Consider the following 132508-nt stretch of genomic DNA (forward strand, 5'->3'; position numbering starts at 1 on the left):
ATTTATTTTGTAGCACTTTCTGTTTTCTTTCTCCACTGCAATATAAATTCTTCAGGGCTCAACTTGGTCTTGATACCAGCCAAAGTCCTAACACCTAGAAATGGCCAATCCATTTGCAGGTTTTCAATAAACATTTGTGAGGAAAACAAGACTAAATAATTAAGAGTTTCTAATCCCCAAGTGTTGGAGTTGTGTTTGTTTGGTTTCATGTAGCTGCTTATCTGTATCATATTGTGACCAGTAATAGGTAATTATTTGTGTGAGAGAAAATTGGGATTATTACTTACAAGGTGGCCTTACCTGGTGTAAAACCTAAATGGAAGGTTGTCCTATTGAAAAAGTATAGATATTAGTAAAAGCAGGTTGTTCTGATCTGGATTTATCTTGATTGTTTTTGAGACAGACAGTGAAGTGTAGCTGCCATGGGAACTCCGCCTCTTCTTTGGAATGATCACTGGTGGTCAAAACTGCAGCATATTAACCAGTTAGAGCCTTGAATTCCTTTAGAGTATCCTCATTCCATGATTCAACAAAACTGATATAACTAGCTACTGGTCACTCAAGCGAGAAGCTAAACTTCACCAGACAGAATTCAATCCAATCTATTTAATATTTGCTTATTTTAAGCCTTGTGCCAAGCAGTGGGCTGGGCACAAGGGACAGAGTGACAACTGCTCTTGTCCACCTACTAGTTAGATTAGTGTTTCCCAGGAACCTGGAGTGGTAGAGAAGCAATTACAACAACGCATTAAGAGTTACTCCAAAGAAGATGGAGGCATAGACAAACATGGCTTGCCTCCTCACACAACCAGAGAAAAAAAATTACAACAAAATTACAAAACAATTATCACCCAGAATTGTCAGAAAAGAGCTGTATGGAAGTCCGACAACCAAAGAATTAAAGAAGCCACAGTCATCCAGATGGGTAGAAGGGGTGTAGATGCAGAGACACACCCACGTGTACCAGTTAAAAATTGGGGAGGGATACCTTGGAAGTGAAGGATCCCAGCCCCGCACCAGACCAACCAGCCCAGGGTTCCAGTGCCAGGAAGATAAGTCCCTATAACTTCTGGCTGTAAAAACCAGTAGGGATAGTGGTGGTGGGAGAAACTGCAGGATTCCCAGGTGTCTCTTCTTAAAGAGTCCACAATGGACTTAGGACTTATGCAGACTCACTCCTTCTGGGCTCCAGCTCTAAGGAAGCAGCTAGAAGGGCACCAGTGGCATACAGGGAGAAAAAGTGTCTGGCATCAGGGAAAATGCCAGGGGACAGCTTCCTCCAGGAAAAAACTCCAGAAGCCAGGCAGTGACCATTGTCCCTTTTCTGAGCCCTGCCCAACACAGAGCCACAGAGCAGAGACACCATATCTGGGACTCCATCAACCTGGTTCACACAAGTTGCCCAGCCCTGGCGATTACCTAAGGCTCTACTCATCCAACTTACATGTGCGCTTTTCTTTATTTTCTATTTTTTCTTATTTATTGTTTTTTATTTATTTTTTTAGAGAGAGAGGGAGGAGGAGAGAGAGAGAAACATTGATTTATTGTTCCACTTATTTATGCATTCATTAGTTGATTCTTGTATGTGCCCTGACCAGGGATCAAATCTACAACCTTGGCATATGGGGACAATGAACTAACCAAATCAGCTACTCTGGCTAGGGCTACATTGCAGTTTTCTACAATCAGACACGCTGCTAGGTCAGGGAGTCAAAGCAGCTCTAACTAATACATAGAAACAAAAACAGGGAGGCTGCCAAAGTGAGGAGACAAAGAAATATGGCCCAAATGAAAGAAAAGAACAGAACTCCAAAAAAAGACCTAACCAAAATGGAGATAAGCAATCTATCAGATGCAGAGTTCAAAACACTGGCAATAAGGATGTTCAGAGAACTCGTTGGGTACTTCAACAGCATAAAAATGGAGTTTACACTAGGTGAAATTAAAAAAAAAAAACAAAAAAAAAAACTTACAGGGAATCAACAGCAGAGTAGATGAAGCCGAGAATCAAATCAATGATTTGGAATATAAGGAAGAAAAAAACATTCAGTTAGAACAAGAAGGAAAAAGAATCCCACCCCAAAATGAGGGTAGACTAAGGAGCTTCTGAGATTATCTTCAAACATACCAATATTTGAATGATAGGGGTGCTGGAAGCAGAAGAGAAAGAGAAAGAGATTGAAAACTTATTTGAAAAATTAATGAAAGAGAACTTCCCTAATTTGGTTAAGAAAATAGACATCGAAGTCCAGGAAGCACAGAGTCCCAAACAAGAGGGACACAAAGAGGACCACACCAGGGCACATCATAATTAAAATGCCAAAGGTTCAAGATAAAGAGAGAATCTTAAAAACAGCAAGAGGAAAGCAGAGAGTTGCCTACAAAGGAGTTCCCATAAGACTGTCAGGTGATTTCTCAAAAGAAACCCTGCAGGCAAGAAGAGGCTGGCAAGAATTATTCAAAGTGATGAAAAGCAAGGACCTACAACCAAGATTACTCTATCTGGCAAAGCTATCATTTTGAATGGAAGGGCAGATAAAGTGCTTCCCAGACAAGATAAAGTTAAAGGAGTTCATGATCACCAAGCCATTATTACATGAAATGTTAGAGGTACTTATTTAAGAAAAAGAAGAAGATCAAAACCATTAACATTAAAAAGACAGCAAATTCACAACTACCAACAAACTAAGCAAACAAGCAGAACAGAAACAAAATCATAGATATGGAGATCATTTGGAGGGTTCTCAGCTGAAAGGGGAAAGGGGGAGAATGGAGGAAAAGATTCAGCGATTAAGAAGTACAAATTGATAGGTACAGGATAGACAGGGGGAGGTTAGGAACAGTGTCAGAAATGGAATAGCCAAAGAACTTATATGCATGACCCATGGACATGAACTAAGGGGTATTGCTGGAGGGAATGAGTGGTACCAGGTGGAGGGGGACAAACAGGGAAAACTAGGACAACTATACTAGCATAATCAATAAAATATATTTTAAAAAGAGTTACTCCAGGAAATGCATAGGGTTGTAGAAGCATGTACCACAGGAAGTGCAACCAAACAAAGAATCAAAAGACCTCCCTGGTGTTAGCTAAGCTTGACCCAAAGGGTAAGTGGGGAGTGTCCAAATGAAGAAGGAAGTTGAATGGAGTGTCTTGTAGGCCAATGAAAAGATATGGAAAAATAAGAGGCATGCAGATGGGGCATTGCTCTTTTGTTGCAGATAGTAAGTAGTTCTGTTTTCACTCACCACTGTTCTTTCTTTCCTTCTATTGCCAGTTTTTAGCCTGTAGATTAGCTCCTTTTCCCTAATCATCATTGCTCTGATGGGGCTTATTTGCAAATCCAATCCAGGAACCAATAAACAAAGAAAATGGTTAAGGAGTAGCCACTGGAGCCTGGAACCAAGCCCACATTACACTTAAAAAAATTTTGATTTTCTGCAAAAAAAATATTTTGACTCCTACATTTTTGGACTTCTTTAGAAAGATCTGAAATGGATGACACCAAGCTGTTTGCCTAAAATAATGTCCCAAGCCTGAATTGGCATGGATATTTCCTGAGATTAAAATAGAATCTTGTTTGGCTAACAGAAAACAACTTGGAAATCAGAGTCGTTTAAGTTGAAACCATTATTTTTCCCTTTCTCAACGAAAATTCCTGTTTTTATACACACTAAGAGATCAGGATAGTGAGGTCACTCTGCCACAGAACTTTCCATTAACATTTTGATGTTGAGAAACCTCAGAAAGCAAATAAAGATGGGGAGAAAACTTTGTAATGTAACAAGGCCATTCAGTAAATGTTTACGAGCACTCACCCTTCACTAGGCACTGTTCTATGCACTAAATAAAGAAACATGTCCTTGTAGAGTTTGCATTCTAGCAGAAATAAAACCTACAAAAAGAAATAAGCAAATTATATAGGAAACTATAGGATTAGTGGTATGGGGGACAGGAGGCAGCAGGAGGGGCAGGCTGCAATTTTAAATAAGAGTGTTCAAGGTTGGTGTCCTCAAAGAGGTGACTTTTGAGCAAAGCCAGAATGAAGTGACGTGAGCCATGCAGACATCTGTGTCTAGGGGGAAGTAACAGTGGGTCAGCGACCCTGAGGCAGGGGCATGACTGGAATGCTCTCCAAGGCAAGGAAGCCAAGGATTAAGAGATGCGAGAGAGATGGGCTCTGAGAGAGTTGGAAGAAGACAGATCACTGCCCTGGGGCGTCTTTCAGGGGTAGGGTTTGGGGAGACTGGTGACTCGATTGGACTGATTTTCTAAATGTGCATTTTAGGATACTGATTAAGTGTTTTCATTTGAGCCCCGTCCTTTCGTACGACCTGTTTTACTCTGCCACAACAGAGCAATGATTGATTAAGATGGTTTCTAAAAGATCTCCGCAGGATCAGGTACCACAAGACTGATGAGCAGTAACAGCCTTTCCTCTCTGGTGGGCACATGCTCCCAGAGGGGCACCCATCGCTGTCCTAATGTTCTCAGAGCTGAGCTGAGCTGCCAGAGATGGAAAAGTCTGTACGTTTCTTCTTCAAAACTTGACTGGAGAGCCAAATGTTTCTTCTGGTTCGTTACAAAAAAAAAAAAAAAAAAAATGCCTTTGCCAACTCTGTGGGAGAAGCAAACTCCCGGAGTTTGCCTTTGCTAATTTGTCCAAGTTTGCTGTGGTTTCACTAACTGCAGACGCTGCTCCGCTCCAGCCCCATAAACCTTGCTGGTCTTGGATTTCTGGGCTGTCGGATGAAAGCTACTGCTCTCCTCTGCAGTCATCACCTGTAGGGGCGGAACCCTCAGAGCGCGCACCTACGTCCCCCAGGCCTTTCTTTATCTCAGGCTCACCCTTTCCTGCTGAGCACCCTGCTTTCCTCTTGCAGGCCGGGCGCTCAAGGTTCCTCCTACCCTGGCGCTTGCCCCAGTTGGCTGGCCCCCAAGAGACGCTGCCTTCCCGAGCACCCCCGCCCGCGAGCTTCCCGCAGCGGGGCCAGGCGCCCTCACCCCGTGCCGAGGCCGGGAGGGCGGCGAGAGGAGCGCACGCGCGCCCCCGCCCCTCCCCGCAGGCGGCGTGGTTCCCCCTGCAGCGCCTCCCTCGCGGGGAAGGAGCCGGAGGGGCTCCTGGCGCCGGGCAGCAGACCTGCTCCGGCTGCGCGCCGCTTCGCTCTCTTCCGAGGGCGGCAGTAGCCGCCGGGACCGACGCAGCTACTCTGGGGAAGCGAGGAAGCGAGCGCGCCTTCACTCCCCGCCGAGTAGCCCAACCTGGTCCCCACGTGCAGCCGCGCCGCCGCCAGGCCTGGCCGCCCGACATGGATTTCCTCTTGGCACTGGTGCTCGGGTCCTCTCTTTACCTGCCAGCGGCCGCTGAATTCGACGGAAGGTGAGTTGGCCCCGCGCGACCTCTCCTCCGCCTTCTTTCCCACGTTAATCTATAGTCCTCAGGTCCCTTCTCCTGGCGCAGTGGCGCGGTCACAGAGGCGTCTCTCTCCAGAAGCTGGGCCACCGCACTGCCTCGGCGGGAGGAGAGTCGTCGAGCAGCTCTCGCCACCCAGGGGGATCCAGCTGCGACTCCCGGCTGAGGGATTCGGGCTCGGGGTAAAGGGAGGCTCGAGCCCGGCATCTCGCCTCTGAGGTGACGCGCGGGACATCCCCTGACCGGGAAACTTGCGCTCTTGATTTAGACGGCTCTCCACCGGGGAAACTTCCCAATGGCCAGGGTCGAATCGGGGCTTGGAGCCCTCAGGGCCGCCACTCACACCAAGGGTGGCAGCGAGGGAGCCACTGGGCTTCCAGGGGAGACCCGTTTGCCTTCCCCCTTAGTTTTCTAGAAAGACTCAAAATAAGGACTGAGGTGTGTGTGTGGTGTGTGCGCCCGCGCAGAGCCACCGAGACCGCGGGCGAGCCCCACTAAGGCGTGCTCTGACAGGTTCCAACAACCAGGCTCCCTCTCCGCTGTCACTCGGCTCTTCCTCCCACCGCCGCGCGCGGCACCCTCCCCAGCGCTGCCGGGTGCGCTCCGCGAGTGTGTGTGTCGGGAGGGCGTGCTCAGTTACTCCACCTCCGCGCAGTTCCACGCCAGACTAGCCCCGAGCACAGGTTGCTGTTGCTCGCGCAGGTGGCTGGAGCTGCGGGAGAGATCTTCACCTGGGTCACGCCGCTGCCCCGCGGCTCTCTTTCAGCGACCCTCCACCCGCCAGTGATCTCCCTGCGCGGCCCTACACACTGCCGCACCGGTTTTACTGGCAATCTTGGAACGAATCAATTCCACGATTGATTGATTGGCTTTCTTGTACCTGGAGGGAAGCGGAAGGGAACCAGTGGAGCGCAACCGCCTGTTTACCACCTGGTCAGAGGAAATAGAAAGTTCGGGGTTATTTTGTACTTTGGTCTTGGGGGTATTGGGGGAGGGGGGAATAAAGGAAAAAGTTAGTGGAGGCCGGGCTAGCGGTCAGAGGCTATTTTACTTTTTGAAAGCGGTTCTTTTCCCACATTCAAGTATGTTGTGCATTTCTTGCACACACATTTGCAGCAAGAAATGTATCACGTGATTAAGCGTAAGATTTTAATGTATCTTTAAAAAGATGTCTAAAACAGCCAGTGAAAATATTATTGATCCTTTTTTTGGGGGGGGGGGAATCATTTAAGTGTCTAAAGGAAACAATTCACCAAATAAGGTGCCAAAAAATGGAATCTGATGGATAAATCACTATCCTGAAATCGAATCGTTTCTTTAGACCTTATTTACATTAGAGAGGAAAATAACATGAGTTATTGATCCAGGAAAGTTTCAAACCACAAGAACACCTGAGTTGTTACCTGCCCTTTAAAATCCCTTGGTTTTACTTAGACTTCTTTTACTAGTACATTTTTTTCTGGGAACTTTTCCTGCCAAAGAGTCATATCTCGAAAAGAGTTCTGTTTCATTTGACTTTGAGGAACCTCTCCTCTTTCTACCCCTTCCCCATCTACCTTTTCTATTAGGCAGAATTTTCTGCTTTCTACTTTCACATGCCCTAATACTTTTCAGTTGTGATGAATCAGTCAAAACTGTGCTGCCTACCCCCAACCCCACTCCTGCTCCCAGTAAGTGTGGGTCTTTGAGGAATCTGTTTTATCTCAAGCCTCTGTAACCACCCTGTGAGCGGCAGCCTTGAGAATCTTAGTTTTAGCTGGTGCTATTTCCATTTAAGAAAGGATCTCCCCCCCCCCCCCCCGCTCCTGTGTGTTGTGTGTGTGTGTTTAACTGTCTGAAACTTGAAATTAGATCATAGCAGAACTATTTCCCTGAAGGTGTTTTATCCTTAAATTTGTGCAGACATGAAAGAGTTCATAGAAAATTGTTGGGTGCGATTTAAATTTTTTCTAAAATAATAACGAAGAAGAAATTATTTTTACTTTCAAATGTGTTTTTATTTTGAATCTTTTTGTTTGGTAGGTGGCCCAGGCAAATAGTGTCGTCAATTGGCCTGTGTCGTTATGGTGGGAGGATTGACTGCTGCTGGGGCTGGGCCCGCCGATCCTGGGGACAATGTCAGCGTAAGTATCACCACCCTGGTAACTTCAGCTCCCTAGGAGGTGGGGCTCTCCACTCTCGTTCATGGCTTCACTCTGCACCGGGGAGGGCTCATGGCAGACATGGTTTGACGGTATGGTTCTGACGTGGGAGTTTTCAGGTCCAGTCCTGGGCTCCTTATTCTGCCTCTTTCTAAATTGAGCCACCTGTGGTAAGGAGCCAGTTTTGTTATTCACAGGACGCTCATTTCAGCATTTGTCCCCAGTATCTCCAGCTTCCATTTTCTCATCAGGCTCACTCTTTTCTTTGCTCCAGGCTCTGAGATGGGGGTAAGATAATGAGTCTAGACTGTATTTACACTAAGCACTCTGAACCTGATAGCACTTATAAAATCCTTACCGTAGCTGTTGTGTAAAGAGGCCTATTTGTAAGTCTGTTTTTGAAGTGAGGTTGTATTGACTATGTTCTAAATGGACCGCCCAGTATAATCAAATAACACCTCTGAAAAATACACATTTTTAAGTTCTTTAATTATGTAATAAGTGTTAAGTTGGAACACTGATTTTTTACCCTGTCCATGATCACAAATGGATATTATTTTTATGATAAAAATCAAAGCTACCTCACAGAAGTTTGAGAAATTTGAGAATTATATCTGGATCTTAAAAATTATATCTCACTCCCCCTACCAAAATAAACAAAAAAGCAAACAAACAAACCCACAGATAATTAAGTACACTTCAGGAGCATCTTTAGAATACTAGGTTGGCAAGTCTGCAGAGATGCTAGGAATGATAGTATGTTCTATATATCCCAGTGTTTTACTGCTGATAAGAAAGGGACTGAGAGGAATAGAGAAGTGTAGTTAACGAAGCTGTAGCTGGAAGGAGAGGGACCTGCTTAGAGATGTGTTGGTAGTGTGAGGAATAGAGTAAATTTCAGTTCAGAAAAGTTAGGCGTTCCCTTAGCTATTTCAGTCTTTCAGAATTATTGCATGTGATGTCCATTCTGAACTTTCTGAAGGAAGGAGAAGGACAGTTACAGGCTGACTTTGTAATTGCAGGTGCAGGCTGGCTGACATCTCTGGTTAGGGATGGAAAGGTAAAGGGCACTAAGGTTGGTCTGCAAGCCACTGGGCCAGGCTTTTTGCACAGCTGGGCCATTGCATTCCATTATAAAGGAGATGGTGGTAACTCTGTTTCCACTCAACAAGAGCATTAGGCAAAGCCATTGTGCCCAGCCCCAGCCCCAGCCCCATCCACTGACATATGCATTAGTTAGTTGATTCAACATTGTTTTTAAGGGAAGATGGTCAAAAAGAAGAATGGTAGCTGGTGGAATATAGTCTTTTGCTAGTGTTACCTCAGAAGTATTTGCACAGCTGGAGACCACAGGTGTGGAATTTGAAGCACAACCAGGCTTTGAAAATCAGAGCAAGAAGAGAGGACCCTTTTCTTGGCTTAACACAGGCACCTTTCCCAAATGAAAAATGAATACTTTCTTTGCAGTAGTGAGATAGTTTCCTCCTCCTTTGCTGCCTTAATTTGCAGGACACTCTCAAGGAAATGTTGAAGTGCTTTGGGGTGTGTACAGTCCCCCAACCCCACTCAGGACAAGGCTGCACTGGCAGAAAGCGCTGAGCACAGCGGAGTGCACGTTCCCTGAAGGCACAGTGCCAGAGCAGTGGGCAGAGGCGGAACAGTTTGCCACACAGTTACGTCTTCTCTAGTGTGCATCAGCTTGGCGATTCTGAATTGGAATGAATGTAAAGGCCTTTTAAAGTTTCAATGACATTACCAAATTTAACCCTGCTAGGAATCGCTTTCTTCACAGTAGCTTTCCCAACAAATAAGCGGGCTGTTTTTTTTCTATACCTTCATTTTGTTTCCAAAAGATTTAAATTGATCAAGTATTGTATTTGGCAGTATTTATCTTTTCCTTATTGTTGTTCCTTAAGAATCTGAGAAAGCTGCAACATGGCATGAGTTAATTATTGAAATGGTAGGTAAGTTAAAAATGTGTTAAGTGGTGCTGCACAAATTACAATTTATCTTAATTTAGATTTGGTGAAAGTTTGAGGGGCAGAGTATTGGAGGGGAACATGAACTCAGGAGGATGGCTGTCTGGGTTCAAATTAGTTCTACCTCTTACTATGTGACCTTGAGCAAGCCATTCACTCTGCTTTATTTTTGTCATTTCTAAACTGGATCTAAAATAGTATAGTACTTCATAGGTAAACCTCATAGGTATAACCATAAAGATGCTTGAATAAATTATTTGTAAAGCACTTAAAACTACTACTGGCACAGGGTAAATATTACATATGTGTTTGGTGAAATTAAGAAAATGCAAAGGAATACTGCTATTGAAACACTGTTGTGGGATGGGATGTACCGTGTTAGCAGGTTCTTTGTTCTCTAGGCATGATTTATGTATTTTGCATTTATGCTGCCAAAATAAAAAATGGTTCCAAGGTTCTCTGTTGCAATAAAATAAAATGCCTTTAAATTACAAAGGGCCAGATGGATCTTTACCATTAATAATGTAGATGGCAAAGTAGTAAAAATGAGTTCAAAGATGGATGTTTCCTTGTGTGTGTTTTATTTTCCAGAATCTCAGAGGGTCCAAATGGCTCTTGTCAGAGAACCTGCTGTCTTTGTTTTGCTATAAACAGGTAGGGGAATGTGGGGCAAGAGGTCAGCTCAAAGTGGGGAGAACTGCCCTAATAGAGGATTGTTAGGGACAAATGGAAAACTCCCGATGAGTTTTTAAAGCAAGTTTTTGTGTCATTAAAATTTTTGTCACTATGTTTATTCAAGGAAAATGCCTTCCTGTTCTTTAACCGTTACATCTGGTAATGGATTATCTATAAAAATTCCAAAGAGCTTCTGGGAAATTTAATGTGAAAAATATTTTTGCCGTTCTGCCTCTTAATTAGATAACCTCAGTGTTCTTTCTCCTAAGGAGCAGTCTCCATTAAAAAAAAAATTCCTTTTATTCATTCATTCATTCATCCATTCATTCTTACTTATTCTATTACAGTTGTCCCAATTTTCCCCCCTTCGCCCTCCTCCTCCCAGTCCCACTCCCACAGTCAATCCCCACACTGTTGTCCATGCCCATGGGTCATTCATACATGTTCTTTGACTACTCCTCTCCTTCCTTTCCACCATTCCCTTCTCCCCCCTTTCCTCTAGAAGTTGTCGGATTGTTCTCTGTTTCTATGTCTCTGGTTCCGTTCTGCTTGTTAGTTCATTTTGCTCATTAGAGTCCTCTTTTAAGTGAGATCATATGGTATTTGTTTTTTACCGATTGGCTTATTTCATTTAGCATAATGGTCTTTCTTTAGTTGCATCCATGCTGTCAAAAAGATAGGAATTCCTCTTTTTTTCTGCTGTGTAGTATTCCATTGTGTAAATGTACCACAGTTTTAAATCCACTCATCTACTGATGGGCACTTAGGCTGTTTCTAGCACTTGGCTATTGTATATAGTGCTGCTATGAACATAGAGGTGCATAAGTTCTTTTGAATTGGTGTTTCAGGATGCCGGTATAGTATTACCAGCAATGAAATTGCTGGGTCGAAAGGCAGTTCTATTTTTAATTTTCTGAGGAACTTCCATATTTTTCTTCACAGTGGCTGCACTAGTCTGCATTCCCACCAACAGTGCCCTAGGGTTCCCTTTTCTCCACATCCTCGCCGACACTTGTTTTTTGATTTATTAATGATGTCCATTCTGACTGGTGTGTGGTGGTATCTCATTGTGGTTTTGAGTTGCATCTCTCTGATGCCTAGTGATGTTGAGAAATTTTTCATTTTCCCTTTCTTATTATGGGTGTCCTGCTTCTTGTTTTTCTGAATGATTCACTTTGGAATTTTCCTTCAAATCAGCACAACAAAACAAAAGGAAGCTATTCCTACCTATACCCAGAACCTCCCAATGTATCCTTTAGTAGATGTATGTGTAAGCTGGGGAGGTATGTGTTGGGCTGTTCTCTCATTATACTGAATACTATTTGTTAGATCTCTTGCCCTAGTGCAGGGACGCTGTGGTCAGTGTTTATCCCATTTGTTGAGGGTATGTGAAACATTTTGACTCAGTTTTCATAGGCTTAAATATATGAGATATGTCCAGAAAATGTCCAGCAATTATTAATATAACAAGAAGGGTTTGGCAATATTGATGTAACCTGGCAGCCAAGGAGAGTGGACTGGAATGCACATGTGTGAACAATGACAACTTCACTGTACTAGTCGGTGGGCGCGGTAGAAGCCATTGAGTGAGCATGTCTACTGTGTGGCCGTTGCATTCAAAGTGACTGAATGAGTAGAGCAACAAATCTGTATCAAATTTTGCATTAAGCTTGAATATTTCTCTGCGGAAACTATTCAGATGACTCAGAAGGCCACAGCTGTGGGTAACTAACTGCTAATTGGCGGCTTCATCACGACAGCATGCCCGCTCATGCATCACACCTCCTGCAGAGTTCTTTGATGAAACATCAGATCACCCAGGTGACTCAGCCCCCCGTACAGCCCAGATTTGGTGCCCTGCGACTTCTGGCTTTTCCCAAAAGTGAATCACCTTTGAAAAGGAAGAGATTTCAGGCCGTTAAAGAGAATCAAGAAAATATTATGGGGCAGCTGATGGCGATTGGGAGAACTGTTGTGAGATTACAGGGCACCTACTCTGAAGGGGACTGAGGCATCATTGTCCTGTGTGCTGTATTTCTTGTATCTTACATCTTCTTCAATATATGTCTCTCTTTCATATTAATGGCTGGATACATTCTGGACAGACCTCATATGTATTTACAGAAAACATGCTGCATTTTATTTCCACTTGCTACTACTCTTTTTCATTGACTTGTTTGGAGAGGCCCACACCGCTGTGGGGCAGTGGTGTTGCTCAGCCTGCACTCTTGGCTCACTCTGGCCACAGAACCACATTTAGCCAGGCTTCCTGACCTTCCATCTTGAACTGAGGAAGGAAGGATCAGAGATGCTACCTAGGCAGGCATAGGAGCTGTCCTCCTGCTTCCTGCCCATGCCACTGTCCCAACAGTTCCACGAGCTGGGAAAACGTGACCTATCCCAGAAATAGGCAGATTGTGTTTTTAGTTCTTTTAGAGGTCATGCCCTGGCTCTCTTTCTGTCCTTTGAATTCTTTGTTTTGTGTTCTTGACTCATGAACAGATCTCCACATATTGAGGGTTCAGAATTTGGTTTTTCTAATTGTCTTGGGCTTTATTGACTGTTGATGTGGCTCTTTATTGTAAAGGGAAATTTTCTTAATATGTTCATAGCACACTGATGGTTACATATTTAAAATACACCGCACCTAATCACTCAGACTGTCACAAAATATTTGTTTCTTGCTCTGTAATTATTCTGTTCCTTAACTTTTCCATCGCACTAATGGCACATTTCATTTTTTAATTATTTTAACAATTTTCCTACTCCTGCCAAGCAGAGATCTCTGTTATCAAGATTTCTCAGGGTTTGTATATTTTATTTTAGAAAGCTGTGTATGTCTGGAAAGGAATTCTTAACTAAAAGCATTGGGCAAATGGGGACATCAGAGTACAGCTCTGGCTTTTATACCTGATTAGCTGTTTAATATTTCTCAATTGCAGTTTTCTCATTTTGCAAGCAGATTTCTAAGATTCCACAATGTGTACAAGAGTAGATATGGTCTAGGTGTGGTATTTCTATATGGTTGTCTGTTTACTTGGGGATTTGGCTGTATATGTGGCTATGACAATAGTGTTTCTGTTGTAAGTGAGTGAAGAAAAGCTCAAAATACAACTAGTTCCAGGTTTCAACAAGGCAATTCAGTTTCTGCGTTCTTTGGCTGTCAGTGAGCAATTTGTGGTTTCTGAAGGAAATTATGTAAATTGGGGTGGTTTTGCATCATTTCTTCTTAACAGCAGGCAAAATGCAGATGTTTTCTGCTTCTCTAGAGATTTTGGAAAGATATAAAACCTACACCTGAAGTTTGGCTTTGGTTTATTAGCTTTAAACCTCATTTTCTCCTACCTCTCCCTGTAGTTAGTAAAGGCTACAACTGTACAATTGCCATGTAAAATGAAATTTTTGGATTATTATCAACATTAGATAAATTTATAAGTTAGTTCAAAATAGGGACTGAAAAATAGTAATTTTTCTAAAGCTACTTTGGAGTTATAAAACAGTTCCAGTTGGATGATCTATATTACTGGCTAATGATTGTAAGTCACTGGAAAGAATGATGAGCAAATTGTTGAATTCTTTCTGTATTTCAAATGAAAAGCAGAGAATTTAGATTTAGAAAATGAAATGTTTAAATTTCATGTTTTATTTCTTACTTGTATATTAACTCAGAAACTCAGCTTCCTCAGTGGAACATGATTTATTAATTTTTGCTCCCTACACTGGCCATTGAGTTCCTGCCCCTAGTCACAAAATCATATAGATTACACCTTTGATCATGTAGATTTTTAACATATTTTTTAACATAATCAATGGTAATAAGAAATGTTAGAATTAGCTTTGAAGGCAATACATAGTGTTCCCCATCAAAGAGGTTATTTCTAATGAATTGCTTTCCATTTGTAGTCAGTGGCTATGGCAACCTTCATAGAACATGAATTAGTATTTTATAGATGAAGCCTTTTTTATACCTGCATAATCATGTGCATTTAAAGGGTAACTTGGAGTCGCAAGGTGTGTTGTGCTGCCGAGAGCCATGTTTAAGACTGCCAGGAGGTCCTGGGGTTCCCTTAATGCAGCTGAGCAAGCTCCATTCTCTTAGTGTTGATCAGCTTCCTCCTCCAATTTTGGGGTGAGAATGCAGAAACTGCTTTTTTTTTTTTTTTTTTTTTTTTTTGAGGTGGAAATAAAAGCAAGGTGGTCGAAAATCATATAACTGTTTTGAGCACTAAGCCTGAATTTCCAAGTCCTTAGGAAGTTTTGTTTTGTTTTAGTTCAATTTCAGTAATTTCTCCCCAGTTTATGAAAATGTAATGCACATATAGCACTGTATACATTTAAGGTGTACAACATAATGATCTGCCTTACGGATATTGTGAAATGATTACCGCAATAAGTTAGCATCCATCATCTCACATAGTAGATAGAAAAGAAAAAAAAATTTTTTTCTTGTGATGAGAACTCTCTGTTCTCTAAACAACTTTCATATATAGCACAGAGCAGTGTTAATTATAGTCATCATATTATACATTCCGTCCCTAGTACTTTTTATCTTATAACTGGAAGTTTGTACCTTTTGACCACCTTCCAGCAATCCTCTTCCCTCTGCCTGACCCTTTTGGTATGGAAGTGAAGTTTTTGGTTAAGATTATTCAACCACCACTTTCTGCAAGGTTATTTGAGAACATCATGTACTTTGGGTAACTTCAAGTGGTCTTGGAATGCAAATTCCAAATGTAAATCAGTGTTGAAGAAGTTTGACCTTTTTAAACAGGTAGTGTCTGAGCATGTATAGTCTTGAAAGTTAAGTTTCACAGAAATTAGTTTGTTCCTTCATTCTTTGCCCCTATTAGAATGGACCTTTATGTAATACTATTAAGATCTACTAATTTCCTAATATCACCTCATAAAGTTAATGTGGGCAGGTCTTAACCTCTATGGATTAGAAATTTTAGTACGTCCCAGGATGGGAGTTCTGGCCCAGGAAAGGGAAACACTCTAGTCACTCCAAATTCAGCTGCTAGATTTGCCCTCAAATACCTGTCACACACATCTGGCCCCACAAATGACCCTGGTTTTCTAATTGGAAACTTTTTGATAAGCTTTGAAAAGTATAAGTGTGCTTTGCCCTTTTTCCCATTGTAGCAAGTGTAATGGACATTTTTATATGGTGCTTTTTAGCTGTAGAATTCATGTTGTGTGCATTTTTCCTGTTTTTTAGATTCTGTTTTCTATAACAGTGTACACTCTGAATTACTTTGTATTAGTTTCAGGTATGCAGCATGGTGGTTAGACAATCATATACTTCACCAAGTGGCTCCCTCAATATTTCAAGTACTTACTTGGCACCATACGTAGTAGCAGTGGTGATTGGTTCCATGCAGCATCTTCAGTGGGTGAGGGAAGAGACTCACCGCAGGGCTGGGCCTTCATCATGGGGGAGATAAAAGGGAAGGAGAGAAGGGTTCTGATGGCCTAGTTTTCATTACCCTCCAACCTCCGCCAACCTCCCACACCTCCCCTACCACCACACACAGGTACTTTTGCCCCTTTCCACCAATTTTATGCAGTTTTTAAATTGTCATCAATCTTTTAAAATATTTATTTTGTAAGAGAAAATGCATTTATATCCTTAAATACTTCTCCTCAAAACAATGGGTATTATCAATTTTTTGTGTACCTTTTAGAAATATTTTACATACTTATGGGCAAATTCCTATATATCTCCTCTCCACCCCTTATATACAAATAAAAGCATACTATATATACACTATTTTGTGCCTTGCTAATTTTTTCTAATTGTACATCTTAAAAGCCTTGCTTTATCAGCAGCACATGAAGAGCCTGATCACTTTTTTATGAATTCATAGTAGCTCATTGTATGGCTGTCCCATAATTGTTTAACCAGTTTCTTATTGATGGACATTTATGTTGATTATAATCTTTTACTAGTATAAACAATTCTAAAATAAGCAACTTGGAACATACATCTAAAAGTGTCTAGTATGTGTTCTAGTATTTCGGTGAGATCACTTTTTCTCTGTGGTAAAACGGCATGCATTTGTAACTAACCAATTGGACAGTGGTTTTTCACTTGGTAGTAAGTAGGTAATGAGAAAGGCTGGACTGCAATGCTGACGTAAGGCTCTGGCAATCCTATATCTAGAATCTAATGTTGCTTAATTCAAGGATGCTCTAGTCTACTCTGTCCTGCAAACCTCTCTGACAAGTTAGTGAGGGGCCATATACTGCCATTTCCACCTGTTTCCTCTTGGACCAGAGGTAACTGGCTGACATTGAGAGGAAGGGGTGAGGTTTGTCCATATGCCAGGATTTCTTCCTGGCTTCTTACATATCAGTTTTGTATTTTTTATGGATGTGAGTTTCTTTTATTTTTAAGAAAGACAAATATCTTAAGAGTTGCTTAACTCATTGATGTTTTATTTTCTTTACAGGGCAGCCATAATTGTTACACCTATGTAAATAATGTTTGCTTTTTTACTAGTCCTATTATCTATTAGGATTACACAGAATTTTGTTATCTGGATAAAGTGTTTTGGGACACCTGTTAAGATAAAATGATTTTTAGGAAATAGTAAACTATTTTTGTACTAAAATACTTTTAAAAAGTGACTTTAGCCCTGACCCATGTGGCTGAGTTGGTTGGGCGTCATTCTGCAGTTGAAGGATCACTGGCTCGGTTCCCAGGTCAGGGCACATGCCTGGGTTGTGTGTTTGGTCCCCGGTCAGGACACGTTAGAAGGGTGCCCCATCGATGTTTCTCTCCTCTTTTTTCCTCCCTTGCCCTATGTCTAAAACATAAATATTCAAAATATGATTTTTAAAAGTGACTTTAAAACTGTAGGGGCATACTTTTCCCATTAGTTATTCTAATTCTTATCCCAATTACATACTTAAATTGTCTAATTAAAATAAAATAAGAAATCCATGCATAAGACTCAGGTTGAGAGAGAGAGAAAAAGCAGTGAAGGTAAATCTTTCTGATTTCCCTATTTTTCTGACACGTAATTCCAATCCTGAGGAATTGTTATCTATTGATCTTTACAGAAATTTTAAAGCATTTTCAAAGTTATCTTTGTTTATAAAATAATAGCACAAGGTAAAAACTGTTATGTATCTTAAAAAAATATATATATATATATATACATATATAAATACATTTTGAGGAGCAGTCCTAATTCGCTCATGTAAATCTGATTCATTATTTGAAGTGGCTGCACAGTATAGTAGAATTAATATTAAACTCTCCTATTTATGCACATTTAGGTGGTTTTAAATATTTTGTTTTTATGAAATATGCTGCAATGAATATCTGCAGATTCATTATCACTGTTATATACATTTAGATGTGAAAGATTTCTAGAGACATCCTATTTTTATGTAAGTACAGAAATTAAAGAGCTCTCATTTTATTTTTTATAATTTTTAATACAAAATGTGTAACTTAAAGGAGATTAAATCATGGATAATATGGCAAGATGGAAACCCTCTATTCAGTCATTTTCTATTTTTGATTTCTTGGAGGATACCTTAAAAGATAAATAGAATCAATTTTGTCTGAATTTATGTCCTACTTTGTGTGGGGAAGGATGTGACATGTCTTCCAGTAAAGCATGCAATAAAATAGGTAAATAGAATTAACAAGGTATAGAGGGAGAAAAAAGAAAGGACAGAATAAAAGGTAAGATTTTGAGAAGAGGGTTTTAAAATAGAGATATACATGGTATAGAATCCTAAATATGTTTTGTAATTTGGCTCTTCACTTCTGGTAGCCAACGAAAAAAGGGAAGTGTTATTGATCATATAATTCATGTTGTTTGTAGGGATAAAGTAAGCCACTTATTTGGGGAAATTATGGCTTTCCCACATGTAATTCTGAAAGACGACTTTCATGTGGTCCTTCCTAGAGTGGGAGTGAGGTACGGAGTGGAAGGGGCTGCAGTGACATTTCTACCATAAAGCCGGTGTTGGTTTTGTAAAGCTGTTTCATAGAAGATCCTCCAGCCTTAGATGAAGCCCTTACTCTAGAAGTACAGTTCATGGACTGCTATTCTGCGTGCAGTTTAAGAAGCATTATCTATGCACTTAGCTTACTGGTGGATCCAGCCCAGAATATCTAGCTATGGTGGATGAACTGTTTAGGGCTTAATGGAGAATTCTAGGTTAGATAAGACAGTTTCAAGTTAAGATTTCTAACTTCTGAAGTTTGCTGTATTATTAATTAAAGGCCAGTCCATATATTTTTGCTTTTTAGGTCGTATATTTTGAAGGTCATTCTTTGTCAGTCAGTTGATGGAGTTGGTATGTAGAGGTGTTGTGAATGGAGTGCAGATAGGTGTCCCCTGGGATTCAGTATGAGCTTCTGCAAAGAAATCGGTGGAAAAAAAATTTTATATCAGTTTTGTATGATTTATTATTTTCATATTCATTGGATATTTATATATTAGCTCATCACCATTTTTGCTATTTCTGTTTCCATGGAAATTATGGCTTCGGGTAAGAGGTGAGACACAAACCCTTGCTTTCAGGCATAATTTATCCTGTGTGTGCTGTTAACATGGAATAAGGCCTCGTGAACCCAGGAGAAACAAAATCTCGACCAGTGCTCATTCCTCCAAAGCTCCTGATTGTTCCAGGCATGCAGGGGAGCAACATGACCCTTTGTTGTTATCCTAGTTCACCTGGGCCTTATGGAGGGCTGCTCTGCTCCAAAGCAGAGCCTGTGGTAAGCACTCATCCTGTCCCCATCCAAACTCAAACCTAACTCTTCTTCACTGTATTGTGAGGAACGGCTGATTCCCATTCACTCCTGAAGCCTCCAGGACTCTGGAACCTGAAACCCTGGTGCACACATGCCCTAGGAGATCCTCACCAACCAAGATCTAACCTGCCTGAGAGTTTTCACCCCTTATCAGCCTGAAGGGGAGATGAGGATTGTACATTGGCAGGGCCAAGGTCTTTCACTTCTTCATGGGAACAAAATAAATGATCAGTTCGCAAAGACATAGCCAAGATAATTTGGCTTAAAAAAATTTCAGTGCTATTAATCACTGACTACAGCCATAGAAAAATACTGATAGCATAAATACAATTGACATTGTATCTCTGGGTATTTACCAGGGCAAATAATTTGCAAAATGTACACATATTTACTAAAAAATTGGTGTATTACAAGACATAGAGTTTTGTTGAGTAATATGAAATATAAAGAAATCTTCCATTTTAGTGCACTAAAGCTTTTCTTTTAAGTTTTCTGATTTCATGACTTAATTACTACTAGTGAATAATTAAAGAGAGAATTATGGTCATAATAGAATTCCTAATAAAATTCCTAGTTGAGCAAGCATACAGGAGTATATTAAAAGCTAGATATGATAAAGTATTATTATGTATTACTATGTGCAGTAAAATAGTGACAGATATCTATATGTTCATTCCATATTAGATTCTCTCAAGAATTTTAGTTTTAACTTAGTCTGATGAAACACTGTTGAGTCAACTTGTTATTCTTAACTCTCATGGAAGGAAAATATATGAATAATAATAATGGTTTCTCAGCTTTAGAATATGGTAGTAGATTTTGGAAAGAAACAGCTTTTTCCTAGTTATATTTAATTAGAAGCTCTCATTTCCTGCCATACATTAACTGAAGGCTGGAGACAGACTTGGTAGGTACTAGATGCCAGGGGAGAGCCAGTTTGAAATTAAGGATATGCTATTAGGTGATTTGCATGTGGATAATCTGGAGTCAACTAAATTTTAAAGCTGAACACCTCATTTGGTCAATGTCTTCTTAACCATTCTGCAGAACAGTGATTTTCAACCGGTGTGTTGTAAGAATTTTTAAAACATGCAATATGTGATGTTCAATCAGGGGCGGAGACCTCTTTTCCCTTAGATTGTTGAATAAAAAAATGACAGCAGCCAACACAATAATAATTGTCTAGTGTAAATGAATCAAAATTATACCTATTTTTTTTGACAGATCAGCAAGAAGTATATATATATTTTAGTGTGCTGAAGAATTTTAGTAATTGAGTTTGTGTGCCATGAGATGAAGAAAAAAAAGGAAAATCGCTGCTGTAGATTAATGATATAAATTCTTCAAAACTGACATTGTTTTCCTATTGTAACATCAGATCGCAAGGTTAGGGCTGCCTTTTGTAGATATTGTTCTCTTACTCTGAAATTTTAGGAAATATGTCATCATGGTTTAAATTTGTGCTAAATGTACACAAAGGGAGAAACAATTAGGAATTTCTGGATTTAGGCTTACTTTGCCAAAAACAATGTTTTCGAAATCTTTAGCCTTGTTTTCATAAGTCCCAGTTCTCAAAATCAGTTTCTATGAAAGATGCCTAAATGATCAAAGGTGTATGTTGCAGATTTACTAAATACTTCATGGATAGACTTTTCAAATATGAGCTTCCTGTCACCCAAAATACTGTTTTAAAGCTCAGTACCTCCTGTTTTACTTCAGTGTTAAGATTTTGTAGGTAATTAGTAATTATCTGTGATATAAATGCATTTCAAAAAATAGCAAATAATAGAAATCCACAAATTGCAACTAATGCTTAGTTGTATTTTTTTAAATGTATGTGGGTGTTTAGAATTGACTTTATATTACATACACTTACTGTGGTAATGGTTTCTACCGGGTAATGGTTCAAGGTCCTTTGTCCCTTGAACCGAATTTTAAAATCATTGATGAATTAAAAGAATCAGTGTATCTTGGTGTCAATACATGGCCAAGAATTAAGACATTTTCACGTATAGTTTTATTTCCTAAATAAAGCAGAATTTTTTTTTTGAAACAATAAATTTACAAAGAAATAATTTGTAGATTTGCTACATGTTCTCTAATCTTGTATTAAAGTCTGATGAATCCTACAGCTTTAATACTTATAGTACAAAGTAGTGGATTAGAGGTTGGGATCACCCAAATTTCTACTCAAGATGCTAATCATGGGATCATTGTCCTGTATGTTGGTGTTATAAATGTACACAGCTGAATCGTTGACTATGAACAGTGTTTGCCAGGCTAGTATTAACGTTCTTGACCATTAGAGGTAGATGTAGTGGTTGGGGGTGTGGGGTCTTTCCCTTCCGTGCATATACCTGGCATCTGTCACCTGGAAGGAGGTGCAGGCGTCATGGCACGCTCTGTGCTTCAGAGGCTGTGCGACTCCTGTCTGAGTCCTGTGGTAACTGCCTCAGTTATCTTGGCCTGAAGCATTTTATTATTTCCTTTTCAGAGGTTGTGCTCTAACATTGGGGCATTTTTATAGTCCTTTACAGTAAATTATACACCAGATGATAGGCCTTCATTTGGATCATGAGTGGTCTCAGTTCCTTAGGGGTTCTTATCCCTTATTGTCTTTAACATGGTCCAAAGCCCAGGATTGACTCCAAATCTGTAAACCTGTGTTTAGCAGGCAAGGAGCAATCCTGAATAACTCAGTTTCTCTCATTTATATTAGTCACAGTTGCATGAAATCATCAGTGCTTATTATTTTTAACTATGCCTAATATCACTGAGAACTCTTAAGTGCCCCGTGCCACTGAGAAGCCTCAGATGAATGTAAGCAGTGGTTCTCCGGCAAGTGGCAGGAGAGAGATCTAGATTTGTACATTGTAACTGAGTGGGTTCGCTAAGAATATTTGCATATATCACTCCCATGGCTGTTTGACACTTGGCTATAGAGAACACATAGTATTAGGAGGAAATGGGACAGAATCTTCTATGGTGAGTGCTACTAATGAATCCTATTTTAGTACTTCTCACGGTGGCATTTATACCACCAAAAATATATATGACGGGCATTTATTTTTGGCAACTTTCACAAAAATCATGGTGATGGTTGCATCTGAACATTTCCTTATGTGTCAGTAGAGAATAGACCCCAGAAACTTCCTGGAAATAATCTATTCCAGGTTTAACTTTCCTTTGATTTAAAATGCAGTTTTGTATAGTTCTAAAATACAAATGCTAAAATATGGGACATTGATTAAAACATCATGCTAAAAATCTTATTAATATATATTCATATTGATAGCATAAAATTTACTAAATATATGTGTGTCAAGGCTGATTTATGTTAAGTAGGGGAAATGTGACCCAACTTGAAGAGGTTATAAAATGAAAATAAACTATACAGAACTGTTGGACTGCTTGGTACTAATGTAGCTAGTTAGAAAACAATAATGTTTGCTATTCTTTACTGAGTTGTTTTACCTTTGTTTAAAATCATTTAATATGTTTTTCTTGATAAATTAGATTACTCAAAATTGGCACTGAAAGAGTATTAAAGAAACGGTATCCTTTTATATTTTTGCCTTCTCATATACAACCATTGTTATAAATAGTTTTCTTTAACATGTGATTTATAATCTAATTTTTAGTTTATGTTTTGATTTACTTTTAGCTTTTTGCTTAGATTATACCACATATATTTCATTATTTTCTTTTAAGAAATGTATCAACATCAAGGTATGGTGAATTCTTTTGAAGTTAACAACAGTAAAAAGAAAAACACTAACTTATAAACCTAATCAACATGAAAAAATTTCTTTAACAAGTAAATGTAATGTGTGCCTTTAAAAATACAGAGCAGTCATTCCGGATCAATAATTACTACTTTATTTAAGTCAAATTGAATTTAGGATTTTTTCTTCTTGTATTACCCAAAAGAAGGTTCCATTCCCCTAATATTAAATTATACAAATAAATACACAAATCAAAAGTTAAAGTGAATATTTTATGCTTTAAAGAGGGAAGATGTTAATCTGAAAGAGAAGTAATAAAATCATCTTGCCTTACCTGTAGGATCTCCAGGCTAGTCGAACCCTGACCATTATTAGTCGAGTTTCAAGTTTCTTCCATTTACTTTCATTAAACTGGCTTATTTATGTATCTTCAATTGAAATGGCTGAGCTTTCAGGGTAATTCTTGTTGCTATTGACAACCAAAGCAGCCATGCAAGAAGAAAATGCTGTGGAAGGAAAGAAAAACAAAACAAAACATTATTTCTTCCCCAAAGTTGAAGAGAAAAGGGAATACACAGTATGTAAGAAACAGGTAAGTAAAGACATATCTATTTAAAATCTATCAGCCCTGATTACTAATTGATCAAAAGTTTTAATTTTTTTCAGATACTTTGTCCACACTCATTTAAATAAAAGGATACTGTCTCTTGGAACCAAAAATTAATTCTGAAAATGAAAAATTGGAATGGAAGGTACAGTGTTACAGAAGGTCTGAAATATTTTAACTTAGAATTTGGACTGTGAAAGAATAGCACAACTCAATTATTGGTTAATATTTTTGTGACAAAATGTTTTCTAATGGCAAAATGGTGACTAAAATATTACTATTTTAAACATGTCCTAGATTTTTGTTTGTTTGTTTCAGAAAAACACTGAAAGTTGAATATGTGTAAGTCTCCGGGAATGTAACAACTTGATAAATACCCAAGTCCCGCCTCCTTACAGAGAAAAGATCTGGAATTTCTTTTTTTGGACATTTGTTTTGCAGCTTTCTACGTCTTAAGGCAGAGAATAGCCAGGATAAGGTGCCAGCTCAAAGGTTAGATGAACATATTTCTTGAAATAATTTTGGCTAATATGTTCTTGAAAGGCATAACTTCTAAATAATAACTTCACAAAATTAATAAAATTTAACATTAGTTGTGGTTTTTGGAGTTGCTTTTTTGGGGGAAAATTATATTCCTTAAAGATTTTTTTTCTGTTCATGATTTTACTAAGTTAATTTCATTTTAGTTATTACATTAAACTTTTCCCTTTCAGTTTGTAATTTCTTTCTCTTCTTTTATGAATCTAATAAATTGACCTCCATTCTAACCTAAAGGACAGTTTATATTTTTAATACTTAAAGAAGCAACTAAAAAAAATAAAAAAATAATAAAACCAAAGTTCACCAAATGAAATTACTAACACCAGCCTATCATTAATCTGAGGGAATTGTATTCATATTAATTCTTCATGGACAAATTCAGGTAAGAAATATTTTCATTGTTTAAAAGATATAATATGTTGTTATAGCACCTAGAGTATTCATGCTATCCTTTTGTTACATAAAGTGTTCTTCGTTTAAACTATTTCTGGAAGTGAATAATGTCACTTAACAAATCACCCTAATGACACTTCAGTGGAAAGCTTTGGTGAAATGTGTGAAATTCTACTTAATGAAATTGGTACCAACAAGACAACGTACTTTAACCTGATAGATGAAATAGAGGATTTTAATAACAACATTTGGGGACAAAAACTTATAGTCCTAGAAATAAACGTTAAGGAATTTCTTAAGGGAGACTTAAAAAATCAAAGCATATGTATCTTATAATTACAACAGTTACAGAATTAATTCGCAGAGCTATGGCTGTGTTAGGGAGGCAGTGCCATGGAGAGTCGAATGTGGGCTTTGCCACCAACAGATTTGGGTACAGGACCTATTCCTGTCACCAGCCATGAGACACTAGATATTTTATTTAACTTTCCTGAGGCACAATTTCCTGTTCTTTAAACATACTTTGCAAGATTGTTGCTGGCTGTGCTTACCTCCTGCAGAACAGTTCTTGATAAATGTTTGCTACTACTACTGTGTGGGCAATATAGACAATACAAATGAACTCTGAACAGTGTCCACCAGGATCCATTGCAGTATCCATAGTATAGCATGTTTTTAAATACATTTTGTTTACCCTGCCCATCTTTTAAAAATAATTAATTGAAAGTAAAAACTTACTCAAATTATTCATTTGTAAAATGAAACCTTTCATTGGATAGCTGTCTGTGCTTTTGAACCGTTCCTTTTCCACTTCTCTAATTTCCATTTGCAAACCTCAGAGTGGAGTACAGCTTTGGTTATCTAACCAAAGGAAAGGGAACTGAAGGAACTAGGATTGAATTGCAGAATCACATTTAGAGTTTCTATGATTTATCTGACACACACGTACTTGAAAAAACTAACATTGCATTTAGAGTTACTGTGATTTATTTGACAAATGGTTGAGAGCTTGCTAGACTCAAAGAGTTATGGTAGGTGCTGGGAGAGATACAAAGATTAGTAAAACATAGACTTGCTTTCAAGGAGCTGATTTGGGAAGGTGGTTGTCTCATTCCTTCCAGTATTCTGAAGTAGGAAGGAGTTAGGCATAAAGAGTTGAGGTTGTTTAGAGGAAGAATCCATTCCAACTGGAGAGGACCAAGGACGATTGTGTACTCTTAGTGGTGTTCAGTTGATTTATTCATTCAATAGATACGTCTTGAGTGCCGTTACCTGCCTGATCCTGGGCCAACCACTACAGACTCCATATCAGTAAGATGCAGCTGTGGGCATTCATGTCACTCATGGTCAGCATTAAAGGCCCACAGATGATGACAATGCCGATGAGAGGTGTGTCTTGGTACAGGTGTGGCTGAGATAGGATACTGCAAGAGCATATCTCGGGGCAGTGTATCCCAGACCAGGGGTGAAGGAGTGGTGGCCCCACTAAATCCTGAGGGATAAGTCAAGTAAAGAGCACCCTGGGCAGACAGGAAGATACATTAAAACCTCAGAAGCCAGAGTGAAGGGCATGTTCCAGGAAATGGAAGACCTCTGAGCCAGCACTGGAGCATGTGTTTGCAGGGCATCTGATGAGAAATGCTGTGGCAGAAGTAGGGATGGGTTGACCTAGGGAAGGCCTTTGATAGTCTTAAGTAGACTAGGCTTTATCCCAGAGTTGCAGAGGAGGCAGGGCGATTACATAATCAAATGTATATTTCAGAGGTTATAAACTAGGGCTAATGGGTCAGGTCTGGCATATAGGTAGACTTGGTTTTGCTTACAGAGTGTCTTAACTTTTTGAAATAGTTGCCAGGGTAGGTATGAGGCTTTTTAAAGAATCAGTAGCTCTGCATTGCAGCAGGGAGTTGGGCTGGCGTCACTTAGCATCTGCCCCCTTGGGAAGGAGCATGTACTTCATTTTACCATGTGGCTCGTGTCTTCAGGGCAAATACCTGGGACCTGTAGGCCTTTGAGGTTCTGGGGCCCATTTTTGAATGTTTTATTGAGTGGTAATTGAGAGAAGAACCACTTGAGACTCAGGGCTAGACGTTTTTTCAGTAACCCTCGTGGGAAATTTAGTTTCATCGTAAGTAGTAGTGGTGGGAACAGAGAGAAGGAAAATGAATGAAGGATACTAGAGAATAGACAGAAAGGATGGAGAGGCATGGGTCAGGACAGTGGTAGGAGTGTGGACTTCAGAGACCAAGAAACGTGGCTGCTACCGTGAGCTGTGGTTTTGAGAAACTTACCTAACCTTTCTGACCAATACCTTCTTTTTAGGTAAAATGTAGATGAGAGGCCTATCGCATAGGGCTTTTTATTTTTATTTTTATTTTTTATTATGAGGATCAAATGAGAAAACTTCCTCCTCTTAGTTCACCTTCATAGTTGTGAACTAAGATGGTTGTGAGGGGTGAGGAAGATGGAATCAAGGATGGTGTCCAGGCTCCCAGTGTGTTATTGGGTGAGCAAGAAGATACAGAAAAAAGTGCAGGTGACGGCTTCAGTGTCGGATGCGGTGTGTTTGAAGAGCTCTTGTCACTGTGAAGTCGAGGGGTTGATACATGGTTGGGTTCAGTGCCCAAGTGAGTAATTGTTAGGAATGAATGAACATGCTTTTCTTTTCTTTCTGAAGCTTGTATTGTCTTTTAACTGAACATACTGAAAATCAGCCCTGATTCAAGTCCCATCTGAAAATGCCACCTTCTCCTCTCTGCCTTCTTTACTTTAGGATCAGGAAGTCTCCTCTCCTTTCTCTGCATTTAGTTTTGACACTTACAGGGAGCCCCTCTCATGCTGCTCCACAGTGTGTGCGTTTGTAGCATGTGTTCTGCTGGACCGAGAGCTCCGTGAAGGAGGGACGAGGGCCTGTGCCCTACACGTGTTTATATCACATTCAACAGCTTCCGCAAAGCCTAGTCCAGTTTCGTTCAGTTATACTTTCGAAGGTGGAAGGAAGGACCATGCACACACTTCTTTATAAAAGGGATAAAAAAGGAAGGTGCAATCTTAATAAGCAGGTTGTGCTTTTCAGAAAACACAGTTTATTGGGAAAATGAATATAGTGAGTTTGTCTGACTGTCTTAGGGCCTTATTACATATCATAGATCTTAATCTTGATTAATGTTCTACAAAAAAGTCAATTTACATGCTCAAAACACATGAAATGTAATCTGATTATATCATCTAGTCTTTATAATCGATTGGTTGTTGGCAATCATGGTTAGAATCCTGATTCTCATAAGTATGAAGCTGTTCTGGCTGACAACTGCCGTATCTTTGAAGGACTGTTGTTTGCTATATGGGCCCAGTCATATTGCACTGCCATTGTATTTCCTGATGCTCTGAGGCTTCATCCTCTTTTGTTCATTCTAAATAACAGGCCCTTTACCCATTCACATGGCAAATTTTTGCTCATCCTTTAAGATTCAGTTCATATTTCCATTGACAAGCCTTTTCCGACATTTTCCCTACTCCCTCCTCTACAGAGCAATTCCTTCTTCTGTAGTCTTGAAACACCTTGTACACCTGCCATATCTCTGTCTTTGTCAAAAGACTGTGTACTATTTCAGAGCAGGGACTGTGTACTTAAAGAGCTCAAAGTCTAGTGAGAGCTAGATACTGAAAATAATTATAATATCATGGCATGGTGTATGTATATGTGAATATAAACATATATAAATAATTTATGATAGAAGTACACACAGAGGCTTATGAAAGCCCTGAGGGAGTGCTTCATACTCAGAATGCAGGACTCATGCGAATCTCAGAGATGGTAACGTTCAAGCTGAATATTAAAGCCTGTCTAGGTGTTCGTCCGGCAGATGAGGGGAAGAACAGCATTCTATGTAAAAGTATGGGGGTATTAGAGAGTGTGTTATTTCCTGAGAACTACAGTTTGTTGACGTACTTGTAGATGTGATTGGAGATGAGCCTGGTGAGGAAGGCAGGACTCAGATCTTGAAATGTGGTGTGAATGCCTTGCTAAGGCATTGATCTTGTATGATGAGCTAACTAAACATGATGAAGAGTCAGTGAGGGTAAGGAGCAGAATGGCATGGTAAAGTCATGGCTACCTAAGTCCCTTTAATGTAGCGGAGACCTGTTGAGGTCCACAGTATTGGAAGCAAGAAGGTCATTATGCCATCATTTATTTAACCAAACCTGTACTGATGGACATTTAGGTTGTTTCCAATTTTTTATTTAAAGTTCTTTATAAGATAAATGTGAAACACTTAATGAGTTAATGTTTTCTTAAAAAAAACAAAAAAAAAAACAATAAAAAATAAGAGTATACCAAACTGACAATTGCTTTACATAATATAAGTCTATGCACAGTCACAAAATGATTCTATTTTTAAAGTAGTTACTATATGGATCAGTTCATTATATCAGTGACTCTTTAAAACATTGAGATTTGGGTTGCTGAAAGAAGTAATGATGGTCACATTAGAATTTTTCTGGCCTTTTGTGATGGTTGCCTAGTAAACCTGCTTCAATTGGAGCATCATCTCTTTATCTAAAACAAATATGATAATTTTTAACTAAAAGGAATACTTTAATGTGTTTCATTATATCCTAGTAAATTCTTACCTTATGAAACCAGATGTCTTGTAAATTTGTTTTTTTGAGAAAAAAAATTTTAGCACTGCTTTTTTTCCAATACTTTTTCTAACTCTTAATTCTATGTACCTGATCACTTTTTCATATGTATCTTTATATATCCTGTTAGGGCATCTGTGTTTACTTCTGTCTCTCCTTACTGGATTTACCTGCTTAAGGATGAGGTATCTTATTGATTTTTATATCCCAATTCTTAATATGGTGTGTTAAATACTGGAGCCTTTCATCTCAGTCATTCTTATTGAGGACTTAGTATGAGACAGGTACTGTTTTAAGTAATTTTCTTTTTAAAATCTTCCTAACAAACATCTGCGTAAGTTCTATATGCACTACGTGGGTTTACTATTTTTAAGAAAAAAAATAGCTGTGCTGGCAACATCACCTGGTTCAACTTAGATCACTGTTTTAGAGTAGAGCAAAGACAGCTGATCTGCACAGGCCACACACTTCCTAAGGGGCAGAGCTAGGACCTCAGCAGTTTAACTCCCCCACCTGCGCTCCTAACCTCTTGTCTAGAGTGCACTGATAAGCGAACAACAGCTCACAGGTGTAATATTTGTCAAGGTATGCATTTTATCCTACTTGTGTTTATAAATTTTCTCATTTTTATATTTGAACATTTCCAAATCCACAGAAGAGTTGCAGGTACAGGATCAGGCAGTATGCCTATACTCTTCATCTACAATTGTTAACATATTGCACATCTGCTCTCTTGCTTTCTGTCTTTCTGTCTGTCTTATCTGTCTCTCTGAACCATATGAAAGTAGCTTTCAGACATAATGGCACTTCATGCCTAAATACTTCAGCATGCATCCCTGAGAACAAGGATATTTACATATAAACCATGATATCATTATCACACTTAAGAAAGATAATGATACACAAATATTATGTAACATACAGTCCATATTTAGATTTCCCCAATTGTTCCAATAGTTAGTTTTATGACTTTTTTTCTCTTCGATTGAGAGACAATCAAAGATCTCATGTTGCATTTACTTGACATTCCCCTTTGGTCTCCTTTAGTTTAGAACAGGTCTACCACTTTTTTTCCTTCTTGACAATCACATTTTTGAAGAGTCCCAGGTAGAATGTTGCATAAGCTGAATTTGTCTATGGCTGCATCATCATTAGATTCATGTCATTCCCTTTTTAAGATCGTTACATAGATGATCGTATGTTATGACACACCCATTGCACATAATGCCAGTCTGTTCTGTTATTGGTGATGCTAAGTTTAGTCACATGATTCAAGTTCTATCCACCAGCTTTTCCCACTCAAAGGCAACTTTTTATTAGTAGTAAGTAATACTTTGAAACTGAGTATTCTGTTCTCCAGTAAACTTACAACCAGTGAAATTTTTAACCCCGATAGATAATTTTTGATCAATTAATTATTTCAGTGGTGGTTGAAAAATTGTGTCTTTCAAATTCTATCATTCTTTCTACAAGTTCACTGGCATCCTTCTATGAAGAGGAGCTCTGTCCTCTTCTTTTTGAATCACTTTTGACCAATGCATTCTTTTTTTATTTAATTCTTATGAATTACTATCATTCTTGGTTCTCAAATTATCCCAAATTTGGTCAGTGGGAACACCTCCAAGCCAGCTCTTATGACCTTTTCGGATGTTTTCATTATTGCTTGAATACATTCTTGCTTTTTATCACAGCAAAGTATTTCAGCCTCCCTGCCCCAGTCCTGGTATCTTTCACTATGGAATAGTATTTAGGAACAAAGATCTGGGTGCTGAGTGTGCTCATTGCTACTGTTACCTAACTTAAAACGAACAAAAACCTGCTATACACTCCCAAATCAATAGTAACATTTTCTTACGTGTTCTTAAAGCCTTGTTTAGCATTAATACAAATTCCACTCATATCAAAATGGAAACAGAAAGAAAAATTAAAATTTCAAGTAAACCGAAAATGACAACACTTTAAAAGAATATTTTTCAGTGGAAAGGGATAGTGCTTAATTATGATAAATATTGGATTGGCCAAAAAGTCCTTATGGTTTTTTTCCATAAAATAAAAGACACAATTTTTTATTTTCACCAATAACTTTATTGATTTGGATATTTTGAGTATATCAGCTATCTCCTGCATGACATAACATTGATTGTTCTCAATGTCTCAGTTTGATCGCTATCAACTTCAACTGGTCTACTCAACTGTGGAGCATCGTCCAGCAAGAAATCTCCAGTGTGAAATTTCGCAAACCACTTCCGACACGTTTCATCACTCACAGCACCTTCTCTATACACTGCACAGTTTTTTGTTTATTTTTTGCATTTAAGTTGTGTTTTTAGTCTTCTTGAAATAATAAAGCATGATATGTCAAAAATGTTGCGTATTTTTCCATCTTCAATATTAAAATGGATACACAAAAATTCAAGTTTGATTTTTTTAAATGCACACTGATATGACAGCTGTCACAATGCAATCTAACAAAATTGTTCTGAATGAAGTTAAAGACAACTAAGCGATTCTAGAACCATCTTATGGAAAAAAAAACTAAATGAACTTTTTGGCCAATCCAATAAAAGTTGCTTTGAGATACAAAGATGCAAATGCAGGCACCTATTTTCTTTGGGTTACTTCAGGAGTTAAAAAGTTAAGTAATGAGAATTGAAATGTGTCTGCTTTGCATGTGCTCAAATAGAAAAATAAAGTAAGTTATTGTCAGATTGCTCTTGGAAGACAATTATATAGACCAGAAACCCTTATTTATTTTAACTGCATGCTCTAAATTATCAGTCAGTTGGTTGACTTAATATTAGACTATAGTTCAAAAACAGTTTAAGTTCTTAATAAAAATAATTTAAACAAAATGTGACAGCAAAAAAAAATCATAGATATAGCAATACTTCAGAAGAGATAGCAATTATATACTTTTTGTTTGGTACAAAACAAGCAGGGGAATAAAGAGATTATTTTATGTTGAAATATTCTAGCAGAGTTACTTTAATTTCCTTAAATTATAGATTGTGTTAACTGCAACTTTTCCTTCCTAGAAATGGAGCTTTAATACCATTATGCCTTTAATTACCATTGACATTCTCTAGCAGTCTCATCCTTTCACTATACTCTCACTCTCCTCCCTTCCAAGCTACTCAGATTGCTGGGCTCCTGGGCCTTTATCTGAACCAGTGGGTTGACCCCGTAACTGGGATAAGCAATTTTTACTGAAATCGGCAAGCCACTTAACCATCTGTGTTTTCACTGGTCTGCTGGTAAAATGAGGGTAATGTTGGTCTCCTGCCTTATGTTGATATTGTGAAGATAAATTTAATCAGTCATTTAAAATGGTTTTGAGTTCTGTATTCATGAGAGCATTTAATGGATATTTCATAGCGATTACAACCAGAGGCACTTGTTTTTCAGTTTATACTGCAGTTAAAATTTAGATTTGAAAAATAGGATAATCAGCACTAGACTAAAGGGTATTAGGAAAGCTGGAGAGTTGTTTTCCTCTGGAGATCTGGGAATCTGTAGGATTCTTTTCCTCTGGAATTTGGTGTATCTGTGATATGAGATGGCTCAAGGCGCTTTCCAGTGGAGTCCTGTCACTTCTGCCTCCATTCCTTGCAGGTTCCATTCATCCAGCAATGAGTTGTTTCATGCTTCTTTTAGCAACTTTCTCTCTTCCAAGATAATTGCTCTTTGAAAAAGATGTTTCTCATTGTATGTTCCTCTTTGCCTCAAATGAGTTTGTTCATACCTGAGTTCTCTGAAACTTGTTGGACGTAATGAGAGCCTTCTGAATTCAATCTCCCACTTTTGTAGCCATTCTTTTGCCCTGCCCTTGCATAGTCTGTGTCACCTTTGTTTCTCAGTTACATGCCCTGAAGCACAAGGTTCTTGTTTGCTTTTAGTAGTGCCCTGTATGAATAGCAACATGATGTGGATTGCAAAAATTACAAATGATTCTTAGAATTCCAAGGACAATCTTGTTCACATTAAGAAAATCCTTCTCAAGTTACTAACAGTGCCTGAGGGTGAGCTGGCTTTCCCTTTGTCACTTTCCAGAGTTATCATCTGCTTGGGCATCTCAACATGTCCATGCGTTTTCAGATGTCTGCCCTTGACTCCCAGTGTGATTAATTTACATAAGAAGTATTATATAGAACTGATGTGTATCTAATTTCCCCTAACTTATTTGATAACTCCCTACTTACATCAGGATCAGAAAATGTCCAAATCTGAGAACCCCAGTTACATCCGTTAGGATGAATTTTTGAGAGTAAAATTTTATTAGATTGCAAAACAGAAGAGGCTTGGACACGTGACGTTAAGGAGCTCTGTTTTCTTTGCCAGTTGAGACTTGTTTCTTTTTCTAGTTAATGACTTCGAGGTTTTATTAAGGGCACTTTGGAGATTATGCTACAGGAATGTTAGGGAGTAAATTTTGAGCATGATTGCCTATTTTGGCTTAATTCTGGCATTCGATTCTGGGGTAAGAAAATATGTCATATATTGAGCACCTATGGTCCTCACCTGACTTTAATTTACTGAGCTGCTAAACCATATGTGGATGCCAGATGACAGTGGACCATCAAATATGGCCCCGGCTTCTTAGTTCCTGACCAATATGTAGGTCAGAGAAGCAATTCTGTGTTTTCTGATTAACTGGTAGCAACAACAGATACGTTGTTGCCTCCAAATCTATTTTTGATGTTTTTAGAAGCACACTCTAAAATGGACCACTAGAAGGGACCACTTAGTCTTTTGTTTTTTCCTGGCTTGCTATTCACAGCAAGTTGTAAAGGTCAGTGTGTGCTGGCGAGCTACTGAGAGCTCACGTTACAGTGGAGTAGATTATGGAAAGGTGGACCAGCTCACACACAGGTCAGGAATCGTTTTCCTCTAGTCTCAATATGGGTATATATGTATTTTCTAATCTAATTCTTTATGGAACTGAATATTTTTAGATACTTCTATCATTTTACGTCATTATAACTATAAAATGAGTTGTATTTCTTTACTTGGATCTGCTCCTAACGTTTCTATGCTAAGTTTGCTTGATAATGAACGCACATTAAGTTCAGATTCCACAGCCGTGTGCTCAAGGATAGTCAGTTAGAATTTGGCTGCAAGTAACAGCAACGCAAAGCACAATGGCCCAGATTGCTCGGATGTCAATTTAGGGTTACTACGATGATTTCTTGCTCTGCCCTTTTTTCATTCTTGAGATTACCTTAGGGTCACGGAGTGGCTTCTGTAGTGCACCATGATTTATATATTCCAGGCAAGAAGACCGGGGAATCATCTTGGTCAGGACCTTTATAAGTAGCATTACAGATGTCTTACCCAATAACTTCTGTTCACATGCAATTGATCAGAATTTAGTCACTTGGTTATCCACATCTGCCAGGGAGAATAAGGAATATAGTTTCCATTGCTAACTCATTCCCCATGCAAAGAGAGAGTGGGAGATAGAGAGATGAGAGAGGGAGCGAGAGTGCCCATTCTATTTTAAAGAAGAAGGGAAATTGGTAAATACCCAGCAGTTTCTGCCTTTTATTATCTTTCTAGCCTGTCTTTTGATCTCATCTGCTGTTAGAAGCACTTCACATTGCAGCTTCACTGGAACACCGGGCATTCACTCAGAACCTGCTTCCTTGTCCTTCCCTCTTTCCTTTGCTTGTGGTCTCAAAGGCTTTGTCCCCCTTCCCAGTGTCTGGGCCTCTTACCTCTAAGGTGCTGCTCAGATTACATTTCCTAACCTATAGTCAGTTATTATCTGCCCCTCCCCCACTTCTGATCTCACCTTTCTTTCACAGCTCTTGTTAAGCTTTGGCCAATATATTATAGTTTCATAGTTAATTTTTCATATCCTCTGTGACTCTATTTTGCCCACACTGGCTAGTAGAATACATGAGATATAAATGTTCAATGCACATTTATTGAATTTCATTGCAAACCTAATGCCTGCAAGATATTAGGAGAAAGTACTTTTGTACATTTTTAAGAGCATTTTTTGTTAAGAGAAAAACTGCTTCTATCAACATTATGAATATCATATCCCGTTTAATAGCTGTTGACTAATAAATGAGTTGTTGGTTACTTCAGTGAATAGTCTGTTGGGCAGATGTGCAAACAGCAGTTTGAAAACAATGACTCTCTAAACATGTAAGAAACGTTAACAGCCTTGGCTTCTTAGAATGTGTACATTTGATGTGCTGAAGATTAGGGCACTCCACTGAGAACAAACAACGAGAAAGGGAGCGGGGACAATAAAAACTTTTGTTTCTACAAGTACCTGAAAGCACTATAAATGATTAGTTCTCAAGCTGGCCAGGGAGTCAAAAGCCAGTATGGCTTGGGGGAACCTCAGGTTGCATTATTTCATAAAATGTTCTCTTCCAAATAAACTTTCTCATGTTTTTAATGGTACTTGCTAAATTGCTTTTTCATGTTTTTAGAGATATTTTCAAATTCTATTATTTTGGGAGGTTATTTCCTTGATTTACATCAACTGAATTTGAGATGTTTCCTTTTTTTTTTTTTTTTCCTTTAATATGGCAGTCTGACTGCCTCAGTGACACTTGATTCATTCAGGCTGTATTTATATACAATGGTTAAGATTTCTGGAACATCTTTTTTAAGTTAAAAAATCCTTTTGACTTTCATTTCTTGGTGATAGGACCACGAAATTACATTTAAAATGGCTTATTTCTGGGACTTGTTTTAAAAACTGCATCTGAACCATGTACAAGCTGTACAATTGACTGAAAAATTATATTGGGAGGTACTCCAAGATAAGTTATTTCTTCTTACAGTTCTGAAAAAATTGCTTCTCTTTGAACTTCATGACATGTCTAAAATCAGATTTAAAAAGTTTTCCAAGCACATTTCTCTACCATTTACACTTTCTACTCTTCTCATCCTCTATTTCTGCAAGCTCTGAATTAAATACCATCTGAGCAGCACTGAGTAAGGGTCAGTAGTGGTACAAGGTCCAGATGGAGTGACAAACAAGAAAGGCCTGAAAGCAAAATTGGCAAATAAGCCTGTGGCATGCAGGCGAGGGAGGGGTTAGGGTTCATGGGAGTTGACTGAGAAAATGTAGGAAACAGCAAATATAACATGCACTCTGGTTTCACAGGAATATTAGAGAATTGTCCGAAGCTGGGACCATACTTTAGAACAGAGAACAGCCTGGGCCAGTATGGGAAGGATCAGGTGTCAGGGACTTGAGAACTCAGTCATTACTGACTCCATTCCCTTTGGTCTTCAAGACATGTTGGCATGTCACTCATTGGCTACTGAAACCCATCTCTTCCTGTCACAGAAACAAATCATGCCTTCTTCATATCAGCTAGACTCTCTTCAGTTCTTTCTACATATTATTATCAAGCTCATAATGCCAGAGTGTTGATTTTTTATCAGTTAATTCTACTGACAGTTTCCATTTCCTATAGATAAGGTGTATATTCCTCAGTCTGAAATTGAGGAAACATCATCATCTGATACCTTTCACCTGGGTTTGTCTAGTTCTCACTCTTCTAGCAGCATTTAATTTACCCTTTTTATTTTAGCTTGACAAGCCTCCTAGTGTTCCCTGAATAAATGTTCCCTTACCTTAAGTAGTCTTCTTTTTTGTCTGCCCACGTTTCGAGATCCAACTAAAGTCTTCTATAAGGTTTTCTGCACAAATCTATGTGGATATGCTTGTGTGATGATTTCTTCACAAATTTCTTAAGTGTCACCTAGTTGGCTTGTAAATAAATGTTTCCTTGAATTAAAAACATGTTTGTTTTCTTTCTTTGTCTAGACTGTAAGCCCTTGACACCAGTGATCACACTATACAATGATTTTGTGTTCATTTTAGTATCTGGTATAACATTATGCACATATTTTGTACAGAGCAGGGTTTCTCAATCCGGCACCATCACAGTTTGGGCTGGATAATTTGATTTTTGGGGGTGAGGAGGGGGAACTGTCTCAGCATTGTTGGCTGTGTAGCAGTATTCCTGTAATCTACGCAGCACCCTCTCCCCAGTGTGACAGCCAGAATGTCTCCATTTATGCCAGATGTCCCGTAGGGGGCAAAAAAACACTGGCTGAGAATCATTAATGTAAACAGAAAATTGTAAGCAGTATCTTGGCAGGAATCAAAAGACTGTGAAAGATTTGAGTCATGATTTTATAGCATTTTGGGGTCTTGATGAAAGACAAACTGAGCTGATGGAAGATAGTAAATATAAAATAGATCTTTTTATTTGCTGTGATAGGCCATAGAAAAGCCATTGATGAGCAATTGTGATGAACCAAAGGTTAAGGAAGAACAAGACAACAGAGGTATTCTTAAGTTGAAATTCCAAAAATATTTAGCGTTAGTGTTTATTTTGAACCATTTTATACTTAGAAATTCCATTTCCAATCAAATAATATTTTATTGTTGGAAATTTATCTGAAATTCAAACAATTTATCTGGAGTTAAACAGTATCTTTGGATTAAGAACAACTCTGAAGTATATTTGAAAGAATGACTGAAATTATGAGTACAGGTTATAGTGAAGTAACTATTGACAAACATCAGTTGTGTTTATTTTACATATTTTTCTGACTGTTAGAGTATTGTCCTCAAGTTCAGCTAATTTTCCAGCCTGAAGTGATACACACATGAACACACATACATAATACATGTGTGTGAGTGTGTAGCCTAGACAATATTTACCCCCTCCAGGACACAGTGCTTTTGTATATTTCTGCTACTCTTGTATAAGTTCTTAGGTTTTTCTTTAATTATTAAGCTCATACACGATGTAGATACTATATGGTTGACGGTCTGCTGATCTAGAAATAATGCGTGATATTCTCTTGTCACAGCTGTGTGCCAACCACAGTGCAAACATGGTGAATGTATTGGACCAAACAAGTGCAAGTGCCACCCTGGATATGCTGGGAAAACCTGCAGCCAAGGTAGGGCAGTGGTGTGACACAGGCAGGGAGCCGTGAGCCCCCTCTGTCCCTGCCTGCTGTAAAAATGTTTAGGTTCTCATGCTCAGCCACTTTTACATGGTTATTATTCTCCATATCTGAGCTGCCATTTGCCGAAAGATAAAAATATAATAATGGTAAATCTTGTAAAATTTATTTCATGGAAGGACAATTGAAAGAATTTTATCCTCTTACTTACTGCTAATAATTAAAATGCATTTTGAAAAAGAGAATTGCCACATAAGTAATGTTAGAAGCTTTACATCCCCTTACTCCTTGTTCTTCCAATAACTGGTGGGGAAGCCTTAGCAAAGTGTTAGGCTGCTTGGACCCAGTTGGGTGAAAATACTTTAATACTCAAAGTCAGGTAGGAAATTTGATATGAAATTTCAAGGTCCCTTCAAACTCTTGAGTCCTCTGATTTTGTGATTAAATTTTCATTAACTGTTGACCAGTCTGTAATGTTCCTTTGAGAAAAAAGATTTTGATTAACTTAGTAGGTTACTTTTTGTTGACATCAGTTGCTTATAAAAGCAAACATTTACTTAGCACTAACAGTGTCCCAGGTATTTTATGTTATCTGTCTTCATCATTACAACAACATCAGGAGATAGAGTACTTAACTATAATTAAGGAAAGCTATGGTTTGATTTCACTAGAAAGATACAAGGAAGAGGGGTCAGTTTTCTTACTTACTACTTAAAGTAATATTCCCTATCATTTTAGATGTCAAATGAAGCAATTATGTGGGGGTCTAACTGTCCCGCAGATACTTACTTGACCTCACCTGATACAGAAATAATATTGTTGAAATATTCTTGTTCTTCAATATCTGATAGCCCTTGAGGTATGTCAGTTTAACTGGTGATTTGTAGACACGGTTTTCACAATAATCCAGAACACTGATGTTTGAAGGTATGTATGATGGTTCCTGCACTATCAGATGAAACCCATGCTAGTAAAATGTGACATGTCCAGTGGCAGGACAAGCTGTTACTCTATAAAGTGTCTTCTAGATGATCTGCTGTTTGATTCATAACTGATTTTTCCCAATGCCTCTTTTCTAATATTTTTTAACTTGGAATTCATCTAACGTACCTGGGTAATGTTTTTCTTTCTCTTTTTTTAAAAGAAATGGGGTTCTTGTTATCTTAGTTTACTCTTTAAAAATCCATTTGATGTTCTTCGAAGTTTTCAAGTAGCAGCATGTTCGGTTCTGATCACCGAGTTATTAGTGTTCATCTTAGAGTCCCAGCATGCTCCTTTTTTTAAAGTGATGAACATAAGCCATCAGAGGTTTCATTAGTATGTCAGCACCATAAAGCTTGTTGTCCTGATGCCAGGAACTTATACAAAGAAGATTATTAAAAGAAGCTACTGCTGAATTGCAGAGAAATTCATTTAAATTTATTTGCAGAGCTTCATCAACGTTAATATGCTTCAAAGACACTAAAGCTATTATTGGAATGAGGAGTCATCTCTGGGTATCTCTTATTTTCAGAAAACAAGTTTACCATGCATGTATTTTCAGAAAAACCAGTTTTTCCAGTAATACCTACCTGTTTCTCTAAAGAAAAATGGAAATACACCAAGTTGAAACCTGGCCTCCCAAAATTATATTCCTTAGGGTTAAAGGGTTTCTGCAGGAGCAGAATGGGATTTTACACCTGCAAAAATGGTGCTGACACTGAAAATGTAATTTCAAATCCAATCTTGAACATAAAACTGCAGCTTGCAGTAAACCTGTGTGTTTTAATCATTGTTCTTGTTGCCTTCCTGACCAAAAAAGCAATTTGGCAGGTTCCTGATAGAAATAATTATGTTATGTTGAGAACAGGAAGCCTTTGTAGAATCTCTCTGATTTCTGGGTTCCTGAAAGCTATTATTAAAATGACTTGCACATGATTAGGGCACATTAAATATTTATTGAGTGAATGTTACATATAATGGTTCTTGGTCCTGAAAGCCATAGGAGCTTGAAAGAGTTCCATGGAGTTTTCTATTACTTTAGTCTCTGAGTCCGTGGACTGCAGATTTTGTCAGGGTGAGTGAGGCTGCCATGGGTGAGCTGGGTAAGTTGGAGAGCTGTCGAGAGACCCCTAGAAATTTTAGAGCAAATTGTCTATATCCACTCTATATCTACATAACAAATTAACTTAGACGCTTTATCTGGACAATCTATTTAAATAAAGTGGAAAACATGCCTCAGAGATGTGGGAAAACAAACAGGTTTCTTGTTTCTTGAAGAGAGAAATGCCAAGAAGAGGTACCTTGAAATAATTTTGCAGATCTGGGTATTAGCTTTTGATTAAAAAGTAGGTTTGGGTATAAGGCAAGTTATCTGCTAAAAAGTATTGTCAGGGTTGTGTACTTGAAGAAATTGCCCCCTGGAAACTTGCTTGGCTGAGTGAACAGCTTGAGTAAATGAAAAGCACTCGGGTGCTTTTAGAGCTGCCTGGGGAGCAGCCAGCCTAGCAGGGCAGGCCCGCTTTGGAACTGGCGTAATGTAACAGTCTGTCACAAGATTAGTTTAATCTGCTCTTGGTGGCTGCTCTCCCCACCGAGTCATTCCTGGATTTGCTACAGCAGGATCACATATAAAATCGTAAGCGTGCACCGATCATTAACTTATTCTGTAGGGTACATTGTACCTACCTTTCACAGTAGCTGAAATTCTAACTCAAACTCTGGCAAGATTTGTTTTGTCTTAGTTTTTCCCAACTTTATTTTCTCTGGTGATTTTATTCTTGTATATTTTCTCCCTCCTTGAGTCACTGTACACATACAAGTCTCCTGTCCCCTCAGCCAAGAAAGGATACTATTATAGATCATAATCTTTTTATAATTTTCCCACTAGGGAATTATTTTTAGCCTGTAATATACCATATCATTGCATTTTTTTCAGGAATGCAAGATATTCTTTTGAATTTATGGTGTGCTTTGTAATGAGTTCGGAAGAAACAATTTATAAATATCAATTACTAATGTTTCGACATGGTTTGTGTTTCATATGTTGAATTCCTTCTTCAAGAAAAGAATTAGTGTCTTGTAGCAGTAACCAGACAGTAAACTTTGGTGGACTAGTTAACTCTGAGAGTAGTCTTACTTTTTTTGAAGGCTGTGTGATTTTAACCCCAGAAACCGATGTTCATTGAATTTGGAATTTTAACTATTTCTAACATAAGAGTCTTGCAATAGGATATGATTGCTTTTTTGTCTCTCTACTTTTCAGTCTGACCCATCTTACAATATTTTGGTTAGCTAATTGTGGGAACAGGTACCTTTTTTTTTTTTTTCAGAAAGCTTCTTATATATATTCTAATTAAATGTGACCTAAGTATAACATAAGCTCTTAATTTGAGTGAAAACATTGATCATGCTATTGATTTAAATAAGGTCTTTATGCAAATCATAACTCTGTATATAATTTTAGAGTATTTATATGAGAATGATGGATTGTTGACTTGTACTCTGTGTGTGTTCTTAGGAAGAAAAATGACAGTGATAAATATTCAGGAAAACAAACTTAAAAAACAAACTGGAAGAACTAGAAACTAATTTTTGTAAAGTATCTAAAGCATTCTTTTTGAACTCCGCCAACTTTATGTTATTGTTTAATATATACTTATAAAGATTTTTAGGGCTAAAAATGACATCAGTTCAAAGTTGACTCTTATTACCTTCTTCCTGGTGTGAAGATGAACACTTCTACCCAACTCCTATTGACCAAGGCAGTGAACAGCCTCTTTCCCAACCCCTGGATCATCAAGCCACCAGTTTGCCTTCAAGGGGTGAGCGTGCATTGTCTCAGGAGGTCTGCTCCTCCCACCTGCACGGCTTCCTGCAGTTATGTCACTTCTTGCACATGTTCTGAAGACTCGCCCCAGGAGCGCCCAGCCTCGGCATGCTGAGCGTGTGAAGCAGGCAGCAGGAACTGTCTCCTGGTGCTGATTCTCTGCTCTGAAAAGCCTGGAGCCTCCTCTGTCCTTTCCCTGCACTGAGTGTCATTGCTTTTCTTCTTCTCTGGGTTTCAAACTATTTTCTAAAAATAGGATAACAAAAGAACTTTTGTGTTCATATGTAGGTGAAGTCAGGAATATCAAAGCAACTGAGATTGGGGCTCTGATGGCTTTTGCTGAGTAGATTTTAGAAGTGCTCAATCCTCTTCACCACCCTACAGAGGGTGTAGAGTTCTGGTTACCAGAAATGAAACCGTATGTTAGCTTCCTTCCTTTAGAGCTACATCTTCTAATATTAGAAGGCCTAAGTTCTGGTTCCGGTATAGCCCTTACGTGAGCAAGTCATTTAAAATGTCTGGGTGTTAGCAAAACAATGAGTAATACGGGGAGAGTAATTCCTGCCCTATTTGTCTGCAGGGCTGGTGTGAAAATAGAAACACCAAAAATATTAGTGTCTTCGTTATGCTGGAAACTATTGTAGGAAGGGTAGGAGGCAGCATGATTTGACAGTTCTGAAAACCTTTATCCCTCACTCACTGATAGACTTAGGAACATGGAATGTCTGAATTAAAATCCTATAAATTAGAAATGACTCTCTCTCTGCTGAAGGGGACCTTGGTGCACAAAGAATTAGGGCCAAGGGATTAATTTTAGTTATTGTGTCATTGCTGTGTTTAAAAGTAACAGCAGTTGACGCATTGACCTCTGTTTCTCTGTGACCTCCTCTTTAGTCAGATAAAGTGTAAAAGCTTAGACTTCTGAGATACTGCCCAGTTTAAGACTCAAAGGAAAAAAAATCCAAGTGCATTAGACAAATGAAATATTTTTTTGCCTTAAAAAAATCCATTGAGTTGTCTTAGTCAATGAATCTCTTGCAAATTTTCAAGCTACTTTTCAGCATCTGCATGCTAATAAAATCTCTAATTCTCATTTTTCCCTGAAGTGTCATTATACTGCTCTGCAGCTTGCATTTTTGTTCTGGACCAGCTCCTTTCTCCCCCCTCCCTCCCCCAAGCTGAATCCACCAGCCTGCTTAAGTATACTCCTGACTTATGGATGCTGTTTAAGAATTGTGTATTTAATAATTACAACATTTGAAAGTATGTGGTTTAATTGTAAAGTTCTATTCTTTGTATGACAAGATAGGTACATGAACGAATTCATTAATTTTTTGTTATAGATTTTTTTTTCAATTTATATTACATTATAAACTCCTAGAGAAAGAGCAAGATTAAAGTAAAATTAAAATAAGAACGCTGAAGATTGTTCTCTTAGATTCTTTTATCAGCTTTTAAGATTTATTTCTAAAATGTGATTAAGGAGACTTTTCATTGTTCCACTTACTATTATAGGATCATTTACTATAAAGTGTCATTTTTGAATTTCTGACTTAATTGGATAGCAACACAAGTGTTACTCGTTCTGTAGTCCAAGAGATTTTGGAAGCAGCCTGTAGTAACTCAATTTTATAAGGTATTAGGTCAATTGGAAAATAAGGTATAATAATCATAAAATATAAACCTAAGAAAAATTGAAAAAGTTCATCACCAGAATATAAGACATTTTTAATCTTTTGAAGCTCTCTGCTTGGGCAGAAGTCTGATATTTGGTAAATATTGATAAGTATGGGTCGTGGAATCCTATTTCCTAACTTCTGCAGTGAGTTTTGTAAGGGTTATTGTGAAGGTTTTAGGAGGCACATGCCTGTGGCAGGTGGGACAGTAATGGCAGTTTGGGGACATCAACCCCAGTGACCTGTCGTGGAGAATCAACCACTCTGTCAGCAGCTAGTTGAGCACAGCTTTCTCAGATTGCTTCCAGCATATTTGGATATTTACCTGTCAATTCAATACCAGTAAAATAGTCAACAAATGTCTCTACATTTAGCCCCTTAATTTGCATATTTATTTCTTTTGTTATATTGTTTCATAGAGTGGTTCCCAGGTTCTTTTGGAATTAGGACATCTTTTTAATTTTTTATTTTCTTTCAGTTTTGTGATTCTGATCCCCAAGAGCTTTTTCTCATGGTAAGGGAAAGATAGATTGGGATTGAATACCACCAGCAGCCCAATCTGAATCATGGCGACCCTCAGAGCAGTCCTCAAGAGCCCTTGACTGACCACGATAGGACCTGCCGCAGCGGGGCCTCAGCTTTAGTGCATAGACATAGTTTTCTAAAGAAATTTTCATCAGCATAAATACTCCTTGTAGGCAAGCTTCCTTGAGCTACACGTATCTGACCAGTTCCTGTCAGGAAACCCATAGAAGTTTTTGTGGTTCTTTAAAAATAAAGCCAAGGGGGTTTTTTTGTTTGTTTTGTTTTTTAATTAATTATTTATTTATTTTTAGAGAGAAGGGGAGGGAGGGAGAAAGAGAGGGAAAGAAACATTGATGTGTGAGAGAAACAGATTAGTTGTTTCTCACACACCCTCAACTGGGGACCTGGCCTGCAACCCAGGCATGTGCCCTGACTGGGAATTGAACAACAACCTTTTTAGTTTGCAGGCTGCCATTCAGTCCACTGAGCCACACCAGCCAGGGCAAACCTAAAGGTTCTTAATTGGCATGCTTTATGTCTGTCAATATCCTTTCCTTGAGATATAGAATTCAATCTAACTCTGTTGTTCTGCACTATTTTATTTTTGCTTACTGCAGAAATATATTTAAAACAAAGCTTTTCTCTAACAATGTACTCAGATTTAAATATTAAATACTGCATACTGTAGTATCAGTCAGGGATTTATCAAAGCCAGGTCTGAATCTGCAGGGAGCTATTAGGAACGATAATCCACTCCTCCTAGAACATGAGGAAAGCTTCTCTGATTTTTATTTTTAATAAATATTGAAATACGAAGCAGAAGAATAAGAAGAGTGAATTTCTTTGTCTTTCCTTTTTATAAAAAAAATAATTTGTTTATTTTTTGAGAGAGGAAAAAGGAGAAAGAGGGAGAGAAACATCATTGTGTGGTTGCCTCTCACTTGCGCCCCCAACTGGGAACGTGACATGCAACCTAGTCATGTGCCCTGACTGGGAATCCAACCAGAGACCCTTGGTTCACAGGCCGACACTCAAACCACTGAGCCACACCAGCCAGGCATCTTTCCTTCTTGATTTAAATTTTTTACTTCATTTAACAGAGGAAGAAATCAAATTTTTGTCAAGACTATAATCTGCAAAGCACCTTCTGTGAGGAAATTATTTGGAATTATTTTAAAATGTGATTCTGTTTTGTATACCCTAAAACTGAATAAAGCGTAGGAAATGACAAATGTTTATTATTTAATGTTCCAGGGCTTCACCCAGCTGGGGATCTGCTTACAGATGTGTTAAGTTTAGGAAAATAGACCGAGTTGGAAAGTCAGTAAAATATTTTTAAAAATTTTAGACACAGTAATTTGGAGGTTTTAAAAAACAACGTAACTTGATGGTTTAATTAAGTGAAGTATGTAGGTTTCTAATAAACAGCAAGTCAGATTTATATTTAATTAGATTTAAAGACAACTTGCAACTAGATTTATCCATATTTCTGCTTTCATGACTTAGATTAATAGGTAATTGAGTTATACTGGCAATTCCAAATAAACATGTGGTCATATTTCTTTTTAATGAAGTCTATATTTTGGGCATTACTACTGAAGTGTTTATATGTCATTATGAGTTTTTACGTTCACTTGAGGCAATGTTCAACTTGGGTTGGAAAATTCTCATAAAGTGCAATTTATTCATTTCCTATTGATATTTAAATCAATAATTCTAAACTACGTAGTGATAGTCAATTATGTATTATTCATTAATATTTTCATATGCCCTTCTTAACTACCAAATGAAAGAAAAGATGTTGAAGGTTTTATTTTTAAGTTTCTTCTTCAATATGAGATCAGTATATAATCTATAAGAATGAATAAGAAAAACCACAATTATGATCGCTGATTCATGTAGCTCCTATGCTCTGAAAATATAGCTTTATTTTGTGAAGTTCAAAGCAGTCTAATGTTAAAATCCAGATCCTTTCTAGTATCTTCTTTAAACAGAGATAGGAAGAAATGAGTAGAGGAAGAACACAGTGTCAGGAGTGACTTCAGTAGTAGACCCCAGATATTTTAAGGATATGGAAGTCAGATAGATAATACAGCACCATGTGGAGTCAGGCCGCTGCTCTTTCTAGGGATCAGGAAGTAGGCACAGTGCGCCCTAACTGTCCCTGGTGGTCAGAGGTCACATATACTATGTAATTTAAGCTCCACAAATTCATACAGCCTCTTCACTGTTATAAGGCTTTTGGTCACCTCTGAAAAGAAAGAAACTCTTGGTCGCCTCTAGTATAACCAGTATTAAAATAAAAGACAGTATGAGCAGGCTCTCATATATGAATGACTGGCTAGTGTAGCTTGACCCTACTTTTCTCCTTCATTTTTCAATATAGAGAGGTATTTTAAATGTTTTACATTTGTGCGGAGGTTTCATGATTTTTCGGCTTCAACTTCCACTCTTCAGATCTGAATGAGTGTGGCCTGAAGCCGCGTCCCTGCAAGCATAGGTGCATGAACACTTACGGCAGCTACAAGTGCTACTGTCTCAATGGATACATGCTTATGCCGGATGGGTCCTGCTCAGGTATGTCAAGAATCTTAACTTTTGTGTAAGTGCTTTGGGCTTGATTTCTTTCATGTTGTGGTCTGGATGTGTGAAAATGAAAGTGGCCTCCCAGGCCCTCCCCCAAACAGGATGGATGTGAGTGTGTGTGTATATGTGTGTTTATGTGTCCCTAAGGAATTGAAAATCAAAATAAGAGCTGCCCCTTTTAGATGGCTAGCATTATTTTACCGTGGGTGCCAGTGTTAAATTGATTTGGACATGATTTTAGAAGAAGAATAACAAAACTAAGTGTGTTTTTTTAATGCTTTTCCCTTTCATCAATGTGGGAATAGAGCTAGTTCAGCTAGAAAAAGAACATTAGCGATTATTTCAGGACTGTGTTCTATCCATAAAGATGGACTCAAAACTGCTGGTAGAGAATCCATCAAGGTTGTTGATCGATTATAAACCACTCACAAATATCTTCTCACCTCATTTTTACATTTCATTATAATAGTCTAAGGACTAACTTATGTGCCTTTTCTTAAAAAAATGACAATATGAAAAAAAATGATTTTAGTAACATAAAAATAGATTTCAGCTGTGTCCTTGTAAGAAAGAAATGTATGTTGTGTCCTACTGTCATTTGGTTGGGTTATAAGATAGATGATGCCTTAATTCTCTGAAGGCTGAACACTGAATTGAGGTTGTGCTTATAGGATATCCAACAATTGATGACTTGATTTTATTTTTATAGAATTATCAGTTAAATTAGCTAATTATTGATCAATTAATTATCAGTTATCTCTAACTGGGTTGCATTTTGTAAAATAAACAAGGTTAGCTAATTTTAACTAGCATTGCATATTTTGCATGGAACACTTTGGAATGAGGTGTGTCATGTTTAATAACACATGACACTGATGCTGCAATCCTCCCACGTTGTGCAGCAGCTCAGTGGCAAATGTGCGGTCCCTCGAGAGAGCTAAGGTGAGGCCGAGACAGTCAGGTGGATGTTTCATTTAAGACCAGCACTTGGCATGAGCAATCTGGAAAAATACCTCTATTTCCCACTTCCATTGGCCAGTGGAAAAATTTCCAGATAACCTATGTGAGATCAAGTTTTACATATGTCTTTGAATTCCTCAAATGCCGTAGAGGCCTTCCGCAGATGAGACTGGTGCTGCTCATTCATTAGTCTTCTTAACCCCTAGAGGAGGAAAGTCTTTCTGTCCCTCTCCCTATTTTTGAATTTCTTTAGACTATTGAATAATTGAGGCCCCTTTATCTTCATTGTTGATTGAGTGTCACTGCCTTCAGGACAAGTTAAAGATACAGGCATTTCAGGTATGGGACGTGTTCTCTGTGTCAGCCAGTCACACTCGTTCCAGGTGCCCTGACGTGCTCCATGGCAAACTGTCAGTATGGCTGTGACGTTATCAAAGGACAGATTCGGTGCCAGTGCCCCTCTCCTGGCCTGCAGCTGGCTCTCGATGGGAGGACCTGTGTGGGTGAGTGGTCAAACCAAGCCTCTGTATCAGCAGCCTCTCGCGGAGAAGCAGGAAAGGGAAAGCTGACGGGAGTGAGGAACAAATATGATTAGCTGTCCTTCAGAAGATATCAGGTGTCCTGGAAGAGGACCTCTCTCTGTGAATGGACCATGGAGACCTTATTTTTTCTAAAAATGAGGGATAGGAGGAAGCTTCAAGTAAAGCTTTGGCAAAGGCATTGAAGTTGGAAGAAACACAGTGATCAGGGAAACAAGAGCTTAGTCTTTCTGGAATGTAAGGGGCAATGACTGATAAAGCTGAACAGGTAGATAGAGCTAGATTGTATGTATTGCACTCAAGTGATTTTTCCCCTGAAGATTAGGAAGGTAGTGTAGGATTGTCATTAAAAGTTAGGGCTTTGGTTTCGAAGCTACCTCTGCCACGTACTTTTTTTTTTTAAGATTTTATTTATTTATTTTTAGAGAGAAGGGAAGGGAGGGAAAAAGAGAGGTAGAGAAACATTGATGTGTGAGAGAAACATCAGTTGGTTGCCTCTCGCATACCTCCAACTGGGGACTGGGCCTGGCCCGCAACCCAGGCATGTGCCCTGGCCAGGAATTGGACTGGCAACAACATGAAACCAAGTGAGCCACAGCGGTCAGGATTTCTCTGCCATATACTTGATATGTAACCTAGGTAAGAGACTTCCTGTCTTTGAACTTGAGTCTCCTCATTTTTAAAATGGGAGTAATGGCACATAGAACCATTTTGAGGATTAAATGAGCTCACATGTGAAAAGAGTTTAGCTTGATACCCAGCATGTAGTAAGTACTCAATGGATGGAGGTGTTAGGTGATTCAAGAGACATTTATTGGTTACTTTCCATATTCCAGGCACTGTGGTAAGTGCCAGGATACACAGTAATGGACAAAGCTGACAAAATTTTGATCCTCACAAGGCTAATATTCTAATGGGGCAGACAGAAAAGAAACAACCAATAAAATAACAAACACTTCTAAGTGTGAAAATGAGGACTTAAGAGAAAAAGAAACAGGGTCCGATTTAGAAAATAAGGTAAGACCTGGACTGTGGGCCATGTGAAGAATCAGCCAAACAGGTGGAAATGATGCAGGCACTGCAGTGAACAAGAACTGCTGAGGTCTTGAAAGAAAGAAGGCCACGGTGGCTAAGTACAAAGTGGGGATTTGGGGGGGGGGGGTTGTCGTTTCAGATACAATCAGGTAGGTGGGGGCTATTTATTTAAGAACGTGGTTAGGAATGGGGATGTAATTAAAAAAACAAGCAGAGATAGTAGAAGAGTTTTAGGCACAAATCCAATTTTACATTGTGATAAAATCATTTCGATAGCTGATTGGGACTGCTTTGGGGCAGGTAAGACTGGCCAGGAAAAATCAGGTTAGGAGGCCTGGGAGATGGTAGCTTAGACTAGGGTAGTGGCAGTGAGTGAAGAGAAGAGGAGACAAATTCAAATAATCCTTCAGAGGTAGAATTAACTGGGCCTGATGATTTAGAGGAGAGGGAAACAGGGGTGTCAGGGACAGACAGCTCATGCTTTAGTTTAAGCAACTAGGGGTACAGGTGCAGTATGTGCTGAGATATGGTGGAGGAGGAGCAGGCAGCCTGGGTTAGCAAGGTGCATGGAAGTATGGCGATGTGGAATTTATGGAGCCTGTGGGGGCAACCGCTGGATAATATTTATGATGAGTCACTGTGTGCCATGAGGAAACTGCAGTTATTTATTTTAAAATATCCTCCATCAGAACATGTTATTGCTCTACCTAAAATACAGTTGACTTATGTTTCTAGATGTTGATGAATGTGCTACTGGAAGAGTTTCCTGCCCTAGATTTAGGCAATGTGTCAACACTTTTGGGAGTTACATCTGCAAGTGTCACAAAGGCTTCGACCTCATGTACATTGGAGGGAAATACCAATGTCACGGTAATAAACCTTTTTGCTGTTTCTTCCAGTGGTATAGATGGGTCTCTTACTTGTGCTGGTGACTGGGATGTGGGGGGAGAGGGTGCTGGCATTTAGCAAACAGAAGTCCAGTTCAACCAGTAGTAGTTCTGGATGCACAGGCACTTTATTTCTTCTATTTATCTGCTTAAAAAAATTTTTTGAAGCCATATGTATATTTCTATATCATTATATTTATCTACCAAATAAAGCTCTTTTTCTACTTTCTGATATAGATATAGATGAGTGCGCCCTTGGTCAGTATCATTGCAGCAACTTTGCCCGCTGTTTCAACATACATGGCTCCTACAAGTGTAAATGTAAAGATGGGTACCACGGCGATGGACTAAGTTGTGAGTGTGAGTAATACTTGTCTCCTAGCTCTCAATTCCAGCAAGAAATACACATTGCACAAAGGCCATTACTAGGGCAGATGAGGAGCAAGATTAATTTATCCAGGAAGTACAATTTTCATAACTGGTAATATTAGCCTCTGCTTTCTACAAACAATAAAATCACTTGTTCAGGTATTTAAAAAAATTAAAGATTCAGTAATACATTCTATTCTTAAAAGCATTTAATTCCTTGACTAAAATTTCTCAGTAGCTTCCCTTTAGCTGGCAAGAAATTTTAGAGCCCTCCTAGAGAATTTGATTTTCTTAAAATTAGAAATAAATGTTTGTTTGGTATTAGCATTAGATTATGATGGTGGGATAATCTGAAAATATTCCACATTTTTGGTTTCCTTATTTTATTATGCCTTCTAATTCTAAAAAATCCCCATATTCATCTGTTTTCTCTACATTTAGTACTGTTTTCCTTTTAAGTTTTTATGAGCTCTGTTTGTAGTATGAGTATATTAGTAGATAAACATGAAAAAAAAAAAACCTCCAAGATGAATGTTTCACAAACCAAAGGCCATAATTTACATACATTTCATATGACAAAAAACTTTTTTAAAATTCTGGAGTAAAATTTTTACTGAAAATCATGGCACATAAAATCATGTGGATCAAGATTTTTGAAGGATCATGTAGTCATGCTTCCCTGGGAATATATTGTATCAGGTAGATTAAATATTAATTTCTTTTGGTGAAGATAATCAAGGAAAAGTATTCTATAGATTATCTTGATGACCTCTTAAAATTTCTTTAAAAAAAACAATTATATAAATTAATAAGAGAAAGAAAAATCAGCTAAAACAATATGTAGAAGATTGAATAATAATGTTTTTGCATGAGCCAAATATATATAAAGTATGAAAGAGAAATTGGTCTTTAGACAGTCCTAAACTTTTTTTTAAGTATATTTTATTGATTATATTGTTACAATAGTTCCAATTCTTTCCCCTCTGCTCCCCTCCGCCCAGCACCCTCCCTCCCCCAATAATACACCCCCAAGTCCATGCCCATGGGTCGTACATACAAGCTCTCCCACTTCACCCTTTCATATATTCTTCTTCTTTTTTAAAAAAAATATTTATTTATTTATTTATTTTAACAATAAAAAATAACAATCCCTCCCTCTCAGACTTAAGACCCTTTATAATCTTATAAAGGACAATGGGCGAAGGTCTCAGGCTCCGCTAGCTGCTTTAAGCTGGACATGGTCATTGTCCTACCTACCCTTGGGTCCAGAAATCCATAATAAGAGTGGGGGTATGGAGGGGAGGGTAGCCTTCCCACATGGGGAAGGATCGTGCAGACTCCAGGTCAGCTGGCTGTCCCCGGAGCTAAACTTGATTTTATAATATATATGTACCATAATGATACTTAACACAGACTCTATATATACATTTCTCATATTTTAAAAAAGAATATTACTGCATTTTTAAAAATGTCATTGATTGCCATTTGTTTTCCACTTTATAAATACAACTTTGTATTTCAAATACTGCATTTCATTATAGAAACACCAGTATAATTTCTGCATTCACCCCAAGTTGGTTGACTATGTACCATACATTATATATGCACTTATTGGTTATTTAGAAAACAGCATCATTTATAGTTGAGGAATATTCTAAATGTGAAAAGTAAGCCTAGTTGGCACATATTTTGATATGTTTGTTTCTTACAATTGATGTTTTAATTTTGGGGGAAGACATGGTTAAACACTAATGTAAATCTTTTGACTCTTTTAGATATTCCAAAAGTCATGATTGAACCTTCAGGTCCAATTCATGTACCAAAGGGAAATGGTACCATTTCAAAGGGTGATGGAGGACACAGTAATTGGATTCCTGAGGTAGGAAGTACTAGGTGGCCTCCGAAGACACCATATATTCCTCCTGTCATTACCAGCAGGCCTACTTTTAAGCCAACAACAAGACCTACACCAAAGCCAACAGCATGGCCTACTCCACCTCCACCCCCACCCCCTCCCACAGAACTCAGAACACCTCCACCACCACCAACCCCAGAAAGACCAGTCATCAGACTGACAACTGTAGCACCAGCCACTACCACATCTCCAAGAGAGATTACAGTTGACAACAGGATACATACGGATCCTCAGAAACCCAGAGGAGATGTATTCAGTAAGTCATGTAAATGTTTGCACATTTTTTTGAGTTTTTTCAGTTTTATTGAGATGTAATTGACATATGCACTGTATAAGTTTAAGGTGTACAGCATAATGGTTTGACTTACATATATTGTGATATAATTAACCACAAGAACTTTAGTTAACATCTTCATCTTATATAAATACAAAAGAAGAAGAAAAATTTGTTTCCTTGTGATGAGAACTCTTAGGATTTACTCTCTTAACTTTCCTATGTACCATGCATCAGTGTTAACTGTAGTCGTCATGTTGTACATTACATCTCTAGTACTTATTTCTAACCAGAAGTCTGTAACTTCTGACCACCTTCATCAGTTCCTCCTCCCCCAGCTCCCTCTTCTGTTAATCATAAATGTCTCTTTTCTATGTGTTTCTTTTCAGATTCCTCACATAAATGAGATCATATAGTATTTGTCTTTCTCTTCTTACTTATTTCACTTAACGCAATGCCACCAAGGTTCATGTGTTGTCGCAAATGGCAGAATTTCCTTTTTATGACTGAATAGTATTTCATTGTACATACTATATATATACACCACATTTTCTTTATCCATTTATCCATCACTGGATACTTAGGATGTTTTAATGTCTTGGCTATTGTGAATAATGCTGCTATGAACTTGGAGTGCAGAGATTTTTATGACATAGTGTCTTCATTTCCTTTGGATATATTTCCAGAAATAGGATTCTTGGATCATATGGTAGCTCTATTTTTAATTTTCTGAGGCACCTTCATACTGTTTTCTCCAGCGACTGCACCAGTTTACAAGCCTGCTAACAGTGCTTGAGGGCTTTTCTTCCCTCCTCAAACCTATCGTCTCTTGTCTTTTTGATGTGAGGTATGAGATGACATCTCACTGTGGGTGTGATTTTCATTACCCCAATAATTAGTGATGTTGAGCATCTTTTCCTGTTATCTGTTAGTCATTCATGTATCTTCCTCAGATACATGTCTATTCAGATTCTTTGCCCATTTTTATTTGGATGATGATTATTATTATTTTGCTAGTGAGTTGTATGAGTTCCCTGTATATTTATATATTAACCCTTATCAGGTATATTGTTTGCAAATATTTTGCCCATTTCATAGGTTGTCATTTTATTTTGTTGTTGTTTTAAAGATTTTATTTATCTTTAGAAAGAGGGGAAGGGAGGGAGAAAGAGAGGAGGAGAAACATGGATATATGAAAGAAACATCAGTCGGTTGCCTCTCGCATGCCTGCAACCAGGAACCTGGCCCACAACCCAGGCATGTGCCCAGATGGGAAATCGAACTGACAACCTTTCAGTTTGTAGGATGATGTGGAGTGCACTGAGCTACACCAGGCAGGGCTTGTTGATTGTTTTGTTGTTGTTGTGGAGAAGCTTTTTAGTTTTATGTAGTACACTTGTTTATTTTTTATTATGTTGCTGTCCTTTATGTGTAATTTCCAAAATATCATTGCCAATACCCATGTCAAGGAGCTTTGACCTATGTTTTCAGGTTTTATGTCCAAGTATTTAATGTATTTCAAGGTGATTTCTTGTGAGTGGCATAAGATACAGGTCTGGTTTTATACTTTTGCATGATTATCCAATTTACACTTTACTCCATTTGAGTATTCTTCACCCCCTTATCAAATATTAGTTGACCGTATATGCCTGGGTTTATTTCTGGGCTCCCAATTCTGTTCCACTGGTCTCTTGTCCCTGTTTTTATGCCAGTACCATATATTTTTAATTACTGTAGCTTTACAGTATAGCTTGAAATCAGGAATTGTGAGGCCTAATATGTTGTTCTTCTTTCTCAGGATTGCTTTGGCTATTTGGGGTCTTTTGTGTTAGCACATTTTAAATAAGCTCTTATGATGACATTTCAGCTATAGGCCATGCTGTACAAAGTATGTCTTATTCCCCCACCATTCAATATTGTAAAGAGATGAATAAAAGTCAGAGGGTTGGGCAAATAAAAATGTGCTTAGAAATGGAGGGAATATCACAGTCATATAGGAGATCACATCTCCTATCCAGTATGAGAATTCTCATAACATATCCAGATTTACACAAAAACTCTCAGAGATGTGGAACTTGCTGTATCATGTGCCATTTAACTTTCACTGTCCATTCATTTAACACTAAGCATTTTTTAGTGAGTTTTAAAATGCCAAGACCTGTATTACACATTGGGCTTACAAAGATAAAACAGAAAAGGTGGCAGTCTGGTGGGAGAGGCAGATTTGTGTAGGACATTTTGGGAGTAGGCAGAAGGGGACCTAATGATCCTTTGGGCAGGGAGTATTTGGGGTGGGAAACTTCCTGAATGAATTGGGGCAAAGAGGATGAGAAAAGGGAGGCGTTATAGGTAACAGGGACACTACAACAAAGGCACAATGGTAGGAAGAAGCAGAGCATATGCAATAAACTACCCAGAGGGTTGAGTTAGGGATCCGTGAGAAAAACTGCAGTTATCCTGTGCACTTTCTGAAAACTGGTGGGTAGATCTGGAGTGGGGCTTGAGTAAAGACTCCCAGGTTTTTAATGGGTGACTGGGTAAAGGGTGGTGCCATCAATGGAGATGAAAGCTGTAAGTTAACAAAGCAAGCTTTGAAGGAGGAAGAGGTTCCTTTATTACCAGACCAAAGTTTGCAATTTTACAACTTTATCTGTTTCCTGTATTTTTCCATTTGTCATATTTCACTTTGTTTATTCTTGGTTACTTTTGCTTTGCCTCCTCTCTCCTCTTTGCCTTTTGACGCCACTAGTTTCTTCTTATTCTTTTCCCATTCCCCATGATGAAACCAAACTTTGCTCCTTTTGGACTGAACGCTTTTCCAATTTTCTACCAGGTGAAAAGAATACTGACACTTATAATTTTCTTTTTAAGAGAAATGCTTTGTTTTGCTATATGTGACTTACAATTAAATTTTTTCTTCTAGGTCATTGTCCATTTAAAAGGAAGAGTCCCTAATTCTTACATAGTTGTAATTGTATATGTCTGGGGCAATAGGTACAAATTTTAAAGGGATTAGATGGTAGACCCAATAATATATTTCATATGAACATATCTCTTATTTTTGAAAAGCATATTTTTTTGTAATTTTTATCCTCCCACCTTTTTTTCCCTCTCCTACCCTTCCTCCCTCTCTCTTTCTCCTGTCTCTCTTTTCTTCCTCAATATTTTTTTTAATCTCTTTGTGATCATACAATGCAATGTTTATTCATGAGTGCTTAAGTAAGTATAGTATTTATATTATTCCATGCCTTAAGGTAGGGTCAAAAGAACTTGGCTATTTAATATAAAAAGACACTCTGACATAGGCGTCAACATCTTTCTGAATCTCTTAATGTTTTCTTTTTCTTTGTGAAGGCCTCTCTTTCTTCCCATTATTTTTCTTCATACCAACACACATATGAATTTAAAATAACATTGAAGTTCACCAATAGAATGTAGCAGGATAAAATTGGGGAAACGTGGAGTTCCAATGATGTTAGGGCAGTCATTCTAATAGAGTGTGATCCTAAAGATAGGCCCTGGGAAGAATTACCTTGACCCTGTGCCAAGGCCATTGCATGCCACAGCTAGCATTGCTGTCTTGGGACACTCCTGCGGAAAATCATATCCCCCCTCTCACTTCATCTTCAGCTATAGCTGCTGGTCAGTGTGAGCACGAATGAGGTTGTTTGGACACTTCTTAATTTTCTGGCTTGTGATTGTAGGGAATATTTTAAATAAGGGAAGGGTTCCCCATTTTTAATTTAGGACAAATAACTGGTGTTTATTCACTGTGGAAACAGAAAGACCTTATCACTCTTTTAGTTCAACACCATTTCTTCATTTAGTATTTTCTTCACTTCTGGCATAAGAAGTTCTTAAGACATTTTTATTTGCCACACAGGTCTGAGAATAAAACTTGGCTTTCCTCATTTCATGAATTTTCAGGTGATGTTAATTACCGACACTGTTTGTAAGTCTCTAGATATCCCAAACGTCAATAATTATGTTCTTCTTTACATTGAAAGATACATTATTTTAATGGAAGAGGTTGTTAAACAGTATGCTTTTTTTAATAGTATGTGTGTGCCTGTTATGGTTTCCTGAGAAAAGACTGTAAAGATACTCTTAAAGGAACTAAGAAAGAAAAAAAATACCCAAGAATACATCACTAGCCCAATTTCTCCCTGGATTCTAGACTAGTATATCACCTGCCTATGTAACCCCTCTAGTGGGATGAAACTAGGTGTTCAGACAGCATGTTGAATTGCACCTCAGCTTCAACCCAAACACACTTCTACCCATCGTCTTTCCACCCTAGGATATGGCACCTTCATCTGACAGTAGCTAGAGCCAAAGGGCTTGGAGTCATCCTAAATTACTCTTCTTATACCCACATCCAATCTGTAAAAAAATCCTGTTAGCCCTGTCTTCAAATTAAATGGAAACCGTGACCACTGCTTGCCATTTCCAATGCTGCCGCCCTGGCCCTGGAGTACAGTCCATATGAATTGTGGAATACAGCATATTTCACATTTTAGCAAAGTAATAAGCTGTATATGCTGTATATGATGTACTGATGCATGTTGATGTTTCTACAGTGAAACATATAAATACTTACAATAATTTGTCCACTAAAGGTTAGATGAAGTGTAGGTTAGCTTTGCTACCTAGTGTTACAGAAACAGCTTTTGGATTTCAGAATTCGGGGAAGAATAGCTTCTTCCTGCTTCCACCTTTGCCCCTCTGTGGTCTCTTCTCAACTCAGCAGCCAGTGATATTTTAAAGTCAATGAGATGTCCTTGTTCAAAGTTCTGCATTAGCAGCACTTAGTTCAGGAAGACCTTCAGCCCTGCCATTGTCTTACAAAGTCCTAAATTATCTCGTCTCCTAGCACTCTGCCTTCTTCACTTCACTCCAGCTCCTCTAGCCTCTTGCTGTTCCTCAGACTTCTCCCTGCAAAGGACTTCTACTCCAGCTGTTCCTGCTCCCTGGAACGCTAGCCCCAGCTGTCAGCTTGGCTCACTTTCTCACCTCTTTATACAAATCTCTGCTTACCAGTCAGGCTACCCTGACCCCCGCCCCCATTCAATACTGTGACCTCCCCAGCCACCACCAGCACACCTGAAGTCACTATTTTTCAATCTTTTTTTTGGAAATAGTACTTATCACCTTCTAACTATTTACGTATTTATGTCGTATTTTGTTCATTAGTACATTTCCTGAACCTAGAATAACTCCTGGCACTTAATTGGCACTTAAACACCACAAAGAGATGAGTAAATAGATTGATCACTTGTAACTTTTAAAAATAAAATAATCATTATATAATCAAATTTTCCATACAAACCCTAGTTTAATATATAAACACATTCATCTATTTCTGAAAATTAAAAAGTGTATTTTTTCCTGATTGTTACTTATTTTTATATTGTGGAGAGCTTTTTAAAATTATGCTTCCAGCATTATTTCCTTTTTTCCCTCCCTCCCTCTCTTTCTCCCTTTCTTCCTTCTTTTTGAAGATTGATATTCTATTCAGTACATTATTATTATATTTTAAATAGATATTACCTTTATTTTTGTTTTTTCAATAACAGTTTACAGTTAATATTACTCTGTATTAGTTTTGGGTATACAGCGTAGTGGTTAGATAACCATGTACTTTGTAGCACAGTCCCCCTATATATCAAGTACCCACCTGGCCCATACCTAGTTATTACGGTATTATTGACTGTATTCCCTATGGTGCAGTTTATATCCTTGTGACTGCTCTGTAACAGTCCATTTGCATTGTACTTCTTAATCCCTTCACTTTCCTCATCCAGCCCTCCAGCCCTCTGCCTTCTATCAGTCTGTTCTCTGTATCCAGAGGCTATTCAGTGGATTAGCAGATCTAAAAATTTGATGTTAATGAGAAAAAGGAAATTATGTCAATTCAGAAATGTCTCAAAGTACCTATTTCCTAGCTTCTGAAATTAGTTCAAATAATTTTTTAAATTTTAATTTATTGACTTTTTAATTTTTTTTAGAGAGAGGGAGGGGGCGGGGCGGGGGGGATGTTGCTTTGTTGTTCCACTTATTTATGTGTTTATTGGTTGATTCTTGCATGTGCCCTGACTGGGAGTTGAACCTCCAACGCTTGGTGTATCCGGGACATTTAACAAACTGAGCTACCCAGCCAGAACCTAATTTTTGATTTATGCTTTTACTATGTGAAAGTAGGCCTGTGTGAAGGTACACACATTTTTAAATGTAGGAAATATTTAAGAAACAACCCCTTAAAACAACATTTTCTGTAGGTATAAACAAAATATCGTTGAAGCTAGAGTTTTTGTCTTTTTACTGCTCCTGCTTAAGAAAGGAGCTCAAAACAGCAAAAACGTTATTTAAACTTTAACTAAGTGGTACAGATGGGTTAGTTATAATAACCTTTTGCATTTTCATTGATGGTCTAAAAACTTTTATCTAAACAAACATCAGTTACTTATGTGATAATGTTATGAGGTTTAAAAAAATTATGCCAATTATATTCAGATCTCTAAAGTGACTAACATCCCTTCCAATAACCCATCCCACTGTTGGGATATTCTAACTTATATTTAACCCAGTCATGAAATTACAATTCTGGGCCAGTTCTCTTCAGTACTGTCAGGTGCTCAGCCAGTCAACTGTTACCTGACCCCGCACTCCATGTATTCAAGGAACACTCTCAGGAAATCATCTGTTTCTTCTTGGGGTTCAGTACTTTCAGTTTCATAAATCTTTTCTTAGAAATATTGTTGTTGTCTTTTTTAAACTTGCTTAGCAACCTTTTTTGGCTTGCCCTTTGAATATTCTTTGTTTTTCAAATCTGTTCCAAATTCTAGGGCCCAAAGATGCTTAATAGTCAGATCTTACCCAATATCGATTGCAAGGGGAATCTTTTTAGACTTGATTTTCTGATCTGCATCATTTCCCTCTGTTGCCAAGTGTGTTAGAGTGCAGCTGTTTACCCCCAAATATATTCCCCTCAAACAGTCAGACAATGCCTGGTACATTCACAGTAGGCATGCAAAAATGTTTGTTGAATGGAGTGAAATGAAATTTTATATTGGATTCAATTTTTAAAAATCGAAGTAATTCTTCATATGCTCAGACTAGCTAAGTTTAACTTGTTGATTTGATAGTCACCCCTCAAATCATCAAAGTTACTTCAACTTACGGTCTTTCTCTTATCCTGATATAGTTTAATATAGCCATTGAAAAGAAGCATTCTTTAGAAAACTCTAAATCTAACATACTTCAAAATTTTAAGCAGGATGTTAACGATGAAAAGGCTTTGAAAGGGAATATGAAAATAAGGTGGAGGCATTTGAAGCTGAGAGTTTTAAACTACGGCTAAGGATACAATACAGTGAATCAAAAGATCTAATTTTGATTCCCAGCCCTGTTATTTATGAGTTTTGTGACTTTGGATAAGTTACTATGCTTTCCACTTCAACTTTCTCATCTGTAAATGGAGGTAATATCTTTAGCTTTATATTTGCATTGAGTGCTTTCCAGGATCAAACATAATACAAGTAAAAGTGTTTGTGAGTTATTAATTACTATGAAATATAAAATATCACAGTATTTTATAGAAATAACTATGGTAAGAAACATTAAAATAATATGTGATTAAGGAAATAACCTTTTATGTGTGATATGAAATATTAAGCATTATTTTTAAAATAATTCCAACTTGAGGGACCCTTGGACTTTAAAATTGTGTGAATAGAATTATAATAACATGTATTGGCAGTGCTAGCACTATAGGCCTGAAGAGCAACGCTGAAGTCCACAGATAACATGAAATTCCTTTTCTTTCACTTACGGGACAGACCAGTAATTCCCAAAGTGTGTTTGATTGAACATTAGTTCTCTGGAATATTATGCAAATGTGTGCCCAAAGAAGTTGTGAGGCCAAATAAATTTGAGAGATCCTAGGCTTAGTAAACTAAATAGGTTTGTTAACTGTAGGACTTCTTAATATGCTAATGGTCATTGTGAATCTTTCAGAGTGGCTTATCGTGTGTGTTATTTAACTGTTGGGATTCGAGTTCATTGTCACCAATTCGGGTCAGGCGGAGCTGAACTAAAAATGTGTAGAGACTAGTCTCCACAAAACTGAATAGTCTTCTCCCATTAGCTTCTATTTGCATGGTTTCTGACACCAGTGGGTTTGGTCTTGGACTTCAGAAGAGCCTGCTGGAGGTTTGGAGTTGGGAGGACAGAAAGGTAGTGGCAGGCATAGAGCAAGAAAAGTCGATTTAATATGTGGCATGCCTGCCTGGACACAGGCGTGATGTAAGGGATTGCTAACAAGTTGGAAACCAAGACCCAGAGACAAATGTCTGGTACCAGAGCAGATAGGATCTATCCTGGAGCAAAGAAGATAACTAACACTTTATGCAGAAGGAAGGGAAGATAGGGGAAAATGCATTCTAGTCTAGCAAGATAATGAAATATTATGCAGTGGTGTTTTTTGTAAAATACTTAATGAGTTGGGAAAACACCCATGTTTTTAAAATGTTAGGTGAAAAGAATCGTCGGCAGCCGTCCGTCTCGAGAGACGATGGTGTAGCTTCTTAAGAGTCTATCTGCACCGCCGAGAATGGCTGTGCAGTCCGACTCGGGAGTGACACGGTATCTGTCTCCTCCCGTGTTGAATCGACATCTTGCGATGACGCTGGAGTGTCCTCTCCAGTGGAGCTGAAGCTACAGAGCCTGGGCAGGGTGATATGGAGGGTCTGCTGTTGCCCATGCAGCAGACCCCCCCACTCTTCGCAGCTGAAGGGTCCAAGGGAAAGACGGAGTCAATACAGCTTGGCTTCAGGTGCGCCGCAGGAGTTGCCAGTGTTGACTACAACGTCAAACCGCCTTAGGGACTCCGGCTCCGGATTTTCTGTCGGGGTTTACTCCCTTAGCCTTTCCCCTGAAGAGGTATGCCGCAAGGCAGCGGAGGTTTTTTGGAGTCAGAGTTTTCCTTCTCTAGGTGAAAAGAATATACAATACTATATATACCATTTGGCCCCATTTCTGTGTAAAATGCATGCCTCCATATGTCTGAATGAATATATAAGTCTGGAAGAAAAGAGACCAAAATGGTCATCATGGATCTATCCAGTTTATATTTGGGGGCATTTTCATTTTTTTTTTTTTTGTTAGCCTCATGCTGTGTTTGTTTTTTAATCTTTCCATTGCCGCTGTCATTAGTCACAGTAATTCAGTATGGCACTAATTCCTTGGGAGAGGGGCCAGTGGTACCTGAATCCCACTCTCTCCAGCAGTGTGTTGTGTATTTTGAAAAAGTACACCAGTAGATTCTAACTCTTAATCATGCTAATTTTATTTAGAACATATTAAAAGCTCTGGTTGTTGTGACTCAGTGGGTTAGAGCATCGTTCCATAGACCAGAAAGGTCACAGGTTTGATTCCCAGTCAGGGCACATGCCTACCTAGGTTGTGGGTTCAGTCCCCGACTGGGGCACATACAAGAGGCGACCAATGGATGTTTCTCTCTCATATCTATGTTTCTCTCCCTCTCTCCCTCTCTCCCTCCCTTCGCCTCTCTCTAGGGTCAATGAGCATGTCCTCAGTGAGAATTTAAAAAAAAAAAAAATTAGGGTTAGGGTTCAAAAACTAAATAAAAATTCATTAAAGGTTTTATTAACTTCTATTTTTAACCTTTCAATTTTTTCTTTACAATCAAAAGTGTCAGGTGTGTCCAGTTTTGGCCAGGAAGCTCAGATTACTGCAAGGAATAGAATATCCCTTGGCCCAGGAAGCAGATTTTTTTCAGTGTTGTCAGAGCCCATTTGAACTGCAGTCATTGAGGATGCTGATCTAAAATGTAGATTCCTCATCCCTCCGACACATGTACTACGTCAGACTGTCTAGGGAAGTACGGCCCAGTCTTTGCTGTGTGTACAAGAAATGTGGGGTCCTGTGAAAATGAAAACTGCCGTTGAGTCAGGCTGTAGTAGGACCTGCAACTCTGCATGTCTTAACAAGCTCAGCGGTCGCACTGCTGACCTGTCCACCACACTTGAAATAACAGGGCTGTGAGAACCAGAACGGCAGCCCCAATCCAGCAGAGCCCAGTCCTCAGCGGAGAAAGAAATAGCCATATGTGAGGCTTTAAAATGTAGCAGTTGTTCCTAAATTGTAGCATGTGGCATCTGGCTCATAGGAAGGGAAGAAGAAAGGTGTTGCAGATAAAGATCCTCTACAGACTATGATGTAATATGTATCAGATGCTCTTATGGATGGCCACATCAGACACCAGATTCCCTGTTGCTGGGTTCTTCTAAATCAGGAAGGAGAAAATTGCTTCCTTTTCGCTGATTGCTGCTTCACTGCATGCTGTCCACAGAGTCTGTCTCTCGTTTCCCTTCAACAGATTTGACGGTCTGTGACTGGTGTGATCACATTGTTCTTAGTCATGGAAATACAGCCTCTTTTCTGATTGTCTCTGGTGATGAGTAAAAAGATTGTTTCTGCTGAGGGTTGAAAAGGTCTGCAAACTGGTTTGCTTTCTGGTAAACAGCAAGGCCTGCAGAAACCCCAAAGAGATGCCTGGCCTCCCCATGAGGATGAAATTTCTGCAAGTGTTTTGAAGGAATAAGTTGTCAGTGCTTACAGGTCAGGATCTGGTGCTGTGCATTCTGAAAGGTTTCAAGATTTTCAATTTATATTTTAATTGGATCCTATAGTGGCTGGTAAAAATAAAAAAAAAAGTTTTCTCTGGAAAGTATAAATTGAGTTCTGGGTGAATGTGACCAAAGGCAGAAATCATACTTTTTTTAAAGTTGTGTGCACATTTGTCGACAGTGTTGTAATGAAAAGTGTGGCGCTCAGTTACTCTGTTACCGAGTCCTGTCACTACATCTTTTTATGCCTTTGTTTCTTCATCTGTAAGTGGGGATAATAACAGCATCTACCTCATTGGGCTGTTGTGAAATTAGATGACAGAGCACATTTAAAACTCTTACCCCAGTGCTTGGCATAAACTAAGAACTCAGTGCGTTCTAGCTAGTGCTACTTCCGCTTACGTTGTTAAATTCATGTAAATGGTAATGATAGCATTTCTTACTTACCTAAGAAAAATTCAGCCCTATTTTGTGTTCTTGTTCTAAATGTTTATATTTTTTTGATGCTTTTTATTATGGTTCATTCAAATTTTAATGTTATTTTTGGCTAACCAGGTCCTTTTGAAACAAGTTGATTTGCAAGTGCAAGCTATCAGGTGAGCAGACAAAAGGAGAATAGAAAGCTGCAACTTCATATATCCTTTCTTATGACCAGATCATTGGACTGTCCTGTTTGGGTGTTTATAGAACCTACGTGAACAGCTGTGATGTTAGAGACAGCAGTGCAAACAGTGACAACAGCCTTTGCACAGACAATGCCCAGAAGGGAAATTTCCATGATGGGTCTGATCAATATCAGAAATGAAAGCTCCCTTTCTTCCTTTAAAGTGATTCTTTTGGCCTGAGGGCACTGACATCTGTGCCCCACATCCATGGGCTTCTGCGACACCCCAGGTGACCAAGCTGCATCCAGTCCCAGTGGACCTGTTGGGGTCTGCCCAACACCTGCATTCTGGTGTGCAGGACTCAGTCCTCACAGAACTGAACCTCTAAGGTTCCTTTGGCTTAGAAGAGAGAAGGAGAACAAAACCTGTGAAGTGCACTTTTAGTCTAGAAAAGCTGCATTGTCGTCCTTACGGTCATACCTACAGAAGAGCCATCTTTTAGATGTTCTGTTCTCCTGAGCAGAGCTTGAGGTTGTTCTGAAACTTGACTAAAGGAGAAATAGGAGTCATAAAAATTGGACTTATTATTGAGTAGCTGTGTCTTGTGTGCCACCTTTCACCAGAGATTTAATTTTTTTCTAGTTCCGCTATTTACCCTTCACCAAAGGTGTTTTATTTTTTTTAAAGGTTTTATTTATTTATTTTTAGAGAGAGGGGAAGGGAAGGAGAAAGAGAGGGAGAGAAGCACGAATGTGTGGTTGCCTTTTGCACACCCTCAACTGGGGATCTGGCCCGCAACCCAGGCATGTGTCCTGATTGGGAATTGAACCTGTGATCCTTTGGTTCTCAGGTCAGTGCTCAATCCATTGAGCCACATGATCCAGGGCTGTTTTTTGAACTTTTTAGATTCTTCCTGTGGGATGAAAGCTTTGGCAAACCGGGGCTTATGTCTGTGGAACCTAGCAACCTTTTCCTTTTTGCTTGTAATCAGTAGATAACTAGGAATTTTCTCTAATGTGGTTTAGGAAATTTCAGAAACTCTTTTCCTTCTCCCTGGTCATTTAAAGCTGTAATACATATGTTCTTCATCTTGAGAGGAAAAATGGGGGCAGCGAAGAAAGGAGAGGGCGGAGGCTGGAGAGAGGAAGAGGAGGAAGGGGGAGGAGAGGAGGAGTGAGAGGCAAGGCTGCCTCATAAAATCCTTGTCATTCATCCCCACACTGTAGTCTTTAAAAATCACTAGGTTTTGCCACTTGAAAGCCCCTTCAGAATATTAGGAAATCTACATGTGTGCCCTTCTCTTTAGATGAACTAAACCTCTAAGCATAGAATTTAAGACATTGTTATCTTTAACCTTTTAGTTCAACAACAAATGCCAGAACCGCCCTGGGTCATGTCGTGGGAGTCACCCAAGAACAGAAACAAAATTTGCAAACCTGCCTTTCATAAACAGTGCTTACACTTTGCTATAGCCACCCTTTAGGAGCAGGCTGGCAGTGGGAGGTGCGTATCATAATATTTATATTCACCTCACTGTGCTTACTCTTAGCACTTTTTGAGTAAAATATACAACTGACTATTTGGGAAACCTCATTTATGAACTCGGATTATATATTAATATTATCATATTCATGGGGAAAATATATTTAGTAGAAAGTACTGGGCCAGACTTTCTTTTAAGATGTTTCCTGCTTATTTGCGAGGCTGACCCTTCTCTCGGGTCCCAGGGCTCCCAGGCGTTAGGAAAGCACCCTAGGCCTCTGAAACCAATCCCACCACAGTTTTATCCACTGGCTCCTTCCTTCAGTGCCTGTACATTCCCCTTCCTTGTGGTTCATGCGGAAGGATGGAAGCAGCAATGGGCAGGAGGTTTTCTGGTAGGTGAAAACATTGAACAATATGAGAAAAAATTGTAGGCAAAAATGTTTTCAAGACTTAATTTTTTAGTTAATATTGGTCATAACTGTCCTCTGCTGTCCTCTCCCTTCTGTTCATTCTTCATGGTACAGCCAGAATGGTGTACCTCATCTTGGCACTGCTCTGTGACAATCTTCAGAGCCCTCCAGTTTCTACCAGAATAGAGTCCAAATTTTTTTCAGGCCTTTAAAAGGCCTTGCAGCATCTGCCTGCCTCAGTCTTTCGGTGCCTTTCATCTCGCCTCCTGTGAGCCCTGCTGCTGCAGTGAGGATTCAGCCCCACACTCCTACGTTCCCCAGGGCGCCAGCGCGCAGTAACTCATCCTTCGAGCCCTGGTGTAAGTCTCACCTCTCGGAGATTTTCGTGCATCCGTCCTCTCCCTGCCAGCTCAGCCGGCCAGCCCCCTTTCTGCTCACCCCCATGCTCTCATAGCCTCCTCTACCTCACGTTTAAAGCATTCATTACCTGGGGAAATGGTTAGGTGTCTGTCTTCAGGTCTGGAATGTAGATCTTACGAAGGCAACACTGTGCTCTTTGCTTCCCGAAAAGCACAGCCCAATCAGTGCCTCGTACGCAGTGGATGACTACTTTCTTGATTGATTGCATTAGCACCCGAATGGAATAAGGGGCGGGGTGGCTGAAAAGAGGAATTCTATTATTAAATTTCTCATCCTTTTTTAATCTTTAAAATTATACCATTCTAATTCTGAGAATTAATGGTTCAACTACAGAGGATAGTTGATATGTATTTGTTTTTATAAAACATATGTTCGTTCGTTCGGCAGCCGTCCGTCTCGAGAGACGATGGTGTAGCTTCTTAAGAGTCTATCTGCACCGCCGAGAATGGTTGTGCAGTCCGACTCGGGAGTGACACGGTATCTGTCTCCTCCCGTGTTGAATCGACATCTTGCGATGACGCTGGAGTGTCCTCTCCAGTGAAGCTGAAGCTACAGAGCCTGGGCAGGGTGATATGGAGGGTCTGCTGTTGCCCATGCAGCAGACCCCCCCTCTCTTCGCAGCTGAAGGGTCCAAGGGAAAGACGGAGTCAATACAGCTTGGCTTCAGGTGCGCCGCAGGAGTTGCCGGTGTTGACTACAACGTCGAACCGCCTTAGGGACTCCGGCTCCGGATTTTCTGTCGGGGTTTACTCCCTTAGCCTTTCCCCTGAAGAGGTATGCCGCAAGGCAGCGGAGGTTTTTTGGAGTCAGAGTTTTCCTTCTCTGATGTGCCCTGACTGGAAGATTGAACCAGCGACACTTAGCTCGCAGGCCGACGCTCAATCCACTGAGCCAAACCAGCCAGGGTAAAAGAGGAAATAAAACATATGTATATGTATTTAAATTGGCTATTAGCCAAAATATGGTGCAGGAGAGAATAAGTAGGAAATCAGGTATCAGCATCTATCCTGGTTATACTTGTGTTTTGGGGTATGGGTAGTCATTTATTTTAATCAAATTTTTCTGCATTGATTAACCCAACTTTGGATTAAAGAATATGTTCAAATTACACAAGTACATTTCAATTTCATAGCCTCATATTTAACAAGTTATCAAGATGCTCTGTTTAGAGTCCTATCTGAACAGTCAAAATACAAGTAACAGACATAATTGCTATGGGGTAGGGTATGTGGCTGTGTTCTGATGGAATTCTCTTCTTTCAATGGTTTAAGCTTTTTGTAATACAAATTCTTTTTATAAACAGTCTTTAAAATTTTGAATTACAAAAGACCAAAAAAAATAATAAAGAGAAAAATACCACATCTTTCTAATTATCAGACTACCATTATTAACATATTGGTGTATTTATATTTATTTATTTAATCCTCACCCAAGAACATTTTTTCATTGTGTTTTAGAGAGGAAGGGAGAGAGAGAAACATCAATTCGAGAGAAAAGCATAGATTGATTGTGCCCCCAACAGCCCCATTGCACCTCACCCAGGACACACCCAGACCCATGATCACTCGTGCCTGGACCAGAGATGGTGCACGTCTGTACGGGGGACTGAACCGACAACCTAGGCATGTGCCCTGAGGAATCGAGCCCTCAACTCTTAGGTTACGGGTTGGCGCTCCAACCAACTGAACCATACCGGTCAGGGCAGCATATTGGTGTATTTTTTACCATTCTTTTTTCTAGTCCAAGTTTTTGGATTGTTCATTTGTTTTTCTTGTACATAGTGGAGATCATAATGCTTTATTTTTTTCCCCACTGCTTATTTCACTTAATATTTTCTCCTGACACAGCAGTGGGACACCCTTAGCATTCCACACTGGTACGTGTGAGGAAGGAGAGTTAGTTAGATAATGTGGCACAGTTACAGAGTAGCGCACACTCGGTTGTAAGAACTAATGGCTGCTGAGCAGTTCAAGTCTCTAAATTCCTTGGAAGGTTTCCCAATGAATTAAAATAAAGGTGTGTATGATCATCTGCGGCTGAATTAAATATTTCTTGAATCCCAGTGCTTACAATACTAATGAACCATCTGACACTTTGCAAGTTGTTAGATGACTAATTCCTTGGGTTGCTGTTTTCAAATGGGTGATCTCGTGCGTTTCTTTCCCTTCCACTTCATCTTAGGCTGCTTTCTGTTCCTCAGTGCCCTCTAGCCACTGTGAACACCTTTCTCCAACTGTTCTGAGCACTGTTCTTTGCACTGAGGCCTAAAATACTTCCTCTTCCCCAACCCCAACACTTTGCTTAGAAGATTCCATGTTCTTCTTCCATCTAAATGGTGTTTCCTCCGAGAGGACCTCTTTGATCTCCCTGCACCAAGACACTATTTGCCATCTAACAGTTCTTGGTGTGGAAAAATGGGAACTGACAAACTGTCATAACGTCCCTAAAATATGGTACTTGAAGCTCTGAGCTATTCCAATCCAGAAATAATTTGCATAAATTACAAGATTGAGGGAACAATAAAATGATGGTTCTGTAGTTTTTCTAACTTTCTTTGTCATGAGAAATGAAGCATGCTTGCCTACAACTTTGTAGTATTTCTAGTAGATAAAAGTCAGCCTCCCTCCCAGAGCCCCAAAGAAATAAAGAAAAGCTATAATTGGATGGCATTGCTGTCAGTCATCTGGGTGTAAAAGAGGGAGGGCAGTTGCCTCACCCCCAGGGTGCCTGTGAACAGGTTGTGTCCCTAGAGTTTGTCTCTGAACTTGCTTCTCTTCTTTATCCCTCATAGGCTGGGTATATGTGAGTGTTTTGGAGGGGGAGGGGAAGGGGCTGTACTGTCTGGACTTTTGAAACAAGCAGGAAAAAAATTTAAAGCAGTAAGCTTAAAAAAATAACCGTGTAAATATTATGTGATTATTATTAAAAATTCTTGCTAAAAAGTAATAGGAATATCATCAAAAAAGAACCCTTTGATTAGTGTCTGTTCCTTAGTGTTCTACATCTTTCACTCTGTTCTATAAAAATAGAGATAATTCAATTAAGTTCTGTCAAAGAAAAGGGAGTATTCCCTGATCTTCGGCCAAGAATTCCCACCCCCACCACTCTTCCCGCACTCCCCGTTTTCACTGTAGGCACTCTCCGTGGCATCATCTGGTGTTTTCCTTCCTGGCCCTAAACGACACTCAGAATCATTGATCCTCGAGCTGCTCTGCCTCTCCCCTTAGAATGCAGGCACCATGAGGGCCAGGTCCTTGTTGGTCTTGTTCACACCTTTCACCCTGTCTCCTCGGCCTCCCACAGTGCTTAGCATAGGGGTGGTAATGAAATACGCATGAAAGGAGTGAAAAACTAATGATTTAAATTAATTTTTTTTAAGTGTATACTTATGCTTGGTCCCACTACTTTCCATGAGGAAAGGGTTGACGTAGTCCATGAGTTTCTTGACAAGATCTTCACATTTGTTCAGTTAACACTTATTAGTGCCTGTCACCAGGTCACATGCTGGAAGTACCACATGAATAAGACTTGACTGATTCTCTCTAGGACCTCAGAGACTAGCAGAGGGTCAGACACACATGTATGTAAATAACTGCAAGTCTATGAAAAAGTGGAACAGAGGTGTGGAGACAGGAGACTATGAATTACTAGGGAAAGAACTCAATTTGCCTGGGCATGAGGGTTTTCACACAGGCAGTGACGTTTACACTGGGCAATGAATGAAGAGGGGAAGTGTGGTGGGTTAATTAGCAGGAAGAGCATCTTAAGCTAAACGTGAATGACATGTTTGGGCACTTTAGGGTAGGGGGAGGGGATTGTAAATGCTGCACCAAGGCCCTTGGATTTGTTCTTAAAGGAGCCAGGGCACCTGCTTAAGCAAGGCAGGCCGTGGTAAGAAATCAGGATTAGCGTGCAGCGGTGTGCAGAGGTCACTGGAGGGAAGTTGATGCTGTGGTTAGAAAACCAAACCACCCGCTGCATTGGCAGGCATTTCAGTTAAAACATCCTTAATCTAGAGTTCATAGTGTATCTTCCATAGAGACGAAATTTTGAATTTCATAGAGATGAATATTTTACTTGTAATTGGTAGCTCTTTTAAAATGTATTTTCCAGATGAAGACCTTTTAATATATTTTATGTTGAATATTAGAAACTTTTGAAAACCATGTTTAATTTGTACCCAGATAAATATTACAGTATACACCACTGTAGAACAAACTTTGTGAATCTTCATGTAAAGTATAATTATTTTGCATTCTTCCAGATGAGCGAATGCCCAGGTTTTTCTCCCCTGCCCACATTAAAAGTAATGCCCCTTTATCTAAACCTGATCAAAACAAAACAAAACATCTCCCTCTCTTGCAGTTCCACGGCATCCTTCAAATGATTTGTTTGAAATATTTGAAATTGAAAGAGGAGTCAGTGCAGATGATGAAGCAAAGGATGATCCAGGTAGGTATTTCTAGTCTTAGTACCATTAGAGTGACATTGAATTGTTTCCCTTTGTTTCATGAAACTAACTTTTAAATTGTAGATTGTTAGGTTACATCTGGGAAATTTTTAGATCCTTTTTTTTTTTTTTTACAACTTGATTTCCTCTGCGGTTAATCAGTTGGGCAAAAATAATTGAGTGTTATCTTTTAAAAAAATATATTAAACAGAATTTAATATAAACTGAGGAGGAAATCATATTTTATAAGTGGTGATGTAACAGGATCATAATTTGGCAACATCTGAGCACACATGCAACAGTTGTGCTGAGAAGGGAATTCATGTGGTTTCCTGGGGAGAAGTTCTGGTGGGTTAGGTAAGTGCAAAATAGGAGAGCGCATGTGTACAGATAACCTTGTAACAAATACATTTCTGTTGTTAGTTTTTGGTTTACTTGTCTGTCTGGTCATTTCCTGCAGGTGTCCTCATTCACAGTTGCAATTTTGACCATGGGCTTTGTGGATGGATCAGGGAAAAAGACAGTGACTTGCACTGGGAACCAGTGAGGGATCCAGCAGGTAAGAGCAATTACGTAACTCTGGGATGCATTTCCATTTGATCCTCTCAGAAGACTCAAGTGTACTGTATGTAACATCTCTGTTTGCCTAATAAAGAGGGTGAAGAACATCTCGTCCAACATTTATTCATATATTCCACTTCTTAAGAGCTAAATTTGTTAGCTGTCAACTAGAATTATATTATGGGAAGATGAGTAGTTCATTAAAAGGCTAGTAAATACCTCTTTAAAAGCTTGGAAAATAAAACAATGTGGACTTACTATAACCTATGTTAGGTTACTTGTAGTGCCCCATTCCCAAATGTAAAAGAAGTCTATCAGCCCTGGTAGGAGCCCTGGCTATTTTCTCAATCATGTCTTTTTTGTTTTAAAGATTTGAGACATAGTTGAAGGAGACTGACATTTCTGTGGAGTTGTGAATATCTCTCTGGAAAAAAAAATCAATCTCACTTGGATGCTGCAGAAAGTACTTATAAATTACTACTACTTATTCCTAGAGAATGTTCTTAGTAAGGTGGATTTAGACGCAGTTCCTTAGAAAATTAGCAGGCTTTTAAATTGAACACTTGCTATTAATCTGAGGTTTTAATACTTAAGAGATGTTTTGTTGTCTTGTACCAGGAAGTAAAGCTACATATTGTTGGTTTTCGCCCTCCCCTAAGTAATTAAATCTTTTATGGATGATGTCAACTTAATGGAAGGATGAGGAGTTTGGTTTCTTTTTTTTTTTCCTTTTTATACTCCTGTTTTTAAATTTAGGAATGCAGGAGATGAGATGTGAAGAAAAAGTATATTGTTAACTAAAAAGTATGTTGTTAATGAAAAGCCAGGTTCTCAATACCATCCCAGATATTATATAGAAGAACACAAAACACACAGTTCACTTGAGTGAGGATATGCTCTGTTAAACCTGTTATTCTCAAACTTCAGCATTTGTACAAATCAGCAGGAGGCCTGGTTAAAATGTAGATTTTGATGCATTTCTGACAAGCTTCTTGGGGATGCTTATGGTGCTAATCCTTGATTTACATTCTGAGTAGCAAGGTATTAAAATTCAATGTTAGACGAAAATATTTAATTAGATCTCCTAAGATTGAAATTTTAGACAGATATTTTAAAATAAAAATTTGAGTTAAGCTTTTAAAAATATGAATATTCTACAAATTTAACTTTTTAAAATTCCTTTTGGCTTTAAAATGATTTTTAACAACATGCATACACACAGACAGCCTCTCTCCTTACTGTCCTGTTAACTCTCATTCATTGAGGTAACTAAGAGGAAGTATTTTTATTATAGACATATATACTTATTGATTTTAGAGAAACACTGAGTTGTTGCTCCCCTTATTTTATTCATTCATTGGCTGCCTCTTGTATGGACCCTTACTAGAGACTGAACCCATAACCTTGGTATAGCAGGATGACACTCTTAACCAACTGAGCTGCCCAGCCAGGACTATATAGTTTAAAATTTTCTTAATTACAGTTGACATTCAATATTATTTTATATTAGCTTCAGGTGTACAGCATAATGGTAGACAATTATATAATTTACAAAGTGATCACGCCAGTAATTCAAGTACCCACCTGGCACCATACATAGTCATTATATTATTACTGACCATATTCTCTATGCTGTACTTTGTGTCCCTGTGACTATTGGGACAATATTATTAATGTGACATATATACAGTATTCCCTCACTTATCATGGGTATTACGTTCTAGACTCCCCCGCAAAGTAGGAACCTTACATTTATTCTACACTCTTAAACCTATGTAACTTTAACAACATATGTGTATAATACCGCAAAATCCTGTGATATAGTGAAAAATCTGCAATAAATAATTAAACATAATATTTTTTAAAATCCCAAGATACAGTGAGGCCACAATAAGTGAACTGCAATATAGAAAGGGACTACCGTATGTGAATTAGAGAGAAACCAACATTTATTTAAAACCTACTGTAGTCTTGAGTATTCATCATCTCATTAATTTTATTTAATACCCTATTATCCACCCTGTGAAACAGGTAATATTGTTTTTCTTTTGCAAAGGAAATACTGAGGTCCAGAGTTTACATAAACTTCCTAAGGCCACAGAGCGAATGAGTGGCTTTCACGTCCAGACCTCTCTGTGCTCCCCACGCGGCCTCTGAGGCAGCTCAGTGTGCAGGTCACCTGCACAGTATCCGGGGTTCTCACTCCCCACAGCCTGACCTCAGCCTCCGTGCTAGGGCACATGATCCAATGAGCAGGTCTCAGCCCTGTGACATGGCTGGCGCTGACCTGGGGTAGTTTCTACAGAAGAAAGAATTGTTAGCTGTGCATGTTCATGGCCATAACGAATAACTTTCAAATAAGGCACACTGGAGAGAGTAATCCATGCTAAATGAACTCAGAAGAATTTGTTATAGATCTGTGTAAATAGTCTATGTAGATAAATACTTGATTTTTTAGAATTCATGTACTATTTTATAGGACCAATTTAGTACTTTTCTACTTTTTTTATTCTTCATCTCATATGTGATGTGACCCATATTCTATTGCCCTCTAATAGAAAAATGAGAAGAGGATTGGAAATTAAAATGTCAGGCAAGAAGTTGTAAATGGTGATTTTGTTGTGACCGCACAGAACAAATGGGAAGGACATGGTGCTGTTGGGAAATGACTGGATAGCTCCTGGTGATTGGCTCTGGGGGGCTGCCCTCTGGGGCTGCTCTGGGTTTTTACCAATGACCTGCATGTTGGATTTGGTTACTAAAGGTGTCCCACCCAAGCTGTGGCTGGCTCGAAGCCAGAGGAGAAAGTGACTGTGCTGACACAACCAGCTTGCCCAGATTAGATCAGCGGGTCTCATTTAAGAGGATGAAATTAACGGGGATGAATACTGGGCATGGCTTATGGTCTAGAAACCAATGACTCAGCTGTGGGAGGGAAGAAGTGCCTAAGTAGTAAATGTGAAAGACTTGAGGTTTTTAGTGGACAATGAAATAAATGAGTGAACCCTGTATTGTTGCTGCCAAAAAGTTGGGTTATTTTGCTAGAAATATGCTGTTTTTTCCACAATGGAAACTCCACTTCAGTGGGTTCTTTCCAGTCTGAGAAAAAGAGAGATAAGTGTAGGTCATTCAGAATGATGTGGATGGAGAGGTGTCTCAAAGCCTACAGAACAACAGAGGAAGAAACCAGAATGTTTAGCCTGGAGAAGAAACAGTAGAATAGGGCTGCTTTTCAGTTATTTGACTGACAACATCTGTCACCATTGTTCTGTGACCTGACCGCAAAGGGATGGAAGTCCAATTAGCAGGTGAAAACCAGAGAGAGATCAATTTTGCTTCACCTTCTGAAAGACTGCCCCAATAGTCAGAAAAGAGCTCAGGCTGATGCCGAAGGAAGGACTCTCTGTCAGTGGAGGCAAGTGACTGGATGGCACATGGCAAGGTGTTGTTTTGAGCACTGGAGAAGTGTTGGGTTAGAAAACCTCTTACACCAGCTCTGACTCAGAGCGGAATGCCCCAGGTGCTCCCCAGGAGATCGGTGAGCAGCAGGGTTCCAGCTTGGAAAATGGAAGGGAAGAACAACGGAGGGCAAGTTTGAAGAAGGTAGCTGTGCATGCCATATATCAAGGTGGAGTTGCAGATGGGCTTTTTAGAATATGTTGGGGAATTTTAACCACATACTGATGGAGAAATACTAATAAAGCGTCTTAAGAAAAATGCCCGTTTTTCTTGATGTTTAGGTGAGGTTGTGTAAATATAAGTAATTTAATGAATTATTTCTGTGTATTATCTAAAGATCAAGATATGCAAGTGTTCTTATATGCTAACATCTCCGAGAAGAGAAAACCCGCAATTAAAGAAACTTAACAGATTTGAGAAACAGCTGTAAATAATTGCATTTGCTACCTGCCCTGCCTGGTGCTCATTGGGTTTTGTTTATCACATTCTTAAACTTACTTGTGAGATAGTGAAATTAATAAGTTACTCTAAAGCAGCAGTCCCCAACCTTTTTGACACCAAGGACCAGTTTCATGGAAGGCAATTTTTCCACAGACTGGGGGTGGGGGTGGGGATGGGAGATATTTTCCCTGATGATCCAAGTGCATTACATTCCAGCTCACTTGTTGCTGTGCAGCCAGTTCCTAATGGGCCACGGACCCCTGCTCTAAAGAATGGAAAGTTGTGCTGCCAACAGATGTGGTGATTCATTGCAGGCCTGTGGCTGTGGCCCTGAAAACACACCCTTCTCCTGTAGATGTCAAGGCTGAACCTGGGGCCCTTTTTCTGGAACCCTCAGGGTTTAAAGGCAACTGACTCAGTCCTCTGTCTGCTACTGCTAGCTACAAGGAATTCACTTTAATATAGAATAAGTATGCCAGCGTGTACATACAAGTATGTCTGTTGCAGCATTAAAAAGCATTATTTTGAAATACTTGTAAATGGAAAAATAAATCAACAGTAAAGATAAATTCTGTCTTCCAGCCCTGGCTCTCAGTTGACCTCTCAGATGCAACCAGTTTCGACAGATGTATTTGTCCATATAACAGCAAAGCACGCTCTCATGTACCTTGCTTTTGCCACTTAAGAATATTGTCTAAAGAGTTAACATGAAGAACAAGGATATTAAAACCAGAATGCCTGGGCTGAGCACCACTGCTCACTAGCTTTGACCTTGAGCAAGTCACTTAAAGGGAGATAATCAGAAGTATCTATTCAACATATATAAAGCATTTAAAGCAGTCTCAGTGTTATTAAAATAGTATTAGCCATTGTTGTTGAAGATTGTCCTGTATCAGTACATACAGAGCATCCTCCTTCTTACTCATCAGTATTCCTTCATTATTCCTCAGATGTTCCCTTGTATTTAATCAACCAAACTCTGGGGGACATATTAGTTGTTCCCAGCCTTTTGGTAGTTCAGACAATACTGCAGTGAAAACATATACATATTATTTCACATATATTTGAATAGAATATATCTGTAGAATACATTCCTATTTGTGGGATGCTGAATCAAAGGGAACTTGCATTTTTTAATTCTGATAGATTTTACTAAATTGCCCTTCATAATGGTCATACCAGTTTATACTACCACAAATAAATATTTAAGGATCATCTCAACACAGATCTTATTCTACTACTTTTAAAAACCTTTACCAAGCTTATAGGTAAAAAACCATCTCATTTTAATTTTAATTTATTTTATTGTGAAAAGTTGGCCATCTTTTCACATTTTAAAAATCATTTTTTTCTGAGATGCTTTGTATATTTCTTTTTATTGTTGATTTGTAAGCTCTGTAAAAAGGAAACAGTCCTTTTTCATGTGTTGCAAATATTGTTATTTTTTTGCTTGTCTTACTACTTTATAGTGTTTTCTCAGAGTGAAAACTTGGAAACAACTTAAATCTTCAGTAAAAAAAGACTAAATTATTAATGGCATACTTGAAGCTGTGAAAAATGTCTTTGTTGACATAGAAAAATGGCTGATATGTTTATGAAGAAAGCAAGTTATAACACTGCATAAATGTTCACAGAGCAGCTCTGTAGAGGAAGAGCAACTGTAGCTTCATTGATCATGTTTTACATTTCAGGATTGACTCTTATTAGGATGCCTTGCTTTGTTAGGTTTCCTTTCTCACAGGCAGCGTCTGGCAGTGACATTAGTATACATTCCACAGAGACTTAAGATAATCCTTGTTTTCTTAAAACTTGCAGGTTAACTGTAATAACCTTGTATCTTAGTCTTAACCAAAATACCTGTGATGATTCAAAAGCTAACTTATGGGGAGACATATAAAATCCATCTTAATATTTTGGCCTAAAATACCATTTGGATTAATTTGGGGGGTGGCAGGGGTGGTGGGATGAGGGTAAGAAATTTTGTTTGTTGTTGATGATTCAAGTATATGACTGAAGGACCTACTTCCTTTCAGGTTTTCTTTTCTGTATTCTTAGAACATCATTTATTCAACAAATGGCACTAAAGTCCCACCATATGCTAGGAATGTCATCGGGTGGTTGAGGGAATGGTTGGTTCTGACACCAGAGAGTGCACATCTGGGGGAGAGAAGCATGCAAACCAGCCATCCAATCTGAACGCAGCAAGTGCTCTGAACTCAGACCTTTATTCTGCAGTCACTGGATAACCCCTTGGGTGACTTCACCTCTCAAAGCCTTGACTCTCCCTCTGCAAGACAAGCCTTCACTTCATAGGCTTGTTATTAGTGTCCCTGAGATGCTGCCCACGGAGCCCTCGGTACTGCCTGGCACAGAAAAAGTGCCCAGAAAGAACCTCTCAGGTCCTATGACTGCTCACAGAGCCTTGGAAGAGAAGTCACTTGAAAAGTAGGAGAACATCCCAAACCTTAACATGTTTGATACAGATTAAGAAAAAAAAGGGGTGTGTGTGTGTGTCTTTTCATCGAAAAATAAGTGGGGTTCCAGCATTCCAGCCACATTTTCCTATGGATAAGTCAGTGTTGAAATAGGGTGTTTTTCAGGGGGCTACAATAGAACAGCCTGAGAGGAATGGCATTTGTACTTGGACTGAGTTTCAAAACACTACCTGCAACTTTCCCTCTTGAGAAGCAGCTTTCCTCCACTCCCTTCTGCTCACACGCCCCACCCCCCATTCGTAGTTTATCTAACAACTGGGAAGGCAAACATTATAGCCCAAGGGATCTGAGGACAAAGTGACCTGTCCAAAGGGAGTTTTTATTAACCTTTTCCTTCATGTAATCGTGTATACTATATTACATTATATATTATATAATTATGATATAAAAACATTGTAAACTACTTATCTTCAAATAAAATTGATGCTCCAGGAAACTGTGGAGGGTTTCCAAACACCTCTGTCTTTTCCTGGGGGGAGGTGCACTCCAGCGGGAGAAGCATAGCAAGCTCTGGCATTTTTAAAGGCCTGTTTTCTCTCTCGAGTATAGAAGAAAAGAAGAGACAATAAAGAGACTTACTACCCTTTAAACCACCACCTGCTCTGCTGCCTGGAGATTAATTATCCACATAGAAAATTCTCCCTGGCAACTCTGAGTCAACCACCAAATCAGCCAGCCAGCCTGACAACATAATCATAACTTGGTGCGGATCAGGGGGTGGCGATGCGTGTGTCCGAGCATGCCTGCGTGCGTCGGCTCCTGTGCCGCTGGCGGTGTGCCTAGTGTTAGGGTTTCTAATTATCCTGTGACTTTGGCGTAGCTTGTACTCTCCGTGAGCACAATGCGCGTGTGTTTTCTGTAAACACAAAACTATGGAATTTGAGAAATAAGTCACATTTTCCTCCTTCAGTAATCTGGAATTCTTTACAAACGACCGTCACAGTTTGAAGTTTATTTAAACAAACAGAAGTAGAACTCCTGGCCATCCTGCCATACTGCGTGCGCGAGGAAGGGATGCCGGCGTCCGCGCCCACACGCTGCCTCTCCCGTTGCAGGTGGGCAGTATCTGGCCGTCGCAGCAGCCAAGGGCCCAGGGGGGAGAGCTGCTCGCTTGGTGCTCCCCCTCGGCCACCTCATGCATTCAGGGGACCTGTGCCTGGCATTCAGTCACAAGGTGACGGGGCTGCACTCCGGCGCGCTGCAGGTGTTTGTGAGGAAGCACGGCGCCCACGGAGCTGCCCTGTGGGGACGAAACGGCGGCCTTGGCTGGAGACAGACGCACATCACCCTGCGCGGGGCTGACGTCAAGAGCGTAAGTAGACGCGCGGCCTGGGAGCTTGTCCTGCCCTGGGGTCTGAGCTGGAGGGAGCCTTGTTCTCTTCATTAACGCAGGCTCAGACAAGTCAGTGTATTTGCTGGGGATGACGACTCTATTCCTTGCCTCTTTCTTTGGTCACTTTTTGCTTCTTTCTAATTCTTCATTAGAACCCATGACCACCCCACCCCGGGTAGATCCCCTACTTCTATTAAAGAAAATTCGTAGTTGAAAAAGTAGGTACCACTCCAGGCTGCCCACTGAGCTCCAGCCACACACACAAAAAAAGAAAAAGTAAAAATGTTAAGAGAAACTTCAGAGGGCTTCTCTTTTCATTCCTTATACTTCAAGCTCTGACCATCATGAGTTACCCTAAAGTGTTCTTTGTACCAAAATGTTTCTTTAAAGTCCATTTTTTTCCTCTTTGCCTCAGAGATCCTAGTTAAGAAGGACAGGATGTGGGGAAAACTTTGAATGAATATATAACTTTTATCTTAAGTAATCAAATCATATGTAGCAACCAGGGGATCTGTAACCACTCACCGAAATAATGAGTATATTTGGAAGCAGTGTCTTTGGTTAATAGTTAAAAAAAAACTTTATTATGTTCTGCATCTAGGCCTATAGGTATTGTTTCTAGAAACTTAGAAAGAAAAGGTAAAGGTAGGCTACATTAATACAGCTTTTATCCGTCTTGAATTTTATTTTACTCTGATTTTTCTTAAAATTTTGCTTAATGTTTATATTTTTAGAGAAATAAAACGAGAAATCATTTCAAATCACAGCATAGACTGCTTTCATTAAAAAATTTTTTTTTAGCTTTTATCTTTTATGGTGTTTTTTCTATTACCATTTAGTTCCCTTATACCCGCCCCATTACCTCACTGCTGTCCATGCCCATGAGTCCTTTTTTCTTTTTGCTCAATCCCTCCAGCCCCTGACCTCCTGCCACCCCCTGCAAAGAAGCAAGATAAAATGCAAGAATAGTGAAAGTCCTTCGTCTTTACATAAGTAAAGCAACGCTGTGATTAGATTATGGAATTTGATGCTATTCCATTTTGCAGGAAATCTGTCTGAACCCAGTGGAGGAACTGGGAAGCAGCAGGCCATGTGACTGTGATATTTTTTAGATCTTTGGCTCTCAACTCCTGCACCTTTACATCCCTTACACTCTTTACTTCTGACCTCATAATTTTTAACAGAAGTGTTCACATCATAAGCATTTTTGAATTGAAGTAGTCTATAGTTTATAATGGCTTTTAAAGGATAACTGGTTCTGAGTAATAACAGTTTATCGGTGACTTAAGTTTCTACCAGAAGGCAAGTGTCAGGTGATGGCAAGTATCAGGTGATACTGTTCTCTAATCTTCTGCTAAGTTTACAATTGCATTTTGGGGAAGTTTGCCTTTATTTTGCTAACTCAGTAGGCATTGGGGAGGGTGGAGGAGGTCTGACCAGTGTGTGCATTCTCTCCCTAGGTCATCTTCAAAGGTGAAAAAAGGCGTGGTCACGCTGGGGAGATTGGATTGGATGATGTGAGCTTGAGAAAAGGCCACTGCTCTGAAGAACGTGAGCAACTCTACAACTAGCAATGAACTCCTGTGTTGCTCCCTCTTCTTTTTCTGATCTTCGTCTCCTGTCTTCTCCTCCCTTTTATCAGGCCTAACAGAAGAGTGGGTCAGTGGGTCAGAGAAAGTCTGGTAGTTGACTTCGTCTTGTTGGCCTGTTTTTGTGCAATCCCAATGAACAAGTGACACGCTTTTTGAAATAGAACGCGCATCCGTAGACACATGCAGTCCATCTTTGGGTGTTACCTATTAGGAACTGGCCTTCAGCATGTGTGACCTATGCCATCCTTCATCCTGGTTACAAGGTGTTCCTTGTAGCAAATTATGGGAGATGTTTTCAAAAGAAATTTGTGCAAATGGCATTCTGTTATCTGTTCAGTGTTGTACCATGCGTAGTATTGACTTCCGCTAAGATACCTTGTACAACATGCTTGTGAAACTCATTTCTCCTCTTCACTGGACTGATCTGAACTCTTACTGCCATTCACTTTATAAAAGAAGGGTGTGTAATATATCAAAATGTATTTACTCTTGTTATCTGAATTTTTATTTTAAAGACAGTTATGTAAAGTGGGCACGTAATTCCTTGTTAGTAGTGTTGTGTTTTGTGTAAATGTGCTATTGATATTAAGTAGTTACATGTTCCTAATAATTACAGACTCTAGTTGCAAGAGAAAAGGCAGCTTGTGATCTCTTAAATTAAAAATGTACATGATGAAGTGTTATCCAGCTCTGTGACCTTATATTGGTAGTAAGAGGAATTTGAAGAGGTGTCAGGTTGTGGTAGTGGAGGGATGAATGTTTGAATGATCTTGAGTTTGATCCCTGCAAAGGATAGGAAACCATTTATTTAGGTAGACAAGAAGCTGAAGTTAGCATATAAAACCCTCACTGAAAAATAAAATAATAAATAAATAAAACCCTCACTGTTTCTGGTTACACTTTAAAACCAACAGCTTTCACCATAATAACCTGGTCCTGTCTGGTAATCCGTAAGAAGCTTGGCAAAAGTTCTGGCTGTTTCAGAGGAAAGATTCTGTTTATGGAAACATGGTGAGAAGCATGGGAACAGTCCCACTGGAATATACTTTTATACTAATTTTTAAGTCAGTATAAACTTAGGTCTAATTGAAAACTTTTGTGCTGTCATATCAGGATGGGATAGGAAGCAAGTCGCATGCTTTGGGGTATTAATGTGTTGGAACAGGATTCACTTATACACTAGAACAACAGGACAAGATTAGAATTCTAAGTTCTAAAAACCCTCAACTAATGTGTTTCCTCTTTGCATATTTTAACTTTATATGAAAAGTATATCTTTTAAAATGCAACTTACTACTGAGGCTTTTCCTCATTTCTGATTAAGTAATCAAAATATTTTCTACTTTTGTCAGGAATCACAAAGATGATTAAAGGGTTGGAAAAAAAAGATCTATGATGAAAAATTAAAGGAACTGGGATTATTCGGCCTGGAGAAGAGGAGACTGAGGGGCAGATCATTGCTGGTGTTCAAGTCTGTGAAGGGCTGGTGCAGGGAGGGTGGTGACCAGCTGTTCTCCACATGCACTAAGAATAGAACAAGGGGAAGCAGGCTTAGACTGGAGTATGAGGGAGTATTTTCTGGCAGGCACAGTTGTTAAATTAGAATCTCTTATAAAGAAGTGTGACTGTGTCTCTTTTTTTGAGGCTTTTAAAAAATTAGATTAAAATTTGTCTGTTTCAGGTGGTTAATGATGTTCAAGATAGAGTTACAGATTACAAAATCTCTCAGAAGATGTTTTGATCCTATTACCATGTAATGAAAATCGCCAGAACTACGTCATTTGGACTAGGCCAGCGTTTAATTTAGGCATTTCCCTTTTTGGCTCCTAGTGGAAAGGAATCAAAAGGGGGAAAGTCCACCAAATGCTGGGCTCACTAAAATGTCTCTCCCTTTATGGCAAACCTAGCAGTATTAAACCAAAAAAGAAAAAAAAAAAAACATATATATATATTTATTCCAAAAAGAGAGTTTAATAAATAGATTTTTAGTGTCTCAATGTTCTAATGTGGTGGTGTTTGTTTTTTTTTCTTGAATAAGTATAACCCTTTCACTTGCTCAATGGATGAGTCTTAAGATTTTTTAAAAGACCATAACAAAGAACACAGTTTACAGAGCCTTTTAACTGGTGCGTTCTCTCTGCAGTGTGTGTGACTGATAAAGAGGGCTGTGCCCAACACAACTGCCAGGCCCTTTCCTTCACCTAAATGGGTCAAATTCAGTTTCTCTTATCAGTTCAATCTCCCAAGCTCCACAATGGTAATGTTTTTTGAACAATAGGTACAATAGTATAACTCTTGTCATTTTACTTGGTGGAGGCAGGGCAGGAGGGGAGTATAAATCAGTGAGCCTTTAGTAGGGGCCAGAAAATATGGCCTCAGATCCCTTTTTAATGATTTGTTACCTTTTTGGTCATAAAACTGCACAACTGAAGATGAAAGGGGAAAATAATTGAATATTTCACTTTTAGGTGCCAATAAAACATTGCACTAAACTGATGAAAGAAGTTATCCAAAGTACTGTATAACATCTTGTTTATTATTTAATGTTTTCTAAAGTGAAAAGTGTTAGTGGTTTTCCAAACAGCCAAATAAAAATAATTCTTTGTAAATAAAAACACTGTTAATTATACCAGTTGTCTACTTTTTTTTGTTTTGAGTTTCTCTTCATTGGGAGAATGGACACTGCTTACATGATTGGGGACAAAGATATTGCTCACATTATTATGCTTTCTAGATGATAAAATATGAGATATTTATTCAGCATGAAAAGGGAAAGAGATCAGATCATATAACACATGTCATACCTTAGCAAATTGCTTTAATTTTCTTATATATCACTTAGTTGAAAACATTTGCCTCAAATTATTTTATGGAAAGGCAGGATAAGCTATAAGTAAGTATATAAATATATATAAATTATAATTGAAAAGCCTTTCTACTAGTATTGATTTTGTTAATTTATGACATTTTACTCATATCCCAATAACCTTTTCTAATGAAAACAACTGTAAAGAAAAGTATTAATGAAATGCAAGATTAAAAATTAGTCCTCCTACAAAATTTTAGAGTATATGCTTGATGACTTCTTTCCAATACTAGCAGCTAGGACACTAAAGGTTTGGATAAGTACATACATTAAGCAAAAGGTAAAGAAAAACTGCAGTTCCTTTATCTCAGAGATGTTCCCTTATCTCAGAGATCTTTAACCATTCCTAGGAGACTGGAGAAAGCTCATGTTCTCTGAGTATGTTAAGAAAGTGTAATGTTTCTTGTATTTTGTATCTTCTTCAATAAATGTCTTTTTTTCATATTACATGGATGGATACTTTCTGGACAGACCTCATATGGTGCCAGGTGGATACTGGAAATATTAGGGGGGACACTTTGTAAAGTATATGACTTGTCTAACCACTATGCTGTACACCAAAACCAATATAAATAATATTGAAAGTAAACTGCTGTAAATGTATCTTGGTATATAAGAGTCATGTATAAGGAACTTAAGACACCTTAACACCAAAAGAACCCTAACAATCCAATTACAAATGGGCAGAGGAGCTGAATAGACATTTCTCCCAAGAGGACATATAAATGGTCAACATCTATGAACAGAGCTTGATGTCACTAGACATAAGGGGAATGCATATTAAAAACACAATGATATATTACCAGTTGTCAGGATGGCCATTATCTATAAATCAACAAACAACAGGTGTTGGTGTAGTAGCAGAGAAAAGGGAACCCTAGTGCACTGTTGGTGGGATTGTATATTGATGCCACTATGATGGAAAACAAGTAAACAGGTACCACAAAAAATTAAAAATAGAACTTATGACCAGCATTCCACTTCTGGGTATATAGTCAAAAAAAATCACAATACTAATTTGAAAAGGTATATTCACCTCTATGTTTATTGTAGCATTATTTACAATAGCCAAGATATGGAAGCAGCCTAAGTATCCATCAATCAACAAGTGGATAAAGAAGTGGTACATATATACAATGGACTACTACTCAGCTATAAAAAGATAAAATCTTGCAATTTACAACATAGACGTACCTAGAGAATATTATGCTACGTAAAATAGATGGAGTAAGACAGATGCCATTTAAGTTTACTTATATGTGGAATCCTATAAGTGAAATAAATGAACAAACAGCAGAAAAACTCAGATCAAATTGATGACCAGATGGGAGCTAGGTTTGGGGAAAGGGTGGAACAGTTGAAAGGAATTAAGAATTACAAATTTCCAGGTATAAAAATAGTCACAGGGATGTAAAATACATTTTGGGGAATGCAGTCAATAATGCTGTAATAACTATGTGTGGTGTCCTGTGAGTACTAGACTTACCATGGTGATCATAAGATATATAAATGTCTAATCACTATGTGGTATATCTGAAATTACATACTATTGTATGTCAACTATAATTCAAAAATTAAAAAATAGAACTACCATATGATCAGCAATTTCATTTCTGGGTACTTATCTGAAGAACATGAAAACACTAACTTGAAAAGATATCTGCACCCTCCTTAGTGTAGCATTATTTACAAAAGCCAAGATATGGAAACAACTTACGTGTCCATTGCAAATGAATGGATAAAGAAAATGTGACATATACACAATGGAGTAGTACTCTCCATAAAAAAGAATGAAATTTTGCCATTTGTGACAACATATATGGATCTTGAGGGCAGTAAGTGGAATAAGTCAAACAGAGAAAGCTACCAGATGATCTCACTTACATGTACAATCTATAGTAAAAATAACTAAATAAAACCTTAGCTCATATAGAGAGAGAGCAATTTGGTGGTCGCCAATGGTCAAGGGAAGGTAGGGAGTAGGTGGATCAGTGAAGGGAGTCAAAAGGTACAAACTTCTAATTATAAAGTAAGCAAGTCATGGGATATAATATACTGCATAGTAAGTATAGTTAATTCTCCATTGGATATTTGGAAGTTGCTAGGAGAATACATCTTAAAATTTCTCATCAAAAAATTTTTACAACTGTATATGGTGATGGATGTTAACGACTTATTGTGGTGAACACCTTGCAATATATATAAATATTGAATTATGTTGTATACCTGAAACCAATATAATATCACATGTCAATTACATATCAATTATACCTCAATTAAAAAAACCAGTTTTTCTATGCACCAGCAATGAACAATACCAAAAAAAAAAAAAAAAAAAAAAATGGAGGAAACAACTTAATTTACAATAGCATCCAAAAGAAAATAAGAATAAATTTAAGCAGATGAAAGACTTGTATATTGGAAACTACAAAACATTAATGAAAGAATGTTAAGAAAACATGCTAAAGAATGAAGTTGGACTCTTACCTCACACCATATATAAAAAATTAACTCAAAATTAATCATAACAAAATGTAAGAGCCGAAACTATAAAATTTGAAGAAAACATTCAAGCGAATATTCATGGCTTTCATACTTGGCAATGGATTATTAGCCATGACACATGAGTAATAAAAGAAAAGAGAGCTAAAATGGACTTCATAAATTAAAACATTTTGTGCAAAGACAATCAAAAGAGTATAAAGACAACCCATAGGATGGGTTAAAATATATGCGAATTGTATCTCATAAGGGTTTAGTATCCAGAATATGTAAAAGACTTTTACAAGTCAACGAGACAAACACAAGTAAAAAATGAGTAAAGAATTTTTGAGTACAGATTTCTCAAAAAAAATTATACAAATGGTCAATAAACATAATAAGACATTAGGGAAATACAAATTAAAACCACAATGTGGTATCACTCCACACCCACTAAGATGGTATAGGTGAGGATGTAGACAATTTGGGTATAGCAACTGGGAATATAAAATGGGGCAGCCATTGTGGAAAACAGTTTGGCAAAGTCTCAAAAAGTTAAATATTCAATTACCCTATAAACCAGAAATTCCACTCCAAAGTATATACCTAAAGTATTGAAAACAGCTACTTAAACAAATACTTGTACACGAATTTCACAGCAGCACTATTCACAATAAGCAAAGGGTGGAAATAGTTACATGTCCATTAATAGATGAATAGATAAGCCAATTATCGTGCATCCATAAATGAAATATTTTCTGTCATAAAGTTGAATGAATTACTGTTCTATGCTACAATGCGGATGAACCTCAAAGACATGCTAAGTAAAAGGAGTCAGACACAAAAGATCACATATTCTCATTTACACATTGGAATGCTATGCAGCAGAAAGAAAGAAGGAAGTCCCACCTTTTGCAACAACATGAATGGAACTGGAGAGTATTATGCTCAGTGAAATAAGCCAGTCGGTGAAAGACCAATACCATATGACCTCATTTATAATTGGAATCTAATGAACAATATAAAATGACAAGAAAAATAGAACCAGAGACACAGAAACATGGAACAAACTGACAGCTGCAGGAGGGGAGAAGGGAGGTGGGAAATGGTGGAAAGAAGGGAAAGGGACTAGTCAAGGAGCATGTATGACTGACACGTGGCATGGACAACAGAGAGGGAAGTGACTGTGGACTAGAGGAGTGGGCTGGGCGGAGGGAGAAAATTTAGGACAACTGTAATAGAATAAACAATAAAAAATTTAAAAAATTATTTAAAGCATTTGTAAAAGAAACCACAATGAAAATACTGAGGGAATACTTAAATTGAGAAAGGGCTCTAACTCTTTAAAACCTTATTTCTTAAAGAAAAAGATAGAAGACCATAGGTGAATAAGCAAAACATTAATATCCGCACCCAGTGGTGGGCATATGGATGTCTGCTTATTATTTTCTGTGCCCCGACAGAAAATCCGGAGCCGGAGTCCCTAAGGCGGTTTGACGTTGTAGTCAACACCGGCAACTCCTGCGGCGCACCTGAAGCCAAGCTGTATTGACTCCGTCTTTCCCTTGGACCCTTCAGCTGCGAAGAGAGGGGGGGTCTGCTGCATGGGCAACAGCAGACCCTCCATATCACCCTGCCCAGGCTCTGTAGCTTCAGCTTCACTGGAGAGGACACTCCAGCGTCATCGCAAGATATCGATTCAACACGGGAGGAGACAGATACCATGTCACTCCCGAGTCGGACTGCACAGCCATTCTCGGCGGTGCAGATAGACTCTTAAGAAGCTACACCATCGTCTCTCGAGACGGACGGCTGCCGACGACGATTTTCTGTGCCTTATGTTTGTTAAAATTTTCCATAATTTAGACATACAAGTCCAGGAAGCACAGAGTCACAAACAACTTGGACCCAAAGAGGACCACACCAAAACACATCATAATTAAAATGCCAAAGGTTAAAGACAAAGGGAATCTTAAAAGCAGCAAGAGAAAAGCAGAGAGTTACCTACAAAGGAGTTCCCATAGGACTATCAGCTGATTTCTCAAAAGAAACTTTGCAGGCAAGAAGGGACTGGCAAGAAGTATTCGAGGTGATGAAAGCAAGGACCTATAACAAAGATTACTCTATCCAGCAAAGCTATCATTTAGAATGGAAGGGCAGATGAAGCGCTTCCCAGAGAAGGTAAAGCTAAAGGTGTTCATCATCACCAAGTCATTGTTACATGAAATGTTAAGTGGACTTATTTAAGAAAAAGATAAAAACTGTGAACATTAAAAAGGCAACATATTCACAACTATCAACTGAACATAAACAAACAAAAAAACCTAAGCAGATACCAGAACAGGAACAGAATCATAGATATGGAGATCATCTGGAGGGTTATCAGCTGGCAGTGGGAAGACGGAGAAATGGAGAAATGGGGAAATGGCGCTGGGAATGAGAAGCATAATTGGTTGGTACAGAATAGACAAGGGGAAGTTAAGAATAATATAGGAAAGGGTGAAGCCAAAGAACTTACACACACAACCCATGGACATGAACTAAGGGGGGCAGTCTCCTGGAGGAAGGTGGGTACCAGGCAGAGGGGGGTAAATGGGGGGAAAATTGGGACAACTGGAATAGCATAATCAATAAAATATACTTAAAATTTTTTCCATAATTTAAGTAATAGCTGTGTATGCCTTTATTTATTTTAAAGTGTCTGGGTGTTTTGCCCTCTGGGGAAGCTGCTCGCGGCCAGGCATGGAGGTCACAAATAGACGTTGTACTTGGAGATTCTGCATCAGTGAGAAGTGCGTAGAAAGGACAGCGTGGCTGGAGAAGAGGGCACTTTCACACCCCAGTTCCACTACACACTTTCCCATAGCTGCAGCTTCTCAATGCTGAGCCTTCCAAGTTGTCAATAAATGAATAAACAAGGCAAAGAGATTAAAAAAAAAAAACAAAAAATCACATTCTGTTATTCCATGTATATGAAAATCTACAATAGGTAAATCAATGGAAACAGAAAGTAGATTAAAGCTTGCCAAAGTGGGAAGGGAGAGTGACTGTTTTATGGATAAGGGGTTTATTTTTGTGATGAAAATGTTTTGGAACCTAATAGGGGTCATGGTTGTACAACATCTACATGCAGTAAATGCCACTGAATGTTCACTTCAAAATTGGTCATTTTTCAGGTGCCTTTCATCTTAATAAATTTTCTTAAATTGTCAAATAATGTAGCAGAAAAGAGGAGAGAGAACAATAAACAGATGAGACAAATAGAAAACAAAGAGTAAGTTGTAGATTTAAATCAAACTCTAACAATAACGTTTTTAAATGGTCTGAATACTCCAGTTACAATGAAGAGACTGTAAGACTGGATAGAAAAGCAAGACAACTGTGTGCTGCTTACAAGACACAAATAAGAAAGTCAAACTTTGGGACTTGAACTGTTGAAACTTGCTAACCTGGTACAGAACATTGCTTTGTCTAACAAATGGCAGGGTCTTATCAATGAGGAAGTCATAATTGAGGACACTGAAGTGTAAGTGAGGCAGTGATCCAGAAAGCCTCATTCTAGAGGACAAAGGGACATTCATGACCTGGGGCTCATTTACTAGAAATGCTTGTTAAGGCCACAGGATGCAGGAACCTGAAAGTAACTTGGAGTTACAGTGGTTAGTTTTTTCCAGGTTCAGTCATTAAAAGCTAAATATTGAGCCTTCATTCATAAAGTGGAAATTTAATTTGGAAGAGCACTGATTACTACCCTGCAGGGTCCCCTTCACTGTTTGATGCAAATCTTCATTTTCCAGACCAAGGCCCCTCCGTGTTTGGATCGGCTTGTAGACAGTTTCTTCAGTTGCATTGAATGACCTAAAAGCAGTGGCTCCCATCTGGGGACAATTTTGACCCTCAGGGGACATTTGGTATTGCCTAGAAAATTTCTCGTCTCAATTTAGGGGTGCTACTGCTATCTGTTGGTTAGAGTCTGGCTATGTTGCTAAACATCCTATAAATCATGGGACAGCTCAGAGCAACAGAGAATTATCTGGCCTCAAATGTCAACAGTGCTGAGGGTGAAAAAGCCTGATCACAATCAATGATTCTAAATCAGTGATTTCTAAAGAGTGGTCCCCAGCCCAGCATCATCGATACTAGGAATGTATTAAGAAGACAAATTCTCGGGCTCCACACCTGACCTAGAGAGTCAGAAACTCCAGCAGAGCCCAGCAACTTGGGGTACATCAGGCTCTCCAGGTGATGCTGCTAAGGGTTGGTCTGAGATGAAACCTTCTTACTTACTCTCTTCATATTCCGCTGACTCTCTAGAGTGACTTGCATGAGACCAACCCCCAGGGCCTTACAGCCACTACTGTGTCACTCCTTAACTCTGAATGTCAACATCGCTGTTCAAGCAAGTGCCCTTTGAAGGCTACTTGTCATCTTGACTATGACTCCACTGTTCGAGATACACAGGTCATCACAGCACGTCCCTGAAATCCTCTTCTCCCTTAGCTTCCATGAATCACACTCCACATTTCCAACCAATTACTGGCAACATCCAAGGAGCTTCAAGCTCACTAAGTCTCAAACTGTATTACTACAGTTTATTACTAATTCCGCCCTCCTCTCCCCCTTTCCCACAAACCTGCTCCCCTTGCTAATTTCCCCTTTCTCTGAATGCAAACAATAACTTATCATGGTCATTCATTAATCATTGAAATTTGCCACTATTTGATTTTTTACTTATTTTTATTTTTGGGTATTCAAATCATTGACAAATTCTAATACTTATGTCTCTGAAATAGTTCTTCTGCTTCTGTTTCACACCAATCAAAGATAAGAAATATTTGAGATGACATTTTTTAAATTTGAAGTTGAGAGAGGTATGAGTATTTAATTTCCCAAGGCGTTTTAACTGATGAATGAAGAGGACTGCTCTGTCCCTTCTCATGAAATTGTTTTGGCTCTTTGTCAGGCCAGGGGATATTTTTCAGTTATCTTCTTGTATGGTTTGTACTTTCGTAAGCTCTTTCAAATCTGTTACTAAATAAGATAATTAAGACAAAGCAGCAAAATATACCTTGGTTCCTGAAGAGTTGCACACACTTTGCAAGTTATCTAAAGAGCAGCCTCGCAGCAGAAAGCAGGAAGCTTGGGATTTTTAGAAATAAATAGGAAACAGCTTTTTCATTTTCTTTTTTAATAGAAAACAAATGCGTAGCCATGTACTGAACTTTTCAGCCCTTCTGTCAAAGTGTGGTCAGCAGACCAGCAACATAAGCATCAGCTGTGTACTTCTAGAAACAATCATGAGCCCACCTGAAACCTGATGAAGTAAAACCCACATCTAACCATAGTCCCTCGGTGATTTCTATGTCTGTTAAGCTTTGCGAAGCACATTTTTGGCATATAAAGCTTTTCTATAGAGCTTTGCTTCTGCCCACATGTAGCCCCTGTGAAACACACCTGCCCAGTGTGACCACACTTGAGAGCCGTGGGCTCTCAAAGAGTGGTACCGGCGCCAGCAGCTTCTGCATTACCAAGGAACTTGCTGGCAATGTGCATTCTCGGGCTCACTCAGACCTACAGAATTAAATTCTGGGGACAGGGCCCAGCAGCCCGGGTTTTAACAGCCCTGCAGCTATCCTGATGCTCACTTCTGTTGAGAAGCACCACTTTAGAGATGGCCGTTCTGCACCTCAGGCACGCCCAGAGAGCCTCTGCCTTCCCCAGCGCTGACGAGTGCCCGCAAACACCGCGGGATCCGTCAGATACCTAAAGGGCTTCAGCGTGGTTTCAGGGCTAATTCATAACCAGGAGAAGCTGAGGTGATGTTATTTCTTTGGTACTGCGAATAATACCATTTTGTATATACACATAAAACTTAGTTTATAAAGCATTTCCCATGGTATTTAACTTAATCCTCACTGCAACACAGTATGTAGATATAATCACCTAGCACAACAGATGAAGGAAGTGAGTTTGAGAAAGATTAAGTGAGTTTTTAAAGGGGAAATAAGTACTAAGGGGCAGGGCTAGCCCTGGAATCCAAAAGCACCACAGCAAAGAGGCCTTCTTCTATCTGTTTGAAAAGTTAAATGGAGGAGAAGTTTCAAATGAAGCTAAACACTTCTAAATAATTGTTACCTTTTGGCAAATAAAATTCAGGCACTGAGATTCATAAAGACAAACCCATAAAAAATAAAATTCACAGGTTTCCCTCTAAAGGTTTAACAATAACAATAAAAATATGAATATATAGGAAGAGATAAAGCAAATGAAGCAAATGTTAACATCTGGTGAATCTAGGTGGATTTATGAGATTTCATCGCACTATGTCTGCAACTTTTCTGTGAAAAAAGAAAATCCACAGGGCTGTCAATATGTCTGTGTGTTCCAGTAGATTAGACACTACTTACCTGTCACTGCATATGTATTTAGCGCTTTTATCAAATAGCTTCTACTTACAGAAGAACTTGGCTATGCCTGTACTGTGAAAGCAGGGAGTAGACATATGAGACACAAGAAAGATGCTTTTTTTCCCCTTAGGCAGTGAAACTTATTAATTTGTGCTCATATTGTTCATTGGGGTCACTGCCACAAAGGCAGTTCTGGGTTGCAATTGTTATGAACAGGGTCGTGTTCTCTCTCACCTCCAGCAGAGGACCAGTCTCATGCAGAGAAGTCACGGGGATTCTTAGAGAAGCCGGTTTTCCCTGTGCTGTGGCCCCAGTGCTAAAATTCTCAGACTCTGTAGCCAGTGAGCACACTTGGCTCCACTCAGTGCACTTCATAAACTCTTCCACCCACATATCACTTTCCTCATGCATGCCACCTCGTGTTTCTGAAAGACTTCTTTGATAAAATACTGGATTGGGAAATGTAATGAGAAAGACATTGAGACCACTGGGGAAACTTGGTTGAGATAAGAGCATTTCTGTCAGATATGAATGATTCGCCTCAATCTACCCCTCGCCTACTTGTAAGGCCACACTGGGTTGGGCCTTCTTGACTTATGATTAGAGTTAACAATTACACATTGTTTACAGTTCAGAGATAGTTTTCTGTTTAGTCTCTCATTCAGTCTCATTTGCTAATATATGATTTCTTCATTTGACTGTGGTGCTTGAGTGTACGTAGGATTAGGTTCCTCATTTTACAGACAAGGGTCACTGAGGGTCACTGAGTAACCAAATTTCCCAAGGTCACTTGGATAGCAGGTATAAGTGCTTAGACTCAACACTAGGTCTAATTTTTTAAATTTCTATATCGGCTGCTGAGCTAGAGTGACCAGGCACAGGGGCCTTGTGGGGCTGCGGGGCAATGCCAGGAGCAGGGAGAGGCTTCAAGCTCTGAACTCCTACTTAGTGGTACCCAGAGATCCCAGTGAACATTTGTGAAAATTCCAAAAGTAATAAATGCCTATTGTAGACTATTGAGAAGATGTTTTAAAAAGTAAAGAGGGAAGAAGGGAGGGAAGAAAGGAAGTTTCATTGCACCCTGACTTGGAAATAGTCATGGCTGCTGCTTTGTTTCTATGTCCCTTCACATTTCGTTTATCTCTACCTATGCTCTCCAACCTACAGGTCAGGCTTATAATTAACACTGCTTCAGGGAAGCCTTCCCCTGAAGTGAACAGTCTCTACTAACTCATGGGAATGGCTGCATAGTATTCTGTTGGGTGGATAAGCCGCAAACCTTGAGTTGTTTCTCCTGGCTGGGGACTGCCTCTGCAGACAGTCCTTCTAGACACCCCAGAAGCCTAATTACGCTGCAGGAAGTGATTCACAATTCGTGTGTAATCACTGGCCTCTGTCCTTTTCTTTACTTGCTCCAGTGAACTGTGGACACATTCCCCAGAGGCCTGGGATGTAGTGCAGGAGGTTAGATTCCCAGAAAAGCCAGACCTAGCAGTGAATAGAAATGGGGGGGTGGGGGGGTGGGGGTGTGACAGGTCAATAGGTATTTTCCATTTTAGATCCAAAAACATGTCATTGAAAGACAGAGTAAGAAAAAAGGCAACAAAACTTGCTGTTCTCTCCCCACTGGCCCATGGCCACCTGAAGGGCCCCAGCCCTGGGCAATAAGGGAAGCTGTGGGTTTGCGGGGGTGCAGGTGCGCTCAGGCGGTCCTTCTTCTAAGTCCTTGCTAATTACAGCATCGTGACAGTGAGGCTGACATCGAAGTTTAGATGTTTTAGTGGGTAACTCAGCTTCATTTTGGAAGCTTACTACACGAGGCAAAATGCTGGTGAACCATATTCCATGTGGAAAATCAAGTAAATGTGTGGCCAGACCAGGACCAGCGCTGAAAGGATAAGTTGCAGTCGTGGAGCCCTTCTGATGAGCCAGGTACAGTATACTATTTTCTGCATTGGCTTTGCTTCGAAATGGCGCTTTATTTCAAGAGCTACTTAAACTACTGGATGTCAATGAAAGTTGTGTGGCTTAGGACTAAATGCTGAGAGAATTTTCCATCAAAATGCCACTAAGTCCAGGGACTTTTGGGTCATATGCCAAAGCAAAATAAGCAAAACAAATAAACACAAACACAAAACACCTTGCCTTATTTAGTGTGGAAAGGTGTCGGTTTTTAGCCTTGACAGTGTTCATTGGACAAAAGAAGGGTTTTCCACAGAGGTTCAGTTCATCTGGGGGGACAGTTTGCTCCCCCGTAGTCAGGCCTCTTCAGTGAGCTGCCCCGGCGCATCTCAGAGATGGGTGTGTGATACTATGCGCCTTGGCACCTGGAGCCTTTGGTTCCGTGCACACCAGCCAGATTCCGCCTCCATCCCGGCAGAGCCGCCTGCAGCCTCCTTCTCTGTCCACGCTCAGGCAGCCCTCCGCAGTCAGTTCAGACTAGGGCCGAACACTGAGGCCTGTTGGCCATCCTGGAGTTGGAGCTCATAGTTTCATTTCCAAACAAGGCTCTAAATGGTGCAGTGGCTTTTAAAGAGCTAGGGGTCCTTATCCTAATCTCTGGCATTACTTTTAATTCAGGATGATCCTGGTCAGTTCACTCCTTCCTCCTCATATCACATACGGTTTGATTTTCTCCAAGCATGGGAGGGGAGGCCTCTTTACAAATCAACGAGCCTGGTTCCCATTTGGAAATTGAATGCAATCAAGCTCTGTAATAATTCTTGCCCAGCTTAGGAGAAAGCTTGGCTCTCTGTTCTCTCTCGGGGTAGTGTGAGAGCAGGTCTCTCTGGCCTCTGCCCCTCTCTCTCGTCATCGTAGGCAGCTCTTCAGAGCTGCTTCCAGCTCCCAAGGACCTCTTATGGCCTCACCACTCACCTGAAGTCATGCTGCAGAGGCAGAAAGCAAAACCGGTGGAAGAAAATTTGCTTTGAGCAGTATTTTCTTCTTAATTTAGTTTCTTCATTCCACATCATGTTGTGTTGCTATCAAAGAAAATCATAACCTTTGAACCTCTGTTTTTATGAGTCTGTTCTTTGTTTTAAGGAATGAAGAAGATGCACCTACTGTTCCTGCATTTGCATTATGGTTAAATTTTAAAAGTATCTTTTTGGTCTAATAAGAACTATGTGGGAAATGAACTTTCTCCAAGGTCATTTCAAAGCATGATGAGAACATATTGCAGAGAGTCTATCATCTGACCTTTCAGGGAGTACAGTGTTCTGTATCTCCAAGGCACTCACTGCATTCAACATACAAAGAACTTCCAAATGCCCAGTCTTCCCACAGTCTGTGCGGTGCATACATAGGTCCTGGTTTGCATTAGAAACTTCAGCATTATTTTAATTGTGACTAGAGGTATTCATACCACCAGCTGCTCATTGGACTCTCTGATAGACTTTAAAGATGTCCTCTGACACCAATGACTGAGAGTCATTCCACTGTAGAAGAGAGAGTATGTTCATTTTCTATTGCTGTCTGACAACATTTCCACAAGCTTAACAGCTTAAACCAACACACACTTGTTATCTCTCAGTGTCTCTGTGTCAGGAGTCTAGGCCTGGTGTGACGGGTTCTCTGCTTCAGCTTCTGACAAAGCTGGGGCCTCATCCGAGGCTTGGCTATTGTCAGAAGCACTTCCAAGCTCATGTCTATCAGCAGGATTCGGTTCCTTGCATCTGTCCCTTTTGTCGCAGGCCAGAGGCTGGAGGCTGAGGGCTGCCGTCAACTGCTTCAGGCCTCCCACAGTTCCTTGACACAGGGGCTCCCGAAGATGAATCCTTTTTTTCTCAAAGCCAGCAAAGGAGAGGGAGACCCCAGATGGGTACTGAAATCTGGTGCCATAAAAATCACATAGTCATATACATGTAATCATCCAGTGGTCCCTTTGATTGCATCTGATTTGTAATGCATGAAGAGTATCCTAAGTACTGCCTATTAATATGCTTAAACGTGCTTTGTGTCTATTGTTCCTGTATGAGAGTCATCGACCTTGAATTCTTCATCTGTCCCCTCTAAGATCACAAGCCAGGCCTTCTGCATACAACAAAGGTTCAAGGAGCTGTGCTAAATCCCGGGAGGAAAACTTTGCAAAAATCGTTTCCACTTTGATGTAATAGCTTTTACCCTAGATTCAAAAGCAAATGTCTTTCCAGTCATATATTTATGAGATCACTGAGGAACAGAGCTGCAATAAATTTCTCTTTTAACGGGTCACACTTGTATGCAGAGAATACCAAGTTACTTTTATAGAAACGTGGTCTCTAGGTATTTTTTAAAATAGTATTAACGGGGAATTCTGTCTAGTGTGCACTGCTATTCTTACCACATTGGTTCCAACTTGATTTATGCAAGAATATTAGCCAGCTGTACAAAACAAGTTATTTTTTTGCTCCAAAGTTTGTGTGGCTTTCTTAGAACACCTCTTGGGAGGTTTACTAACACCTACTGTTAAACACTGGTTTGATTCCCACCTACTGTTCTCCTATTATACAAAATCTGGGATTTCCTTGGGCATGAAGGAAATCCTCCCATTGGCGGGAGGGGTTGGCAGCTTCTAATATGAGATCACTGGCTATTTTGTTCAAGGTGCCAGAGTTCCCTTTGACCTGGCAATGCCACTTCTGAACTCCCAGCATTGTCAGAGCAGATGGAAAGAGTACCATATTGAAAAATGAGTATATCTGGTTATTCTAGTAACTTTAAAATCCTGAACAAAGGCTCTTAACTGCTTTAATAAAAAGTATCAGTCGTTAAAGAAAAAATTCAGGGTTCGGCAAAACTTCTGAAAGGTACATGTTTGAGTATACAAGTTTATTATTTGAGAATGTCAGCCATTCTTCTCCTTTCCTTTCCCATAAATTTAGTGTGTTCAGGTCACAGTGTATAATGTTTAGTGATTTTAACACTGTCTAGAAGATAGTAGATATTTGGATCCTTGACTTACTCTTGAGGATGTATCATATTTCTAACATTTCCTTACACTTCTTCTGGCCACTTTTTTTTTCCTTGTAATCCTCACTTGCCTCGAGGTTTTCTCCTTTGCTGCTTGTGCATGCAACTCTTGGATGTGTGTAGAGGTGAGATCCAGAGTGGGTTTGGGGGTGATAGCCACCCTCCCTCCCTGAGTTCCCACCAGTCCATGAATTTAGAAACACCTGCGTTCTCTGATGTAGCAAGAAAGTTGCTGCATTTTCTCTCCTCTCCCTTCCTTTGGCCCCAGGAGTGAGAACTGGTATCAGGCCAGACTCCTGATCCATGATTCTCTACTGGGTGGAACTCATGGGGCCTCCCTTCTGTCTCTCTCTGTCTCCCTGCAGCCTCCACGTGCCTTTCTACATCTTGTAAGCCACCTGGGTGGGGAGCGTGTGAAATCCTGTAATGATCTAGCTGCTCGCGCTAAGGACATCTCTTAGAAAAAACAGAGGAAGCCATTTGGGTTGCAGGTCCCAGCTGCCTTCCCAAATTTTGCTTTAGAAGCGATACAACTAGTGCTTTGATCTCTAACTGATGACTGGGTCTTTTACAGTTTATTCAGCAGCTTGGGGGAAAATGGGGTTCTATGAACTAATATTCTTAAGTAATAATAAGGTGCGATATGCCTGGCTCTCCTCTCTCCTTTACCTAACAGGAAGAGAGGCTGGAGGGTAGGCAATGGGAGTTTTGTGGGCAGCAGAGCTTGTGAGCCACTTCATGGGGCCTGGTCAGGAAGGCAGACAAAGAGCCGGATGTCCTGAGAATGAGGGCACTTGGGAAGTGGGCCAGTCAGCCAAGTTTAATCCATCCTTCTTCCAGCCAAAGCACAGGAGGTAGGCCAAGGTTTCAGTGGAGACTCTGGGCAGGAAGCCAGGCTTAAGGAACCTGCTAAAAACGTGCCCGGTGAGTGCCCAGGGCATAGCTTGAGACACCTTCCCCAAAAGGTGGGCATCCTTGGTGAGTCATGCTGACAGAGGGCAGAGCTGCTCATGGCCCTGGGGGAAGCAGCACTGAGTCACAGCCTCCATGGGGTGACAGCCAGTGTATGGAGACAGGGGCAACAGTGTGCCCCCAAATCGCTATGCTTCAGACTGAGAGTCATGACTTGGACCAACTCAGATGCCAGTGAGGTGAACGTATTTCTATACTGGGGCTCAAAGATTGCCTTATAGAGGGCAGGACACCCTTGATTCTATGACAAAGAGAGTGGTAAGGCCAATGGCACGCTGTAGGGAACCAACTGACCAAACAGAACCTAAAATGTCTTGCTTCACCCAAAGTATATGTCTGAAAGAACTCCCACTGCCTGTGTGCTGGCCATGGGCTTGGCTTAGCAAGGGTCCTTGGGCAGTCAGAGAAAGGAAAGACGAGTCTTTATTATTTCCTCTTTGTTGGTGGAAGCCAGTTTATTGAACAAGATGCCTCAAGGCCAAAGGAAATAAAGCATCCTTCCCTGGGGGCTGTAGTGAGGTCTCTAGAAGCACCCAAGCAGTGGTGGAATCACTGGGCCCTGTCACCACCGCAATGACACTGTGAGCAGTGGCTACAGCCTGGCAGGGCCCACATTTGCAAGTGTGGCTCTGCAGCCCAGTGCTCTGCCCTGTAAGTCTGCTTGCCTCTGGGGGTGTGGGGTGGACGGAGGAGGGGAAGGGGATGCAGGTGCCCCTGCTCCCATTGGCACAAACCGTGCGCTCATTCCCCCCCACCTGAGGTGCCTCATCCTCATCCTGCTGCCCAGGTCCTGCTGGCTTATGGCCCAGGAGACTCCTCATTGTCATCATTGTCATCATTGTCACAGCCTTCTTTCACAGTCCAGTAATGCCTGTCGAGTACTCAGTCATCCCAGATGCCCCTGAGTCAAAAGGCATGGGGGCTTCCAGCTCCATCTGGGCAGACAGGGCTCAGATTCCTGAAGAGCACAGACCTGGGGCATCCCAACTAACTGAAATTATTAATTAACCAATAGGACAAGACAGAGTGTTAGAAATGAGTTACCCGTTTTTCATGTTGTGTGTCTAGTAGAGGTAATGCAGGGACAGGGCAACCCTTGAAAAGAACCAGAGAAAAATGAGAAGGCCAAAAAAGCATCAAAAAAGAATAACAGCTGTTTAATAAGTGCTCGCTATGGGCCAAGCTGCTGAAAAATATTGTTCTATTTAAACTTCTCAGCAATCTTTTAAAGAAATATTCTTATTCCCATTCCATAGATGAAGGCACTGAGATTTAGAGAGCTGAAACTGCCTGGCCAGTCACGCTAGTTAGTAAGCAGCAGTGGGACACCCACGTTCACACACGTTCAAACAAACTACATGCCACTTCCCTGTCTACCTTGCTGGCACCAGTACTTCTCTAGCCGGTTGTACCATGTGCAGAGAGCACCATTTTAAAGCCAATAATGGAGGTGCTGCAGACTGCGTGGCATGGAGTTGGGGCATATGGACAGGGCACCTAAATGACTCCTTGGGATTCTCTCTTCTTAGAAGTACTGTGATGGCTTCCTTGCTCCGTTTTCCAGTAACATTGATGTTCAGCGGATCACCAACCCACAAGACAGATTTCAAAACAATACCTGGGCACTTTCACCAGCTGGCACTTTTAAAACAACAATACTAAATATTTCGCTGTTTAAATACACTTCTTATTGAAAAGGTAGTATAGGTGTCAGAGCCCACATTTCAAAACACAGCAATGATTCTGCACGTCTTAAACATCTCCGGTTAAACACTTCACTTCTTGGGCTTCGGCAAACACATCCCCACGCCGGCCCCTGTGCCAGGAATGGAACCAAGTAGTTTTCATCAAACTGACCCCTACAATGGCCCTGCAAGAGACTGGTACTGTGAGAAACAAGGACATAGTGACTCCCAAACCAGTAGAAAGTCATTAGTAACAAAGGGCAAATGTAATTAAAGGGTCTTAAGGGCAAATGTAATTAGAGGGTCCCAAGGGCAAATGTAATTAGAGGATCTCTGAGAAGGGAGTTGACAGCATTAGCATATTTACAAATCACAAGAGGGGCATTTAGACAATCATGTTATATTGTAACTCCGGAGTAACCAGTAATGGAGAAACGGGGGAGAAGGAGAGGGGAGGGGGAGCTAATTGCGTTAGGGAGGGGGAGCTAACCGCATTACTATAAAACCAGTTTTCTTCGTCTACTTGGGGCGCACATTCTCCTGGCTGAGGGTGCGCCCGACTCTGCAGACTCGTGAATAAGCACCTCACTTTGCTGCTCAAGTCCTGTGTCCCAGTTTTTATTGTAAGCATTTCTCACAGAACCAACACTTTCACAGATAAGGAAACAAATGGATGCTCAGTCCAAAGTCACATAGGGCGGTGGAACCAGAAATAAAAGCCACACTGTGGGTTCTATAGCACTGGCTGTACCATTGGATTGATTTCCTAGGCTGGGCCAGAACCTCCTGCAGAGGAAAGAGGCAGGAGCCTGGAAGGATTTCTTGTGGTGATTGTCTGACAGACTTCCTGAGACAAGGTTTTGCTTTACACAGGGGCTCCTGCTCCTGTCAGAGTAGAAGTAGTGGCTATTAATGAAGCAGCATATCTTCAAATGATAATCAGCAGATCCTCTGAACTCGCCCTGGTGGTGCTGGCTTCTGTCCCATCCTCCCAGGAACAGCAGAGTGGCCGGTTCACCTGCACACGGGATTAGAAGGTTTGGGTTCGCCTCCAAATTCTCCCCATCGAGTGAGCTTCAGTTAATCCCTTTCACTTCCCATTGTTTTTCTGTTCCACAGATATAACATCACCTCTCGCACATCCACCAGACAATTAACTACTTCTGGGTAAAACATTCATTCATTTACAAGGGAGCAAACTGAGATGTAGCTAGATTCCACACTACCTATAACAAGTATTATTAGCCATAGTTTATAGAGGAGACAATTTGGGACCAGAGAGGTTAAGTGATTTGCCCAAAGTCACACAGTAACTGTGAAGCCAAATGACTCCAGAGCCCATCTCTAGTGAATTAGCAGCACAGGTCAGTCTAGCAGCCGATCCTTTCGGCTTCCATTTCAAAGCTCTCGCACATTATTGCACTGTTGTCTCCCTGAGATGAATCGAACATTACCTCACCTTTCACTAGCAGACCTCAGTGCCAACATTATGAATATATTATTACTGTGTGTTTAAGAAATCGCTGCTGAGGTAGGTGCTAGGGATGTAGATTGGCTGGCTTTTGCTGCTGACAGTAGCCCCCAAACCTGATTCTCTTCAGATGACTCTGAATGCCGTTTGCTTTTTAGTTCGAGCAGAAAGCAGCTTTTATAGCACAAACCGCCTTCCTGCAAAATTACTCTTCCAACTAAAAGCCGAAGCAAGTGGACACCTTCACCACAGCTGATGTGGCACTGCGGGCTGTCAATGAAAATGTCACCTAAGGTGCCACAGGCGGGTCCTGGTCATGGGCACCTTCCAGTCTACCTCACCTGAGCTCACCCTTGGGCAACTGTCATAGGATATTTGTTGGCTGTTTCCCTACTTTCCATTTCCCCTTCTCTGGACAACAGAAGTGTGATTTACTTAGGTGAAAATGCTCTATCCCATCCCTGACAAGGGCGTTGGGTGGAGTTGACCTCACCTAGCTGCAGGCAAGATAGACTCTGCTCTACTTAAACTGATCAGTTAGTGTCAGACCACTGCCACCCAAGCAGAGAACCCCAAGCCCCTTGCCCTAGTGACGGCTTCAAATGTGGGCCCGCTGCTCAAGCTAGTCAAAAGCAAGTAGCCCTCTCATTATCGCTAAGGCAGTGAGCATGGGCTCTCCCTTCCCCAGACAGTGTGGTGTAAAGGCAGTGGCCTTATGGCAGTGCAGTTACTTGCCACCGTCAGGGGAACCCCTGAGGCTGTCATGAGAACTTGGGAGCCTGACAATCAGCTTAACCCTGCAGAAAACAGACAGAAGGATGGATGGAGAGAACATAGGTCCTTGGAGATGTGGCTGAGCCCCACTTGAAGCCAGAATTCTCTCTTGGCCTTTGGATTCTAGGAACCAGGCAAGTGTCTGTGGTTTAGGCTCGTCTTCTGTCCCTGTAACACAGAACCCTGCCCTGGCGGGCTGCTGCCATGACGTATTTGTCTGTGCTTCCTCCACTTCTGCTAATAGTGTGCTTCGCTCATACTAGGTGCTCAGTAAAGGAATTGTGAATGAATAACTCAAACACAGTTTTGCAAAATGAAACTCTTTTATTATTCAGAACTCAGTGCAGCTGTGAGGTCGGCCTGTGTTGTACATATAGTTTGTTTTCCTTGATACACACACATTTTTTCATAGCCCGACCCGTGACCCTAACCTGTCACGACAAGACTGAGAACACTTACAGTTCCCAACACATGCCAGGTGCTGCAGGCAGGGAGCACATTCATAAAATGAGATTCACCAGCTACACAGTGTTGCCCGAGATAGAAGTTATTTTGGTCCACATAACAAGCACTACTGGGGCCATTCAGAGAAAGCTATGTGAATTTTTATTTTTTAATGCTTTCTTTCACCTATACATAATTGCCATAATAAAAATTCTAATGAGTTAGAATATTCTACACAACTAGAGGAATTAAATGCTTGGAGTCTATTATTAAGATGGAATCTTGATATGTACCTCTTTTACTGAGCACTGTGTTTTTTGTAGTGCTCCTCATTGAGGAATACAAAAGCTTTTACAGAGTTTTGCATAAAGGGCTGCCATCTGGATGCCTGCAAAAATACCTGTGTCTCCCTGAGCAGGCCATTTAACCTCCTCGGTCAGACCTTTCCTTGCAAAATGAGAGAGCGGGTCTGAGGAAAGGTTTCTGTTTTAATATTACTTAGGTGCTCACTGTGCACAGTTAGCATTGTGAATATTCAGTAGTGTTTTCTTCAAGGGACTCAGAAGTGACGGGGATTGTCCTGGCCCATGAAGTGCCTTGTCTGGAGCAGGGAGCATGGGGGCCCTTCAGAAATGTTGGCTCAGGGATATTTAAGCAAGAAGAGAAAAGCTTTTTGGATGAATCGACCTCCAAAATTGCTTGAGTACGACTACCTCTGTCCTTTACTCTGGCTAAGGGTGGAAGCAGGAGTATATCTGGCCCTCAGCTCAGTGAGATTGTCTGCAGGAACAAACCCAGTGCACGTGAAATAGTGATGGAGTCAGTTCACAATTAAGTGCCAATGCATTTGCCATAGACTGTGAAGTGCTGCAAGAATGTGGAAAACTGGGATATCTGAGAGGGTGGAAAAGGTCAGGAGAGGTTTACTGAAGACGGACTTCAGAGGGTTCTTAAAAAGAGGGATCTGGCATGGTCAGAGAATAAGGACAAAATGCAATGGTTGAGGCTCTGCTCTGCCTTACCTCCTGGTTCAATAAGCCAGCACTCCTGCTGCCACTGTATCTTTAAAGACTTTTTGCTGCTGTGGAAAATCACCATTCACTGGGGTCAGGATATTATGGCCCTGACTTAAGCCTTGGCCTCAAAGAGTATGCACATTTCCTGCATGGCAAGATAACACCATGCGTAACATAACCTGCACAGTAGGGAGCCAGTAAATAAATAAACCTTTACATTCCAGATCAATCCATCCAGCCCCCGACAATGACTTATGGCTTGTACTGCTAGGTTAAATATTAGTCAAGGGCACCCAAGGCAGCTCACACACTGAGATTTCTGGAGGGAACGGGCATCAGCCATGAGCCTGGCCTGTGCATACAGCCTGGGTGCCTAAAATGAGATTTCCTGGACCTGAAACACTAGAAAGACTGGAGAGAACCCACATGATTAAGATGCCTTGAAAACACAGCAGACCCACTTACTCAGATCAAGTGGAACACAATCCTCAAGCATTTTAAAAGTTAACACATGTCCATGAGTCATTTATACACGTTCCTTGACTAGACCAATGGGAGAAAAATGGGACAACTATAATTGAAAAACCAAATAATAAAAGAAAAAAAGAAAGAAAGAAAGAAAATAAGAGCATTCAGTGCATTAGCTGTAGGTCAAACTACAGTAAAATTTCTGTTAAAAAAAAAAAGAAAGTTAACACAACGCAGAGTGGTCCTCAAGGCTTCGTCAGCTTCATTTGTATTCTAAGATAACTGCATCCAGGAGTAAGCATAACAGTATCAGCTTCTTTCTGAAATACTCCGTAGCTTTTTATATTCCTTTCTTCTTATTAATCTTATAACTCTGAGCAGTAGGGCTCACTTTCATTTTAAGATTAGCAAAATGGGTATCAGTGAGAAGAAATTCCTTATTCAAAGTCAGTTGGAAATGCAAGTACTTATTTATATAATTAGAGTTAAGACACAATCCCAAGAATACAACTGCCCAACCATGTACCAAGATGCTGTTTGTAATGACAAACCATTGTCCCCAACTTTGGCTTTCTAAAATACACCATGGTGCACCCATACAACAGAATACTCAGCAGCCGTTAAAATCTATTTTGTGGAGCTACATCTATTAACATAAAAAGATGTTCGTGCTATATTACTTAGTCAGAAAAACAGTCACCAACCTGATACAGGGTAAGATTCTTTGTTTTTGCATAGCAAATAACACTGACATATATATGCCAAAGGATTATAAATAATGTGGAATTGTAGATATTTTTTACGGTTATCTGTTTCTGTGTTCCTTTAAGTTTTTCTGGTTTGAGATTTTGCTTTTGAAACCAGAACCAAAAATCAAAAGAGCAAGAAAGAAAATGATAAACTCTGAGTTTACCAGTGCTAAAACATTCTCCCCACTGATTTTTGTGTCTAAAATCTCTATCATTATTACTTTTTTGGATAAAAACTACTTCCAAGGGCATGAGTTCATGGGGCAGCACCACTAATTCCATACTCATATTCCCTCATCGAATCTACTGTCATCCAGAAAAATCCAGAGCAGGCCCTCGCAGAAAACCCACTTTCGCCCCAGGGTACAAGGGCTGCTCTCAGGAAGGACAGAACTTCCCCGATGGGGCTCGAGAAGGATCTCAGAGGGAAGGAGCTGGAAAAGGGAAGTGGGACTTGCAGTACCATGTTTCCTGGTGCCTACTCTCGGCAGAGGGAGTGTAGGTGGCTGAGTCCCTCGAACCATGAATCCATGGGGACTTGCAGCTGCCTCAGCAAGTAGTCTGTGCTGAGTCTTACGGTGATAATGACTTCTGTGTTAGTGAAATATGCCTTTAGCCTTCTGGTAAAGTCAAACCCTGGACCTAGGTCCAGAACTCTTTAGAATATGGGAGTGGGGTGGGGTTTAACCACTTTGAGGAAGTAATGGAGTGGCAGGGGTCAAAGTGGAGGCTGGACAGGTAGGAGCCATGGAGCCCCTGAGGAATTAACTGACTTAACTATGGAGCCACCTGAGCTTTGGTCGTATTATTTGACATAGTACTTTCTGTTGTTTAAACTAGGTGATTCAAGGTTTTCTGTTACCGGCAACAAAAGCATCCTAACAACTCCACCCACATTTAATGAGCCCATGTATGTTCCAGGCAGTGTGTTATGGCTTTACATGTATTACTTCATTCAGTCCTCACACAACCCCGTGACAGACATGCCATTGTCATCCTCAGCTGGAAATGAGGAACAGCAGCCTTGGGAGGTTTAGGAACATGCCCGGGTTACATAACTGTAGAGGGATAGGTTTGTGTTTGAATGCAGACTGGCTGACTTGAGAGCCCCAATCTGAGTCATTCATGTTCTGATCTATTGTTAAGTAACATAAGATTGCTCAGTTGATATATTTAATCTAAGAGTTATTAGTAAGTGAAAAAAGAAGAAGAAGTAGTAGTGAGGGTAATTCCAGCCACTATTCTGAAGCACATTCTCCCTCTACTGCATGAACATGGGTCTCCTTTCCAAAAGCCAAACTTGGTGCAACCAACACAGAGAGACACGCTGGTGGGGAGCAGAGGAGGGGATAGGTGGGGCAGTTTAAGGAGGTCAACTCCTGGCTGTGGACTTAATGGTATTGAAGGCATTATTTAAACTCCTTGTGCCTCAGTTACCTCATTTGTGAAAAGGTGGTGGGGAAGACCGCTCTCCCAGAGTTAGCGTGCAGGTTAAAAGACACACAGTGTGAAAAGCACAGTGCCCAGCCTGTTCTGGCAAAGAAGGTGCTTACTGGGAAATGCAGTCCTTTGCTGGTTGGGAACACAGGCTCGGGAGTCCAGGCCGACCAGGACTCTAGCCGTGCCTTAGTGTTTACTTTCTCTCTCAAAGGGGTTACTCATTCATTTATTCAACATAAATTTTTTGGCCTTCACTCTGGACCACATATGCTGAGATAATGCTGTTACAGCTATAAACATAATAGTCTCTGTTACCTTGGAAATTACAATCTGGTAGAGAAACTGAGACCAGAAAGGAGATAACAATATGGTGTGTGAAGTTCTAAGATGCAGAAGTACAAGGGAAATGGAAATGCATGGGGGTTAGAGTCCACCTGGGCTTGGGGTGTGAGGGGAGGCTCCCCAGAGGAAAGACTTCTAAGATGAACACTGAACCATGAGTAGAAGTGAGCCAGTTTGAGGAGGCATGAAGAGGCTGGGAGGGAAAAGAGTATTCAGGTCTCAGGCTGTTGGGAAGGCTAACTATGACAATGTATATGAATTGCTTAATACAGCGCCCAGCAATTTGTACATCCTCAATGAACAGTCATAACTTTCTATTTTAGGATACCTGAGATGCCTGTGTTTTCTATGTGCATTTCCAGCTTCGAATGGATGTTTCCTATGAACTCCCAAGTGGTTTTCTGACTCTCATGCACGTTACTTTAGGTATGATCATTTGAAGAACCGTGATCGTACTCTGAAGTCTGAGCAGCACTACAAAGGATGTCATTCTCCTCTTCTTCATAGACGGTGAGTGGCAGGAGGAGCAGGTCCTCACTGCATGAAGGCAGCAGATGTTGCTAGTTTGCTGAGTACTTACAGCTTTCTTCACTAGCAGTTCTATTACTTTTTAGTCCATCTGGAGGGGAAAACCTAGGATTTCATAATAGTTAAGTGGTCAGATGCGGTTCACCCTGCAAGGATGAACCATATCTTGCTTCTGCTCTCTGGGCAAGTGTCCTGCCTCCCGACAAAGTGTTATGATGCTTCAGAATAATTTCTCCTTAACCCTGATTCTCTACATGCACCCAACTACTAGGGGAAGACAATATTCAGTTCTGGGAATAACTTCTTAAGAGAGATTTGAACTAAATGAGGTATAGATTCAGGAGAAGATCCCACACTGTGAAGAATCTTGGAACCCTGTTAAATGAAACCAAATTCTGGGCCACTTTGTCACTTGTATGAAAGGAGGCAATGGTACTAATGCAGTTGTTTGTTCTTTTATGCTATGCAGAGAGTGTATGCAGTGAGGATATCACACTAAGTCTCACAGTGGTGTTTCATTAAAACTTAAGGTGGAAACTTTTGGAGAAATTGAATCTGAAGTTGGAAAGTCTTATATAACATGTTTGGGAGGATGTACAACCACATTGTTCTCATCTGTGGCTGTGGAAAGTGTAGACTGGTACAGATTCCTCTGGAAAGTGGATTGTGTGGTAGACACGAAGGTATGGTTTGCATGTATCCCAGCAGTGCCCCTTCCAGTGAATTTCATGTCCCAGAACATATACATACAGGAATGCTCAAAGCACCTTTGTTTATAATTATGCAATGCTGGAACCAACCCAAATGTCTGCAGAAAAAAATACAAGCAACAATGTGAACTTTATAAATATAATGTACAAAAAAAGTAAGTTCAAAATAATATATATGGTGTGCTTACATTTATATAAAGTCCAAAAAATAAGGGAAACTGAATTATGATTTTAGGGATGCCTAAACACATAGGTGGTGAAAGCATAACAAAAAGCAAGGACGTAATTATCATAAAAGTCCGAATAGTGAGGAGGGACAGGACACACTGAGAACTTCTGTGGTCTAGAAAAGTTCGGTTCCTTGATGTGGGAGATGTTATGTGGGTGTTTGTTTTATAATTATTTGTTAATTTTATATTTATGTTTTTTCCACATTTCTGTATATAAAACATGTAAAAAAATTCCCTATGACCTTCTGTACAGTGGCCTGTAGAGTAAATCATTAATAAAATTATTCTCTAATGGACTCCTAGAGAGAAAACCTCTCTCAAAGAGCCTCTGTTAGGTGGCTAATTTATCTCTAAATTCAAGACCTCTGGACACACTGGTTTTAGTATAACCAAGAAAGGCTTCTTTCCGCACACCTCAGATAATCTGGCTTGAACTCTGAGAAAGCACATTGGAGCACTGCAAAGATTTTTCCTCTTTGATAACCGGTTGCTTGTGAACCAAATGAACTGGTGGGAGCTGGTGTAGGCTAGAAAGCCAGTGTGTTTCTGAAATGAGGGTAATTGTTTCTAGAGAAACTTGGAAACATTAACCAGAGTCCCCAGGGGAGAGCTGCCTGAGAGATTATGCTTTGGCTTCTTATTTGTGCAGATTAAGAATACAACCTGAGATGTGCCTTGAATGTCATTCTGTTCTGCATTTCAAACTCTATTAAACAAATACAAAGCTACAATAAATGCATGTTAGTGGCTGCATTTAGTGTGTGCCATAAAGTTTTTATTGCAGTCCTTAAGGACCTCATGCCCTCATTAGTCTTGGTGAACAGGAATTTTCAGGCACAGGTTATTGAACACCAGAATTATTCCAGTTGGAAACCTTTTAAAATGTATCTAGATCAGCATCTTACGGTTTACAATGCACATTTATATACAACTTTCATGTTTATAAGTACAAAAGGCAAAAAATACAAAGAGTGAAAGCACCCATAATCAGCTATGTTCAATAGAGATAACAATGTTGGCCTTGCTCTCTATTTTTTAATTTTAGGAGAAAATTGTAAATGTCATTGCATAGGTGAACTTGACCCTTAGAAGCTAGGGGCTGCATGTAGTCTGCACATATCTGAGCTACTAGAGAACTGAGATACCAACGTGTTTCAGATCAAGTTGGATGAAAGGGACTCCTCCATTGCCGGAGTGTTACTGATGGTGAAGAACAAACCCCTCAAGTTATCACAGCCAGCACTTATTGTGCTTCTATCCATTGAACCTCGCTTTCCAGAGCAGGTGTGTCTCTGGCAGTGGTGATTCCTTCTTTGTTTCTATGTCAGACGAATCAGCACCATGGGGAAACTGAAGTGTTTCAGAATACGTCCCAGAGGCAGAGAAGGGGTAGTTGTCAGCCAGAGGCTTAGGCCTGCCTGTGGCTTCGTATCAGACATTTCTAGGTCCAGGAAGCCAGAATTTCCTCTAGAACTCCAGGACTGAGACACACGCAAGTAAAAGCGTGGGTTCCAGTGTCCTGTGATTCAAGAACTGGTTCCGTGTTCAGGTTGTGAAGTGTGCTTTACTTTTTGAGTCTGGTTTTCTTGAGGCTGAGAAGAACTCCGTGATGTAAAAGTGGACTCTGGGATTGTGTTGGTTTAGATGGCTGCTGTGTTCCAGTCCAGCGTTTCATGTCAGAACACACTTAGATTATCCAATGTCTGACCATGCAGATCACTTGACAAGATAATGTCTGATTTGACAATTTCTGGTTGTGGCTGGAGCTTCCCATTTTCTTTTCCTTGCTAGGCTGATCCCTGCATTCTGCAGGGACTCCAAACCTTTTCAGAAAATGAGTGACTGTCATGCAGCTCTGCTGGCCTCAGGACAGCTATGTGTATACTGGAAGGTCTTGCCATGATGCTCTGAAGTTTTTCAAGTCTCATACAGCCCCATGTGAGTTTAGGACATATGTGCTCCATTTCTGCATGCATTTTCACAAAGGGCAGTTTTATGAGAGAAAAGGGTTTGCTTGGGCTTCTAGAGCATCCCTTGATGGGACAGCAGTAGAATTTCCCAAGCTTTCAAAGTTTTTCTTCCCATTGTATTTCCTCTGGCCTTGCAGACGGTGGCTCCTCCCCAGGGGCACGCCCAGCAGAGCTGCATATAGCACAGAGCCACAGACAATGTGTGTGTGTATGTGTGTTGGGGGGTGGGGAGTGGGTTGCAGCAGCCCCTCAGCCTTCTCTGCCACCTGCGAAAATAAAGTTTCACCGTCACTTTCTCTATAAACAGTTAATGGAGACAACACTTAATTAGAGGAAATTATTTCCTCTAGGGATCAGTTTACTTGCTGAGGTAACAACTTTCTGAGTCCTCTGCTCGAGACCCCCTTGCTATGTGGTTTCCCCACTGGCTAGTGGGAACATAAACTGTCTGCAACCCTATGAGCTCTGGGAATTGTGCCACCTGCTTCTTCCTGGTGCTTTTTCCTCCTGGCCTCTTGCAGTTTTCTGCTACACGCTAATCAGCACTCAGCTGAGGAGTCAGCTGGGTTATCTCTGTGTGGTGCTCTCTCTTGCTTTCTGCCATGTGAATTCTGCCTTTCTTGGCTTCTCCAAATTATCAATTCTTTCTCCTCAAGTGAGGGAAACCATGAACTGCTTGGTTCTTCTCCCTGCATTGCAGCCTGGATGCTCTTTAGGAAGTAAGTTGGGGTAATTTTTTCCTTTCTGTCTGTGATCAATGTCCTGCTTTGTCTGTTGACTAATATATAAAAACCATTTTTTTTTTTACCTGTTTTGTCCAGTTTTTAGTTGTTTGAGGTGTGTATTAGTTTCCTAGGGCTTCTGTGACAAATGATCACAAATGGGGTGGCTTGAAACAACTTAACACAACAGCAATGCATTTTTCTACCGCTCTGAGGCCATCAGTCTGAAATCTAGGTGTCGGCAGGGCCACGCTCCCTCTGAAGGGTCCCGTGGAGGACCCACGCTCCCCTCTTCCAGCTTCTGGGGGCTGACTGGTGTTCCTAGACTGTGGCCACATCCCTTCAGTATCTCCTTCAGTCTTCTCCTCTCCATGTCTCTGTTAACTCCTTTGGCCTCTCTCTTCTAAGGTCACTTGTGACATTTCTGCCTATCCAGAGAATCCAAGGTAGTCTCCTCATCTCAGAATCCTCAACTTAATTGCATTTGCGGGAACCCTTTTCCCAAGTAAGGTCATGTTTATTAGTCCAAGGTTTAGGACTTGGTATGTTTGGTGGATAGTATCTATCCTATGACAAGTGCAAGGGTAAATTAGGCCCCTGTTGTTCCATTTTGGCCAGAAGCAAAATCTGGTGGGAAAGTAGAAAATGGGACAAGGAAAAGGTGTATGGAGTGAGAAAGGAAGACATCCTGGGAGTTTCATTCATGAAGTCATTTGTTTAAAAAACTTTTACTGAATGTCCAATATGTAATGGAGACATAGGATTGAGCAAAATATTCTTGCTTCATGGAGCTAACACTCTAATGTGAAGAGACGGATAGATCAAATATATAGTCTTCCATGGTGATGAGGGCTCTAAAAAGAATGAAGCAGGGACGGGTATGAAAGGGCTTCAGAATGGGGGAGAGTTTACAATTTTAAATAGAAAGAATAGGGAAGGTCTGAATAAAAAGGCAGTGTTTGAATATAAACCTAAAGGAGGTGAAGGAGTAAGGCACGCAGATATCCGTAAGTGGGCATGTAGGTATTTCAGGAAGATGGAATGGCAAGCGCAGGGGTTCTGAGATGAGGGTGTGTCTGCTGAGCATTGAGGCAGCTGGAGCAGCGTGAGCCACACTGGGGGGCCACGTGGAGGAGCACACTGAGGGCGATTGGCCTTTGCTGTGAGTCCGATGGACAGTCATTTTGTAACAGAACCCCTGGGCTGCTCCGACTGAAACAGAACCCACGGGCTCTTTAGTTAGGGGCCCGATTGCCCGCCGCCAGAATCGTAACTCTGAATACCAGAGTTTGGCGAAAAGGAAAAGAATTGTTTATTTACACAAAGTCCTGCCTCCCCCTCCCAGACCTGGCCAGTCTTAGGAAAGTCAGAAACACCGTTTCCCTACTTCCTAGGCACAGTTCAGCTTTACCAGTAGCTGCCAATCACTCAGTTCTGATTGGGGAGGTCCTTTCTGTGCTGTGGTGCCCTCCAGCTCTCAATGCAGGACCGCCTGGATTCTCAGCCTCCTTGCAAACTGCCTTCTTCCTGCAAACCGCATGGATTTCCTCTTCTTCTCAAAGCAGCCTGACAAGAGCCCCTTCTTAAAGCAGCCTGGAGATCCCTTCTCCAAGCCAGATGGAGGGAGCCCACAAAAGCCAGAGAGTGAGGGCGTGAGGGCCAGGGAGAGCCTGAGAAAGAGAGCCTCCTAGAGCCAGAGCCAGCCCAAAATGTCCGCAGCTGCTTCTCTTCCTCCCTGCCTCCTCTCTCCCCCTGCGTCCTCTCATGCAGTGGGTGTTGCAAACAGTTCTGACCATTCACAGAACCCTATGTAGGCTCTGTCTGCTTCTTCCTACCAGCCCACAGTCCAAGATCCCTCCCATCTTCCTGAGTCTTAGAAGTAAAGCGGATCTTTGCAACAATGTTTCCAGCCACTAGCTCCAGGCATGCAAGGGCATCCTGAAAGCTGCTTCCTTTTCCCTGTCTCCCAGCCGCAAACTCTGGGGTTTGTTTTTGGACTCCCCTGTTTCTGTAACAATTTGGAGCACCACGATGTGACTCAGACTTTAGAAGGATTCCTTTGCCTGTGGTATGGAGAATAGACTGCAGGGTATGAACGCAGGAAAACCTGTTAGGAGGCAGCGATCCCGTGACAGCATGGTGGTGGCTGAGATAAGATGGGGGCAGCCACAGTGTGAGAGGTCATTAGATTCCGGAATACTGTGAAGGAAGAGCCGCAAGTACTTGCTGGTGGGTGGCCTGTGGAGTGCGAGAGAGAGAGAAGCAGCCAGAATAAATCTGAGATTTGAGAACTGAGCGATGGCAGGACGAAGCTGCCACTAACTGAGATGGGAACAGTGCGAGGAGCAGGTTTAAGCGGGGACACCAAAAGTTTCTTTTCTGGGTATTTAAGTTTGAGATGCCAATTAGACAGCCACCTGAGATGTCAACAGGACTGTTGGATATACTGAGTCTGGCATTTAAATGAAAGGTTTGGTTTGGAAATATACGCTCAGGAGTCAGCTGATAGCAAATGAAAACGAAAACAATTCAGTTTAGGAAGGGGTTCGTATCTTCAACCATCCTCTCTCCTAACCTGAGGGGTTTTGTGAAGAATGTTTCTAAGCACATAGTTGTCCTGCCTGTTCAGTGCTCATCAACAAAACTGAATTTAAAATATGAAACAGAGAAGAGTACAGAGTACAGAATTAACGTCTAGGAAGTACAATGCTTGCTGAGAGAATATTTGAAATTTAGCCTAAATTAGATTATTCAGTCTTCACAAACTGGGATTATTGCTTCTATTTTGTGGATGGGGAAAGCAACTTTCAAAGAGGTCTAGTGACTTGCCCTAAGTCACAGAGTCAGTGAGGGTAGAGCTGGGACCTGAAACCCATCTGGCTAATGCTGGAGCCCAGGCCCTTCCTATGACCCTACAAAGCCCCCCAGTCAAATGGTCAGTTTAAAGAGTAGGAACCATGGCGGTATCTGGGCTCAGGGCATCCCTCTTATTTATGAGGGCAAGATTTCTGTCCCAGGGAAAGACTACACTGGTTTCCAACAGGTGGGGTGAGGGAAGCCATAACTGGAAATATCCATTACTTGATAACTATTTCCACTATTAGTCTGAAAACAAAGGGGATGTTGTATATTTCCCCGCTCAGTTATATGAGATCATGAATGAGTAAAAGATGATTAGGGTTGATTAGGAAGAGAAACATGGAAAGGGAACCCAGCCCATCAATTAACATCACTACTATTGATACCAGGCCAGAAAACCTTTCAATGTTGGGGCAGCACATTAGCCAATTTAAATAAAGTCTCTCAAACTGGAAGATACCTGCATCCCCTGCTCCCCCGCCAGCCTCCCCTGCCAGATTAGCGAGGCCTTTGTAAGGAAGGAGAAGTATCCTGGCGAACAGGCCATCTCTCTGTCAACAATGAGCCTGCTTATTCTTATTATCCTTTCTTCTTAGGTCCTCTATAAAAGGTAAAGTTGTTTATCATCTATCGTTATACCTCAGAATTGAATGTCAGTGACATCGATATGGGAGGATAAGAGGGCTCATTCAAGGTGAAATGCAGGATACTGTTTGGTTTGTTTATCAGACGGTACAAGGGGAGGAAGGAAGGGGAAGCAGGGAAGATGGAGCTGGCCCCTCACAAAGGGATGTGGGTGAGTGTGCAGCAGCCCTGCCTTTCCAGAACACCAAAGAAGCCATTGTTACCACCTCTATTTTGGCCTGGACAGGAGTCACCAGATCCCAGTTTAGAAACTCATTTCCGCGGCAGAACTAAAGCCGTCTGTCCCGACATGGAGGAGCCTGCAGAGCACACACCCTGGGCCCTGGTGAGTCTCCAGTACACATGGGGCGGAGGCTAGCCCCACGGTGGGTGGGTGGGGGGCCTTCGCTGGCTGCTATAGCCTTGGGTCTTCAGAAGTTCCCTGTGGTTTGTGTGCCAGTGCTCATGGACTCTCTCCCTCTGCCTCCAGGTCACTGTGTCCCTTCTCCAGCATTAAGGTCCCCTCACCAAAAGGCTGAAAGGTAGATGACAAGAAGGTGTTTTGCTTTAGGTTCTCTGGAAGGTGGGCAGTTGGCAAGGGCTCTCTGGAATGAGGTAGGTCTTTAAGGCTGAAAGGCTTGGCGAAGTTGTGTTCTGACTCTCCTGCTACTTGGTGTAGGAAGTTAAGTTACAAGTTGATAAGGAAAGATAGCAGGCAAGATGAGGCTTGTATTACCGGACCCAGTGCCACAAAACCACGTGGGGCATGAAGTAGTGGGCATGGAGCCATTGCCAAGAATTTCAGTATCTTTGTTTCTTTCTGCGGGTCCAATCTCTCATTGCCCTGATACCCTCACGAGGAACCAGGGTTGACAGGACACCTGGAAATTTCACTTCTAAGCTGAGGGTGTCTGGGGTGAATTAGTGAACACATGATACTCCCCAAAGTTAACTTTCTAGAAAAACTTTCTGGAAAATGGAATTCCCAGAGACCCACAGCTTAAAAAGTAACAGTACTGACGTTAAGATGACATCCTGGGAAGTAGGCAGCTCCATAAGAGGAGCCGACGTTTAGCGTTGGTTCCAGCCAGGCCCTGCCAAACAAGCAGCCTGCGAATTCCCAGGCAGCCTCAGCCAAAGCCATCACCAGTTCTTTCCTTCAGTGAAACTGAAGGGTGCAATTAACAATTTCCACCACTTACTTCCTGTAAGTTATGAGAGCGTAAACAAGTAGGGAATAACCAGGAGATGACAACATTTTAAAAGTTATAGCCTTCAAAGGAAGAGGAATAAGTCCAACCACAGGAAAAGTGGTCAGAAATATGACACCCTTTTTGCAAGAGCCTATGAGACTCCAAATTGCCAAACCACTGTATCCCAGGAGGCATTGCTTGGACTGAAGCTTCCAGAAACCTTTGAATGGCTCATTTATTTCACTAGGGCTGAAGTTGATGGGGTAATTGTCAGGGGATGCTGTGGATTTGACTGATGCCCAAGCAAGCGGGCTTTCATTGCCAGCCAGGAAGCCCTCTGTAATTACCCACCGCCATGTGCCCTCCAGAACCACGGGAGCGTGTGTGTGCCCGCGCGCTGGAGGTGGGGTGTAAGGGGAAGGATGGCCCCTCTGTGTTTTTAAATCCAGGCCAACATTTTTTTTCTGCTTAGTGTTTATACCGCAGAGAGAGATGAATGCATCACAGTTTCTATGTGTTAACCCTGCATGAAGAGTGAATTTCCATTCCTCCTGTAATTCAAGCTCCCCAAGGCCTCACCAGTCTAACAGGATTAGATTAACGGTAATAATCTAAATATCACAGCCTTTTCCCTCAGCTGCACGGCCCAGAGACTCCAAGTGCATTAAATTCTCGCTCACTTTTGGTTACTCCTCAGGGGCATCAGAAACAGCTCTTTTAAGCTCTTTGGTGCAGGGTTTCCTGATTGAGAAGCCCCCTGAGGGCGGCTGTGCCTCTGCTCACCACCGAGCAGCTTCAGCAGTCTCCTCGACAGTCCAGATGTTCATGCCAGGAGGGTCGCCTTCTTCCGGTGGCCAGATCAGCGGGGTGTGGTGGCCTCCTGTCCCCCTCATTCTGCCACTTTTGCCTCCTTGGCAGCCATGATCAAGCTGTCAGGTCACGCATAACTGCGTGAGAACATTTCTGTCCTGTCTGCCAGAGCCCCTCTTTTCATGCAGTCCAGATAAAAATTCAGAAGGCCGACATTTAGGTCAGTGCTTCTCACACTTCAGCGCTTGTTACAGTCACCTGAAGGCTTTGTTAAAACACAGAAGGTTTCATAAGCCTGATTTAGCACTTCTGCAGTGGGACCCAAGGCTTGACATTTCTAATGCATTCCTGGATGCTGCTGCTGGTGCTGCTCTGGGGACCGCTTGTCGAGAGCCGCTGTTTAGAGCAGCGCTAAGCTGGCCCAGGACCCCTGTCCTAACAATGACCTTGTAGGTGGCTCCCGCCCACCAACAGGATGGGCGTGCCTAGATGTGTGCGGGTCTTAGCAGAGGACGCAGTTTAGGTTCAAGCTGGCACTCCCATTACTGTCAGAGAAAGTGAGAAAGACACCGATCCTCCCAAGTTTCACTTTAAAAGTAGGCATTTAGTTGCATGTGTCCTGGCAATTTAGGACTTGAGTTAGCAACTTCAAATTTGCATGTTCCTTATGTATGAATTATTGACTAACACCACTCTGGGGATGAGGCTCCCTTAAATGACAGAAACCCTTATATTCGGCAATAGCAATTTTTTTTTTTTTTTTTGCCCTTGATTAACTGGAAAGGTACTGATGGATTAACTAGTAAAGGTACTGATGGATGGGAGTTCTGGAAGGTAAGAGGGGCTGTAAACCGTGGAGAGAACTACAGGCAGATACTGAGGTTTGGTTCCAGACCAACATAGCAGAGTATCAATCTTTTTGCCGGTGAAGGATCAATATTTACTGAAAAAAATTCACTTATAAGTGAACCCATGCAGTTCAAACCCATGTTGCTCAACGGTCGTGTGTGCACACAACACACAATATCAAAGCGACACTTGTTTGATAGAAATGAGAAACACTGACCGAGCCACACTGCTTTCTTTGCTGTAGTAAAGCCACGAGTTCTGCTTGCTTCTCGTTCGCTGGCTGTACGAAGATTAGGTTGAGTTTGGCTGCATATCACAGAAACGCTAAACAAACCAACACTGTGGCTTAACAAAGGACACATTTATTTCTGTTTCCCACACAAGACATTCAGTGGTGGAGTTTAGGGTTGGGAGGCTTCATCCTTCCGTGTCTGTGCTCTGCCATTCATGTGGTCTTGTTCTTGAGGTCAGGACGGCTGCTGGAAGGCCCTGAGCACTTGGGATGCTTCGTTCTGGAAGCCACGCCCCACTGGGAGAGGCCAATCACCCACATGAAGCTTCCAAACCTGCACGTCTGCCCCGGATGGTTACCCAGCTCTCTGCTCAGTAATACAACTTCCTTCCAAACAACTCCATTTTGGTTTCTACCAAGCAGAGCTAAACCCGATCTCCCCTCCCTACCCCTCCAACTGAGATATCTCTGTCTTCCTTTGTGTCTCTTTACCCACACACAGAGTCACTTTAAAAAAATCACTAAATCTTGTTGACACTGTATCTTTCACATGTTCTGTCTCTATCTTTCCATTTCCATCCCTATTGCTTTTATCTCTTGTTCAGACACCTGACCCCCACTCCCCATCCCCTTCTCCACACCCCTCCCCCACGATGATAGAAACCTTAGTGGACCCCCTGCCCCCAAGTCTTTCCTCCTCCAATCAACCCTCTTCTGTGCTGTAAAAGTGACATGTCTAGCATTTACAATTGATCACATCATGCTGGCGTTCTGAATTCTGCCGTGGTCCCTGCTCTGGGTTTCACTCCATGCCACAGTCCCCACCCCCAAGAGCCCCAGTTCTCTTCTGGCCATGCTTTGGGATTAGGGGGATATGCATAACTTGAGCCTGTGACCCCAGTCCAGGAACCCAGCACGCTGGGTGCCCCTCTGCACACACTGCCTCATCTGTGTTCCTGCACAGGCCCAAGAGGTGCCAGCAGCAAGCTGGTCTCTCCTGCTTTCCCCCTGCTTTTACCTCCCAGAGCGCCCACACTCCCTCGTTTCTGAGCTGCTGGGCATTCTTTTTCTTCTACCAGCAGCACCATCCTATTCCAGCCACCAGTAAGAGGGTCTCCGGGCCACCCTGACACACCCAGCAAGTGTTCTCTCTACCTGCTGTACTTTGACTCTCCTCTGCCTGGCCGTGTTCTAATTCCTCAAGGGCATTGCTAGCTGCTTCTCCATCTTCTTTGTATTTCCTACCCCATCCTTGGCCTGTACACACCATGAACAAAGACAGCGACCCCTACCAGCCAAAAATCCATCTTGCTTGCCCAGTTTCACCATTGCTTACATTTCAATGGCAGGAGAATTTAGAAAAAGCACACCCCAGCATGTACATGAGACATCTGATATTAGTAATATTAGCTACCCCAGGTACTGGGCCTTTCCTGTGTGCCAGGCACTTCGATAAGTTACACTATCCCATTCATCTTCACTATAACCCTGTGAAGCACACATAATTATTAAATCCACTTTACAGATATGGAAACTGAGGTCCAGCATGTTTAAAATGAATGTCTTAGATCACACAGCCAGGAAGGAGAAAGCCCAAGTGCCCATCTCCTGGCTCTACTACCCACAACCTTTGCGATAGCGCATGTGCTCTGCACGCTGCACCAGGGCAGATCTGCTGGTGCAAGGGGTGTGGCCGCTCCTCTCAACCATTATAGAGGCATTTCCACATAGGCAGACGTCTTCTCAGGAAAGCAAAGTTCCTACAGGGTCGATCAGTACTTTTTCTTTAGGAAAGAAGACAACAATAAAAGTAAAGATAAACTTAACCCCCTAAATTTTAACTCCAGCTTTGTTTGGTATGAGTGCTTATAATAAGAGACATGTGTAAGGTAGTTTTCAAATTTGAAAGCCCTGACATAAAACTTATTCTACGGAATTACATATTGTATTGTTGTTAAGCAATTAGGCTACTTTTATTTTTTTTTATTTTTACTTATTTTTTGCTCTGTTTTATTTTAGTTTTTTATTATGTATTGCTTTCGGGTGTACAGCTCCGTGGTTAGACAATCATACACTTTACTGAGTGTTCCCCTCAATATTTCCAGTGCTCTTACTGGCACCGTACATCGTTATTACAACATTATTTCCTATGCTACACTCACTTCCTGTGACTGTTTCATAACTAACAATTTGTGTTTCTTAATCCTTTCTTCTCTTTCACCCAGTGTCCCCAACCTGCTCCCATTGGACAAGTTCTCTCTTGGTATCTATTGTCTGTTTTAATTGTTTTTTTATTTTGTTCTTCAGAGTCCACATATAAGTAAAATCATATGGTAGGTCCTTCCATGCTGTCGCAAATGGTAAGATTTCTTTTTTTAAGGTTGAGTAGTATCCCACATATTTTTAATCCTACTCTTCTACTGATGGGCACTTATATTGCTTCCATATCTTGGCTATTGTAAATAACGCTGCAACGGACATAGGGGTTCATATATTCTTTTGAATTAGTGTTTTGAGTTCCTTCAGATAAAACCAGAGAAGTGGAATCACTGGGTCATGAGGCAGTTCCAATTTTTAATCTTTTGAGTAAACTACATAGGCTACTTTTAGAAAAGACACAGAAAGGGAGAAACTCTGTTGTGAATCAAAATTTCTTCCCTCTTACCTGAGCCCATGGATTCTCAGATAGTTAAAATAGTAACTTACTATTAATCGTTGTCGGCAGCCATCCGTCTGGAGAGACGATGGTGTAGCTTCTTAAGAGTCTATCTGCACCGCCGAGAATGGCTGTGCAGTCCGACTCGGGAGTGACACGGTATCTGTCTCCTCCCGTGTTGAATCGACATCTTGCGATGACGCTGGAGTGTCCTCTCCAGTGAAGCTGAAGCTACAGAGCCTGGGCAGGGTGATATGGAGGGTCTGCTGTTGCCCATGCAGCAGACCCCCCCCCCCCCCCTCTTCGCAGCTGAAGGGTCCAAGGGAAAGACGGAGTCAATACAGCTTGGCTTCAGGTGCGCCGCAGGAGTTGCAGGTGTTGACTACAGCGTCAAACCGCCTTAGGAACTCCGGCTCCGGATTTTCTGTCGGGGTTTACTCCCTTAGCCTTTCCCCTGAAGAGGTATGCCGCAAGGCAGCGGAGGTTTTTTGGAGTCAGAGTTTTCCTTCTCTGATGTGCCCTGACTGGAAGATCGAACCAGCGACACTTAGCTCGCAGGCCGACGCTCAATCCACTGAGCCAAACCAGCCAGGGGGTTACTTCCTGTATACTTGAAACAATACTAGACTTCAAGTGCTGGTTTTGATTGTGGTTAACTTGAAGTTAGCATAGTGTAGTTTTCCTTACTATTAATATCAGTAACTAAACAGCAAAGGACAGATTTATCATGGCACGTTTGTCCTCAGCTGCATCAGAATCGATGCATAAAAATCGAATTCCCCCACTGAGGTGCCTGAGAAAACGCATCGTCACTACCTGCGCCAGAAAGAACTTGCTGTGCTTTTAGGAAATGGATGCATGTAAAGGACAAAGGCAATCGAACATGTTGGTGACAGGCAGAGGCTAGGAGGGAATTTCAGCTTGCTGCTTTTTATAACGGACTCTAAATCGGGTGTTTGAAAATTAAGAAGTCAGGGCTGCTGGAACAGCTTATTAAGGCAGAAATGCGCAGCTCATCAAAGTCACAGGGTAGGTTTCTGTAAAGGTGTAGTGGCGTAGCCCCAGCTGGCCACTGCTGTGTCTTTCTTTCAGCAGGCAAATGCATGATAGCTGTCAGGATGTCTGGCAAATAGCCCTGACAAAAAAGTGCCATTTCCCAAAAAATCAGCAAGAACTGCACCGAGTTCCACAGCACCCAGCTCATGGCTGTTTATCGCTCCCAGCCCTTCCTGTGGCCCTTGTGTTAGGGTACACTTCCAAAAGGAAGGGCCCCATTTCCTTCTTCCTCTCTGGCCTTTCATCATGCCCACTGCAAGCCTTAGCATTTTTTCTGTCCTACTGGGTGGAAAAATACCTTAAGCAAGGAGATATTGTGAGATTTACAGTACTTTCAAAGGTGAACTAATAATAAGGTGAAAAGCTCTCCTCTGTTAGCTTAGCAATAAAAAGTATAAAAATAGCTACCTTTATTGTTATGCATTCTCTGTGCTAGGTAGTGTATGCCTTATAACCATGTTTATCTTTACTCCTCATACCTAACCTGCAAAGCACACATTGATCAATCATGTTTAGCAGATAAGGAAACTGAGGCTGAAGGAGGCAGAATAACTTGTCCAAAGCCACATAATCAGTAAGTGGCAAAGTGGTGGAGTCCAAGGCACAGAAGCCCCCACCTTGAGGAGTGGTTTCACCAGGGAGGGCCCTGGCTCACAGGAAGTACCAGGCCCAGCTTCTGTAGGCACACAGAACATGTGTAGCATATGCTGCGCAGTTATGTTACTGCTCCCTTTCAAAATTCCTTCATATGTGCCAACCCTTATAACAGGGCCGCTGTACTATCTCTTTATGATCACCATCCACTGCAAATCCCAGGGGGCAGCCACATACCTGGTACTTAATCAGTCATGGTTGGTTGACATTTTTTCTGTTGTGAGCAAGTGATTCTCTTCCTTCCTTCAGTAAACATTCATTGAAGCCCACTTCTGTGCTGACAGTGTGCTCGTTTCCATGAGGAACAGTGATATGAAAATGTTACTCATCTTACCCTCACAGAAATCTAGAGGGGGGAGTCAGAGAATTAGGAAAGAGGGACCCCTTTCACATTTTGCCTCTTGTCCTTCCTTGTTCCACCCCACGAAAGGAGGAAGTGCTAATCTGATTGGTCTGGTTCTGGAACATTGATTTTGGGCTACATTTACTATAGGGTAGGGCAGATGTCATAATTAATTTTATGTGTCGCCTTGACTGGGCCACAGCGCACCCTGATAATAATTTGGTCAAACCTTATCCTGGGAGTGGATGAATTAACATTGGAATCAGTAGACTGAGTAAAACAGGTTATCCTCCCCAGTGTGGGTCGGCTGGATCTAGTCAGAGGAAAGCCTGAATAGAACAAAAGGCTGACTTCCTCCTTTTTGATGACTTTCAGAAATGGGACATCAGCCTTTTCCTGCCTTTGAACTTGAACTGAGGCATCAGCTCTTTTTGGGTCTCAAACTTGCTGGCCTTCAGACTAGAATTACAACATGAGTTCTACTGAGAGTCTAGTTAGCCACGTCACCCTGTGGATCTTGGGACTGCCAGGTTCCATAATTGTGTAAGCCAATTTTATAATGACATATGTACACACACACACACACACACACACTTCTCTGGAGAACCTTGACTAATACAGCAGGATTGCTATGTTTTAAGAACTTAACTCTTCTCTTTCATTGCAAGTGGTATACAACTAGTAACCTGAAATAAGGCCACTTTAGTTACCTGGCCATCTTTTTTTGTTGTTATTGCTCTTATCTCTTTTTACTGGTTTTTATTTTAGTTCCCATACCATGTGATAAACTAGAAAATGAGGTTCCAAGATTTAGATTCTGTCACAAGTCTTGAGTCTAAGTCGGGTTTACAAAAGCTCTGAATTGAGGAATAGTGGTCTGTGGTCCAGACATAAATTGGTACTTGTTTTGCACTTGCTCTTATCCCTGGTGTGTAAATTTCATCTGGGAGCTTGGTAGAGAGGAGGAATTTTTAAGTCCCTGGCTTTAATACCCTACCCCCTCAAAAAACTGCCAAAACTTTACCATCTGACATTACCCAGTAGCTACATCACAGATGCAGGACAAAGTGTTATCATTGAAGCACAACCATAAACTTTGGGACTCTAGGAAAACATACTTTTGACTTAATGGCATTGGGGAATGTGTGTGTTTTTAGGTCTGTTTTACAAAACTGGGTCAAGAAATGTCCTTGGAATACAAAGAACATTGAGAGCTAAGCAGTGTATGCTATAGGGCAGGGTTGGATTTGAAATCACCCTTTAAAAAAGAGACTGATGCACAAACTGGGTAAGCAAGGCCACAGCTGTGGCCATATATGCAATAGAAAAACAATGCTTCCATTTATCTATGTGGAAATAGATACCCACTCACACTCATTTATTAATGCCCTTCATTAGTCATAATACTTAAAGCCTACTAACTTCAAATAACTTCTCAAGTACCAATTAGATAATATGATAAACTACCTATAAAGTTTTGTATACCATAAGTCTTAAAAAAAAATCAGGGTCACAATCAGTAATACTCTAACTGTATGCCCCAAACACCAGTACTCCAATACTCTACTTATTCTTATTAATATATTTGCATTGTGATGTGATCATATCCTTTAAGAATGGGCATCACTCTCTCCTTATTGTGGTTGTTGAGTATGTAATCAATTTACTTCTCCCCTGGGTAAGAAAAAGCGGTTGTGGATCTCACACAGATGCTACTGAGAAGAATGACCTTCAGCAGGCAGGAGATAAACAAGAGCTGCTTTTCATCTCTCAGCCACTGATTTTTCTGCAAGGCAAACCACAAAGCTGCTTTGAAGTCCAGGAGAGAGCTGCAAGGGAGGAGGGAGAGAAAACTGAAGGAAAGGGTGGATTTGAAATAAAGTTAATGTCTGTCATCTAGATGTAGATGGCTGTTGGCAAAGCTGAAACTGCCAGATTTTATCAAAAGAATTTAGATGATTATTAAAAGAAGGTTTTTAAGTTGGTAAATCTGGATTAGGGGAAGGGTGGGGTGTAATACAAAGAGAAATCTAAAAGGATTCTAGAAGAATTTTCAATTTAGAAATGGTTGCTTTTCATTTAACAGTAGCAAGCATGCAGTGTACAACCTTAACATTCATGAAGTCTTCCTTTTTGTTTATGCTGCATAATAGAATCATATATATACATTGTACAAGTAATTATTTTGTGTCAAAATTTCTTCTTAAAAAACAACATGATAGATGATAGACTTACAGAACAGTTATGACTTATATAAAAATTTGAAACATATTACCTTTGAATATTACTTTTCCTTTTACACAAAAGGCTTTTTCGTGAGCTTTGACATAAGCCTGGCAGATGGGCTGGATAAATGTTATTAGCCCCACTTTATACACAAGGAAGTACAGCCTTAGAGAACCCATGTGAATTGCACAGGGACACACTGGGAGTAACAGTGGAGAGGCCAGAAGAATCTAGGTTCTCTGATCCTTGGCCTCTTCTTCCTGTACATTCCATCTAGTTCATGGTTTCCTTCTTTTTTAAAATCCTCACTGAGAATATGTATTTATTAATTTTTTTTTAGAAAGACAGAAGGTGGGAGAAAGAGAGAGAATGAAAGAGAAAGAAACATTGACCCATTACCTCCCGTACATGCCCTGATTGGAGATCAAACCCGCAACCTAGGTATGTGCCTTGACCTTGACTGGGAATTGAACCCACAATCTTTTGGTGTATGGATGATGCTTCAACTAACTGAACCACCCGGCCAAGGCTAATTCATGGTTTCTGAAGAGGAAAACTCTCTCCTGTGTTCTGGTTCTAAAACATGTATCATTTTCCTCAAGGTGATCTTTTGACAATGTACTCCTTTTTGCTATTATTTTTATTGCAAGCAGTAATAAATTGGACCAAAACACTCCTGCCGGCTACACAGAAGAAAGTTAAAGCTGTGATTCCATTCTTCTGTCTATAATTCTCTTGTCTCAGAGAATATTTTCTGAGAACAGGTGGTGGTGCCGAGGGAATATACTGTCTATGAAAGAAGAGAAGCACAGAATAGTGGGATGGGTAGGGTCAGGAGACCTGGATTTTAGTCGTAGGTCTGTCGTACTCACTGCTAGCTTGGGGTAGGCAGTCCTCTCTTCTCTCTGAGTCAGGGTTTGCCTCCTTGAAATGAGGAGCCTGGCCCAGATGACTCTGGAGTCCCGTCCCCTAAGATGCAGTGGCGTTCAGAGTATGGCACATGCCGAGTCATCTCCACTATCTTCTTGAAGCTGTATGTTCCAGGAGCCCACTGGAGACCCATCCCAATGCTTAAAGCATGGGTAACTTAACCAGGCTCTAGCCTCTTGTGCCAGACGCGGCCAGCTACGTGAGTCTCCACCAGCAACGTTTCCTGTAGGGTCAGCTGGGTCCAGAATCACAGGCCTGGGTTTCTTGAGCTGCGTCATCAGGTATTGACCAATAACAGGATTTTCAAAGTTGTAATACTTGGTCCAGCAGATGCGAAGCTGCTGGTAGTTTATGACTAATTCCAAGACGGTCTGAAATCCTTGAGCAGTTTTGAATACAGTTCCCTTGTTTCCATGCTCCCAGGCATAGACGGTCAGCAGCTCCAGGGCATACTGCTGGGGCAGGGGCTTCCCCAGCTTCTCCTTACACACTTGGTACCAGTGCTTGACCAGGCGGATGAGGCTCTTGAGCTTGGTTGGACGCTGCTTCAGGAAGTCTCGCTGCAGCTCCGTGAAGCAGGCAGAGAACTCGCCTTCTTTTCCCAGGTTTTTGCACTCTTGGATGAGCTTGACGTAGATTTGGGGATTAGGTCTGTAATCTTGACCGAGGACATCAAAGGCGGGTAATACGTCAAATTCCACCGCCTCGTCGAGCCTGGGGCAGCTGAGCACGAAGCTGAGCGCGCGGGGGTTCCCCCATGACCATGCTGTACCCTGGATCTCAAACTTCACTCCTGTCCTCTCTCTCTGACAGGCTTTCAGCTGGTTCCTGATTTCCTCAATGAACTCTCCTCGGCGATCAAACTGCTCCTGAAAACTTCTGAGCTGGCTGAGGAAGACCACAAGGTCAGCGTCAGATCGGCCTCTGAGGGTCGTACCTTTGCCTGAGGAGCCGCCCTTCACCACTTTGGACACCCGTACAGGGTGGGAGGCACCTTGGAAACACCTCTCCTTCAGGAAAGTGCAGATGATATTGATGGCTTGTTTGACCAGCTTGCGGAAATGCGTGTCTGGCAGGAGGTAGTTTTCGATGAACGTGTCCAGATATCTGGCCGGGGTGTTCCTGAGCTCCATCTTGACGCTGTGGCAGGGGCAGGAGACTGTCAACCTCTTTATATTCTGCTGCCGAGTGTGCACTGCTTTTGGTTTCGATTCCTGGGAAGGGAGGAGCTGTGTCTTTGCTCTTTGCTTCTTGGCAGATCAATCTTGGAATCCTGGAAGAGTGTCTGTACTCCCAGCTTGTTCTTCCACTTTCTGAAACTTACGTTCTGCCTCTGACATCAGCCCTTTCTTCAGACTGTACTCTGAAAGCATTGCATTTTAATACCTGTTAGTACGAAGAGCAATCATAATTCAAATCTGATTTTTGGCTTACTTCTTCCTGGTTTTTGTTGTTGCTGCTGACAAAATTGTTTTAGTTTTTCTATGCTCTTTTAAAAGAAATTTATTTTTTGATTACAGTTGACATTCAATGTTATTTTATATTAGTTTCAGGTATAAAGCACAGTTAGGCAATTATACAATTTATGCAGTGACCCCCTGGATATTTCAGGTGTTCACCTGGCACCCGACACAGTTACTACAGTATTATTGTTATTGAATTCAACCAGTTCTCCACTTGGGTTGTCTATTCAAAACTGAGACCTGGTTATTGCAAAGTAGTTTTATTTACTTGCAGCAAAAAAAGGAGATGGGATTCATATCCATAGCTCTGCCTCCTCAAATGGAGGCTTAGCTATTGGTTATGAGCAGGATGCTCTCTTTTCTGCAGTTGGCTGTTTATCTGGTTGCATTCCTATCAGCTCGTCATGTTACTACTGCCTCTGCAAAATCACTGTGCTGTACTTTAACATTCAGCAAAAAAAAACATTCGAAACTGCCCAGATCTTGAGACCTTTGTTCTACCTAACATTACTGACTGTGCTTTACATTCCCATGACTATTTTGTACAATAACTACCAATTGTACTTTTTAATCCTTTCACCTTTTCACCGAGCCTCCCAATCCCCCTTTGAAATGGCAACCATCACTCTGTTCTCCGTATCTATGAGTCAGTTTTTGTTTTGTTTGTTCATTTGTCTCGTTCTTTGGGTTCCACATAGTACAAGTGAAATCATATGGTATTTGTCTTTCCCTGACTTATTTCACTTAGCATAATACCTTCTTGGTCTAACTATGTTGTTGTAAATGGTAATATTTCATTTTTTTGTGGCCAAGTAATATTTCATTGTATATATGTACTATAATTTCTTTATCCACTTGTCTATTTGTGGGCATTTGGGTTGCTTCCATATCATAGCTATTGTAAATAACTCCGTAATGGACATAGGGATACATATATCTTTTTGAATTAGTGTTTTGGGTTTCTTGGGATATACCCAGAAGTAAAATTGCTGGGTCCTAAGGTAGTTCTATTTTTAATTGTTTGAGATATTTCCGTACTGCCTTCCATGGTGGCTGCACCAGCCTGCATTCCCAGCAACAGTGTGAAAGGGTTCCCCTTTCTCCACATCCTCACAGCACTTGTTTGTTGGTGGTGTATTGCGGATGGCCATTCTGACAGGTGGGAGGTGATATCTCATTGTGGTTTTAACTTGCATTTTTCTGATGATTAGTGACATTGAGCATCTTTTCATATGTCTCCTGGTCATCTGTATGTCCTCTTTGGACAAATATGTATTCAGGTTCTTTGCCCATTTTTAAAAATTGGATTGTTTGTTATTTTGCTGTTGAGTTGTATGAATTCTTTATAACTTTTGGAGATTAACTTCTTATCATATGTATCATTGGCAATTATCTTCTTCCCTCAGTAGGTTGTCTTTTCATTTTGTTGATGGTTTCCTTTGCTGTGCAAAAATTTTAGTAGTCCCACTTGTTTATTTTTTCTTTTGTTTCCCTTGCCTGAGGAGATGTATCAGAACAAATATTGCTGTGAGAAATGTTTGAGATTTTATTGCTTATGTTTTCTTCTAGGATTTTTATGGTTTTGAGCCTTACATTTAAGTGTTTAATCCATTTTGAGTTTCTTCTTGTATGTGGTATAAGCAGGTGGTCTAGTTTCATTTTTTGGCATGTATCTGTTCAATTTTTTCAACATCATTTATTAACTAGACTGCCTTTACCCTACTGTATGTTCTTGCTTCCTTTGTCAAATATTGACCATATAGGCGTGGGTTATTTCTGGGCTGTCTATGCTATTCCATTGATCTATGTATCTGTGTTTATGCCAGTACCATGCTTTTTTGATTACTATGCCCTTGTAGTGTATTTTGATATCAGGTAGCAGGATTCCTCCAACTTTGTCCTTTGTCAAGATTGCTGTGGCTATTTGGGGTCACTTGCAGTTCCCTATAAATTTTTCAATTATTTGTTCTAGCTCTGTGAAAAAGCCATTAGTATTCTGATAGGGATTTTATTGAATCTTAGGTTTCTTTGGGTAGTATGGACATTTTAACTATGTTAATTCTTTTTATTCATGAGTATGGTACTTGCTTTCAGTTATTTGTATCTTCTTCAGTTTCTTTCTTCAATGCTTATAATTTTCCTAGAACAGGTCTTTTACCTCTTTGGTTTACATTTATTCCTAGGCATTTTTTTAATGCAATTGTTTTCTTAATTTCTCTTTCTGATAGCTCATTACTGGTGTATAAAAATGCAACTTATTTCCAATATTTATTTTGTATCCTGCTACTTTACTGGACAATTTTTCCTTAATGCGACAATATTGGGACCTTGAAACATATTTTCTTATTCCCGAGGTGTCTGACATGGGAGATTGGGATGCTCTGCTCTCAAGACAGCCACAGTGGAGGTTGAGCTTCCTAAATGGAAGCAGGATTTATCATGATTCTGGTGGGCTTAAGGGTATTTAGTGTTATGAAATGAAAGACTCTTGAGAAAGTTCAACTCTTCTCAAACATGAACGCTAAACAATTGCCAGCCAACCTGAAACCCCAGCCCACAGTTCTTCCTCATTCTAGCCTTCCAAGATCTGGGTAAAGAAAAATACACATGCCATTTGAGGGGAGAGGTGTCACGGAGGAGTTAAGGTTTTACCTGCCCACGAGATAGCTGCATCACCCATATGCTCTCAGGGAGCAACAAAAACATGACCTGGGGCCATGGTGTGTCAGGAAGAGAGTCTATGCTGGGTATTGCAGCCTTTGGAGTTATTAGTGGTACCCTTTTACAATTTACTTTTTCATTTGGTTATTTTTATTCAACTAAATTGTCGCAGATATTTACCATTTTGTTCAATCCTAAAAAATCATCTTTCTGTCCTAGCTGGTAGGTAATAAAATACACACCCAATAATACACTCATATAAAATTTCAATCAGGCTTTACAATAAATGCCTAACAGCTTTTTAAAAGGCTCAGCTAATGTCCTAGGCAGGGCAAGCTAATTAAAAGGGCTAAAGAATTGCAATAAATAATTTCATCATTAATTCACTCTTCTTGATCTGATGGAATTAATTTGGATGACAATAATGAACTTTAACATCAATTTTGATATTACTGTACTTAATCAAGAGGGGCAATTTTAAATTAATTTTAGAATGTCATAAAATTATTTATAGGGCACTTATAGTTAGCTTCTGCTTGAACTATTATCATTTTATGGGGTAATTTCTATATATGTGTGTAACATTTTGCTTTATGTAAGTTATATAAGTCACCACTGAAATTTAAATAGTTACATTGTTGCATGGGATTCATGTTAAAAATGACATTTCCATAGTCTCTATTGAAATGAGTGGGCTAAGATGTAAATTTATTAGAATCAAATCCTAATTATTCACTTACACATACACCATTAAAAAAAATCTGATTTTTAGTAAACAAATTTTGGAATATGTGCTTAAATGCCCAGTCTGCGCTTTTAATGTCCAATAGGTTTTGTAAAATATTTGTTAACTAGTAGCCAGATAAATATCTATAGGTATATTTATTTCTGAAATTTGAACTAGTCTTTCTCTATTCCCTAAGATACTGTTGGACTTGATCTGATTAGAATTCATATTAGTTAATTTAATGTAAAAAGGTGGAAGGATACTTTAAAAAATTACCTTGTCAACAGGAAAACACTCATCTCATGACTTTAGTTTCCGAACAGTGATATAAATCAAAATGAGTATTTGACATTGACATTAAGGTATGTTGATAATAAAAAAATCTTTTTACAAACTAAGCATAGATAAACCACAGTTTAGTGGGACTACTTAGTCATTGAGTTGTAGTAGCTCCAAAGTAGGGTTAAAAGCTTTCTAAAACAGTCAGTCTCTGTTAAAATAATTTAAGAAAATAAATAACTGAAACTAATCTCGTAGTTCTGAATCAATATTTTGGGATTTTTTTTTTTTTTTTTTTTGCAATACACAGGTAAATTGATAAGTCCCTGGAAAAGGATCCTGTTACACCAGTTGCTCAGGGTCGGCCTTCACCCCAAGGCTAGTCTCAGCAAGGTCTCTGCAGAGCCCTCATGCTAGAACAGGTGGGGGACAGGCATTAGATATTTTATCCTGTCATCTTGTGTTGCCATACCTAACTAATAACCATGTGTGAGTGCCGAGGTTGTTTTTAATCCTCACTACCCATTTTCAAAAAGATTCTCCTTGGTTGGACATCACTATGCGAATTACCCTCTGGGTCCTTTGGCCTCAACCCAGTAGCTGTATCCTCACATGCATTTTAGATGCTTAATGACCAACCCTATATGGAGCCTACGGGGGATGAATGCAGGGTACATGGCATTACTAACAGTAAAGATGATTTTAGAAAAGGTATGCTATCAGAATAGAAATAATCAGGATGGTTTACCTCATAGCATAAAAAATTTTTTTTTAAGTTAGCAAATGACCTCCATTTCTTCTATGATTAATAGACCTAGAAACTAGCTAGCCCCCTCCCACACTCTGCTAGTCCCCCTACCAGGACCTCATGGTCCTTTGAGCCTGGTCCCTGGCTAAGTAAGACATAGAAGACAAAGGTTAAAGGTAAAAGTTGGTTCTGCATATCAAAGATTTTACTCGTAGACGGAGACAATGTGGCTCTCTACCAGGGATGTATTTTCTGGATAATGTTAATGCCTTGGCAGTGAAGAGGTAATTTAATACATAGCAAGGGTTCCTAAGAACAGTGATTCTCCCCTTAGACTGGATACTAACTGCATTTTTCTTCCTCTCCTTTTGAATCTTTACTATACTGTATGGGTGAATATAGTATAGTATAGTATAGTATAGGAAAATATAGAGTGCCATCTGCTAGGAGCTGTATTAAGTGATGTTTCTATGTCATAGAGTCAACAACATTTTTAGTGCTTCAGTTTTGTATCCCATACATCATTGAACACAGAGCCTGACCTAAAGTTGACCTGTAATAAATATGTAATTGGTTAAAATTGGTTTCCTTTACCTTCTCTATCTGTGGTAAGCAGAGAAATGGATTAGAAATCAGGAAAACAATTGAAAGTGTGGATCTTCTACTAGCTAGCTACATGATATTTGCAGTCATTCTGCTATCTTATTGTTTGGGACAATGATGTTTGGATCAGATGAGCTTTAAAATTCCTTTTACCTTTGTGATTTGTAATCTATAGATAATATAGTGACCATAGAGTGGTTAAAACCAGTGGTTTGCTGGTAAATATTATGACTGGTTTTCAAACTAAATAAAAATAAGTAAATAAAAAGAAAGCCGTGATTTGTGATGTTTGCCTCTTTTTACGGTGTGGCCCATTTTAAGCTACCAATGTAAGATCACAGAACACGGGGTTTGAAAGAAGTAGGTGCATTCAGCTCTCCCAAGCCACCAGGAGCCAGTTTCAGCACGCCCTATGCCTTAAAATACTCAATTATTCTATCCTAAAGGACTGAAAAGGATGCTAATATAGTCGAGATGAAATTAATAATGAGAAACAAAAGCAAGTATCCAGGGCTAATGAGAAAACTAATATGTGGATTATCTCAGGTGTTAGTGCTTTAACTAGCAATCCCACTATTACAGTGTTTAAGCAGAATAGAAGATGTACTGTTTTTTTAAATGTCACAGATATATACCAGGACATTAATATTTTCAAAACTTGAATCTTTTAGTGGCAGGAAGAAGTATTTAGAATCAGTTCTAATGCTTTCAATGCATTTGTTATAGCTCCCAGATTAGTCTTAAGCCAAGACAGGACAGTGCTTTAACCTCCACTGTCCAGGAATATCCAGGAATGTTGGTGATACTCTGTCTTGGTACCCATCTATGCACAGGTTATTGGTCACAGTGAGCATTAGAATGGAACAGTATTACTGAAATGCTGCAGACAAGGTAAACTAAAAATGGGTCCTGTGAAAGGGATGAGAAAGGATATTAAAGAATGCCAATCTAAGAGGAGACATTAGGCCTAAAAGCTATAAATGTCACAATCTAACTATAGAATTATGAATTTGCCAAGATCCAAGTTTACACTTCATGTGA

The 132508-nt window shown here is 40.3% G+C and overlaps 2 protein-coding genes across 11 annotated transcripts; one reads left to right on the plus strand and one right to left on the minus strand.

Moving 5' to 3' along the window:
• Window positions 1-5011: 5011 nt before the first annotated feature.
• On the plus strand, window positions 5012-82265 carry NPNT (nephronectin). Of its 10 annotated transcripts, none has more exons than XM_090266373.1 (15): window positions 5017-5381; window positions 7437-7537; window positions 23762-23812; window positions 37754-37846; window positions 41563-41655; window positions 46319-46438; window positions 47791-47910; window positions 49717-49851; window positions 50106-50228; window positions 52013-52408; window positions 70361-70447; window positions 70906-71004; window positions 78457-78713; window positions 80195-80285; window positions 81679-82265. In XM_090266373.1, the coding sequence occupies exons 1-15, from the start codon at window positions 5311-5313 to the stop codon at window positions 81720-81722; spliced, it is 1881 nt and encodes a 626-aa protein (XP_090122499.1). In that variant the 5' UTR covers window positions 5017-5310; the 3' UTR covers window positions 81723-82265. The 10 variants fall into 10 exon arrangements, 9 of the variants coding, with proteins under 9 accessions (XP_090122507.1, XP_090122499.1, XP_090122502.1 ...); XR_016509049.1 differs by having other exon boundaries at window positions 5018-5381; window positions 80195-80786; XM_090266379.1 differs by lacking the exons at window positions 5017-5381; window positions 7437-7537 and adding exons at window positions 25505-25642; window positions 37156-37222 and having other exon boundaries at window positions 23772-23812.
• A 42554-nt stretch (window positions 82266-124819) lies between these two features.
• LOC150019399 (2'-5'-oligoadenylate synthase 1-like) lies at window positions 124820-126186 on the minus strand. The gene has a single exon (XM_090267980.1). It carries the CDS (start codon window positions 126117-126119, stop codon window positions 125043-125045), a length of 1077 nt encoding a protein of 358 aa, XP_090124106.1. The 5' UTR covers window positions 126120-126186; the 3' UTR covers window positions 124820-125042.
• Window positions 126187-132508: the final 6322 nt, after the last annotated feature.

The sequence above is a fragment of the Furipterus horrens genome, unplaced genomic scaffold (assembly GCF_987537825.1).
Source record: "Furipterus horrens unplaced genomic scaffold, mFurHor1.1.pri manual_scaffold_2, whole genome shotgun sequence".
Classification (NCBI taxonomy): domain Eukaryota; kingdom Metazoa; phylum Chordata; class Mammalia; order Chiroptera; family Furipteridae; genus Furipterus; species Furipterus horrens.

What these genes read in the sequence shown, in the direction of transcription:
- LOC150019399 (XM_090267980.1), bottom strand. Translation starts at nt 126,119, where the DNA reads ATGGAGCTCAGGAACACCCCGGCCAGATATCTGGACACGTTCATCGAA.
- NPNT (XM_090266373.1), top strand. Translation starts at nt 5,311, where the DNA reads ATGGATTTCCTCTTGGCACTGGTGCTCGGGTCCTCTCTTTACCTGCCA. An exon ending in ATCCTGGGGACAATGTCAGC is followed by an intron (nt 7,538 to 23,761) that starts GTAAGTATCACC and finishes TTTGTTTTGCAG; the next exon opens with CTTTCTACGTCTTAAGGCAG. An exon ending in ACCCAGAGGAGATGTATTCA is followed by an intron (nt 52,409 to 70,360) that starts GTAAGTCATGTA and finishes CCTCTCTTGCAG; the next exon opens with TTCCACGGCATCCTTCAAAT.